The 123904-nt window shown below is 40.7% G+C and overlaps 2 protein-coding genes, 1 long non-coding RNA gene and 1 pseudogene across 8 annotated transcripts; 2 read left to right on the top strand and 2 right to left on the bottom strand.

Moving 5' to 3' along the window:
- Window positions 1-14828: 14828 nt before the first annotated feature.
- LOC124881184 lies at window positions 14829-20116 on the bottom strand (annotated as a pseudogene).
- LOC124881901 lies at window positions 19272-58459 on the top strand. 2 transcript variants are annotated; one of them, XR_007041857.1, is made up of 8 exons: window positions 19272-19335; window positions 40697-40912; window positions 43090-43228; window positions 45182-45327; window positions 45461-45598; window positions 48419-48522; window positions 58136-58248; window positions 58438-58459. It is a non-coding gene; the product is annotated as an uncharacterized LOC124881901 (long non-coding RNA). The 2 variants fall into 2 exon arrangements; XR_007041813.1 differs by lacking the exon at window positions 43090-43228.
- Window positions 30977-71651, bottom strand: LOC124879523 (cryptochrome-1-like). Of its 3 annotated transcripts, none has more exons than XM_047384503.1 (16): window positions 71405-71651; window positions 67758-67921; window positions 49946-50054; window positions 49631-49773; window positions 48415-48599; window positions 46945-47033; window positions 46382-46522; window positions 45883-46194; window positions 44456-44607; window positions 40721-40923; window positions 39719-39826; window positions 39470-39622; window positions 37528-37608; window positions 36940-37064; window positions 35058-35163; window positions 30977-34484 (listed from the first exon to the last, which is right to left on the bottom strand). In XM_047384503.1, the coding sequence occupies exons 2-16, from the start codon at window positions 67913-67915 to the stop codon at window positions 34300-34302; spliced, it is 2250 nt and encodes a 749-aa protein (XP_047240459.1). In that variant the 5' UTR covers window positions 67916-67921; window positions 71405-71651; the 3' UTR covers window positions 30977-34299. The 3 variants fall into 3 exon arrangements, with proteins under 3 accessions (XP_047240459.1, XP_047241202.1, XP_047241952.1); XM_047385246.1 differs by having other exon boundaries at window positions 71409-71651; XM_047385996.1 differs by lacking the exon at window positions 35058-35163 and having other exon boundaries at window positions 34341-34484; window positions 71405-71648.
- Window positions 71652-86298: 14647 nt separating this feature from the next.
- Window positions 86299-97022, top strand: tmem81 (transmembrane protein 81). 3 transcript variants are annotated; one of them, XM_047376864.1, is made up of 8 exons: window positions 86299-86448; window positions 88472-88707; window positions 89970-90133; window positions 90250-90365; window positions 93242-93432; window positions 93656-93819; window positions 93918-94062; window positions 96914-97022. In XM_047376864.1, the coding sequence occupies exons 2-6, from the start codon at window positions 88492-88494 to the stop codon at window positions 93668-93670; spliced, it is 702 nt and encodes a 233-aa protein (XP_047232820.1). In that variant the 5' UTR covers window positions 86299-86448; window positions 88472-88491; the 3' UTR covers window positions 93671-93819; window positions 93918-94062; window positions 96914-97022. The 3 variants fall into 3 exon arrangements, with proteins under 3 accessions (XP_047232820.1, XP_047232809.1, XP_047232814.1); XM_047376853.1 differs by lacking the exons at window positions 93656-93819; window positions 93918-94062 and having other exon boundaries at window positions 86314-86448; XM_047376858.1 differs by lacking the exons at window positions 86299-86448; window positions 93656-93819; window positions 93918-94062 and adding an exon at window positions 87731-87888.
- Window positions 97023-123904: the final 26882 nt, after the last annotated feature.

The raw sequence follows: 123904 nt of genomic DNA, 5'->3' as shown, positions 1-123904 counted from the left end.
GGAGTGTAGGCTCTCTGTGTGCTATTTATTCTGCCAGTGGTGATGTAAGAGCCTATTTGCATTCTGAGGAAACACCGGAGGCGTACAATGCGTGGGTGCCCAGGTTATTTTTGTCACAAATTGATATGTACCATTGGAAGTTTAATTTTCGGTTTTTTGCTTCATGACTCCACTAAATGTCAATTATTTAAAGTAAGAAATATCAGCAGTTAAATGTGAATTACAGTGGAATTCCTGAAGTCTGACATCACAACGAAATCACACTTTACTTATTTTTATATCAGAAAAATCCATTTTCTAGTTTGAAATATTTAGTAAAATTCTATTTTCATAAAGTTTATTTTTGAATTTTCTGTGTTCATATTGGAAGCAGAACATGGCGACAGCTTTTCCTGAAGGTGTGGCAGAGGACACCGGGATACCACCCACCACGTCACTATGAAACCTGCTGGGCTTCCTGTGAATCTGTTTGGGGAAGCCCATTCAGGCAACTAGATAGTGGAGAAAGCCTGTAGTATGGGTGCCAGTTGAGGCACACCTCCACCCACGCTGCATCATGTTTACGCAGATTATGTTCTGCTTTTGGCCCAGGGTTATTATTCTGCTTTCAAGGATCTACAAAAATATAACTCTGCCTGCTGTAAAATATATGATAAGTAGAACAGACACATTCTTCAAAGAAATAAATATTTTGAGGAAGAATTTATAAAGATATTCTCAGTCTGTTAGGAAAATGTAATTTTAGTCCTAAAATTTGAATTTTGCACCACACACGCTAACCTAAATTTTCATCAGAGATTTTCTGCTAGGTAAAATTTCTGTCATCAATCCTTTGTCTTTTTTTTAAAGGCAAACACAAATACTCATCTCAAAAAAGTAGAATATTATTAAAAAGCTATTTAATTTCAGTTATTCAGAAAAAGTAAAACTAATTTATCTATTTATTGTTATATACAGTCATGTATTACATGTTTATTCCTCAGTTTTGATGATTTTGACTTTCTCCTAATGAAAACAAAAACATTCAGTTTTAAGAAAATTACATTATGACAGCAGACTAAGAAAACGGTTTTTAAAAATAGACCTATTGGTCTACAGTATATGGAGTAAATAGATGATATGGGCTTTTTTTTGCATTCACTCATCCCTCCCGGAGATGGCCAATCATCAAATCCTTTACCATTATTGTTAAAATATATTTTAGTGATAGGAACTGCCATATGTGATGATAAAAATAAATTCTAATTGATGAGGTTTGCGCACTTCAAAAATGAATGCCTCTTTTCCATTCACTGTTCCAGCACCACATGGCTCCACTCTACCTCGTTAGGACTTTTTGTGGCACAACATCTGTTGTGTTTCAGTTGACACCTCGAAGTGTGGCTTGATGCCATACCTAGGGCAGGTACCAAGAAAGCCAGAACCGGAAAAGCCAGTAAGAGAAACAGTAGAAGAAAGGAGCTGAGCCGAGTAGAGCCCATGGAAAAAGGGCATAAGAGTATGATTGGTATTGATACTTTTGCTGTTTTTTTACAGTTGGTTCCATAAAAGCATCAACAAATATTATATTTAAAAATACGATTAAATGCAGTTATTTGTGCAGTTTAGTGGCACACTTGCATCACTTCATGTAGGTGCAGCTGCTGTACCTAGGGAACCTATTTGATGAAGGGTACATTTTATTTTTAAAGCATGCAGTTTGTATCTTTGTGGTGCTCTGACTGTCATGAAGTTGTGTGTATTTGGCCCAGGCTGGAGCACTGAATGTTCATAGAGAAATGTCATAAGCACATTTCAGTAATATATTCTGGGTTGGCTTTTCTATCTTAATAATACACCTCAGGCAGGCTGAGTCATATCATACATCCATGAATGCAAAAGCAAATCTGAACTTGCTTGATTTGGAATGCAGGCATTCACATCTATTTTAGGGAACCACCTTACAGTACCATTTTGGGAGAGTTTTGTCCTATGAAACGTTATTGCTAAACGTTGACATTTGCTTGAGCTGAGGTGAGTTTCTGTGTTGCAATGGTGTCTCATGTTTCTTACCTATTTTCTGAAGCTATTTTAGATTAAATTTATACAGCAGCAATTCACAGATCAGAGGTAAGGTAAAGTAAAAAAAAGACATAAATAAAATTATAATTTTTTTTTTTCTTTTCATAACAGCGTATGACATTGATCTGTTCTTAACAAGGTTCTAGAATAGTCAGTCAGTCATTTTCTACCGCTTTTTCCATAGTGGGTCGCGGGGGAGCTGGTGCCTATCTCCAGCAGTCTATGGGCGAGAGGCGGGGTCACCCTGGACAGGTCGCCAGTCCATCGCAGGGCAACACACAAACAACCATACACACACTCATTCATACACCTAAGGGCAATTCAGAGTGACCAATTAACCTAACAGGCATGTTTTTGGACTGTGGGAGGAAGCAGGAGTACCCGGTGAGAACCCACGCATGCACGGGTTCTTGTTTATTTTGGCACTTAAATTTAGAGGTTCTAGAATATTAACATCAAAATTTAAGTGCCAAAATAAACAAAACAAAAAAACTCCAGAGTCTGTTTTTAAAACTAACCAGTTGCTGTTCATCAAATCCATTCATTCATCTGTAGCAAGTGTGACCACCTCCATAAAGCAGGAGTCCTGGTAGTTTGCTAGTCTGGAGCATAGAGGTGGATGTGCGTACAATACCAATGTACAAAAGCATCAGCGATGACCTTAGAGAAACAACCTTTCCTGCCCATTTATCTGGGAAGGGTTTTTCTGCCAATTCCAAATCATTTGAGGTCAATCACTGATATTATTCATCATTGCAGGACATGTAGGACTGATGTCGATCTTTGTCGGAATCAGAATCAGTATCAGCTTTATTGGCCACGGTTTTTGGCAAAAACAAGGAATTTGACTGCAGTGCCAAGCACTCACAGCATACAGACCTTCAGTATAAATAAAAACAAAAACTTTAGAGGAAATAAAATAAGCAGAATAGAAAAGTATGCCTATCTATGTATATGTACAGATATTTTTTTAATATAAAGAAAAGCAAAAAAACAAAAAGGAAAGGGAGGTTGTGATAATGTAAATATGCTTATTTTGTTTCAGAGCAGAATAGCTGACTGCTCAGGCTGTAAGGTTTTCAGTAGGTTCATCAGAGAGACAGGCTGGCAGAAGAAACTGTCTCTGTGGCGGCTGGTTTTTGCATATAGCGTTCTGTAGCGCCAACCTTAAGGTAAAATTCTAAACAGTTTGAATTTCTTTTCAGGTTTCTTAGGAGTGGACATCCCAGCAAATTCACCCCAAGGTCAGAGTGTGAAAAGAGAAATGACCAAAAACTCATTAGCCCCAAATCAAACTCTGGAGGCCTCCAATAATTTGCAAAATGTTAAAATTAATGAGTGCAAAAAAAAGTTTGGCTTGTTTAGAAGGGCTACAGGAGAAAGCATAATCTCTTAAAGAGAACATAACAGCACATCTCAGTTACATCTGAATGAACACAACACTCCTGGAACACCTCTGATGAGACCACAGTGAAGATGTTTGGTCAGGTTCACATTTGGAGAAAAGAAACACAGCACATCAACACAACCACCTCCTCCCAACTGTCCAGCATTGTAGAAGAGTTGATGATGATGATGTGGGCTTGTTCTTGCAGCCAAGGGATGTGGGCATCTCTCAGTCACCGAGTTGAACATGAATTCCTACATGTAGCAGAAATATTCTAAAGTCAAACGTGAGACTCTCTGTCCAGCAGTGTAAGCTGAGACCAAACTGGACAACAACAGGACAGTGCTCCCAATCACAGCAGCAAATCTACAACAGAATCAAGGTGTTGCCCTGGCCCAGACTCCAGTACACTTTGCTCTTTGGTTTTGTTTTTGCATTACAGAATATACATATTTACAATGTACAATATACACATATATAATAAAAAGGTGCATTTGCAGCATCTGTATGCTGTTATTCTGTACTCTATTCAATGTTCAACAGAGAAACAGCCTGGGGGAAGAAACTGTCTCTGTGGCGGCTGGTTTTAGTGAACAGTGCTCTGTAGCGGCGGCCTGAAGGTAAAGCTCTGAACAGTTTATGTGCAGGGTGTGTGGGGTCTGCAGAGATTTTAGCAGCTCTTTTCTTGACCCTAGACGTGTATAAGTCCTGGATGGAGGGAAGGTCAGTCCTGATTATTCTCTCTGCATTCCTGATTATACGTTGCAGTCTGGACCTGTCCTGTTTTGTGGATGAGCCAAACCACACTGAGATGGATGAAGACAGGACAGACTGTATGATGGCAGTGGAGAAGATGACCAGCAGCTCCTGAGGAAGGTTGAACTTCTTGAGTTGCCTCAGGAAGTACAGTCTCTGCTGGGTCTTCTTTTGAACAGTGTCTATGTGTGAAGACCATCTCAGGTCCTCAGAGATGGTGGTTCCTAAGAACCTGAAGTGGTCCACGGGTGTTGTTGAGGATGGTGAGGGGGGTGGTGGTGTTCTCCGAAAGTCCACCACCATTTCCACAGTCTTGAGTGGGTTGAGTTCAAGGTAGTTCTGACCGCACCAGTGTACCAGCCGATCCACCTGCTGTCTGTATGCAGACTCATCACCGTCCTGGATCAGTCCAATGACAGTGGTGTTGTCTGCAAACTTCAGGAGTTTCACGGACGAGTCCGTTGAGGATCAGTCATTTGTGTACAGAGAGAAGAGGAGTGGAGATAGAACACACCCCTGGGGGGCACCAGTACTTATTGATCTGGATCGGGAGAAGATGCTCCCCAGTCTCACCTGCTGCTGTCGGTCTGTCAGGAAGCTGTTGATCCACTGACAGGTGGAGGCTGGGACGTTGAACTGGGCGAGCTTCTGGTGGAGGATGTCTGGTATGATGGTGTTGAAGGCCGAGCTGAAGTCTACAAACAGGATCCTTGCGTACGTCCCTGGGTGGTTGAGGTGTTGCAGGATGAAGTGTAGACCTAAGTTAACAGCATCATCTGCCGACCTGTTTGCTCGGTAAGCAAACTGCAGGGGGTCCAGCAGGGGGCCTGTGATGTCTTTCAGGTGCTTCAACACCAGCCGCTCAAAGGATTTCATGATCACAGATATCAGGGCTACAGGCCTGTAGTCATTTAATTCTAGGATGGTGGGTTTCTTGTGGACCGGGATGACGGTGGATCGTTTGAGGCAAGAGGGGGCCTCACATTTCTCCTTTCTCCAGTGGATCCAGGTGAAGAGCAGAGCGAATTGATTTGCACAGGCTTTCAGGCATGCTGGGGAGACATTATCAGGTCCTCCAGCTTTCTTTATTTTCATTCGCTGAAAGAGCCTGTTTACATCTTCCTCGGAGATCTTTAGTGCAGGCAGAGGATCTGAAGGAAGGGGGTTGGTTGTTTTACGGGTCAAATTTGTTCCTGAATGGGATGTGGAGGAGATGATTTGAAGTGTGAATGGCTTCCTGTCATGTCTGCAGTAGAAGCCATTCAGACGGTTGGCCAGGAGACGACTCTGTTCAGGATGGGTGGGGGGGCTCCTATAGGCAGTCAGGTTTCTCAGACCGGTCCATACAGCTGAAGTGTCACCAGTAGAAAGGTTGTTCTTCAGCTTCTCACTGTAGCTTCTCTTAGCTGCTTTGATCTCCTTTGTTAGTTTGTTCCTGGCCTGCCTGTACCACGCCCAATCTCCACTGCTGTGAGCTTCTTCCTTTTCTCTGCGCAGATTCCTGAGATATGGAGTGAACCATGGCTTGTTATTCCCAAAGGTGTAGAAGGTCTTGGTCTGCACACACATGTCCTCACAGAAACTGATGTATGATGTCACATCAGTCCACTGAGGAATCAGTGTGAACCTTGGGTTTGGAAGCTCTTAGTCTCTGTCTGTAGGTTGGGATGAGGTGTATTAGGTAATGATCCGAAAAACCCGTGGCAGCCCTGGTAACAGCATGATATGAGTCCTTTAATTCAATTCAGTTTTATTTATATAGCGCCAATTCACAACACATGTTGTCTCAAGGCACTTCACAAAGTCAGGTTCATACATTCCAATTAATCCTAACAACTGAACAGTGCAGTCGGAGTTAGCTTTAAAGCTGTGTAACAATGGTCCAGTGTGTTTTTGTCTCTGGTGGGACACTTAATATGCTGTCTGTATTTGGGGAGTTCATTTGAGAAGTTTGCTCTGTTAAAATCTCCCAGTATTATGATGAAAGAGTCCGTGTATTTTTTCTCCACGTCTGTAATCAGCTCAGCAAGATGTATTTCTGCGACAGAAGTGCAGCCATGCGGTGGAAAATATGAGGCAATTATTATAAACGAGGGTGAAAGTTCCAGAGCTCCGAGAAGGCTCTGACTCTTGGCCCAGACGTGGACATGTTTTAAAAGAATATTCCCCATTACCCAGACGCGTAATGGGCCAGAAGGAATTACCTCTTCCCATCCCCAGTGAGAAACGTTGGATTTTATGGTGAAAAAAATATGGACCAAAAAGCACCAAGTGCAGCAATGAATGAATAAAGGACTCATATATTTTCCTGCAGGGGGTTCATTTCTTAAAGGTTGAGGTTATTAATTTCAGTCTGTAGTCCAACTTTTCTTTACTTTCCTTTTTCATGACACTGCAAAGTCCTTTTTATTGTTTTTTGTCACCAAGTGAAGCACTTGGAATTGTCTTGTTGCTGAAATGTACCATACAATCTTGCCTTGTCTGGTGTTACCTACATTGACCATTAGGGGCTCTCTTACTAGAAGAGAGCTTCTTGCTTTTCTTGTTTGCTGGCACACCTTTTTTGGTCTTTTTTCCCTGCTTTTGTGGCTAACCAGGAAGCTTAGGCATTGTACTTTTGTTTTGTTGAATAAGAAATGTTCTTATTTTCAGTCAGAAGAGGGTCTTTTTGTTTGTTGTTTTTTCCTTGGAGACCCTAAAGTTTATTGCGTCCTCTCGGTTTGTTAAGTCTTGTGTGAAACTACGAACTTGTGAGAATAAATCCCTAGATTTAAATAAATCCCTAGATTTATTTTATAAATTCTGTCTTACACCCTGTGGCTTCTTGACCTCCATTCTAGGGGCTGTACCATCTTTAAGAACTTGCTCTCTTACAGATTTCTTCAGTTTTCTTAAATTTAGATGTTTTAAAACATCTAACAAATTTTCATATTAGACAAAGATAACCTCACTAAATTCTAAATGTATTTTTCCAATGATGACCTCATATGTTAATGTTAAAAATGTTATCCAAACAACCCTAAACCGACTTGGCTGATTGTGTCACACAGTGGAGGCGTTTCCAACATAAACTGCATGTTTCAGGTTATGCCACACAATCTTAATCAGATTTAACTCTGGACTTTGAATAGACCCCTCCAAAACTTTAAAGTTCTTTCATTTGTGCCATTCAGAGGCGGACTTGCCAGTATCATTTGGATCCTGCTCCATTACTCAAGAAGCTTGAGGTCATTTGCTGATGACCTGATATTCTTCTGGATTTTCTAGCAGAGAGCAGAATTCATGGTTCCATCCATCAAGGCAAGTTGTTCAGGTCCTGAAACAGCAGAAATGTCCCCTATCATCACACTACCACCACCGTATTTAAATGTCAGCATTAAATTCTTTTTTCTCAAATGCTGTGTTGCTGTATGGCAGACATAATGGTATAAACACCATTAAAAGCTCCAGTTTTGTCTAATCAGTCCACTGAATTCAATTCAGTTCAGTTTTATTTATATAGCGCCAATTCACAACACATTGTCTCAAGGCTCTTCACAACAGCCAGGTTCATCCGTTCCAATTAATCCTAACAGTGCAGTCGGATTCAGTTATTTATTCAAATTGGATAAAAAGTTTTTCTATCTAAGGAAACCCAGCAGATTGCATCCAGTCAGTGACTTGCAGCATTCACTCCTCCTGGATGAGCATGTAGAGACAGTGGACAGTCACTGGTGTTGACTTTGCAGCAATCCCTCATACTGAGCATGCATGTAGCGACAGTGGAGAGGAAAAACTCCCTTTTAACAGGAAGAAACCTCCAGCAGAACCAGGCTCAGTGTGAGCGGCCATCTGGCACGACCGACTGGGGGTTTGAGAGAACAGAGCAGAGACACAAAGAGAACAAAGAAGCACTGATCCAGGAGTACTTTCTATGGGAAGGAAAAGTAAATGTTAATGGATGTAGCTCCTTTAGTCGTTTCATCTAGAAAGAAAGAACAGATAAACTCTGAGCCAGTTTTCAAGGTTAGAGTCTGAAAGAGAGCACATAGAGTTAGTCACAGTAGAAGCTCAGTCAATTTCCATGTCTAGGAGAGAGAAAGGGTTAAACACTGAAAGACAGGGCCATGTGGGTCATCGGTAGAGGGTGAGCATTAAGTTGTTGCCAGCAGAAGCTCGGACGATTCCCCTCTCCAGAAAGGTGTCACAGGTAGACACAGAGCCAGGTGTAGCTTCTAGGAAGAGAAAAGAGAGAACAAAGTTAAAAGCTGAAATAACAGCAAATAATGCAAAATTGGAGAGTAGTGTGAGAATGTAGTGAAGAGGGTGAAAGTGGTCATTATGTCCTCCAGTAGCCTAAGCCTATAGCAGCATAACTACACAGATAGTTTCAGTTCAGATTATATAGTTAAACGGCGCTTATTTACAACAATGTCGTCTCAAGGAACCTCACAAAGGGTCCCACTGATGGTCATTGTTCTACTAAAAACCACAAGGACTGAATACAATCACAAATTTCTTTATGGTTCAATTTTTCAGGAAATGTGACATTGGATTTTAGGTTTATTTTGGTCAGCGATGGTTTTGGCCTTGGAACTCTTATTTTTGCTCAAGCTTTCTTTTTGTTGATTCATGAAAACTGATTTTAACTCAATCAAGTGAGGCCCGCAGAGCTTTAGATGTTCTTTGTTTTTTGTGACCTCCTGGATGAGTTGTCTATGAGCTGTTGAAGTAATTTTGGTGGGCGGATAACTCTTGGCAAGGTCTTGCATTTTTTCCATTTGTAGAAAACGGCTTTCAACGTGTTTCCTGGACTCTCAATATTTCCAATATTAAATTGACTTCTTGATTGTACAAGACTGGTGCTGACCAAGCCTAGGTGTGCCTCAGGAAATTTAACACCAGCTGTCCAAAAACTGATTGATCACAATCAAATAATAATTTAACAGTAATTTTTTCACACAGGGCCAGGTTTGTTTAGTTTTGGTAAAATGAATCATAATTTAAAACTCCTTTTAGTATTTACTCAGGTTATTTCCGTCTCATATTAAAATGTGTTTGATGATCTGAAACAGTGTGGCAAAAAAACCCAAAAGGAGGCAAATATTTCTTCAGTCCGACACATCAAACCTTACAACTAAATAGGTTTTTCATTTGATCTTTAGATCCTGGAGAGGCAGCCAGTCAAGCAGGACGGTGGTGCAAAACCTTTTATGAGACATGATTCATGAATTTCTGGGAAAGTTGCCAATTCACTTGTAATATACAAAACTGGAGCAGGCAAGGCAATATAATTAAGCCAAAACCTGACTGCAAACACCACCCACATGGTCTCCCACATTACTGTTATGTGACCTAGTACTGATTACATGTGAATGTGTAGTAGTATGTGAGCAGGTTTCCCCCACACTAAACAACGTAAATGGAAAGCAAATGGCATCAGTTTTGAATGTTTAGTCCCATAGTGAGAGAAATGTTCAGGAGTCAAAATTTACACTGAAAAATGAACTGGCATACAGTTAAAGTATTGAAATAGAAATCCACAAACCTTCCTGAAGCACGTTGCTCATGAGGAATCAAACATAATGCACCTAAATCTATAATTTAGATTATAATGTGTACAACCACATTTAAAAAGAAGTTATCACTAGCAAGTATTTGGGCTGCTAATGAAAGAGGCATTTGACATGGCTCAGGTTTTTGTTTAGCAAATATAATTAATAAGGTATTATTAAATAATTCCTTTGTCAACCAATATTGTTAGTTAATAAGTATTAGTGTATTTTCATGCAATTTATGTGGGCTGTTTTAATAGTATAATGTAAATATGCCTAATGTATATTCAGATACAAATATTTGAGTAACGTAATCCCTCATAACATAGCACATCAGAAATAGAAGTTGGGTAATGTTTTGTCATAAACCATTAATAACTGAGAAACTCCACGTATTGTCCTTTGATTGCAGAATAAGAAGAGTTATGCAACACTGCCAAAATTATGCAATGCCACCAAATCATTTTATCTTTCCTGACGTTAAGCCACCCCCTCAGGTGAGACAAAAAATGCAAACCTGTCTTGACTAGCCCTGAGAACCTACTGGTGTAATAGTTTCATGTGTTTTAGGAGAATATGGCTGGAACTTGATTAGGTCTGTGTTCACTTGTCAGTATATTCCTCAAAAAAGTGTGTTTTTGGAAAGGATAAAACACACACTAAAAGTTACATTTTGCCTCTGTCTAAAGCCTGCAGCTCCACCTGTAAAGCTGCTGTTGTGAACCCTTTATTTTTATGTGGTTTTTAGGTTTTTCCTCTGCAGAAAGGCCAACACAGCTTTGACTGGTCAGTGCAATAATAAAACATAAAACAATAAAAACTAGAAAAAAGGCTTGAACGGTAAACCTCCCTCTCGAGGCCGTAGGTGCACTTGAAGCACAGTTGAAGGGTTCAACCACACAGAACATATAGAACTGAAGCATTTAAGGCACCATTCAGAAGTTTCCATATGCACATTATAGTTATGCTTAAAATTCATTTAGGGATTTTAAGGACACATTTTCAGGGTTGAATGATTATACATAAATCAACTTTAATGATTTTTAAAACTTAGAAATGGATGCACAGGTTTGAATTTATTGTGAATTTTCTCTAATCTACTCAGTGGGAATATCAGACATGATAATTCAAATCCCCAATATTGTTGGATAAACAGTTAGCATCTTTTTATCAACAAGGTCCCGGTATAATTCTGGCAGGTTGTTTGACTGCTCTTATAAAAACTTGTAAACTTAATTTGCTTGTTAGTAAATGCCAGACACTGAGGTACCTCAGGGTTCTGTCGCTGGACCTCTCTTGTTTTCTTTGTATATTCAATTCAATAATACTTTATTAATCCCAAAGGGAAATTAAATGTTGTTATAGCTCATATTATTCAGGTTTCTTCAAAGCGCCGTTGTAGATGCTGATGGCAGGAAGGATCTCCTGTAGCGCTCCGTCTTACAGCAGATCTGAAGAAGCCTCTGACTGAAGACACTCTGTTGTTGTAGGACAGTCTCATGAAGAGGATGCTCAGAGTTCTCCATAATGTTCTTCATTTTATGAAGAATCCTTCTTTCCACAATGATCTCCAGAGGTTCCAGAGGAGTCCCCAGAACAGAGCCAGCCTTTTTTATCAGCTTGTTGAGCTTTTTTAAGTCCCTGGTTCTGATGCTGCTTCCCCAGCAGATGATGGCAGAAGAGATCAGACTCTCCACAACAGACTTATAGAAGATATGCAGCATCTTGATGCAAACACCAAAGGACCTAAGCTTCCTCAAGAAGTACAGTCTGCTCTGTCCCTTCTTATAGATGGCTTCACAGTTGCATCTCCACTCTAGTCTGTTGTCCAGGTGAACAACGAGGTATTTATACTCCTCCACCACCTCCACTTCTTCTCCCATTATAGAAATAGTTTTTGACTTATTCCTGTTTCTCTTAAAATCTACAATCATCTCCTTTGTTTTAGTCACATTCAACATGAGATGATTGTTTCCACACCATGCCACAAAGCGGTCCACCACCTTCCTGTACTCAGCTTCTTGTCCATCTCTGATCCACCCCACGATATATATATACAAGAGGGTATATGTTACCCTCTTGCATGAAAAACACTTAAACTGAGTTCTTGGATGGCACAGAAGCTTCTGAAGCTAAACATGGATAAAACCTAGACCATTTTTGTTGGATCCAGTCCTCCTGACACACTAAGAAGCAAACGCTTTACCCCCATGGTAAAGTTAGCCCATTACAGTAAAAATCTCAACATCATTTTTAAAATCTCTTCCACCTAGTAAGCACATTATTTCAGTTGTTCTAATATGTTTCATACAGCTTAGGAGACTCAACAAGGTCAGTTCCAGTTTATCAAATCAAATCTGGAGATAGTCTTTCAGACTTTAAAGATCTTTTCAAGATGATCTTAATTAAGATTAGACTAACTCATTATATATTTGCCTGTGCCGAGAATGTCCCCTACTCATCAGTCAGCTGCTCTTTCCCATCCCAAACCCGTTTTTGTGAAAGACATGCTTTCCTTCTTGGGTCTCACTGGATACAGTAGATCTTTTGTTCCAGGACACACTGATCTCACTGCTCCACTTAGGGACCTGGTCAAAGAACAGGGCATGAGAAATCTCACTGCCCCACTGGAATGGACTCGAGAAGCTGAGGAAGCTTTTATAGCTTTGAAAACCAGCCTATCCCAAGCTGCACACTCGGCACACCCCGCCGTTCTATTTAGATGTTTCTGTAACAGCACACACAGCCAATGGCGTGCTGTTTCAGAAAAAAGGGGGAATAAGAACAGTGCTAATGTACATAAGTGTTATGTTGGACAACATGGAACAAAGACATCATAAATGCACCAGACATGCAGCAGGGATGGCTAAAATAATCCAGAAAACAGCCCATGTAGTTATGGGACACTCCCTCCACATTCTCACATCACATGGAGTAGTGGCTTTTGTGAACTCAAAGACATTCACACTTTCACCACTGAGACAACAGAGACTGAGCAAGGTGCTGGGAGCTCCCAACATCACATACACACATGAAGGCATAAACATGGCAGACAGAATGACGTCAGGAGAACCACGTGTCTGTGCAGAAAAAGTGGAGTTTAATGAAAAAAATCAGACCAGATTTACAAAGCACATCCTTAACAGAGGCAAGAAACCTGTATACAGATGGTTGCTGTTTCAGACATGACACAGAAGGACTGAAAGCAGTGTATGCAGGTGTGGAGGACACAGGGACAGACTTCGTAACAATGAAAGCGGAAAGGCTAACAGACACACAATTAGCACAGAAAGCAGAAGTTTTGGCAGTGATCGTGGCCCTAGAATTAGGAGAAGGACAAAAAACAAACATTTACACAGACTCAGCATATGCCACAGGCGCAGTGCATGTTGAACTGAAGCAATGGTTGAGAACAGGGTTTAGAACAGCAGGACAGAAACCCATCAAGCATGAACAGGAAATGAGAAGGTTGGCTGAAGCATTGCTCTTACCACAGGAGGTGGCAGTTATCAAGTGTAAAGGACATGACAGCAGTGATACCAGAGTAGCACAGGGTAACCAGGCGGCAGATCAAGCAGCGAAGCAGTGTGCTGGGTATCAACAAAAAAATATATTGTTGTGTTCAGAGGTAGGGTGGACACCAGAGCCCACTCTGGAGGAAGTAGTGAAACTACAAAAGGGGGCCTCACCAAAAGAAAAGTCAATGTGGAAGGTGAGAGGAGGCAGTGAGGACCAAAATGGACTTTGGAGGAGTCCAGACGGACGTCCAATCCTGCCACCAGGGCTCACTACAGCAGCCCTGGAGGAAGCCCATGGCATGGGGCATGTAGGAACCACACAGATGCTGAAAAATCTCCAACATTGGTGGCATCCTTATTTAAAACCAATGGATTGGATAAACTCATGTGAAATTTGCAGACAGTTCAATGTCAAACCTACCTTGAAGCCAGCGCCAGGGAAATTCCCAGTGGATCCTATTGCAGGGAAAGAAATCATCATTGACTATACAGACATGACTGAGTTCAGATATCTGTTGGTATGTGTGGATGCATTCACAGGATGGCCAGAACCATGGCCTACAAAATAGGAGGACAGCAAAGCAGTGGTAAAGTATCTGATCAACCATTACATCCCCAGACACGGTTTCACAGCCAAAATCAGATCAGACAAAGGCACAAACTTTAAAAATGAAGAGCTGAAAGAAGTGGAAACGTTTTTGGGGCTCAAACATTCTTTTGGGACAGTGTACCATCCACATTCACTGGGCAAGGTGGAGAGGATGAATCAAACACTCAAAACCAAATTGGCTAAAATCTGTGCACAGACCAAAATGAATTGGGTCACAGCCTTACCATTAGCCTTAATGTCAGTAAGAAGCTCTGTAAATCAGAGGCATGGTCTGACTCCACATGAACTACAGACAAGGAGACCATTTCCAGGTCCCCAAACCAGACTACCGTTCTTAAATGAATGTGAACTGTCCATGTCTCACCGTGATTATTATAGATCTCTCCACAGTCTTGTTGCAGCATTCTCCAAACAGGTCCCATCCCAACCGTCTGGGGACCAGAACTCCACGTCAGAAGCAGAGTGGGTCCTTCTGAAGGTCATCAAACAGAAGTGGTCTGAACCAAGGTGGACCGGTCCATTCCAGGTCACTGAGAGGACTTCACACGCGGTGAGGCTCAAAGGTAAAGGAGACACCTGGTACCATTGGAGTCAGTGCACCGCAGCCGAGAATCCACAGAGGTCTCTCACGGAAGTCCAGGAAAACTTGAGAGAGAACACGACAACAGAAGAGCCACCTCCTCACCCTACAGAAGGGGCAGAATAATCCCCTAGGGGTGAGGAGAAGTCATCATACCCATAGGTTAGTCTACACCTTGGGTTCAACAATCTGCAAAAGTATTCATACCCACATAGGGGCAGAATAATCCCCTGGTATGAATCCCAGGCTCCAGGTCAGTCTACGCCTGTAAGTTGAAGACCAGGACAGCATACAGCAGAAGAGGCGGAAGTGATTGAGCTTCCCTCTCACAGGGTGGTTGTAGTTGCTCTCCCACCCAGAACAGAACTGAACTAAAAAAAAAAAAAAAAAACTTTCTATTTTTCTATTTACAGGGTTTGTTCGCTCATTGTATATTCCAGGATTTGTATTAAGTACTTTGATAAAAGTATGAGCCAAAAGGCAAAAACCCTACCCCAATATGGGTTGGATTTTGGGAGGTTCATGCATTATTTCCTTTTCTATTGTTACATTGATTTTTGGATTGTTGTGTGAACTTCCTTTCCAGACATGCTCCAGTCATCCTGAAAACAAGGTGTCGAAACGCAGCCCCTCTCCGCGTCCAGACGCGTGTCTCAAATATTATGGGGGGTTGGAATTAAACTACACATATGGGGATACCACCACGTTTCAATTTGACCTGTGCGACGTCATTAAATGCGGGGGCAACCAAATAGCCTGGAGAGGGTATGATGTTTATATATGCATGAACCAACAGGCATCGGACCAGTGCAAAATGAGTAACCCCGACGGGACGGGAACTCTATGCAGCAGTTGGAGTTATGTGGCCAGCTGGTCTGGGCCAGGGTGGAACCCCACTGAAGAATATGTCCCTTTTGACATCCAAGGAAAGGTTGGTATCCAACGAAACGCGTTAGGATACACGAAAGGAGGGAAGGGAGTAAATCCTCTCCTTCTCTCTCTAAAAAGGTATTAATCACCGATACGGGACCCCAAGCAATGACTATCTGACACTAGGGGTTTGGCAATCAGGGCCAGATGCACAAGGAATGATCAAAATCAATTGGAAAACGCAAACCATACAATCCACCCCAGGCACCTCTTCCACGCAGTCCTCTGCTGGAAGTAAACCCACTGTGGAACCTCCAACCGACCCGAGAGTAGTTAAAATAGATTATTCCACTTTAAAACCCATAGAAATCATTCAAATGGCGACAGGATATACTGAAGATAACCTCTGGCTCCAATGGATAGCTCAGACTGCCAAAGAACAAAGTAAATCAGATTGTGTGGCATGCTCGGCGGCAAGACCACATTTAACTACTGACCCTGCTCCTCTGTACCCAGAGGACAATTGGGGTTATAATTGCATGCTTAAGCTGACCACTGAGGCATCTCCAGCTAACTGCACCACCTTAGCCAGCATCTTCCCTCCTATCCCTAACAATACCAAAACAGGACCATTCTCACCCAATAAAGGTAATGGCACGTATACATGTTTTAACTTTACATCAATCTCGCCCAAAATTAATGTAGGATTGGTGTAATATTACTACACCAGGTAGTGTTATTGGTCCTTGGGCCAGATCTGGACTCTATTATTACTGTGGTGGACATAGATTACTTATCAACATACCTAAAAATACCATAGGGGTGTGTGCAATGGTGAGATTACAGGCTCCCCTTATTCTTTTGGGTAAGGACCTTAAACGTCTACCCACTAAACATGCCCAACAAACAGCTCTCACCCGCAGAAGGCGACGGCATATTATGAAACGAAGCACTGCTGGATTTGATTTAAGTCAGGGCTCCCCCACCTATATAGATGCTATAGGTGTCCCTAGGGGAGTACCAAATGAATATAAATTGGCTGACCAAATTTCTGCAGGATTTGAGAATATACCAATCATTGCTGCCCTTTTCCCTGTGACCCCTAACAAGAATGTCGACCGCATCAATTATATTCATTACAATATCCTACGCCTCGCGAACTTAACTCGAGATGCAGTTGAGGGACTCGCTGATCAAACAGGACCTACTTCCCTTATGTCAGTACAAAATAGAATGGCGCTGGATATGCTTCTAGCAGAAAAGGGGGGCGTATGTGCAATGTTTGGTGATATGTGTTGCACATTTATTCCAAACAATACAGCACCAGACGGATCGGTGTCGAAAGCCTTAGCAGGCCTCAAAACGCTATCCGCAACCATGCATGAACATTCAGGTATTGATAACCCATTTGAGGATTGGATGACTGGTATGTTTGGACATTGGTCAGGTTTAATCATGTCTTTGTTTATTTCCATTGCTGTTTTTGTTGCTATTATGGTGACGTGTGGATGTTGTTGTGTACCATGTATTAGATCTTTGATTGTGCGCTTTATTACTGCAACTATTGAAGGCAAGGCAACCACACCCCCTCATATGATGCCTTTGTTGGCTACCCCTGATGACGAGGAGGAGCCTGAAGGGGTGTTGAGAATTTGATTCAAGTCCACTGTGCTTAGGCTTCTGGTATAGACGTTTACTTTCTGTATTCTTTTAGTTAAGACTCTTACCTTCCTGCCCGATTTCACCAGCGTCCACTCGGAAGGGGGTGGAGGTGGAGCTCGTTCCACACCTTCACAACCACACGGGGCACAAATCTCGACTTGTAAGGGTGAGACACCTGGCTCTGAACCAGTGGCTTTGGTTCTGGTGTCTCCAGGAACTGATAGGCAGCAATCCACATCAGTTCCGCGAGAAGTGGCATCCCGTCTTCATCACTGAGGTGGATCTGCACACATGAGAAAAAACACAGCAAAGAATAGAGAGATTAAAAACTATTACATATAAAATTCCAAAAACTGTTACCTTATTTGCTACTTACACCATCACGGCTCCACAGATGAGGACGGGTCCGAGGGAAATAGTCGTCGATGGGGTGATAAGTCACGCCTGAAAATACAGAAGAAAATACAAATATTTCTAAATTTATATGATTATGATTTACATGAAAAACAATATAGTGCTGTTTAGAAGCTTTGATCGTTCTACCTACCCAGGCGGTTTGAACGACGATGAAATTCCTGCTGAAAGGCTCTCATCTTGTCCTCGGACTCCGTCAAACGCGGAACCATAGCGGTACAAAAATCCTAAAGAAAACACAATAAGTTATTAACAAACACTATATTTACTATATCAACCATTTAAGTCGAAGAAGCATGACAACTCACCTTAGGCCAGCGACTGAGAACAGCCAAAAGGTACCGCTCAAAAGCTTGTCCCGCCTGTTCAGGTGTTTTGCTGGCCGCAAGGTTGTTAGATGGAGCCATGACGCAAACAGCGTCAGGCTCCTGAGGAACTACAGCGTGCAGAACCTTGCGGCGCAGGTCATCTGCGCAGGCCCCTGGAGTCGACATGACCCCAAAAGCAATGTGGTTACCTGGCATTGGAACAATGCCGTCTGCGATAGACCGCAAATGGGAGGCCCCGATGAGAAGGACGAACTGTAAAACACAAATGTAAAATAAACAAACATTTAAGGAAAAAACACAAAACATTTCTACAAAGTATATTTAAAACTTTTGGAATTCCACTTACTTTCTCACCAGGATTCCCAGCAGGAATGACCAACTTGTGACGTGCAGGGTGACCTCACTCATTGGCCATTCGTTCACCTTGTCGCCCCATCCGGTACCACAACCTATGGATAAACATACAAAACCAAGTACTTAGATTTTTTTCTTATTTATTTAACATATAATATTTAAACCAGATTGGTCCACAATAACACTATATACACATAACCAATATTTTAATCACTTCATAAAACATAGTAAAACAAATACTGACGTGGAACAAAGTCGCTGGAAGGCTCTGGCATCCCGACACGCTGAGCCCGAGTTGCTTCAACCCTGCGACGAGCAGCTTCGGATCGGCGGTGGGACTTTCCTCGAGGCATCTGCAAATTAACATTAAAGGAATAAATGCTAAAGGTATTCATGATTAAAAAAATATAACTTTAGTAGAATATGTTCACATTAATTTACCAAGATGTACAGTTCATCTCAACATTGTGCATTTTTTCATAAATTACTGTACAACTAAAAACTGTTTGAAAAACATCCATTCAAACATTTATCAGCTTAAATAAAGTTGTACTAATTTATTGAAAAGCAAATGAGTCAATAACACCATAAAAACCTTTTGACTTTATATTAGGTACATGTTGCTGTTCTTATGCATATCAGTAAAGTTCCCACACTTTTATAAATAAAGTGCAAGCAAAAAAGTCACAAAGTCACCCTGTCATGGACACATTTAAAGCACATTAAGTAAATGACAATTATATTACAGTTATAAGATCTACATTGTATACCTTGACCTCAACAAGGAGGATCTCTAATGAAATGATTTTGAAAACAGTCTTAACTAAACGTTAAAAAAACAGCATATGGTTGTGCAGGTTGTATGGGGGGGTGCACATCAACAAGTATTCACACCAGGAAAATACTTTGGACCGTTTAGTTTGTTGTGTCACATTTTACTTTTTGCAAGTGAACTACTACCTGTAAAAAAAAAAAAAGCCACGTGGGTGACGATCATTGCTCCCATTGGACAGAAATGACGTGGAAAAGACAGAGCACAGACCCGGAAATGTAGGAAAACAGCTGCATGAGACGTGTTCCGTTATTACAGCTGCAATATCATCGTGAGGTTGAAGAGCAGCTCATTCAACACAGACTTTGAGACGTTCTAGTTATAAGTGTGGAACAGCGTTGGAAGAATACGTGCTGAACGCAGAAGAAGACGCTGTGCTCTGCGCGCGCACTCAAACATGGCCGGTGTTACAACAATCAGCTGACCAGGTATGATTTCAGAATAACTTACATCTTAGCTATCGGTGGATTGTTAAGTAAAAAGAGATGTACGTTTTCTGTATTTGGTTCGGATCGGAACCGGCACATATTCAGACCATAGGCGAACCACACCAGAGTCCGTTTGGAAGCGGATACCGGTCCTTCTTCGAGCTCAACAAATGCACATTTAACTACTCTCTGTTTATGAAGTTCTAGCCTCATTAATTAACTTTACTTATTACTGACAAATTTATTTTAAATGACGAACTTTCATACGCTTCAATTCGTTACGTGCAAACAACTCTGTCGTGATGTTAAGTCATGAGAACGGATCCACGTCCTACGTGACGAGTCCAAACGTCACCTTCAACAGAACCGCTCTCTGTAGTTCTACCTAACGTCTCCTACCACGAAACTAAGCTTCACAGCAAGAGCAACAAAAACTCACGGCAGCCAGCTTACCTCCTCAAACTCTGTTTAAGGCAAACGCCGTATTTAAATTGCAGATTTTACAATATAATTTCTAGATGAAACAAAGCCTAATTTTACTGATTTATAACAAATAAATGCACATGCTAGCTTCAGAGTAATATTGCTTATTCTTATGCCAAAAAAATAAGTATTGAAAATTCTTACCTCGACAAAAATCACTGAGGGTGGAGAGAAGAAACAGCAAGATTGCTCTTTCTTCTCTGAAGGGTTGAGGGAATACTTTGAGCTCACCAGAAGTTTACTCAAAGCTAGTCTGTAAAAGATTAAGGATTATCCGGCGGGCAAAACCAAATAACCACTCAGCCAACCAATAGTTTTCAAAGAAAACATCACGTGATTCCATGCAACCAATAAACTTACAGAAAATTCATTCAAATTTGAAATGGACCAATCACTTTGCTGCCAGTAAAGTCAAACTCTGTAACATCAAACTAAACAGGATACTTCACAATAAAAGTGCATTTTGACAGGAAGTTCATTAAAACTGCAAACTTCTAAACAATTTCTTTTATATGGTTTATTTATTTAAAACCAGTCATTAATACAAGTGGAAACAAAGCAAGAACAAAACATCTTTGATTTCTTTTCCATATTATATTCCCTTTTAATAAAATTGCATCAAAATTAATATATATTATAAAAAACCACAATTTATTCCGAATAATGTATTTAATGTTGCAAGGTGACCCTGCGTTCTGAGTTGATGTTGAGGATAGTTAAATGTGTGAGATCTTTATTCTATGGAAGGAATGGCAAGAAGGCTGGAGAAAAGGCAAGCACTGAGACATCAGATGCATAACAATCCTGAGGTAACTGTTTCAACAGTGTGGCTGGGGATGAAAATACAAACCCAATAGGTGACTCCCACGTAAGAGCATAGACATCATGAGAGTCAATAAAAGAATAAAAATCTTTCTCAGAGGCTTTTTAAGAAAACTCAGAAAGAACACTGGCCAGGTCAAGTTCTGAGGACTTGATTAGACTAACTAAATGTGAATTGGTCACTCTGCAGCTCCTTTTAACTCCACCTGAATGAGCTTTTTCTAGAACAGCTGCACGACAGGCCATTCAGTCACACTCCAGCAGAGATCCTCTAAGAGGAAAGTGACCCACACAAAGAAAAAAAAAAAAAACTAACACCAGGATGTGTACTGCCTGATGGAAGTAGGTGGAATCAAGCAGCAGCCTCGTCAGTGGCCTGAAGACAACGATACCAGGCTCCCGCGGTCGCTTCACAGGCCGAGTTGCGCTGAGGTGCGGCGAGGGCCTTCAACACTGCTTGCAGCTTTAATTTAACTTGTTTTTTTTCCAGGGTGGAATGATGGGTTAATGTAAAACTTCACTGATTTTTTAAAAACACAATTTGGCAAAAATTCTTCCAATCCAGTGTCTGTGACCTTCGACAGGGTCAACATTATAAGATTTGGTTTTGGCCATGGCCTTATTAAATACATAAACACACTGTATAGCAATCCCAAAGCTGACTAGTGGTCTGCTTTCACCATTTTGTAATCTCTCCACGTCAGGGATGCCCCCTCTCGCTGCTCTTATTTCATATTGTTCTTGGGGCCGTGAGCAATGGCCATAGGAGTGTTGAGCATACATTAATACTTTATCCTGATAATGTTCTTTGTCTTACTAGTGACCCCATCAATTCATTACCTTCACAAAGGAATCTCAGAGGTAATTACTCCAAACTACCTGTTAGCCAAGTTTACTGAACTAAATCTGAGGCAATGCCAATACCCAAATATTGCCATCCCCACATAATAAGACAGTATTATTTTAGATTCTAAAAGACATGATATTACTGTGTATCATGCTAAGACCAGACTTAAACGAGATAACAACGCTGATCTTCAATTCAGTCCTTCAAAACAAAAAACAGCAAATGGAGGAAGGTAAATGTGAGCTTGTGGGCTAAAGTAAATGTATTAAAATGGTCACAGCCAAACAATTTCACTACATATCCACCCATGGTATCGTAAAATATATCAGGCTATATTTACAAACCTGTGATAACCTCATCAGGAATTTTCTTTGGACAGGCAGTTAATCCCCTTCAAGATGAGTAAAATGTATGATCCCAAAGAAAAACGGGGGGTTCGGATTACCTGATGGTAGATTTTAAGGGTCCGTCATTTGAGACGGCCAATGGAGTTTGGCTTGGAATGGGTTGCCATAGAGAATACTCTAACCACACCATTTAATCATATAATTGCAATTTCCCAACATCTGAATGATAAAAAGAAGGATGTAAACCCAGTCAGTACCACTTTTGAGATCTGGGCACAGGTTCAACATGTCTCACTCTGATTTAGGCCAGAAGTACAAACAGGAAGGCAGAAGGTGTTTGTAAATGCTGGACAGATCATGGATTTCATACAGTAGGGGATCTTTAATAACATGGCATATTTACTTCGCTCACCAAGCTAGTTCAAAAGTACAACCTACAAAATAGGAGACCTTTGGAAATGGCCTCAAATTAGTAATGGTGTCGTTGACAAGTTTCAGTCAGGATGATTAGGCAGCCTGATTATGGGCGATCTGCAAAACCCTCTTAAGTACAAGGCATCTACATTTAATAAAAACTCAGTATATCCAACTAGGGACATTTGTGACAGTCTGAGGAAAATTTGGCAGGAACAACTTGAGGGTGAACCAAACAGACTTGGATAAATCTGGATTTACGAATAGCAACACTGTTTGGAAATGGAATCAATATGGGCAAATTTTTTCATCTCATGTGGGAATGCCCTCTGGTCAATCCTTTCTGGCGGAAGGTTGTAAAACACCAATGTCTCCATGCCTTATGGTGGATAAAACACAAACACCAACCTGAGGAAAAAGAACATATTCAGCTGTGATGGTTGGAGCAGCATTGGCTGCTAGGATCATACTGAGTCACTGGAGCCACTGACTGAGACAGCATCATATCAGGTTATGCAACCTGACATTTTAGGAGCCAGACTGATTTGCATTTGTGTGGTGAATAGGCAGAAACCTTTGACCTTGTAACCCAGTTAACCTAATATTCTCAGCAGTCAGCAGGGGAAATCTACTCAACACTCAAGGGTGTTGGCCAAATACCCACTGACTGCATATGCATTAAAAGAAACAACAGATAAGCAATGTTTTTTCTTTTCTTGTCTTTGTGATCCCTTTTTAATGCCACCCTCGTAAACTGCCCTTATGGCTCTAATAAAAAACCACCACTTAAGCTAGAACATAATGAGGTTTATCTGTAACGTGGAAAGACAACTGTTTTGTTTTCCAAAATTTGACTCTAGCTTTTTATTGACTGTGGTTTTAACTTTTATTAATGTGGCGAATAAAAGTCAGGAAGGTGAAGATCTCCAGGTGTTCACTGTCCAGTCCTGGGATTTTTGGACTACATGAGAATGTTTGATAAATTCCTTTAATTAGACCGGGATTTCTCTTCAAAGTTATAAATCAGTAGGATTACACAGAAAACATTTCCTACTTTATCTGATACTTCTACTCGCTCCACTCTTAACGCTAGAAATAGTGGATTTATTTAAACGGTTTCACACAAAACCTGGAAGCAGTACTAAATTTTTCCATTTTGGATGATGTGCAAAATTCAAATACATTTTTTTTGTCCTTCTTTTTTTAACTGGATAGGATAAAAAATTATGAAAGAAGAAAGCACCACCTCATAGTTCTCACATTTTAATTTTGTTTTGACATTCCTGTATAAATCGTAATCATTGGGTTCCATAGCCTTGCATTATTTTGCCTCAGAGAAAACAGCCGTAGAGTCTGGTGCTATTTTTATTCGGATCCTTACTCTGTCGCTTAATAGATCCATCTCTCTCTAATTTGCCAAATCTCTTTCTCTTTTGAATCACTCTATCACTGATGGTTTCCTGCATATTTTTCTGTTTGCTGCTGGGATGTAACTGATTTTATCAGTCAAATTTCTGCAAAGGGAATAACATTCATTTTTTTATTCCAATCGTCACAGCGGACGTTGATGCTGTATTGCCTTTTAAACCTGTAATATTTTCAAATATAGCTCACCTTACCTGGTCTTATCTTCCCATGGAATGCAGCAGACTTTGCATTTGCCGACTCAAACAAAAATCTGCTGGGGTTGAGCTACCATTACAAAGGAGGCAGTGTGCATTTTCATGTGCGAGTTTGCATAGCATTATTTACAAAAATGAAACTGTTTTGTGGACATGTGCGCATTGGGAGAAGCTTTTCACTTACACGGTTGTTGCAGGTCAGATTTGAGACGAGAACATTTGATTTAAAGTCAGTGTTACATTGCAGTAATCTGAAAGATATTCATCCTGAACAATATATATTGCTACCTTAACCGTATCAAGATTTTTAAAGCACTTTAACCAGTTCAGCCACGCTCACAGAATGCTTTTAGAAAACAATCAGGGCAAAAAGTGCTGCAAATGACACGGCTATTTTTCTGTGTTCAAACTTTTTCCTCCATGTCTCTAATAAGCCAGTTATGCTATTCTGTGTGCCTTTCTATTAATGGCATAGGATGATATGATGCCCTGTGCCTTTCTGCACATTTAACACTGTAGCAGACATTACAGTGGCTTGCTAAAGTATTCACACCCCTTGGACTTTTCCACATATTGTCACATTACAACCACAAACAAATATATTTTATTGGAATTTTATGTTAAAGACCAACACAAAGTGGTAAACAGTTGTGAAGTGGAACGAAAATTATACATGATTTCTTTTTTTTTTTTGTACAAATAAATAACTGAAAAGGACATTGTGCAAAAGTATTCCACCCCCACACCCCCTTCTCTCAATACTTTGTGGAACCACATTTTGCTGCAATTACAGCTGCAAGTCTTCAAGGGTATGTCTCTACCAGCATTCACGTCTAGTGACTGAATATTTTTGCCCATTCTTCTTTACAAAACAGCTCAAGCTCAGTCAGATTAGATGGAGAGTGTTTGTAAACAGCAGTTTTCAGATCTTGTCAGACATTCTCGATTTCATTTAGGTCTGGACTTTGACTGGTCCATTCTAACACATTAATATGTTTTGTTTTAGACCATTCCACTGTAGCCCTGGCTTTATGTTTAGGGTGGTTGTCCTGCTGGAAGGTGAACCTCCGCCCTAGTCTCAAGTCTTTTTCAGACTCCAACAGGTTTTCTTCCAAGATTGTCCTGTATTTGGCTCCATACCTCTTCCCATCAACTCTGACCACCTTCCCTGTCCCTGCTGAAGAGAAGCACCCCAGAGCATAATGCTGCCACCACCATATTTGACAGTGGGGATGGTGTGGTCAGAGTGATGTGCAGTGTTAGTTCTCTGTCACACATAGCATTTTGCATTTTGGCCAAAGTGTTAAATCATGGTCTCGTTTGACCAAAGTACCTTCTTCCACATGTTTGCTGTGTCTCCAACATGGCTTCTGGCAAACTGCAAACAGGACTTCTTATGGTTTTCTTTTAACAATGTCTTTCTTCTTGCCACTCTTCCATAAAGACCACATTTGGGTAGTGCACGACTAATAGTTGTCCTGTGGACAGATTCCTCCACCTGAGCTGTGGATCTCTGCAGTTCATCCAGAGTCACCATGGGCCTCTCGGCTGCATCTCCGATCAGTGCTCTCCTTGTTCGGCCTGTAAGTTAAGGTGGATGGCCTCGTCTTGGTAGGTTTACAGTTGTGCCAAACTCTTTATTTCCAGATGATGGATTGAACAGAGCTCCGTGAGATGTTCAAAGCTTGGGAAATCTTTTTATAGCCTAATCCTGCTTTAAACTTCTCCACAACTTTATCCCTGACCTGTCTGGTGTGTTCCTTGGACTTCATGATGCTGTTTGCTCCCCAATATTCTCTTTACCAACCTCTGAGGCCATCACAGAGCAGCTGTATTTGTACTGAGATTAGATTACATACAGGTGGACTCTATTTAGTCATTAGCAAACCTCAGGCAACTTCAGAAGGCAATTGGTTGCACTCAGAGTAAAGGGGGCCTGAATACTGTCAGGTTTAAACAACCTACAATACTTATAACAACACAAAAAGAAAAGAGAGACAAAGTATTAGTTATTTTACTCGCTGCGAGGAGAAACGGTCAAGATGTGCTCAGTTACAGATCTCGCACCGCTCTGAACAGCATCTGTCCGCACCTCTCTTTTTATTATCTTTCGGGGGTCCCTATTTACAAAGAACGTTGCTCTCTAAGGATGGGAAACAACAGCTGCATCGGAAACAGGTCATAAACAGCTTTATCCTTTAACAACACATTTCCACAATCTCTCCATCTCCAGGATTAGTTGCGCCTTTTGTTCAGTGCAATCAGCCTTCATCTTTTTCATCTCCTCAACTGGACTGCTTCCTTCTCTGCAAGCTCAGCTCCATTTATTATCTTTGCCTGCAGACAACTCATCACATTCTTTACTCACACAAACATCATGAATGATTATAAGATCAAATAGTTAACTTAAAAAATAGGAGAAACTATAAGACAAATCTTTATTCAATTATTCCAACAAATACCTTTGCCCACTGCACTTTTCAGTTTTTAATTTGTAAAACATTTTTTAAATCATGTATAATTTTCGTTCCACTTCACAATTGTATACCACTTTGTGTTAGTTTTTCACATAAAATTTCGATAAAATATATTTATGTTTGTTGTTGTAATATGACAAAATGTGGAAAAGTTCAAGGGGTATGAATACTTTTACAAGCCTCTATATATACACTGTTAGTGGAAAAATCCATCCAAACATGTTTAAAATGTCTCGTTTGACCAAAGAGGTAAGGTGTATTCGTCACTTCCTGTTCTCGCTGTTGCACTCGGTGGATTGTTTGGTGTGTGAAGCTCTCTCGTTTTATCTGATTTCTCTCTACTGTGATATCTCTTACTTGTTCTAATACATAAGCACGTTAAAACACTTACTTTCTGTTGCTACTTTTAACATTTGGGGACTTATTGTGAGTGAAGACCAGGACATCACACCAGCGCTCCACCCATTGCCAACAAAACCAGGGCTGGCCCTTTTACCCCTCTACGGAGAAATGGCACATACACTTGCTTTAACTTCCCTTCCAAAACCCCGCAGGTGAATGTTGGGGAAATTCCTCGCGATTGGTGCAACTCCACGGTGTCAGGCTCAGTGATAGGTCCTTGGGCAAGATCAGGACTTTATTATTATTGTGGAGGACACCGCCTTCTGACTAGGATCCAAAATAATACTATTGGAGTGTGTGCCTTGGTTAGGTTGCAGGCACCTCTCCTCTTGTTAGGAAAAGATCTTAAGAATCTTCCTTCAACACACGCCCAAAGCACAATCAATAGCTACAACTCTTTAGAATATTTAATCCTTAATTTTCCTCATCCAAATTGCAAAGCACTAAAACCACTTGTGTTTGTTGTTTTGTACCGTCCACCAGGCCCTTACTCTCAATTTTTAGATCAGTTTTCAGATCTTTTATCTGATTTAGTGTTAAATATAGATTAATTTATTATACTGGGGGATTTTAACATTCATGTTGACGCTGAAACTGATAGCCTAAATATGGCGTTTAATGCTATCTTAGACTCAATTGGCTTTGCTCAAAACATTAACAAACCTACCCACCTTTGTCTTCATTCTCTGGACCTTCTGCTGACATATGGCATTGAGTGTAAAGATATAACAATATTCTCTCATAACCCTGTCCTGTCTGACCATTCCTTAATAACCTTTGAGTTTAATTTAACCGAGTACTCCACACCTGAAAGAAAATTTCATTATAGTAGATCATTATCAGGCGATGCTGTAACAACCTTTAAAGAATATGTTCCACTTTTGATTTCCTCATTATCACAGAAAAACACAATGGAGGGCAATAATTCTGTTTCTGCCCCTTCACAAATTGATTCTTTTGTTCATAGTGTTTCTTCATCATTGTGTGATGCATTAGAAAATGCAGCCCCCTTGAAAAAGAAGGTAATCATTAATAGGAGGCTAGCTCCTTGGTTTAATTTAGATATGCGTACTTTAAAGCACAATGTTAGAAAATTGGAGAGAAAATGGTGCTCTACACACCTAGAGGATTCCTACTTAATCTGGAAAAATAGCCTACTGTTGTATAAAAAGACACTTCGCCAAGCTAGAACACATTATTTCTCATCATTAATAGAAGAGAACAAGAATAATCCTAGGTTTCTCTTTAGTACAGTTGATAAACTTATAGAGTCATAGCTCTGTTGAGCCATCCATTCCCTTAGCTCTTAGCAGTCATGACTTTATGGGATTCTTCTTAAATAAAATTAATTCTATTAAAAAGAAAATATTTGACATACTCCTGAAGATGATTACTTCATCCTCAGCAAGTGAGACGACATTGGAAATAACTGCAGAACCTGATTTGTGTTTGGACTGTTTTGATCCTGTGGAGCTTCCTGAGTTATCAGAAATATTAGCTTCATCTAAACCTTCAACTTATATGTTAGACCCAATCCCAACCAAATTATTTAAGGAAGTGTTCCCTCTGATTACCAGCCCCATTTTAGATATAATTAATCTATCTTTAGTAAATGGATATGTACCACAAGCTTTTAAGGTAGCTGTAATTAAACCTTTACTTAAGAAACCTTCGCTTGATCGAGATGACTTAATAAATTACAGACCTATATCCAATCTTCCATTCTTATCTAAAATTCTTGAGAAAATAGTTGCTAATCAAATGTGTGAACATTTATACAGCAATGACCTGTTTGAAGAGTTTCAGTCAGGTTTCAGAGCTCATCATAGCACTGAAACAGCTCTGCTAAAAGTCACTAATGATATTCTTATGGCCTCAGATAATGGACTTGTGTCTGTTCTGGTTCTGTTAGATCTCAGTGCTGCATTTGATACAGTTGATCATAATATTCTCTTAGAAAGGCTGGAATATGCTGTAGGGATCAGGGGAACATCGCTAGGCTGGTTTAAATCTTATCTGTCTGACAGATTCCAGTTTGTTCATGTAAATGATAAATCATCTTTAAACTCCAGGGTTAATTGTGGAGTACCACAGGGTTCAGTACTTGGGCCAATTCTCTTTACTATACATATGCTTCCAATCTTATCTTATATCTCCGGAACATTGCCAAAATTAGAAATATCCTGTCCAGGAGTGATGCTGAAAAACTAGTCCATGCATTTGTTACTTCAAGGCTGGACTATTGTAATTCTTTACTATCAGGATGTCCACAAAATGCAGTTAAAAGCCTTCAGCTGAATCAAAATGCTGCAGCAAGAGTTCTGATGAAAATTAAAAAGAGAGATCATATTTCTCCTATTTTAGCTTCCCTTCAGTGGCTTCCTGTTAAATCCAGAATAGAATTTAAAATTCTCCTCCTCACATATAAAGCCCTTAATGATCTAGCTCCATCATACATCAGAGATCTGATTGGTCCATATGTTCCTAACAGAGCACTTCGTTCTCAGACTGCAGGTTTACTGGTGGTTCCTAGAGTATCTAGAAGTAGAATGGGAGGCAGATCCTTTAGTTATCAGGCTCCTCTCCTGTGGAACAAGCTCCCAGTTTTAGTCCGTGAGGCAGACACCCTGTCTACTTTTAAGGCTAGGCTTAAAACTTTCCTTTTTGATAAAGCGGTGTCTGGGGAGAGGGACATCTGGGTGTTTCTGCTGAGTCTGCTGCCCCTGTGACCCGGTCCCGGATAAAGCGGAAGACGATGAGTACGAGTACCTACAGGGGTTGGACAATGAAACTGAAACACCTGTCATTTTTGTGTGGGAGGTTTCATGGCTAAATTGGACCAGCCTGGTAGCCAGTCTTCATTGATTGCACATTGCACCAGTTAGAGCAGAGTGTGAAGGTTCAATTAGCAGGGTAAGAGCACAGTTTTGCTCAAAATATTGAAATGCACACATTATGGGTGACATACCAGAGTTCAAAAGAGGACAAATTGTTGGTGCACGTCTTGCTGGCGCATCTGTGACCAAGACAGCAAGTCTTTGTGATGTATCAAGAGCCACGGTATCCAGGGTAATGTCAGCATACCACCAAGAAGGACGAACCACATCCAACAGGATTAACTGTGGACGCAAGAGGAAGCTGTCTGAAAGGGATGTTTGGGTGCTAACCTGGATTGAATCCAAAAAACATAAAACCACGGCTGCCCAAATCACGGCAGAATTAAATGTGCACCTCAACTCTCCTGTTTCCACCAGAACTGTCCGTCGGGAGCTCCACAGGGTCAATATACACGGCCGGGCTGCTATAGCCAAACCTTTGGTCACTCATGCCAATGCCAAACGTCATTTCAATGGTGCAAGGAGCACAAATCTTGGGCTGTGGACAATGTGAAACATGTATTGTTCTCTGATGAGTCCACCTTTACTGTTTTCCCCACATCCGGGAGAGTTACGGTGTGGAGAAGCCCCAAAGAAGCGTACCACCCAGACTGTTGCATGCCCAGAGTGAAGCATGGGGGTGGATCAGTGATGGTTTGGGCTGCCATATCATGGCATTCCCTTGGCCCAATACTTGTGCTAGATGGGCGTCACTGCCAAGGACTACTGAACCATTCTTGAGGACCATGTGCATCCAATGGTTCAAACATTGTATCCTGAAGGCGGTGCCATGTATCAGGATGACAATGCACCAATACACACAGCAAGACTGGTGAAAGATTGGTTTGATGAACATGAAAGTGAAGTTGAACATCTCCCATGGCCTGCACAGTCACCAGATCTAAATATTATTGAGCCACTTTGGGGTGTTTTGGAGGAGCGAGTCAGGAAACGTTTTCCTCCACCAGTATCATGTAGTGACCTGGTCACTATCCTGCAAGAAGAATGGCTTAAAATACCTCTGACCACTGTGGAGGACTTGTATATGTCATTCTCAAGACGAATTGATGCTGTATTTGCCGCAAAAGGAGGCCCTACACCATACTAATAAATTATTGTGGTCTAAAACCAGGTGTTTCAGTTTCATTGTCCAACCCCTGTATATTCCAACACAAAGCTGTTTGCACAGAAACCCAGAATCTTTTGTGGGACGAGTCACATTCCAGTTAGTTTTTGTCTCGCAACCTTTATCTCACAGTAAAATCAAAAGTGAGAGGTTTTAGTGTCTTGTTTTATCAGATGAGATCGCATCAATGTCAATAAAACACACAAAAAACTTGGGAGGCCAGTGTCAAGTTGTAGCAGTTTTTAATTCCCCATCATGAACTTGATCAAGCACAAGAAAAGCCTTTCACAACACAAGGAGAAACAGAGAGAGAACACAGTACTTACAAAGATGACAGATGGTGTATTTTTCAACTTCCTGTCACAGAAGGGAACAAAAAGACAATAATAAAAATAAAATAAAGGAAAAAAATAGGAGTAGAAAGTTGGTTTAACTTGTTTTTGCTATTTTAATAAAAGCTACAAAAATCTAATGTTTAAATCTTTTTGAGAACATACAGAATTATAATATAGAAACACTACATCTTTAAAACATCGCCCCACCCACCCCACACATTACCCCTGAAACTGAGGGCAGCACAACCACAGGTGAACAAATATCAAGTACTGTACAGACATGAGTCACCACGAGTCACCACGGCTCCACCGAGACCAGAACCTTCTTAGGAGAGCAGCAGCAAACTACTGTCTGCTTCTGCAGCCCAGACCTGCGAGATGTTGAAAACGTCAGACACTTCATGAACCCTTTGGCTGCAATAAAAGAAAAAACCCACTGAAGACAGTGGTTTCTATTACGGTCCCACGTTTTTTCCTTTGTAAAAAAAAAAAAAAAACAGTTCAGGCCTCAAAATGCTCTTGTCTAAACATGACAAAACATATCTTGATGCATATCATCTTTTGCATTGTGTGGGCACTGCTATCATTAAAATCATCTCGGATTCGCCTGAGTGTGTGGGTTTAAAACCTGCAGTGTTGTAGTGTGTTTTAGTGAGATAAAGTTTCTTCTGGAACATAAATTAATGACTAATGTTTGACAGCATCTCAATGGAGTCGCCATCAGACTTCATATGTTCTCTGATATTTCCAGCTTTTACTTTTCGAGCAGGATTTAGATCCTGACATTTTGGGCCCTTTTTTTTTTTGTTTTACATCAAGTTTCATAAAATTCTGGCTGATTCTGGCTTGCACAATCTGAGAAGAAGCCACGAGTGTTCATATGTGGTTTAACTTCTTGTCCAGTAGTAGAAATCCTTCACATGGGAGGGCATCCTTTGTTCTAAGGAATGTCGGTTTCTGCTTTTCTGACAGAATTAGGCTCATTTAGATGCAGTCACTTATTCTTTTGTTTTAGCTCAACTTGTTGCCTAAATCTTTTTGTACTTTTTGTTAAGCGAGTTTTTGGTTTTTATAAGAAATCTTTAAAAAAGTAACAAGTTTTGAGAAGAGACTGCAACCATCTGCCTGTCTTTTAAGTTAACTTGTACATTTCCAAGTGCAGAGTCAAGATCCTATGATGATATTTGTTTTGGTTTTGTTTTTTGACACAAATCACTCATTGAGATTTTGGAGGGAGAAACAGAAAGGTGAAAATGTTACCGACTTGAGAAAAACCAAAAGGAAAACATATTTGGTTCTGTTCAACACTAAATAAAACACTATCATAACTCAGAGGCATTTAAGTTCAATATGGAGATAGTCAGATACCCCCCCATCTGAGACAGCAAAGATTAAAGCTACTTAATATTCACAGCAGAATCTGAACACTTCAAGAAACAAGCGAGCAATGGGGGGGTAATGCTGTGAAGAATTGCTGTTAAGCCATTAGCGGGCTTCCACACCAAATACAATAACAAGAAAAAACTAAGTGGAACAATTATAGTAAAGGGTTGAACATGTTTGCACATTAAAGTTGGTTGGGTGTAAAATGAGAAGGAAACAGACTGGAATGGTGCTACACAGACTGCAGCAAATGATCCTGCATGCAGTTGTATTTATTTAGAGTCAACCCAGGGAGCTGCCGCTTCTAGTAAAAACTCTAATCTAACCCTACGATGGGCTTAAAATAGTTTCACTTTGAAAGGAAAAGTGAGAACTGCACATCCATTTTAAAACAATCTTACCCAATCAAACTGAGCAACTGTCCAAATAACAAACCCTTTTAACTTTGATCTGCAGGTTTTAAGCGTTTCTTGACTAATAAAAGCAAACAAGAGCACCAAACATTCCTTTAAAAACAGTCGCAGGTAATCTGATCCCAGTTTTATGTCTAATTTGTTGTCTGTTTGGAGTGATTTCAGATGATAGAAACATTTTATCTACATGACCGTAAGCTCACATAAATCACTGTAAATAAACAAAAAACAGCACAGATATAATGAAGGTCGACATTTAGAGGTTTGGCGTGAGAATGAAAGTTTCAGGAAACAAAACCTGATCGGATGAAAGGCTTTCAGCGACGGGTGGAGTTTTTAAACTGACTGCGGCTCTTTCACAAGAACAGGGTTTTAAAGTGCTTTGAAATAAATCCCTGTATCGACTCTAAAGAAAACAATATTTACAATAGTTATAATCTTTCTATAAATATTGGATTTGGTGTGGATGACTCACTATGATATCAGAATAAATAAAATAAAAACCAATCAAAGGAACCCCAATACATTCTTTATGGATTATCTTTAAAAAGGCAGTTTTTTACATCTTAAGCAACCTAGTTAAAAACAATTTTCAAATTAATCTGTAGTAACACACTGAAAAGAGACTCCAAGACCAAGAATGGAGGAGCTTTGTCACACACTGTGTAAATATACACATACATTTGATTCCTGATGCTTTGTGTCTTAAACCTCCGAACAAAATAAACCTTCTGTCACTAATAATCTCATACACCAAACAGGCAGCGGCAGACTTAAAAACCAAAAACTAAACTCTAAACTGGAAAATGCTTTCCCATCAGTCAAAGGGAAACTGTATTTACAGGCAAAACTAGCAACCAACAGATTGTGTTACATAAAGTCCCTGAAAGTACCTGCCTGGATGTCACTGTAAAAACACTGAATTACTTTGCTTGATTTAAGGGAGAAAAATCCTAACATACTCAGAATCCTGTACAGGTCAATGAAAACTGTCCATTTTCTGCTCTGATGCTGCATTGATCAAACAAGAAATAGAACAACTGCATTTTTTAACAGTGAAGATATATTCCTGATGGAACAGATTAAGGGGTTTAGGGGACTGATTTAACTGACGGACCCTGTAAGACGTAGCACAAAAGGTATGGAGATGTAGAACAAGGGGGTAAATAAATCCATTACTACATTTATAGCTGTAATTCAGTGTCTGTCCAGTTTTTATTGGCTGGTGGCAGCAGTTGTTTTTTTAAAAGTTTTAATTAATTAAAATCTTTTTCTTTTTTTTTCTTTTTTTATTACAAACGTTTTAACCAAGCTGTAGTATCGAGGCTTTTTGTTTCTTTGTACATCCTTCTGATGCTGTCCCCACTGCAAATTTAGTCTCTGGATTAAAAAAATCATCCCATTTTCACCTTTGTGTTTATACCTCAAGGAATTTTGGACAAAAAAAACCCCAAAAAACAGACAGAGCAGTTTTGGTGCGTTGAGTTCGACGGGAGTCGGCAGTTATGTCCACCTGGAGCTTAGGAGGCGACGCTGGGCTTTTCCTCAAACAGCTGACTAAAATGTTTTCAAGCAGCTTCATCTCCATCAGGCCTAAGAGGTCTGTAGGGAAGACCACAGAACACACATGGAAATTTTAAAAACTGCTCTGAAGTTTTTTGTGCCTACGGTGAATAAAACTACTTCTACACTACAGAACATGCTACAGAACATGCTACAGCATATGCACAAAGGGAAAAAATAATTTGGATCTCAGGTTATCTTAGGGATGACCTGAGACCCTATCATTAAACCGTTTATTTAATAAATAAAAACTAAGACACAACAACCATCTTCTGAATAGGAATTCCAGTTCAGTCTTTTTATTTGGCTTCAGTTTATTTCTTTGTAAAAATGAAAATATAAAACAGATTTTCTTTCTCCAAACATTACATATTGTACATTGTCCTGTTATGTTTTAGGGGATGCCTCAGTCGTTTCCACTGAGTAAACACAACGTTTTATCTGCGCCACGGCTTCTGCTCATTATGTGAACTATTGTTTTCCACAGTTTAGGTCGTGAATTCAAACACCTGCTTTGTATTTTTTATTGTGAGCAGTTTTATGACAGGTTGACATTTACATAGATGACTCCCCTCTGCTGTCAACAGACTGCAAATAATGGGATTTATTTACCTGGAAGTGGGAGAGGGAAGTTTGCATCATCAAAACAGTCACTATTTGTTGCGTTTGCCTCATAGAAACTCATAAGCCTTTTCCAAAGGTTATGTTTAACTGAGATCTAGAACAAGTAGATAACATTCATCATTTATTAAGTGTATTCTGATGCTTCATGTGAAACGCTAACAGATCTGAAGTGAAGATGTGTCATTCTGGGTCAATTTGTGATGAAACAGAAAACGTTTTTCTGACCTATCTTATATAAATATTCATACAAATATAAACCTTTATCAAACCATTACGTTAGGTTACAAAAAACATATTTTACTGGTTACATTACAAATTTGAAAACCATCAATGATTTTTGGGCCATTTTCTTGGCCCATTGAGAGCATTTCATCTTATAAATCCCTCAGTTAGCATCTAGACATGCTCCTACTTATTTACTGCCTTGAATTACAGGCAAAACGCAAAAGCAAAATGAGGTAAATATATATTTAAGTCCACAGTTTGTAACTGTTACAAACCAAAGCCTGACATCTTTGTGATGGGATGTAAACTTTTCAGTTGTCAGACTCGGCTACAGGGGCGGACATGACTGCACTGGCTGGGGACTCGTGTTTTATATACCCACAGGACACTAGAATGTATATTATATGTAATCTCACAACCTAAATAAAGTTGTCAAAAGGGCCGGATCTGCCTAAGCTATAAATGTAAGTGTAACTCAAATAAGGCAAAAATGCGTTGATTTTTTGGAGTCAGGAAATGTCTCCAGGCAAACAGTTTCTCTCCTAAACTTGCTGATATCTCCAGTCAGAGCAATAACCAAAAAGTTTAAAATGATGGGAACTGTGTCAAGCAAGGCTGGACGAGGACAGAGATTTATCTGTTTACCCTGTACAGTGAGCAGGATGATAACTGAGGTAGAGAACTTCAGCAAGGTTACTTTTTGGATAAATGTGTCCCCAGAAGAATTCATTTCTACCAAGGTTACCAATAACATCACTGTTGGAGCGTTATTGCAGATCCTTCCTTCTAGCAGCTTTAATACCATCACTGCTCCCAGCAAGCTCAATAAGTTGTTTACATCCCTGCTGTTTTTCCATTTCTTGGAAACAGTCTGTTGTTTTTTATGCATAAATATTCATGCATGTTTTGTCCATTTGTTAAAATCATCCTACTCATTTGCAAACTTATTTCAATTGGAACTTGCTTTTTAAAATAACTGCCTAAATTTTTTTCCCTTACTGTACAGTCTGTTATACTTATTTTGTTGTTTTTATATATTTTAACTTTGTGTGTATGTGCGTGCTTCTATTTGCCTTTTGCTGCTTGCATACATTTTCCCAGTGTGACAATTTCTATTCTATTCTATTCTCAGCTTTTAGGTTTTCGGTGATGAAAAAGAAAGTCTTATCATACAAAAAGGAGACCAGTGCCCCAACCACAAGGAAACACAAATAATAAACTACTGCTTGTTTACTTGTTAACTCACAGATTTTCTTATTTTGAGATAAGTCATGAAAAATCTTTGGAGAGATGCACAAATCAGACTTTGCTGGGCGATTCTGATTTTCATTTTCTCTTACATCAGACCTGCCAATTCAGATTGCTTTTCTCCTAAAGTGCCTTGAAGCTACATTTGTGGTGAATTGATGCTATATAAATAAACTGATCTAAACTGTAACAAAAATAGATAAGGAGCCAAAATAAACTGCAGGTTCTTTAACAGAAAGGAGAGCTTAAAGTATGGAAGAAAACAACAAAAAGTGAAATAATTCCCATTTTTATTTTCCTCATAGGGTATGTTCCTTGTACTTTTAGAGCTTAGTTTTGATTTAGTAGATGAAGAAGAAAAAGAACTGCAGATACAGAACTGCAGAAGTGTGCTGACCTCTGCACTCTGTCTCTGTATTTTGTTCATAGAGCAGGACGCCGGCTCTTCTTCCCCCGACCCTTCCCGTTCTGACTCGCGTTCTCGCTTTCCTGTGCTGCTGCCCCTGGTGTGCAGGAGGAGGCCTGAAAGTCCCGGAAGGCAAGGAGAAAAACTGTCATGGTCAGAGAGACTCCACTGGAGGCACATGAGAGGAACGACTTGAGCGCATTGGAGTAACAGGAGCTTCTCAAAGTCCATTCCTCCTGCATTGTTTAGATGTGTTCATGCGCCAAATAGTAACATAAGCCTCTCATTAAGTCATTAAATTCAATGAAGGCCTTTAATTGACCCATTTATTCAAATCTGGTGTGTTGAAACTGGGACACATTGAAAACATGCAGGACAGTCACAGGTTTAGAGCCAGGAGCTGGGAACTAGTATACCTATGTTGCCCCCTTGTGGTAAAGACATGTACTTACAACAGAGAAATAACATTTCTTCTTGTTAATGAGACGTCATTATTACAAATGTAGCATCAGTCAAAAAGAGAATCCTATTTGATCACAGCTCAGCTCTACCATGAAAAGCCATGAGCGAGGTTCTCACCTGGGTGTTGAGGCACAGCAAACTCATGATAGAGTCGGCTGCTGGTCATGTTCGGGCTGGCGTCTGGCACTGAGTCGTATCCTACAGAAGACACAGCAACAGCAAAGTTTGTGGTTTGCTAATAATCACATTCACCATCTCAGCTTCATTCATTTTGATGTGTAAATTCAGGAATAATCTGGACTATAACACAAACGCACCTTGGGTGTCAAAAGTACCCAAGGTACTTACACAAAGGTTCCACCATAAATCCTGAACAAGTCAAGAGAAAAATACACAAATATGTTGTTTGGAGGGGAAAGGTAAAATAATGTTACAAAGGTTAAATGACCTGCTGGTAGACGTCTGCATACCACAAAACCACAATACTGAATCAGCTTTTGATTTAATTTCATCCTCCACTCTTCTTTGCTGGGAGTCATCAGCCTCCTACATCTTAACTTGTAGAATATTTGTCCAATCTTGAGATCTACCAGACTGTGAAGTCGTCTCTTGTTCGTAGCCCTCTTCAGGTGGTCCAATGAGGCCATTCCTTTTTTTTTGTTTTTTATATTTGTTTTGTAGCCTTAATTATATATATATATTTTTTTAAGTAGAGCAGACAGGAAGTAGGGTGGAGAGAGATGGGGAAGACATGCGGCAAAGTCACCGAGCCAGGACTTGAACCCGGTCCAGCCACGTCGAGGACTCAGTACATGGGTAGCGTGCTCTCCTGCTGTGCCACGAACCACCTCTGAGACGATGATTTGGATGTATGCCTGGACTCACAGCAATGCAGACAAATTAAATCCCTTCTTCCTCTTCAGCTTTCAACAGGTTCTGGATCAAAACTCAATAGTTTTGGGAACGGTTCATGATTTCATCCACCTTGACTAAAAACATCCGTTCCATCTGAGGAAAAGTAACCCAAGACCATGATGCTGCCACCGCCATGCCTCACTATGGGTATCTTGTTTTTTTTGGTGATGTGCAAAACACATCTTTAAGAACTGAGGCCCTAAACTGAAAGTCTGTTTTCATGAGACCAAAAAACCATTCCTCCGTTGGGTTTTGGGAACTTTTATTCAGGCCTGGATGTTTTCTGCCAACCTTAGTCCTTCATTCGGACATATAAAGAACACAGAATGCGGTCGTTGAATGTACAACACAAACAGTTATTTAGTAGTAATTCTTGCAGCTCCTACAGTGTTGCTGTTGGGCTCTTGGCATCCTCCCTGACCCGTTTCTGCCTCATCCTTTCAGCAGCTGTGCAGAAACGTCCAGAAGAGAATTATTCAGAATCTCTACAACAGGTGTGGACTCAATACGACTAAACACTGAATCAAAGGGTGCTTCAACATAGAGCTGGGCGATAAGGACCGAAGAAATAACAATATTTTTCTGTGTCAACAATTATTACATAGAGTTTCAAATTAATCTATTGCTTTTTAAAGCCTTCTTTTTCATTACTATTTTCCGTTCTTTCATAAAATACGGAAATTGTTTGATTGCGTGACACCCCTTCAACAAAACGTTAATCTAAGGGATGTGCACACTTATGCTAACAGGTCATTGCAACCTTTCACAGACTTCCAATGAGAGACAGTTTGTTTTTCAGTTGAATTGTACAGAATATGTCGTACTAAAGATGGAAAAACTTTACAACATTTAAATGATTTATTACAAATACACATTTTAACAGGAGCGTGTAAACTTCAGACATGCACCGTAAACACTGACTTTATTCTGTCATATTATTTAATAGTTTTGTTTATAAAAGAATCACCATAAATACCACAAACCCTTTTATCTCCATCAAATAAAGCCTCAAACGGTGCGTGGTTGTTTGTTGAAACCTTCTAAGCTAACTAAGACAAAGAAGTGGCTTTGCGTTGAAAGTCAGAGACAAACAGAAGATAAAATGTAATAATTACCAGGGAACAATCATATCAAGGTGATTTACCATGCTGTTGCTGGTTCTGTGGCAGTGTGTGAAGTCGCTGTTGCTGCTTTTGTCCAACACTGCTGGGCGCCGTCTGTTCTTCGCCTTCAAAGTTAAATAAGATGCTCCCACTGCCATTCCCTGCGGCCACTGAGCTTCCTGACACTCCAGGCACTAAAAGAGAAACAGGGATTAGTGCAATGTCTTCCAGTAGATGGCAAACAATATTAAAAACTCAGCACAGGTTAGATTTTCTTCCAGTTCTCTTACAATGTGAATTATTGTTGTTGCTGGTCCCTGACTGCTGCTCTCCAGGAGAATAGGCCATCATTCCTCCATTGCCATTCCCGTTTGTGGATGGGACAGATGCCAACAGGCCTAGACCACACAAACACATTTTCTCACTCATCTCTCAGACAAGAGTTTGAATTTGCAGAAATACAATCATGGAAAGAAAGGGTTTTAGTTTCAGGGTTTTACATATCAGGACATAAAAACGATCCAGTCTTTAGCCGGTTCTGACATTATTTAAATCTAATCTCCACCGCAAAAAACAAAGATAATGGATTCACACGGTAGAAGTTGCATTTCTGAGGAATTATTGCCATCATTGAACAACTGTGGGGCTCTCAGTCAATTCAAAATGTTAATAAACCTCATACTTGATTATCTAAGAAAGTTAAATGAAGGTTTTGGCTTTCTTGGGAGAAAATTGGTGCACAATTATGGGGCAACTACATGAAAAATGACAATTTTCAATCTCACTTGTTTCTATTTTTTATATTAAAGTGAGGAGACTAGCAATTCGAAACTTACAAATAAACATTTCTGACAGTTAATGTGTCCTTTTTAACAACAGTCATAACAGCGGTTTTGACAGTTTGCTGCTTTTGGGACTACAGGTGTGTGTTAAGCAAATGCCGAGGCAGAAATATGTCAGCAAAAACTGATTATTCCCCAGCCAAAAAAAAAAAAAGACGATTCACTGGTGTAAAATTTCAGACAGTAGCCTGTTCTCCCAAGAGTAGTGTCATAACTTTGGGAATAACACAGCATGGTAGTGGAGGGCTGGTGACGTGGGCTCATTTTGGAGCTTTTTAGTTCATTGAATTGACAACAACTGCCTCCGTATACGGTGGCCGTGTGCAATTCATTGGGTGTGATACTTTTTTTTACCATGACTGTACATAAAATCCTTAAAAAGCCCCATCAGCAAATTTGACTTCTAAAACAACACATTTTCCACAGATTTTGGCTTTACTCATCCCTCACCAAGTCCTCTGTATCGGCTCAGCTGCTGGTAGATCTGCTTCATCCTTTCGATGTTGAGCCGGCTGGCCTCTGCGTGGTGCACCATGGGTTTTGGATAATGGATTCCTATGATACACTTGGCTGCCGCCTGCACAGATTCGGGGGCGTTCCAGGGGTCGTAGATGAACTTGGCGGGGAAACCTCTAAGGACAGGTAAGTATCGCCTGGAAGCACAAGAAAACATTAGATGCTCTGGCTTTTGCCAACAGGAAGTAAGAGAGTAGCAGGAGTGTGTAAGACAAGTAAATGTTAAATATTTTACTTAATATTTAATAGAGACTGTGTTTTAATCTTATTTTTGTAGCCTTAAAAATGTATGAATACATTACTGGAAAGAAAAAAAACATTTATGTTTTAATTTTGCAGCCCATCATTGCATTCTAATTAATAATAGCAGGCTGGACATCATGCTTACAGGTTCTATGGAAAATAGCAGCTACAAAATGAAAGGTACAACCACAACACTGCACAGTATGGCTACGGTACAAGAGAGTTCGAACAGAAAACCAATTTCTGAAACTCATGAATGAACATTTCTGGCACTGCAGTGAGATACGATGACAGTGCTCTGTGAGAACTAAAGCTTCAAACGTGATGGAAAACGAGGGGCTGTGGTCCTCAACATATTTACTGTAAGTTATTGTGACAACAGCCACAACACTGACAAAAAGTTTAATCCACCAAGAGATAAAACCAGAAATCGACTTCTCACAGTACCGTTTGACTGAGCTGCCTGGTGTTGCTCAGTGTGACAAAGAGAAGCCACCTACCTACTGGACTTGGTCCAACCTTACCTATTCCCAGGAGGGGAGACTGACAGGACAGAAGGAGAGGGGGCGAGTGGAACTGTGGGAAGCAGCACAGTGCAGAGAGGGGTGGGGGCTGGTGTGGTCCGGCCCAGTGGGCCGACACGCACGCACATGACGGACGACGCTCCGCTTGCTACGGAGATCGCACCATCACTCGAGAGAGAGAGAGAGACCACTGCCGATTGAGTAGAAGATGCTAGGAGACGTCTACTATAACACGCGGTTAGAAAGCAGAGAGCATTGACCCCACCCACCCGCAGGCCTCCCCCCACCCTGACCAGAGCAGGTGTATGTTGGAAAAATTCTGCCATCAAAAAAATAATAATAGAAAAAACCTTTTCTTCCATGTCTCGTCTGCCCAGTTGGAAAATCCAATTTTCTTGTAACAAACTCCCTGGTATTGAGCTTCCTCACGACCTGCTCTTTGGTAAACTATTGACTGAGGTCATCAGTGGCTAGGAATGAGAAAGGGATGCATTACTATGTTTAAATATTTGTGAGAAATATTGTTTTTAAAAAAATCTACAAGCATGTGTCCTAAAGTTCTGCCTGTCATAAGAGAATAATGCTTCTGGCTTCTTGTCGATGACAGAAGTTTCCCATTATACCTCACAGCTCCAGGCCCCCGCCCTCCCTCCCTCCAACCTTCATTTCCTCTCCCCCCTGATCAGACAGTGGTGGACTGAGAAAAGAGTTCATGCTCCCGATCCCCCAGACTGTGGTGGTTAACTTTTAAGAGGTCAGCAGGCCCAAAGCCCCCCTGCTGACTGTCCCCTCCACACAGCCACAGCGCCACACCCTGGGCCGGCCCACTAGGGAGCCCCCTCATTTCAACAAAAGGCCAGGAAGATCCGCAACCTGCCAGTAGCGAGTGGTCCTGGAGCGGAACAGCGGGTGGTGTTGTGGGAGGATCCTGCACTCAGACTACACACTTTGGTTTATTTAAGAAATGCGACTCCAAAAGGCAGCACACTGTGATACAAGATTTAATAATCCTAGTTTTAACTGAACTACAGTTTTTACCAATAATCAGTCCAAGTGTTTGATGAGGTTACATATTATAATCACAAGTATTATAAGAAGGCCGGTAGAGCTGCGTGTCATCTGCATAACAGAAACTGAATATTGCTCCCTATAAATGGAAACAGAGGAATTATAAAAAGAAGTGACCCAGGCACTAATCATATTTTAAAAACATATTTCAAAGCATTTTAATAAATCTTTATATTGTTTTTTTATATAATAATCATCATAACCATGGCTTCATTGTAAATTGGGTACAAAAGAAGCAATAATCATTAATAACTATAATAATAATCTTATTATATATGTATCACTTTTTTAACAGATGTATTTTTGTATTAATTATTTTAGCAGTTTGTTTTAATTGAAATATTATGAGATCCTTCCATCACTTTTACTTGTTTCAACACACAGCTTAATGGTTTTCCAACAGTTAAATGACCTCATTCATGTCATATGAAGCATTCGTCTTTTTACTCTCTGTTTTTCAACATAAAGCCAGCCGCTGCTCCAGGTCCACCTGAACCGACAAGGCTGCATTCACATAAGCAGAGCACCACTGAACATTTCACAAAGGCTGGATGAGGGGCTTTGCCCAGCGCCTGGACAAAGGACCGGCTCGCGTGGCACCGCGCAGGTAACTAGTACCAGCGTCCCCCGTGCAACACTGCGATGGCAGAGCTACAGCTGGTCCAACGCCTCTCCTCACTACCCTCTGGGAAATGCTTCATAGAGCTCTACCTAACAAATGCAGACAATGCGTTTGCATTTCCCTACCAAGCAGTCAGAGTCCCTTTAGACGAAATGATACGCTACCGAGTCCCAAACCTGCCCAGAGGGTGCTGCTGGGGCGTGAGCAAGTCTCGTCCCTCAGGGTTGCACAGATAAAATAAATGCAAACGGCCACCGATTTCTGAGCTGAATCTCCAACTTCTATCCAAGGCGGTCTGGAACCAGAGGGCCCAGACTGCACCTGGGTGGAAGGAGGGTGGCTGGAAAACGGCCAATCACCTTAAAAGCAATCAGCTACAATCTACACAGGGGAGAGGGACAGCTGAACTTTTCCCCCAATCCCCCCAATAAAAAACAGATGAGCACAAACACAAACACAGAGCTACATCCAGAAAAAGAGAGGAAATGATCTATGTCTCGGCAGTGCGAGTCATCTGCCAGAAACAGGTATAAACCTACAGATGTATGTGTGTACACAATCACCAACATTCACAAACAATTTAAATGATAATGTGAGAACTTAGGTTGTTAGAAAAAACATGCCTGACAGCTCAAAGACTAAATGCTGAAGTTGGAACAGATGAAAAGATGGAATGATGGCAAAACAAGAAAATAGTATGATGTTTAAGGATTCTTATTCTATCTCATCACTTACCCAGAGATCTGGAGGCCCCACATTTATCCCCCCATCTCTCTCTCTGTCTCTGCCTTTGATTGGTCAGAAAACCCTTAGGTGCTGTGGGAGCTTTATGTGCATGTATGAGTGGTGTTTTGCACCTGTGAATAGTTGCCTGAACTGAGCCTCATTTTAAATAAAAAGTTAACCAACAACTGCAATAAGGTTGGAAAGCTTCCCAAACACTGGTAACATTTGACATTAGCTGGTTGACAAATGAATCTATTTACGCATACAAAATATTCGTCCTGCTTTCTGCACTCGCTCTACATAAGGCCATGGTAGCTGAGCTAGTTCCTGAGGCTAGAGGAACATGTTTAAGGTCTTGCTGCTTTCAATTGCTTTGCAACATCTAGTTCAGGGAGTGAGAGAGAGGAATGGAGGGAAGAAGGGCAGCATCCATGTAGCTGGATTCAGTTGTTGGCACCAATGGGCGATGACAGGAAAGGTACCCACCTGATGAAGTCCCCGTTGGGGTCGGTGCGCCGGCCGAAGCCCACGGGGCAGTAGCAGTGGAAAAACTGCTGAAAGAATGAACTACAGGACAACCACATCCAACTGCCCGCGTTCACACTCCAGTCTGCATCTAGAAGCAGCTCCTCGAACACCTAAAACAGCAACAGATTGGGATCTTAAAGTAGATGCAGAGGTTCCAGCAGCCAGATGATGCTTTTATCATTTTAAGGCTCCTAAAGTCTTTTTTCCTTTCTGGTCAAAGTATGGTACATTTTGAATTTTACCGGCTGATGCAGTTTTTAGATTTATTTTGATGCTTGAAAACTAAATGTAACAAACCCTGGCAATATGGGAAGGGCCAGGAAAGACTGTTGTTTTAGATGAAAATGAAGGGTTTACATAACTAATCCCACTGTTGCTTCGAAGATTTACAGCATATGTCATTTATTCCTTAACAAAACAAATCTAGCCCAAGATACTCTATTTTCTCTACAAGTTATATTCAGAAGATCAACTTAGAGAACTGACTGGAAAAAGGTCTGATTTTTAGTTTCTGACCAGCCAAGATTGGTTAAGCTTAAAGCTGTTCATTTCCAGTCTCCAGGAGGTTAATCGGTAAATCTCTAGAAATTTGGTTGATTTCAGCCACTGGCTGACTGAGCAGTGCACCACACCACAACACAACGACACACTGAAACTTTCTCCAACTATGTTTTATCTGACTAGTGTCTGCTCAACAAATGACTCCTGACGTTTTCCAAGCTTTCTCAAGGCCCTTATCTGCTGGAATAGTTTCTTGTTGCTAAGACCTTTAACTGGGACCCGTACATCATTCAAGCATAAAAGCTGAACCTGGATGAATCGGTATCTGTGTACGAATCACTGCAAAGCTACTATTTTAAGTCTGTTGAAAGAGAGTTCTTCTACAGACACAAATACAATTCCTTTATTATATATTTGTTTCAGTGCTAGTGGCCTTTATTTTTCATTTTTTTCTGAGAGTAGGCAGAGAGAAAACTGCACGGAGAGAGGAGGAAGACATTCGGCAAACGTCACCGAGGCTCGAACCCCGGACAGCGAGGACTAAGGCCTCTGTACATGGGTCGCACGCTCTATCGCTGCACCACGAGCCGCACCCCACAAGTATAATTACTTTTCTCATGCAGGCATATATATATATTTTTTTTAATAAGGAAAGTTTAAACTCTGAGGTACAGTTACTTTAAAAGCACAAGAATAATTCAAAATAAGTAAAAAGTCGAGTAATATGACTAAAAGAAATGTATAAATGTTTCCACTACCCCCACCAGAAAATTTCAAAAGCTGCACGAACAATTCCTGAGGACCAATTTCAAAATAACAAAGTCTGGCTTCTTAACAGTAACATTCTTTGGGTACTGAGTGTAAAATGTGTCCTGCAGCATCACCTTCATCCCTTCCTCCCAGCTGATCCACAGGTCCCCTCTGGTGAGGAAGCAGGCTACGGCGTGCCTAGCGAGATGATGGATCCAGCCCTCCTGTCTCAGCTGAGTCATGATGGCGTCTATCCAGGGGAAGCCAGTCTTGGCCTCGGCCCATTTGGCGAGGGCCTCGGGGTTCTTGTCCCACGGGATGCGGACGCAGATGGGGTTTCCTTCCATCTCGTCGAAGCGTGGGTTGTTGGTTGCTGCTGTGTAGAAGAACTCACGCCACAGTAACTGGCCATACAGGGAGAGTGGAGGGGAGCTGTTCTTTTTTACCTGCGAGGTAATTAAACACAGAAATGAAGAAATGGTAAAGATCTTAATTGAGATCTTTAGCTAAGTTTCTATTTTGCTGGATCTTATGCATTTTAACAGTGCTTTTTGCCATGGTTAGATCCTGTCAACTTTTACAAATTTGGCCAAATCAGTTGTTACTGATCAACTTGTAGATTTGGGTGCCAACCTTTCGGTAGAGGTCAGTGAGTTTGAAGTAGAAGAGGCGGCAGGAGAGGCAACCGAAGCGCAGGTAGGGGCTGAGGCCTGTCGGGCTGGCCAGCAGGGAGTTGGCATTCATCCGGGGACGCTCAAAGTTGGCCACCCATGCCTGAAGAGAGACAGCAGGAGAGGAGAGAGACATGATGGCAAGGAGCCATGGAGGAAGAGAGGGAAAGAGATGAAGATGCGGTCAGACATGTTGGTAAAACTAAATCTCTTAAAAGATTGTTTGAAGTTGAAGAATATTGGTTGATTAAATTTACCAAAACCTCCTAATGTCAGAGCAGATAAAAGTAGCTGTGACAGTTATGCAGAATATGTTTTATTGTTATGTCTACAAGTCAGAAACAATAGAAATGATTTAGAACCAATTTAAATATTTAATATAAAGTGGATCTCACATTACTTTTTTAAAATCTCAAGTAAATAAATAAAGGATAAAAAAAATCATAATGTAGACCGACTGCTGTTCTGTCAACAGTCTTTTTGTCAATTGGTTCTGCAACCCTAACAAGAGGGTGTAATACTGACTTTTCTCTCTAGATGGCGCTCTATCCTAGTCAGAGCTTCAGTTTCTCCTCCAGGCCACACGGCTGAAGGGAGGCCCTCTGTGTCGAAACCTGAAAAATATTTAAACCAGAGTCTTCTTCACCTTGTTAAGAACATCCAGCATTCGTATGCTGGAGAAGCTACCAGCCCGTCACTCAGGACAGCATTCAATAAAGTTAATTCATATCTTCTTTACTACATTCAATCAGCAGGCATTCCTAACTGCAGTCATTGTCAAACAAACAAGTTTAGTTAAAAAAGGTTTCATTTTAAATTTCAACATTGGAGTTTGCTTGGCATTTAAACTGGACCCAGATACAGAACCGCACAACTGGTTTTCCACCCTGATCGGAGGGGGGCTGGAGACCGTATGACAGAATGAAACTGATCCTTTTTGGGTTTTTGAAAAATCTGGAAATCCTTCATCTGCAACTTCACCTGTAAAGCCAAAATGATGAATGAATTAGACAAAACCCTAAAAGTGTTTGGAGAATCACAGACAAAGGAAGTCCTCTCTGCGGCATGTTTTAAACCATGTGGGCGTGGCAACCCGGGACACACCATCATATTCCCAATGGGAATGTTCAACTAGAGTCATCTGAAGAACAGTCAGAGTTTCCAACTACATTCTGCCTTGATTCACACAATGACATTTGCACAATGTTTCTGAGCAGCAGATGCCAATTTTTTCCAACTGTAGGACGATCCAAAAGGTGAAAGAAGCAAAATAAGGTGCAGCTGCAACCAGCAGATGGTGGCAGCATTGCCAGCATCCAGGCACATTGACAGATCTTGGCACTCTGAACGGAAAACACAAAGTCTGGTCTAAGTCGGGATAAGAAGGTTAAAGTGGCCTATGGTTAATTTAGGAGATAAATAACAGCTTGTGTAGGACAAACCTGTACAGAGGTGAAACCTGACCTGTTTAGAAAGAGAAAGAGTTAGGTTCAGCAGGTCTAAACTGCAGATGGCCGCAGGGCATCTAAATTCATGAATGGAACAACAGTCTTTCAATGGAAACCAGACATCTGGATGGGGCCTCTTAATAGCTGAACCTGAATAATCCAATAAGAAAGACTTGGAGAAGGAAAAGGTTTAAATAAAGAAACTGCTGACAGATTAAAGGAGGTTAATGCAAAAAGATCATTCATCAAGGAAGCAATTTTGTTGTTATTGCTCCCAATTGTTCTTTTTAAATGCTCAGTGCATAAGAAAATAAAGTAAAAACAACACTAGAAAATCTGCTGCAGACCGAAGCTGCAGCTTTGTTATAAACACACATTAAACCTTCTGGTTTTACTGAGTTAACCACTTGCAAACTAGCTAAATAAATCAAATCTAGGCCAATCATCAGCTGCACAGATGTTTCAGGATTGGATCAATGTTGAGACTTTCCTGTTATTTCTCTGAACATCTTCAGAGTAGCATGACGTTGTCAGTTTGTTTCCTCACCCAGCTCCTCGAGGGACGGGACGCCGTACTTCTCCCCATGGTCCTCAGAGATGGGGGTGATGCAGCCGCCCATCAGCATGTCTGACAGCGTCTCAACGGGCATCTCAGGTGGGTCCAGGCGACTTATCAAGGTCTGGAATCGCTTGTAGGTCAGAGGAGGCTGTCCACCATTCAGCTCGATGATCCTTTAGAGGTACAGTTAATAATAAAAAAACAAGGAAATGTCTCAATGTTTCAGAAGAAAGAAGTTGATCTGACCAGATTATCTACAGAAAAAAATTATTTATAAAAAGTAGTGATGGGAAAAAAAGAGGACACCCCCTTAAATATTCAGTGCCTCCCAACTTATTTGATTTCATTGAACTTAAAACAAAAACCCTATTATTTAATAAACTAAAGAGATACAAAAATGTGTTTCTAGATGAGGAACGTTTGTCCCACTCCTCCTGCTGTGAGATGTTTGAGGAGTTTCTTGCATGTTTAGCCTGTTTCAAGTCACCCTGTCACATCTCCTAGGATTAAGATCTGAGCTTTGACTAGGCCCAGACTTTCCATTTCCTAATTCCCAGCCAGTCCTTGATGGATTTACAGGAGGGTGTTTTGGATCATTGTCCTGTTGCAAGGTCCAGTTCTGCTTCAGCTTAAGTTTTTTTAGAGATGGTCTCACATTTAACTCAAGCATAGATGGTAGGATTCATGGTGGATTCTATGATGGTGAGCTGGCCAGGTCCTGCTGCAGCAAAGCAACCCCAAAAGATGTTTAGGGTTTTTAAGACCTCTTTTAGTATCTTGCGGTGTGCTTTCAGGTTAAACTTGCTTGAACAGGTAGACCTCAGCATGTTGGCAGTTATTTGGAATGTTTTCCACTTTTTCTCCACACTACTTTCCATATAGTGGAATGGCTGATTTCAAATTGTTTTGAGACCTCTTTAGATCCCTAACCAGACTCATAAGCTGCGATAATCTTCTTTCTAAAGGCCTCAGACAGCTCCTTAGATCTCACCATGGTCTCACTTCAACAACCAAGAGCTACAAGCTAAATGTCTTAGGCGCATCACCTGATGTGAAATGCCTGTGTAACTTTAGCTATTATAAAAGTGAAAAGATGGGCTGTTCTAATTCACTCACCAGAGATTCAATTTTTAATTACATTTAACATTACATTAACATTTTATTGTTTATTTATATTATATATATTATCCTTTAGATGTCTTACTTGTCCAGGTCGTAGAGTGTGTGGGATATCTTGACAATGACCTCCACCCCTGCCTCCATTGCCAGCTTCTTGATGGCGGCGTCTCGCTCCTTCCCAAACGGTTCAGAGTCATACTCAAAGGTCAGTCGCGAGACCTTCCACTCCTGAGAGGCAGAGATCAGAAGTTCCATTTTTTTTCATTTATAAATTTGTTCAGAAAATTGTTTCGATGCGCTCTGGGAACGTGCACATTAATTGAAACAACACCACAACACATTTAAAAGCGCCACTGTGTTGGAGTTCGTGTAGAAGTGCTGTTTGCATCACTGTACTGACCTTAAAGAGGCGTGGGAACACATTTGCTGGTTGGCCCCTGATGACAAAAAGGCGAGAGTTGAGCTTTCGAAGACTTGCATCCAGGTCCTCCAAACATTGGAGCAGAAACCTGAAAATGGAACATTGAAAATAGACTCATTAATAAATAAAATAATTAAACTCATTAATAACAGGAAGTGTGATCCAAACTTATGAAATAAAGATTTTCATTCATGACTTTTCTTATTCAGAATCAGAATCAGCTTTATTGCCAAGTTCGTACATACAAACAAGGAATTTGCCTCCGGTACACTTTGCTCTTTTGTTCTGTTTTTGCATTACAGAATATACATATTTACAATTTACAATATACACATATATAATAAAAATGTGTTACTTTATTAAAAAAAGGCTCCCTCTTTATTCATTTTTTGCAGTATTGGTATTTTTCCCCTCTTTGGACACATTTTATATTGCAAACCTTACGTACTTTAAAGCACAATGTTAGAAAATTGGAGAGAAAATGGTGCTCTACACACCTAGAAGATTCCTACTTAATCTGGAAAAATAGCCTACTGTTGTATAAAAAGACACTTCACCAAGCCAGAACAGCTTATTTCTCATCATTAATAGAAGAGAATAAGAATAATCCTAGGTTTCTCTTTAGTACAGTTGCTAAACTTACACAGAGTCATAGCTCTGTTGAACCATCCATTCCCTTAGCTCTCAGTAGTCATGACTTTATGGGATTCTTCTTAAATAAAATTTATTCTATTAAAAAGAAAATCTTTGACATACTCCTGAAGATGATTACTTCATCCTCAGCAAGTGAAACAACATTGGAAATAACTGCAGAACCTGATCTGTGTTTGGACTGTTTTGATCCTGTGGAGCTTCCTGAGTTATCAGAAATATTAGCTTCATCTAAACCTTCAACTTGTATGTTAGACCCAATCCCAACCAAATTATTTAAGGAAGTGTTCCCTCTGATTACCAGCCCCATTTTAGATCTGATTCATTTATCTTTAGTAAATGGATCAGAACCACGGGCTTTTAAGGTAGCTGTAATTAAACCTTTACTTAAGAAACCTTCGCTTGATCGAGATGACTTAATAAATTACAGACCTATATCCAATCTTCCATTCTTATCTAAAATTCTTGAGAAAATAGTTGCTAATCAAATGTGTGAACATTTATACAGCAATGACCTGTTGGAAGAGTTTCAGTCAGGTTTCAGAGCTCATCATAGCACTGAAACAGCTCTGCTGAAAGTCACTAATGATATTCTTATGGCTTCAGATAATGGACTTGTGTCTGTTCTGGTTCTGTTAGATCTCAGTGCTGCATTTGATACAGTTGATCATAATATTCTCTTAGAAAGGCTGGAATATGCTGTAGGGATCAGGGGAACATCGCTAGGCTGGTTTAAATCTTATCTGTCTGACAGATTCCAGTTTGTTCATGTAAATGATAAATCATCTTTAAACTCCAGGGTTATTGTGGAGTACCACAGGGTTCAGTACTTGGGCCAATTCTCTTTACTAAATATATGCTTCCAATCTTATCTTATATCTCCGGAACGTTGCCAAAATTAGAAATATTCTATCCTGGAGTGACGCTGAAAAACTAGTCCATGCATTTGTTACTTCAAGGCTGGACTATTGTAATTCTTTACTATCAGGATGTCCACAAAATGCAGTTAAAAGCCTTCAGCTGATTCAAAATGCTGCAGCAAGAGTTCTGATGAAAATTAAAAAGAGAGATCATATTTCTCCTATTTTAGCTTCCCTTCACTGGCTCCCTGTTAAATCCAGAATAGAATTAAAAATTCTCCTCCTCACATATAAAGCCCTTAATGATCTAGCTCCATCATACATCAGAGATCTGATTGTTCCATATGTTCCTAACAGAGCACTTCGTTCTCAGACTGCAGGTTTACTGGTGGTTCCTAGAGTATCTAGAAGTAGAATGGGAGGCAGATCCTTTAGTTATCAGGCTCCTCTCCTTTGGAACAAGCTCCCAGTTTTGGTCCGTAAGGCAGACACCCTGTCTACTTTTAAGGCTAGGCTTAAAACTTTCCTTTTTGATACAGCTAATAGTTAGAGTGGCTTAGGTTATCCTGAGCTTTCTTCCTTATTTTTTACCTCCGCCTTCCTCCCTCTCTATTGGATATTGGATGGAGTAAGGGAGTGTCAGGTTTAGCCTAAACTGGCTCAGTAATGGTTGAGGTGCAAACACACCCTCCATTTCTGCTACCTGTATGACCCCTTCTCTTTTCCAATGGTTATGGTCAATCTGACAGAGAGAGGTATCCAAATCCTTTTTAGTATAACAATGGCCATCAGTGGGCTCTAGATGGACAAACTTTATCAGTTTATTATTTTACTTAGTGCCCCTACACGTGGCCCGCTCTGGGGTGGCTGGGCTCTGGCACTCGGTGGTTTGGTCTGGCCACCCCGGTGGCCCCGCACCGTTCCGGACCCTTTGTGGGGTGCCTTGAAACGACATTGTTGTAAATAAGCGCTATATAAATAAATAAACAAACTGAAATTGAAACCATCTGTGTACTGCTATAGGCTTAGGCTGCTGGAGGACATAATGACCACTTTCACCCTCTTCACTACATTCTCACACTACTCTCCAATTCTGCATTATTAGGCCCGAGCAGGAAAACTGCAAGGGCCTATTGTAATCGCTCAAATTCTTATTCTTTTTTCCGGGCACTTTTGGCGGGGCAATATGGGGACTTTGCCATGCCCCAAAACTCACCAAATTTTACCCAAAATTGTCCCCCGTGTGACATTTTCGTTCTTTAATGTTGTTGTCAGTGGGCGTGGCCAAACCACTTAGCCACGCCCCCAAACGTGAGATAGGCCGAACTGTAAGGCGTAGAGATGTGAAATTTGGCACAATGCTAGAGCACCTCAAAACAAGAAAAAAAGTCTCTTGGGGGTATGCCCTAAAATGCACAGAAAGTCGGCCATTTTGGGTCAAAGGCCGATTTTTGCCCGTTTTTCACTTTTACTCACCTCGAACTTTAACGAACTCCTCCTAGGGATTTTGAGCTATCGGGTTCATATTTGGTCTACATGCAGTTAAGGGATGGGGGATTAAAAGTTATCAAAATCGTGAGTTTTTGGCCATGTTTAGGGGGCATGGCCGGGGCACGAACTTGGCGTTCGCACCGAAAGTGAAAAATTGCAATAACTTTCCCAAAAAAATTCCAAATCACACCAAAGTTGGCAGCAAGGAGGACCTTCGGGTTCTCGACGATCCTATGGGGTCATATGCTGACATCATCAAAGCCACGCCCCCTCAAAACAGGAAGTCACTTTTTTCACTTGGAAAGTTGCCTCTCTGACCCTCTTGACCCAATCAACTTGAAAGTGTGTCAGAAGACAGATAACTAGTGGGTCTAACTTCGTTTGAGGCACAGTGTCTTTTCATAAAAGGGCGTGGCCGTGGCGGCGCCGCGAATTCAGACGTCACGCCATGGCCATACGTTTGCCTCTAATTTCCACATAGATCATCTGATCTGCATCACATTCAATGTGATTGATCCTTGTCCAGTCCCCCACAAAGATCTGATGACATATTCGGTGGGCGTGGCCTAATTCGTCCACAGCGCCCCCTAGAATATTTTAAAAAATCAGCCCCAAGCCATGCTTTGACCGAGGATTGTGAAATTCGGTACACATATGTCACTTCTTAGGACCTACAAAAAAGTCTCTTGGAGCACTGGTCCAAACCCCACAGGAAGTCGGCCATTTTGGATTGAAGTTGCCATTTTGACCCTGTTTTGGTCGTTTCTAACCCGCATATCTGAGCGAACTCCTCCTACAGCTTTTGACTTAGAGACTTGAAAATCACTCAGTTTACTCTTAAGGGATTGGGGATCAAAAGTTATCAAAAGCTTTTTGATACATGAAAGCGTGTGGGCGTGGCCACGCCTCAAAATATGACTTCTTGCCATAAAACACTACATTCATATAGCTCCTACAAGGAAAGTCACAGACAAATGAAACCTTCTGGGATTGATCGGCCTCTAGGCCTCAACATATTCACTTGTCAGATGCTGACATCATCGAAGCCCCGCCCCTTGACAACAGAAAGTGTCCCGTTTTCCTTTACAGAATCAGTGTTTGATGTTCTTCACCTAATCAATGTGAAACTGTCCCAAGTAACAGATAACATGATGGTCTTAGACAGTCGCCAGTACTTACTGCTTTAGCTGGAGAGTGTGGCTATGATGGCGTGCCGTATTCTGATGTCACGCCACGGCCATACGTTTGCCTCTAAATTACACATGCATGGTCCGATTCACTCCAAACTGAATATTATTGATCTTTGTCAGCCCCCAAACAGCTCTATTGGATTACATTTAAATTTGGATCAATAGCGTCCCCTAGGACACTTCAAGGGCTATTTCTCCCTCATACATCATCGGATCCACTTGAAATGTAGTATACATGATCACGAGTTAATGATGGACATTTTGACACAGTCAATTGATGATGTCGTTTTAGCCCCACCCACAAACAAACAAGTGAGTGCAGCTTCCATCTGGAAGGTCAGATTTACTCGAAAATTTGAATGCTTTTTGCCAGACCGAAACTCTGCATGACCGAAGATAATATGACATGTTGCTCAAAGTGCCACCTACTGGCAACGTGTTGAAGTGACGCGGTGTCATCGTATGTGGCGTGTAGGAGGCGATGCCGGGCTCCTGCGGTCGCTCAATAGCCCGAGTTGCGCTGAGGGGTGCGAGGGCCTTCAAAGCTGCTTGCAGGTTTCTAGCTTGCTGTTATTTCTGTTTTTAACTTTATGTTCTCTCTCTTTTCTCTTCCTAGAAGCTACACCTGGCCTGGCTCTGTGTCTACCTGTGACACCTTTCTGGAGAGGGGCATCGTCCAAGCTTCTGCTGGCAACAACTTAATGCTCACCCTCTACCGATGACCCACATGGCCCTGTCTTTTAGTGTTTAACCCTTTCTCTCTCCTAGACATGGCGATTGACTGAGCTTTTACTGTGACTAACTCTATGTGCTCTCTTTCAGACTCTAACCTTGAAAACTGGCTCAGAGTTTATCTGTTCTTTCTTTCTAGATGAAACAACTAAAGGAGCTACATCCATTAACATTTACTTTTCCTTCCCATAGAAAGTACTCCTGGATCAGTGCTTCTTTGTTCTCTTTATGTCTTTGCTCTGTTCTCTCAAACCCCCCGTCGGTCGTGGCAGATGGCCGCTCACACTGAGCCTGGTTCTGGTTCTGCTGGAGGTTTCTTCCTGTTAAAAGGGAGATTTTCCTCTCCACTGTCGCTACATGCATGCTCAGTATGATGGATTGCTGCAAAGTCAACGCCAGTGACTGTCCACTGTCTCTACATGCTCATCCAGGAGGAGGGAATGCTGCAAGTCTCTGACTGGATGCAATCTGCTGGGTTTCCTTAGACAGAAAAACGTTTTATCCAATTTGAATAAATAACTGAATCTGACTGCACTGTTCAATGGTTATGATTAATTGGAAAGTATGAACCTGACTGTCGTGAAGTGTCTTGAGACGACATGTGTTGTGAATTGGTGCTATATAAATAAACTGAATTGAATTTTAAGTAACCAGGTATCTGATAAAAAAAGTTTGTCCAAATTAGTCTGCAATGAGATGTTGGATTTGTTTCCGAGTGATACTACAAGTGTTTATGGGACCTCCAAGAAGCCCTCTAGGTTTTGCTCTTGGATTCCAATTTATTTTTGTCTGATTGACGGTTTGGAAGAAGTTCTGCCTCCTATGTCCTCCAATGTTTGTGATGTTCAAATTAATTGCATTACCAGTGACCTTTGGTTGAGAGCAGCTGCTATACATAAGCTGTCGTGCATTTAAATGGCACTTACCAGCCACAGCAAACAAACCGTTTGTGGTGCTAGTATTAGGGCCAGGGCACTGATGAATGTCGCCCGAATGCAACAGAGAAAGTATGATAAGGTGTTCACGTCGCTGGCATTTTGTTATTGTCATTGTTTGATTTTGAGTATTGAGTATTTGATTTTGAGTATTGTGCCAGAAATACAGGTACCTTATTTCCATATCTAAAATATTTGCCAACTTTGGAGCCATCATGCTTAATATTACAATTTGCAGAATAAGTCCATGTGTTTAAATCAGTTTTCTTAAATCTACTGTGATAAAAAACATGACCAATTTAAAAAAGGTTGTAACATAAAACCATATAATATAAAAATACTAAGAAAGCCTGCTGCTATCTTCTTGTATCATGTGTAAAAATGTAGTTGCTGAGAAATACTTTGTGTTATTTTGATCCTCCTGCCATATACATAGGCTGAAGATGATCCACACAGGCCAACAAATCAGATGTTAAGGTTTGTAGGTAGGCTGCAGCTTCAAACCTAGGCTCGGTGGTGGATAACTACCACTGAAACCTAGGCCCGGTGGTGGATAACTACCACTGAAACCTTGGCCCGGTGGTGGATAACTACCACTGAAACCTAGGCCCGGTGGTGGATAACTACCACTGAAACCTAGGCCCGGTGGTGGATAACTACCACTGAAACCTAGGCCCGGTGGTGGATAACTACCACTGAAACCTAGGCCCGGTGGTGAATAACTACCACTGAAACCTAGGCCCGGTGGTGAATAACTACCACTGAAACCTAGGCCCGGTGGTGAATAACTACCACTGAAACCTAGGCCCGGTGGTGAATAACTACCACTGAAACCTAGGCCCGGTGGTGAATAAATACCACTGAAACCTAGGCCCGGTGGTGGATAACTAGCACTGAAACCTAGGTCCGGTGGTGAATAACTACCACTGAAACCTAGGCCCGGTGGTGGATAACTACCACTGAAACCTAGGCCCGGTGGTGGATAACTACCACTGAAACCTAGGCCCGGTGGTTGATAACTACCACTGAAACCTAGGCCCGGTGGTGAATAACTACCACTGAAACCTAGGCCCGGTGGTGGATAACTACCACTGAAACCTAGGCCCGGTGGTGAATAACTACCACTGAAACCTAGGCCCGGTGGTGGATAACTACCACTGAAACCTAGGCCCGGTGGTGAATAACTACCACTGAAACCTAGGCCCGGTGGTTCATAACTACCACTGAAACCTAGGCCCGGTGGTGGATAACTAGCACTGAAACCTAGGTCCAGTGGTGAATAACTACCACTGAAACCTAGGCCCGGTGGTGGATAACTACCACTGAAACCTAGGCCCGGTGGTGGATAACTACCACTGAAACCTAGGCCCCAGGCCCGGTGGTGGACGGCTGTAGCAGGACGGCTATAGAGCCTGTTCCACCCACCAGTGAAAGGGTTTCTCTTGATGCTTAAGTATTGCTTTTCGCAGCACTGAGAGGCATCAGTGAATACCAGGAACTCTTTGGATCAGGAGCCAGAAACGGGATTTTCACTCTAAAATAAATCTGCACACACATCCGGAGGAGACACACTGCAGTTTGTGCTAAGGATCCTGGTGTGTCCATTAACATATATTTATGATATGAGGTTAAACGTTTTAGCATCAGCAGTCTAGATGCACCTGCAGTCCTGATCATGCAGAGTTATATACAGAGCAGACAGCCAGGTAGCTTCATGGTGGTCAGCTAACTTCTGTTCCCTCCTGTCTAACTCCTGGCCTAATCACTGAACCTGAGCAGGCGCTGCTCACAGCTAAAGCGCCATTTGTTCCCAATCCTCACACAGACAGACAGAGCTGGGAGACAAAGTAGTGCACACAATAAGGTACGTGCCAGCCTGCTCATGGGCAAGATGCAGGGAGCGATCAGACCGACTGCAAAGACCATTTAGGGGAACAGTTCAAACATTGTTCACAGCATTCAAAAACGGTGTTTCAAGTTAAGAAAGAATCTACCCTAATAAAACCAACATTGCACATTTGTCAACAAGAGTTAAATTCCTTGATCTGAGAACCAAAGTGAAATTTAAAACCCAAAAACAGATTGAAAACATTTTAAATTAAATTGGAACCAAGCAACATAACTCAGATTTTAGAAATCTCAGTTCAAGATCAGTAAAAGTTAAAAAGGGGAGTATAACAATTAATATCAGTAAGACATACAGTATTTTAAATAATAATGGGGTCATAGTCAACATCTCATGCTAGAGTTTAAGGCCAGAGTGTAAAACTGTGTTTTATAAACAGTGATGTGCCTGCTTTGTGATATCAGAAACAAAGACGGTCGATCCTGAGAGAGAGGAGGAACATATGGGTTGTGAGGGAGAGAGTAAGGAGCAGAAAGAAGGACAACCAGTGGATCATCCATCATGTACACACCATCAGGTTTGTCATGTTAAACACATGTGTGACTGCCGTTTGACTACAATTCATACCCTGTACAGTGCATGTGAAGCATGCTGACTATTTACCACAATTTGATAAATTATAATGAATAAATAGATCAAATAAGAAGTGAATGAATTAATTAACGTTCTCAGTTACACCCTCATGTTTTCATTCATCTCTTTTCAGACATCAGCAGGTGCAAGGATGATCCACCAGTGCAACCTAATTTGAGGACATTTTCAACCACATTAATGGGGGACAGGAGCAATTTATGTTGTTGGTACTACTTGTGTTTTTAATTTTTGTGTATGACTTGCTCGGTCTGCAAAACAGTCCAATTAGTGGCCAGTAGACTGGTCACCATTTTGTTCTAAAGGTTCCATACAAACTTCACCAGGTTCTGATCAACTCCATGCCTGGGGAAATATGAATCTGTCAGAGGTTTTCCTCTAGTAAATAATAATTCTTAACTGTTAAATGCAATCCAGATAGTTTTGAAATAAACTTTTACCCGTCCACAGACTGTTGTGCTGACATTAATCTGTAATTTGTGTGATTTATTGATAAAAAACATATAAACATGGTGTAGTGTGTCATGTGTGCTTGTTCAATTGAGGTTGTGTTTACATCATTGCATAACATCACGACAACCAGATGTACAAAACCTTAGGAGAGGGAGTGTACTTACTTTTCACTAGGAGGTGTGGCATAGTTTTCAGTTGAAATACCTAATAAGTCTGATCTCATTCTACATTAGTGGCAATAAAAAAAGTGTCTCAAAATATCGTAGGCGGTATGCTTTTATCTGTATGTGTGAGTGGGGGTGCACGTATGAATGCACGAGGACACATCTGTGTCTACATCTGCACCTGGTAGATCAGCATTTCTACATAGGCATGAGCTCATTTTGAATACATGTTTCTATACATACACATCACAAACAGGGTGTTCACGGGTTAATGTAGACATTCAGGAGCATCTAAGCTTCCCTTTTTAAAAGGTCTTTCTGCATTTTCAGAGTGTGAGTATGTGTGTGTGTGCAGTTTTCTTCCAACCTGTCTTACAGCAGTCCTTATATAACAGCTCTGCCCTACATCTGTATGAGCGGACACACAGCTTTGGCACTATAACACAATCTATAACACAATCCCTTGGCCTAGTAACCTCATTCCTGGTTGTGCATGCATACACACACACACACACACACACACACACACACACAAACACCCTGAGAAGGGCACAGTCAGATTTTAATCATCTCTAAAGCGCGCCGTCTTTCTAAACGAGCCAACTAAAACAAGAAAAAAAAAACTGCGTAGGTGACTGAAAAGCAGAAAACCTCTTAACCCCAAAGGTTTTGTGAAGTTTAAGCTCAAAATAACATGTGCAAATCTAACTGAATTTTTCTGAGAACTGACATGCTCTATCAAATGGGAGTGATAATTCTGGCTGGATGACTAAAACCTGGGTGCATTACGACAAAAATGTATTTTTTGGAAGCTCTGCTGGTTGTGTGTGTAGAAACCGTGTGATGAACAGCTGAGGCCGATGTTTATGTTTAACTAATGGAACATGCAGTAAAGAAAGTAGAAGAAAACAAAAGTTAAATTCTGCCCCCAGTACTGGGGGTTGGGCTTAAGAGAATTAGATCATTTGACTGACTACAGGAAGCCGTAATACATTTTACTAAGTCTTTCAAGACATCATTTGTTATAATTTCCTGACATGTGATTAAAATTAAGAGCATGTTTATTACCCCAAAAAGCAATTTATTTAGCAGAAGTTGAATAAAGTTTAGTAGTTCCAAAGGTAAGGGTCAAGACTCCACTGTGGGTCGGGAAAAGCCCAGCTGTGGGCCCAGTTTCAAAATAAATGAGAAATGATTAAAACAACTTTGTAACAAAGAAACCATAAGGTAACAGACACCATAAATTTTAGAGATTAGATTTAGATTTTTGTAACTTTCTGTGAAAAATACTGAAGAATTTGGCTTTTAGTGTAAATTTAGGACAGGCGTGCTTACTTATTGTTTTCACCTCACTTGGAGTTAAGAGTTGATTTGGAAAGCTACAATCTCATTTATAAAATGTGATTGAAAATGTGGGAAGATAACACCATATCAACATATCCATGGATATAAAAAAATAGCAGCTGGATCATGAAATACCCTCGGCACAATAAACACAAAAGTTTTAGCGCATCTTCCAAACAATCAGGTGCTGCACACCTTTATAACATCAAACCTGCTAAAGCAGAAAGGCTGGAGCGCACTGCTCAGTTTTCTGCTTTATTGTGCAAACTTTATGAACACTAACATTTCAACACCATCTGTGTCTTCATCAAAATCACAAGTGAACCTCTATGAAGTTTGCACAGTACAGTTGAAAACTGATCAGTGAGCTCCAGCCTTTTCTACCCTTGATTCAACACCAAGGGTCTGATCTTCAAAGATCCCAAATAGCGGGTGCTAATTTGCGTGTACTATAAAAAAATTGCACGTGGGCGTGTTGCGCGCAATTCTCAAAGATTGCACGTGCAATGGATAACAGGTGCAATACAGGTGCAGACCGCCCTATTTAAATGAGGAAATAGCATGTGCTACTGGCTGGAACAAGAGGAGAAGCAAACAGATCTTCTGCTGTGTTGCTAGAAATATGCAGGGATTGTTACGCTGCATCATTATAAATGATCCGGTGGCTGATTTTTACCCTTCTGTCCCATTCGGCCCTTGCTTTTCTGGACTGTCACAGTTAGTTGACTTTTATTGTGCTACTCACAGCAGGTTTGTCACCTGCCCTGATGAGATTATTTCTCTTATCTTGTTTAATGTAACTCGCAACAAATTGGTCAATCAATATTAACAATATAAAACACAAATATGTCTGTTAATTAATTTGTCTCCCTTGATCTTTTAATTATTTTCGGAGAATCACGGGGTTCTGAGAGTATATGTTTAAAGAGTTCGGAGTTTATCATAAACACCCACAAAATTTAAGCCTGAACGTAATATTAGCAACATAAAAATAGATTGTTGTAGGAGTTGGCAATCTGTAGGTTCTGGCCAAAGTGACAGCAGACATTTTTGCATCAGAGTTAGAACCTCCATCTTAAACGTACTAAATCCACACACAAAACAAAGAGTTTCAGGCATTAAAAATCACATTGCGGGTGGTAAGGCATGACATTTGCATATCCTCCTCCCATGAATTTGAACGTTTTGGTCATCATCCTATGTTTTGCATATTCATAAAAGGCAGACACGCTATAAGGTTTGTCCCCACAGTTCCGCTGATTTTGCACACGCAATCCAATTACCACCAGAATCAAAGAGCTGATACTGTGGTCAGAATAAAAAATTGTGATTTTAACCAACTTTAGTGGACAAACAGCATCATTCCTGTCTGGAAACGGGTTCTTTTCCACCTGTTTGTCATTCATTATTCCTGTCTGGTGTGACAGAAGTAGGATGTGTGTTTGCCTTGGTGGCTGGCTAAGGAAACATCTTGGTGGTGACTTCTCTTTCTGTCTGTAAACTCCATGTATGTTCCTCTTCAGGGCCACAGATCAATAGAGATCTCAGAGGTTTGCCATTAATGTATTTTCTTTCTCACCTTGGGCCTGGTCCTTGTAGACTGCAGTCCAGTTCCAGATTTATGTGAGCGAGGCAGACGTCTATCTGACGCAATTTATCCTCAGATATGTCAATTCTGAGGGGGTCACATCCAATGGTAAAATAACAGCCTATCAGGCCAATCGCAGAGGTATGTCTTCACCAATAACAAGAGATTAGCAGTGCTGATGCTTCCTGATGTTTGCTTGAGTTTTTTCAACATATCACTGATTAAAGTGAAGTTTTTCTCCTGCTGTTTTTTACAGTCACCCGATTTCTTAATCCTCAGATCAAAAAATTGTATAAGGGTATTGCTCAGGGCCCCACAATGGCAGGCTGTGGGATTCAAACCAGGGTAAAAATGCCTTGCTCTCTAACCATTAGGCCACCACTCCCCCATAGTTACTGTCTTTCTCATTTGTTTCTGAATTTCGTTTGATCTCTGCATGATTTCTAGCGTTTGAGGATCTTTTGGTCTACTTCACTTTGTCAGGCAGGTCCTATTTAAGTCATTTCTTGATTGAGAACAATTGTGGCAGTAATCAGGCCTGGGTGTGTCTAGAGAAAGTGAACTCAGGTGTGATTAAGTTATGTTTTAACAGGGGGGCAATCACTTTTTCACACAGGGACATGTAGGTGTTTCTCTTCTAATAATGAAAACCTCCATTTAAAAACTGCATTTTGCGTTTATTTATGTTGTCTTTGACTAACATTAAAATTTGTTTAATGATCTGAAACACTTAAGTGTGACAAACATGCAAAAAAAAATAAGAATGGTAGGGAAGCTATCTGATGGGAAGTATACTGTGCTGTATGACCTAAATCCAGATTCAAGAAGATACTTCTTCAACGTCAGGGACAGCAGGTACCATGCTCAGTGGGATAGAAACTAGGATCTTGTACATTTCTGCTGATAATAAATGGCGACATGTTTTGTTTTATGCTAATGGTTGTTGTAAGACGTTCGCTGAGCCGTATGTTTCTTTTATCTTTGCTTCTACCTCAGGCAGCCTCCAGCATCGTGTATCTGTTGGGTAACAGGCCACACAGGAAATCCTTACCACAAGTAGGTCAGCATCTCATAACTGCTTCATGCACTGACACAGTGACCTAAACTGCCTTCTACAATGCACCTACATTCTTCCTTTTATTGGAAAAACAACAACTTATTTACACTTCAGTCATGCTGTCTGTAGAATAGTCCTTACCTTAGAATGACAGATATCACTAGAGAGAAAACTCAGTAAAACTTCCATCTGTCCATCACAGCTCTGCAAATTGGTCTCCTCTTACTATTACAAGTTGCTTTTTCAGAATAATGTAAGCTGATAAGCTTTTGAGTAGGGAAAGCATTAGATCCTTGAACCGCCACCTTAACGTGGTGGAGGGGTTTGAGAGCTCAAATGATCCTAGAGGCTATGTTGTCTGGGGATTAAATGCCCCTGGTAGGGTCTTCCATGGCAGACAGGCTCTAGGTGACGGGTCAGACAAAAAGCGGTTCAAGAATCCTTCATGAGGACTAATATATCGAGGCACGTGACGTCACCCGGTACGGCCTGGCGACAGGCCTGGGGTCGGGACTTGCCGGAGAGCGCCTGGTGCCTGGGTTGCTCCTCACGGGACCCGGCCGGGCCAAGCCTGAACGAGAGACGCGAGGCCATCCCCCAGTGGGCCCACCACCTGCAGGGGGAACCGTGAGGGACCGGTGCAAAGAGGATTGGGTGGCGGACGAAGGTGGAGACCTCAGTGGCCCGATCCCCGGATGCCTCCTTGAGAGCGGTTGGACTCTCTTTTACTCTGGAGTGGCCCATGGGGAGAGGCAGCGGGCTGGTGTGGGTTTGCTTGTTGCCCTCCAGCTCAGCCGTTTCGTGTTGGGGTTTACCCCAGTGGATGAGAGGGTCGCATCCCTGCGCCTTCGGGTTGGGGATAGGTCTCTGACTGTCGTTTCAGCCTACGGGCCGAGCAGTAGTGCGGAGTACCCGGCCTTCTTGGTGTCCCTGTCGGGGGTGCTGGATAGTGCCCCTCCTAGGGACTCCATTATTCTGCTGGAGGACTTCAACGTCCACGTGGGGAACGACAGTGACACCTGGAGAGGCGTGATCGGGATGAATGGCCTCCCCGATCTGAATCCAAGCGGTGTTTTGTTATTGGACTTCTGTGCTAGTCACGGACTGCCCATAATGAACACCATGTTTAAACATAAGGGTGTCCATCAGTGCACTTGGCACCAGGACACCCTAGGCAGGAGGTCGATGATCGACTTTGTTGTCGTATCATCAGACCTTCGGCCGCATGTTTTGGACACTCGGGTGAAGAGAGGGGCTGAGCTGTCCACTGATCACCACCTGGTGGTGAGTTGGATCTACTGGAGGAGGAGAAAGCCGGACCCTGCGACCCGGTCCCGGATAAGCGGAAGATGACGAGTACGAGCAATAGATAAACATGTTTAAACAAGGGGAAAATATTTGTTACATATGCATCTAAGAGAGCTCTAATTTCAGCACATAGATATCAAAGAAGGGTGACATTTAAAAATCCGGTTTCATTTCAAACAAACTGGTTGAACTACTCCTAAACTGACTAAGTAAAAACCTTAACCTAAAGCCATGGGCATGCAAACAGACATAAAGGGCATTTAAGCCACTGTTAAAGTAAAATCACCAGTGATAATTGGATGATGGCCTGCCACTCACAGGCTGGCAGGTGTCTGGACCGCTGTGCAGGTTTAAGAGCGTGTACTTACTTTTAAAGCTGCTTTGCGAGTTTGAAAACACATGTCATAAGGATTTGCTCTCTGATGCTTTTATTGCAAAATAAAAAAATAAGGCATTATAAGAGGATAAACTGTTGAAAAACCTTTGCGTCTTTATGAGGTTCTCGTTTAGGTTTCCACTGCTGATATTTTGGGAGAGATTGGAAAATTGTGAAACGTTTGGGAAACAGCTTGGAACAATTTGGGATGTTCACACTATGAAACATGGACGTTATGATGTAACTGTGGCCTTGTAGTTGGATCAGGTAAAACATTTTAAGTTCCTGCTCCTTGTCCCACAGTCATCCAGCTAGATATCGGAGTTTCTGAGAAGAAACTCAGAAGCAGGGGTGTCCAAAATGTGGCCTAGATCACAATTTAAAAATGGCCATGAGCCCAGGCGGTTGATGCTTTTTAAAAGAAACTGGGTGAAATGTTCACTAAGGCCAAACATTTAAAGATACGGACTAATTAAAATGAAAAATCACAAACTATTCATCTCTTACTAACCACATTCTCATCCATCTATAACGCTTGGCTAAATAAAGCCCGTATTATGGAGGGTATGGGGAGTGGTGGCCTAGTGGTTAGAACAGGAAGTTTTGCGTTCTGGAGGGGACACAAGGGGCCAGGTTCCAATCCCACAGATTGCCACTCTGGGTCCCTGAGCAAAACCCTTAGCCCCAGAATGCTCCCCGGGCGCCGCACAATGGCAGCCCACTGCTCCCTATAAGGGATGGGTTAAATGCAGAGGACACATTTTGTTGTGATGTACATGTGCAATGACCAATAAAGATAATTATTATTATTATTATGTTCCGTTACTGAGAATACACACAAAAAAACTATAGAAGAAGAAAAAAAATTACCCATTCTGTTTAAACAGGGCTAACATGCAATGACATCTTTGTTTCTTTTGTTATATTTATTTGTTTTATTGACCAGGTAAAAGCAAACAATTTGACACAAAATGTGTTTTTGCATTATTAATGAATAAAAATATGTACCTTTTGTGGACCGCGACAATTTACAATTTGACAGTTTTGGCTCCCATGGCAAAAATGTTTGGACACCTCAGTCCCACAGGAACCGTTGACATCACTTTAGCACTTTTAGAACTCCTAATCAGCTGGATAGGTCTGGGCCATAGCCTTCATCATTGATTGCTGCTGTAATGAGCTAAAAATAGACGTGTAGAGGGGAAAAACGGGCCGTTGACCTCTGAATGTTGAAGTGAGATTCTCCCCGGCAGACTCCACACACAAGTGAACAATAATTTCCCTCAGCTTGGTTCAAATAAGAAAAAAAACACCAATTCACACAACTGAACATCTACATGACCAACATGCAGGTTTCCCATCAACCCTGAGCCATTTTCAGGACAGGTAAACTGGTTCTGCTTGGTCAGACATTGAGCCCTGTGTCTACCTGTAGACTGACCTCCACAGAGGGGATTATGTGAAAGCAGATTTAAACTAAAGGGCACCTTGTGGCCATGAAACCACTGAGCAGGCTCCTCCAGCTCACAACTGGGAACCTTGACTCTTAATTTTAGTTAGTTTTTTCTATAAATTTACAAACACTACAAACATGTTTAGCTTCTCTGTGGTGCTTTAAAAAAAAGTCCATAACCAAAGCAATAAAATGCAAAAAAAAAAAAAATATTAATTTCAATAATTTAAGCAAAAGCAGACTTATGTTTGGTGTGTTACAGATTTTCCTGAAAATCCATTTCAGTTCTCTGCAAACAGTCAAATGAAGCTTGAAAAGCAGAGAAATGCTGGCATCATGCTGCACGGTGAAGAACTGCAGCTCTGTGGAGGAATTTCCACCGGTTTATGATTCCCAGCGGAAATCAGCTCCAGGATTTACAGTCCTCACTTTTACACCCAATCCGGGCACATATCATGTCAAAGTTCCGGCTAGGAGAAATAAAAATGCAACAGCAGACTCCATGTGAAGGGACAGACCAGTGCTAAAGGCTTTCTTTGTTCTTTAAGCATATTTTCCTCTCAGATGCAAATTAAAATTGACAGATTTATCAACCAAGTGTGAAAATGCACCGAAACTCAAGGAATAAGCAGTATGATGAAAAAGACTGGCTCTAATTCAAATCAGCAGGTTATAAAATAAATTTTTACCACATTCATAAAACCTTTTTTTTTCCAGTCTGTAAACACCTAAACAAACAGAATGCCCTTTAATACACTTTGTTTTGAGTTTGGTAAAAAAAAGGATAAAAAGGTTAGGGACAATGGTCTGATGGTTAAATTGGAATAATCCAACAATCCCTGCATTTCCTTTTGGGAAGGGTTGGATTAAAACATTTTACACAAGTGAGTCTGTGTGTGTTTTTTGGGAAAGAAGATCAGAATCTGCCGACATTAGAATCAGGAGGTCAGACCTCAAAGACGACCAGAGATCAAGTCTGTGAAATATAAAATAAAATAAACAATCTCCAAACAACCAACGTAAAATTTTACATTTTCACAAATACTGCAGAGAAATATAATTTGTTGCAATTTATGATTTTGAAAAAGTCATGTATAAAATCGGATTTTTGCACCAACAAGGAGATTCCAAAGATCCTTTAGATCCCGGAGAAAATGTCAGCTGAGGGATGGTCTGTGCTGGGTTTTCTGACCTTCATTCTTAAAAAACTCTAATATTGTTGCTTCTAATTTTTCTAATTGCCTGATGTTTGTTGTTAACTTGCTAAGAAATGGACTCAATCAAGCAAATGTTCAGAGAAAAACTTGATCTGTTGCTGAAGATCACTTCAAATCATTATAAGAGTCTGGTAGCTTGGAAGCTAAATATGAAGAAATTCTAGTTTTGACATTTTATATAGTCTGATAATACTAAATTTCAATCCCCATTCCATATAATTCCCACATTTTTCCAACAGAAAATGTTCATAATATAACCAATTAATGGTTATTAGCACTTCTTGTTGTAATTAAGAGCGTTTTTTTAAGCAATAAACATTTTAAACGCACATATAAATGGTATTTTTCTTCTAAAAATGAGCAACGCATGTTCAGCTTTCCTTCCAGTAACTGAGCGAATTCTTTGGAGGCAAACATGTTTGTACACTGTGATCAAACATTGATTATCAAACAAATTTAACTGCAATCATCTTACCTCCACCTGTTGACCCCGACATTAGAGGAGCCTGCAAACCATGGGTCCAGGAAGTAAACACAGCGCACAGTGCCAGCCCCCCGGAACGCCTCCTGTAGTGCTGGATTGTCATGGAGACGCAGTCCCTTACGGAACCAGTGGATGGAGTTTGAGGCCATTTTATTCTGGAGAGGAGCAATAAAAACAAGAACATCTAGTGAGAAGATCGAACATCCAGGATAAGAGCTAAATACTTTCGGGATTAACAATCCTGCTTTAAACTGAGCTTTTAACCAGAAGCCCCACTGATCGCAGATAGAAGTACAGACATGGGAAAATTTCTGAGGGTTCAGAACTGCATGTAACTGTTGCAAAACTGTCAAGTATCTGTGTCCATAACTGAGAACGCCATAAAGACAAAAGCTGGATTGCAGTAAAACCGAGACAAACAGATAACCCTACACTGAGACATTATTTTATCATTAGGCTTCAAAAAAATCCACCAGGCAGTTAACAGATGACACTAAGGAACGTACAAATAGTGATCCACACCGTTGACAAGGAGCATATGAACTCAATTTAATTTAGGTTACCCCCCAAAAAAAGACATTCATCCCTCACTGCATTACATTAAAACTGCCTCACATGCAGGAAACGGCTGCAAGAAACTTTGCAGCAGGAAGAACCGTTTTCTGGATCATAAAAGTACTTCAAGGTGAGAGCTATAGTTACAGGGAAGAAGGCTTTAGGATGCCTAAGTGTCCAGCAGGAGCCAAGATCATCTTGCCCTGAGGAAAGTGCTACAGTATGAAAGATGTTGCCACCAGTGCAGAGCTTGCACAACATTGCCAAAAGGGTTAACAGCGCATCTGAATGCACAGTTGGGTGAAAATGTTAGGAGAAAAAAGGGCAGCAAAGTCACCACTGTCCCAGAAAACATTGAGGACAGACTGAAGCTCTGCAGGAACCACAAGGATGGACTGGTTCAAAGCTCTTTCTCTGATGAATTCTCCTTCTGACTGTTTGGGACATCTGGGAAATTATTTGTCCAGAGAAGAAAAGATGCAAGCTTAAGTTACTAAAATAAGAACTTTAACTTTGGCTGCAGATCCAAAATATTCTTCTGAAAGTTGCTATTTCAAGCCTTTCTGTTGGAGGACGATGCCAACCTTAGGAAAGCCATATGCTCCATTAAGGATAGCTGGCCTTCACACAACATCATAAAATCAATCACTCCCATCTTTTTGAAATCACCTCTGCAGAAAAACCTGTCTATCAAGCACACAGTCAGAACTCAAGCTGTTATTTTTCCCATCTGAAAAGAGTTCAGAGCCCATTGACAGCATGAGACTCCAGCCTGGAACTGAACAGCTGAAGATGGAGGAACAAGGCAAGCTGCCACTTGGCTCGCCTGCAGGTTCTTACACTGGCCCGGTTTCTGAATGGAAGCGTCAGGAACTTATAGGCCAGCAAGCTCCTGTCTAAATCTCATTGGCAAGTAGAATACCTTGGTGAGGAGAAATATGTAGAGTTGTCTTTTTGCACTTTGTTCCTACCTGCAGCAGCCAAAATTAACTGACAGCATTTCACTTCATTTATGGATATTTTAAATAAAAACAAAACTACCATCTTGTTTCCTGGTCTGTCACTGAAAAATCACTTATTCATCAAGTATGAACAACCTGCTGTGTCCTGAAAAAGCTCCTGCCTTACTACAGCCTACTTTAGTTCACCAGGTTTCATGATAGTGTTGTCGAGGTGTCCTCCCCACAGGATGTTTCTACGTCTGCTGCTAAAAACTGAACAGGTGGATCAGGATTACTCATGAAGGTCTAAAAATATCTACAACTGTAAGCATGAAAAAACCTGCAGGCATTCACATTACATGACGTCGGCCCTAATAAACCTGGGTGCTTTACTCTTCATTTATTACTCATATACACACAAACACAACTCGTTCATGCATGTTAGAGTTCATAGTCATTCACGATGCAAAAAACCCTCACGTGTGGATAGACCAGTGATACAATCCTGTGTCACCACAGGGAAACATGGAAATTGACTGCCTAATTCTGTTCTGTGCACACAACCAGGCGCTGACAGCAGGTGGCCAGATTGTAGAGGAACCCTAATGGCATTGATTGAATCGGCCATTAAATTAATTCAGTTTATTCATACAGCACCAGTGGACACAATAGTAACCACAAGGCACTTTACAAGTGAACACAGGTAAGAATTGGATACAAAATAAATGAAATTCACTTGATTTCAATAAATTTTAATATAACATAATCAGATTCACATCCAAATTTAATTTATCAGTCCAACTTATTCTAATACAGTTCAATCTAATGGGATCAGAATCCAGTTCAAATCATCATACAGATTCCATCCAATTCAGTCTAATAGAGTCAGATTTCATTCATTGCTTTTTAGGATTCATTCCTTTAAATAATTAAAATTCAAACTCTAATTCAATTTATCACTCCAAAAACTCATCCAATCAAAATCAATGTTGGACACAATTCAATTTAATACAACCAGATCACCTCCAATTACAGTTTATAAATCCGATTTAATCCAACAAGATTAGTTTAATCCGTTTGATTTAAATCCAGTTTATCAATCCTAATTAATCCAAATCAACCTATTCATTTTACTATCATTTTACATATAAATACATCCAATTCCTTCCAATGTAATGCAATTAGATTCAGATTCAAATCCAATTAAATGTAAATTCTTCAGGCTCAATCCATTTTACTCCAACACAGTTCAGTGCAATCCAGATTTAAATCGAACTTAATCAGATTAATTCTGTTACAGTTTAGAATAAAAAAGACCACTTTATTTATGGAGGACTTTAAAAACAGCAAATAAGAAAAGACACAAGCAAAACGAACAACAAAAGATTGACTGATGAGGACTTGCAATTAATAGATGAAAAAGATTGTTTTAATCTAAATCATTTCAAAAAGAAACACTTCTAGTTTATACATAAAGGACTTATTTTAAACCAATTGACTTTTTATTGTTTTTGACATTTCGGGTGAAAGCAGGAAGCCAATGAGAAGGTGAGGATAGGCTGACGAGTTATTCATTTTGGAAATGTTCTCACTTCATTATCTATTTCAATATTTATCATTAGTATTAAGTATAATACGCCAATAGATATTTAGAGATTATTTTACAAGTTTTACTAATATTAAAAAGTATTGCATAAAACACTAAAATACATCCTCTTAGAATTGTTTGGTAATTACAAATAATTGAAATGGGTTATTATAATAATAAAACATAATAAAAGTAAAAGAAACTGCATCTTGTATATAAGAACAGGCGCTTTCTTCCTAAAGTATCAGGTCAGCGACTCCGAATGGAAATTAGGTCACATCGGCTGTTCTGAAAGGGGCCTGAAATCCTGTAGTACACCTCATATAAACTCGAAAATTATTATATCTAAAAAATTTCACATAATGTTGGACTCAAAAACTTTGAAGACAGATACAAATTTAAGAAGGAGGAAGTTTACTTGTCTGCTAGGAAACTGCATTTATGTGAACCGAAACGGGGTCACCGGTAGGGAGTTTATGTAACCTACGCGGCGCTGTTTCCAACATTACAGCTGCTTCTAGCTTAAACCACAACACACAACGAGTAAAACCTACCTGCCTTGGGCTGGATCCCCGGGGGTGATGTTTATGTCAAGCCCAGAGAAGAACGCATTTCTTCTCTCCTCTCTGGGTTCGGGTTAGCGCTGCGTACCGGGTTCGTGCCGGCGGCCGCTGCCTGACAATCCCTCTGTGAACGTCCTGTGCCCCACTGCCGTACCGTGTTTCGTAACAGTTAAAGCAACTGCGCATGTTCAGCTCGGGTTTATACTAGAGGGTGACACGGGAGTGGATTTTCTCTCCTGTCTCATCCCGCTCCCACAGAAAAATGTCTTGTCTCATCCCAATCCCAGGCCAGCATAACGAAAAAAATCCTGTCCCGTCCCACTCCTCGTAAATTGACTCCCATTTTTGTTTTCTTCATTTAGTCTTTCGGCAATTTCTCCAAAGGACCAGTTAGGTCCCTGTTTTTAACTGTAGTAAAGGCCAGTTAAAGTAAAAAGAATAATAATGAAGAAATAATAAAATATTAAACAAGGAAACAGACCATGCCTATCTTAGCTGAATAAACAGAATGTACCTAGTTGTATTTTACTTATTTATTAAGTGATTGTTTCCTTTGAACAATGACATCACTTTTATGTTTCAAGTTGCTGAAACGAAAGAAAAATGCACCTAGTAAGAGAACTGTACTTGTTGAATAAAAGGACAAAAAGGCATTACCTTCACAATTTAGAAACTGTACCTCAATGGTTCACAGCCCTGGTCCTCAGGGACCCCTTCTCTGCAAGTTTTAGATGTTTGTCTGATCCAGAACACCTGATTCAAATTCTGACATGACCTCCTATACAGGCATCAAGAATGGAGGGTCAAACTGGACAAACTTAATACAATAAAATCATCATTAAATAAATAAATGTTGTGAATGTCCCATAAGTGAAGTAAATGTAACATGAAATAAATTTAACATTAAATGTGCCATTAAATTAAAGGTACCATTTATTTATTTAATACATCATTAGAAACAATAAATGTACCATTATATCATGAAATGGACTATAATGCAATTAAATGTGCCACTGAATAATTAAGTATAATTTTAAAGACGACATGACGTAATTAGTGGTACACTTAATATTTAATGATGTATTAAATAAATTGTACATTTAATGGTACATTCAATTTTTTTCTATTTAACAACATATTTATTTAATATCTTCACCTGGAAGATTGTTTTCTCTTTTGTGTTCCCACGCAATAGTTTTTGTGTTATTTCGCAATACTTTGTGGGATAGTTTCCAAACCAGATAACTGCAAATATGAAACAAACACTACACCCGTTTTGAGATTTATTGAGTTTTATTTTGAAATCAGCCTTAAATAAAATTATCTTCAATCAGATTAAAAGACAGTTTTTATCCACAAGCTGTCAAACAAACTACTGAACAATAATACTGCATGAAACCACATCTGTGACACTTTATTTCCTTATTACTGCTGCATGATGTGTACTTTTTTTTTGTACACCATTAGTGTTTTTGTTTTTATCATGATTTGAACGGTTCTTCTTATCCTAAGCATTTTATCGCATTGTTTACTGCGTGTTAACCTGCATATGACAAATAAACCATATTGATGACATATCAGTGTTTGTTTTATGAGCAGTTTATCATCTGTGCTGTTGCTCCAAAATGCCAAACGTAAAAGTATTGCGTGGAGACGCAAAAGTAATAAATTTCCCCATGTCCCCTCACGGGCTTCCGTACCTTACCTCTTAAATCTTTAGAGCACATGCAGCAGTTTTGTTGGTCAGATGAGACTTGACACATGATGGTACTTTTGGTTTGATGAATGAAGAGAAGCAGGGTTGATTTAATCCAGAATCTGTTTTACAAGTGTCTCTTAATCACTGGTGAACTTGATTACATCTAAACACGTTTTACAAGCAGCAGACTGCGTGTTAAAACCGCTACATTCAACTCTCCTGAAGTTCGGTAATATTTGCGACCTTCCTGTCAGCTCTATGAGTTTAATAGATAAGTCTTTACTTCTGACTTTACGTTACAAATCCAATTTTACCACGTCCAGTTCTCCACCTGCGTTTGCTCCCTCCATCCTGAACGCAGGTGGAAAACATCAAGCAGAAGCACTGTTGGCTTGTGGGTCGTGTAGTTCGTTTGACTCACATTATAGTATATGCTTCTTGGAGAAAAAAAACTACACAATGGCGGCGTCGATCCAAGTTTTTTTTTCTTAAAGTTTATAACAAAGTCTCAGTTTTACATTTCCAAGGACAATTGATCCTAGTTTATTTTCCCTCCTATTGGTTAGCTCCCGCTCCCGTTCATTTTTTTATCCTGTACCGTCCCAATCACGGGATCTTTACGGATGCTGTCTCCCGTCCCGTGACCCGTGGGACTCCCGAAAAAATGTCAGCCTCTAGTTTATACCAGCCTTGTGTTGCATTCATGGTCCGTGAGTTTTAAAGAAATTTGAGTCATTTTACAGAACATGTCCACCCAACAAACCAGCTTGTAGATCATGATTTGTCAAATCTAAAGACAACTACACAACTGAATATCAACTCTGTGCGCTCATTTATTTTTTAAATTTGAAGCAGTTTAGAAAAACATCCCATGAGCTCTTTCGTCGGTTAACGCAGTTAAATTCAGAGTAAATGTGAATAAATAATTGTATGAATGCTGATCTAATAAAATCACTTTTGCTTGTCCATTTCACCGATTGGCTGTGTTCCTCGAACATTTATGTCTGTGACTCCGTTAAAATACCTATTAATTCTCATTGTTTATGAATGCAACACGAGCCCATTCAAACGTGAAATGAGACGTGTTTCCGAGAGGGACACCCACATTGGTCAATATGTTATCACGTGTGTCATGCCGGTCACGTTTAAGAAGCATGGAAATGCGGAAGTTCTCTCGCACTGTAGTTGCAACTAGCTGACTCGGTTAGTTCGTGACCATTGTGGCCAAATCAATTTATTACAGGTGGATATTCATGTAAATGATGCTTTAATGTAATATAATATCAGCTTACATTGAAATAAAACCAAGTTGAATTTTGTTTCTTTGAATATTGCAGATTAAGGTTAAAAGTGATTAATATCACATATTCTATTGAACATGTTTAAGTCTTAAATCCAGTTTATTCAAAAATAAATATCATCATAGGGATTCTAATTTAATTACTGAATGTATTTTATAAGGTCTCCGGGGACGTGGTAGCCAAAGGTTTTAGAACTTCTTTTTTAAACTTTATTAAAATTGTGAAAAACCTACACACACAAGGAACTGACTCAAAAATGCAGCACAAGGAAATTACATTTTTACATCAAATTTTTATATACAGTTCCTGATATCTGTTGCATCAATTAAAGACTTAAATAGTAAAATAAGGCGTTTTACACATTTATGTGCTTAACTTTAATTTGGAGCAAAACGTTTTTAGTGCATAAGTGTACATAATTACAGTGCATGCTGATCAGAAATTGAAATATTCACATGTTGGAGATTCTGTGACAAAATCTGTTGTGGTATATTCTTTTTGTGTTGCTGAGAAACAAACTTTGTATATGGGTGCAAAAACTAAAAACATAATAATAATAATAACATGGATGATAACTTATACATTTAATTACAATAATAATAATGTAGTTATGCACAAATACAAAAGGGCAACTGGTCTAAATAACCAAAATTAGGCGTACAATAAAAAGGTGGTGGAAATGTAATGATAAAACTTCGAAATTACCACTATTAATAATGTTAATAATAATAGTTATAGTAGTAGTATTATTAAATGGGTTCTGTGAGAGTAAAACTGTGGAGGTGCTGGCTGAAGCTGGTAAGAGAGTGTCATTCTAACAGTGAAATGGGCTGGAAGGCCACTCAGAGAGGAAGGAGCCATGTTGGGAGTTATGATTATTGATTGATTAATCTTGATCAATAATTATAATTAAAATCATAATTTGACAAAATCAATTTCTTAACCAAAATCCTCACTTATGAATCGAGACCAGAGATGTTTCTGGTGTTGTAATTGTGGCTCAATGCCTTTGACAATTACAACCGTTAAATACTCCGTAATAATTAATAACTATTACCAGAGATGTCACTGATTAATCGACCGTTTCTGCCGAAACGTGTGGAACTTTAACCTTATCTTGACTGACGAATCACTTTCGCACCAAATAAACACAGAACGCCTTCTGTTATCATCTATGTGAATATTTATTAAATCACCTACTCAACATGCAAAGTTCTACATAAAAGGGGTAAATTATCTAACTAAGCAAAATAAAGCAAAACAGCAGTGTGGGATCAACCAGGAGTTATGACAAAAATGATAATATGACAAAGGGGTGTGGGGGTGAGTGGAGGGTGGGGCGCAGCTCCAACTGTAACTCAGTTATATTCATTCATAAAACCTCCCCCAACTCCTGAGCAGACAAAGAGTTATATGCTAGCAAGCAGTGAGGTTGAAGACAAAGAAAATGGGGAGTTTCACCATGAGGTTATTTTAGCAGTCCAGTCTCACAGCGCACCTGCGTTGGCTCTCAGGTGGTAAAATACCCCACAAAACACGCACAGAGCTGGGAGCGCAGCTGCTTCCAGACATCAACACAGCACATCAAAGTTTCAATAACAAGGTTACATGAACATATCATTCAGAACACATTAGATTCTAACTAGCGAATCTCATCGCACTAAGACCTCCCAGGCTTTCTAAGAAAGAAATAAAATAAAGGATGGGTATTACTTGTCGGCTTTCTTCTGAGCGCGGTCGAGCGAGGAAGGGAAAAAGGGGGGTGAAGCGTTGTTGCACGTCCGCAGTTAAACTCCAAGAAAGCGGTCAGTCTTCGTCCTTTGGCCTCCTTGGCGAAAAACGTGATCTGACCATCAAAGTCGACTTAGGATGAAACACGGTGGCGGTTCGTTTCCTCGAACTCCGTGTTTTCAGTTACGTGTTAAACTCACGTCTTCGATCGGCAAAGCGAAATGTCTGGCCTTCTTAGTCCAGAAACCTCAGTTATGAATTGTTCGTTGGCCAACGAGAGAGAATAAATGAAATCCACTCGGGACTCTTCTTCAGGTGATGCTTCAGATGTTGGTGATCAGGTCACGATCTCCAGCTGAAGGCGGGGTTTTCAAAATGGAGGCCCTGTTATATAGCGTCTTGTGACGTCAGACTTGGGATGCCTCGTAATATCAGTCGTAGTGTTCGACGGGATATGCCGGAGCGGACTGTCCTGGATACAAAATGGCCGATGCCGTTGGAAAGGCATAGTGACGTCCTGCACCGTGCAAGTAGTCCAATATTCAGCAAACAAGTGGTCCAACAGCCACTACTCCAAAAGAAACATTGAAAGACAGATTGAAGTCTGGAATTGCACACAGGAGCCGAGACTAATGCAACCAAAGTCAACGTATTTGACAATACTGACCTTTGTTGCATTTGGAGAAAAAAGAGGGAAGCCTGCTCATCTAAGAACACCATTGTAACTGCAAAGTACAGGGTGGGCAGCATCAAATGAAGCTTGAATAATTTGTTTTCTGATACCAAAAAGTGAGAACTGCAGCCTGCCCTGGCTCTAGACGTTTCTGAGTGTATTCACATCAGTTTAAAGATGTTTATTGACAGTGATATATCTGAAGAGTGGAAATATAAATGCCTTATCATTAGTAGCTAAAGCTAAGATATATTTGGGATTTGCTGCTTATAGATTGATTATTATTAGGAGTTTTTAGTTATGCTTTTGAGAGTTAGAAAAATCCTTAAACAGTAGTTTCTAATGTGGTCACACAATGAGTGTTTATTATTCAAGGTTAAAACTTGCAGGTGCTTTCTGTCTGTATCGTGAGAAGCCGGCAGTGTATTAGGGAGGCATGGTAACTCCTCTCCCTGAAGATTCCTGAAGACGTGTGGGAAACAATTCTTTAATTAAATGATGAAATGTATCTCTGTTTCTTTGATACTGTTGCTGGGGAGACATCCACAGACAGAATGATTGTGTATGTGTGCTGCATAGCAGCGTGGGGTATAAAATGTAATGTGGCGCAGCCCCAGTGAGACAACACACAGACGTTTCCAGGTACCAGTGTAAGTGTGTGTCTCCCTCTCTGAATTCAGATTGGTTTTAATAAACTTGTGGAAACGTACAACTGATCTCTGACTGAGGATTGTCCTTTGGGGTGTCAAATAAAAAGAATCGATGAGAGGTGAGGAGTAATTCCTACCTTGACAGAAGCCAGCATCTTGCTTTGTTTTGCTATCAATGGTTTCTTCAACCACATGCCATCTTTTCCTGTTTTTTTTTTCCTAGTCAAAGCTCCATTATACATGTCATCTGCACATAATGAATGGAATAAGACCCAAAATTGTCTGACCACTCAGAAAATATTAATAAATAAATATTAAATAAAATAAAATGTCAGATGAGATGCGTTATATATCAAGGTGTACAATTTTCAGATGTTCTGTATTCTGTGGCTGTTTGCGGTAAGAGTCTAATAAGGCTATTTTAACTGTAGCCAACATATAGACAACATAACTTAACATGGACATAGTGTATTTCTGTCTAATGGACCTGATCCAGTTCTTTTTGCTCTGTGTTTCTACATTCTGTCTGCCGCCCTGTTTCTCGCTTTCCGTGTCCATCAGTCTGCAGCTGGTCTGGGATCGGGCTGTTGAGGAGCATTAACACAAACAGTCATTGCTTACGGCACTGCCACCAGATACTGTGTCATCTAACGTGTTCATTCCTGTCAAGATGCGTAAATATTATTAAATTATGATGCAGAAATTCACTTAGACCTCCATCATAATATCACAAGAAGATAGATTAATAAACTACAATGAGTACCACAGAAGAATAAAATACAAAAAAGAAAGAAAATTGCAAAGGTTTGTTTGTAAAAAACTATTCTAACTGATGGAGATATTAACTTTATTTCCCCCTTTATTTTCGAGCATCTCCAGATAACTCCCATCCTTTTTAATCAAAAACAATGTCAAACATATATCTGTGTATATTGCCTCACATAAACTATGATGCAGTTGCCTGTTTTGTTGTGTTTCTCTTGGTGGGTCATTGGTTATAGACACAGAAAACCCTCCCACTGTGCGTGACTCTGAAGGTGCTGCTGCTGTGCTGACGTCTTGTCTCAAGGCCATGTGGAGTATTGATGTCAGTGCTGTGGGTCAACAAATTCTTTTGCAGGAATATCCGCATATGCAGATGCATGCTGTGGCATCATAAGTCATGAGTAAGTCTGCCTAATAACTCATGATCTGCATTTTGTTTTAATGTAGATGTGTTCCCTCATGTCTGCCTTTCTCCCAGGCATCATGCTCTTCCTCAACACTTCATCACTACTGTTTTCTTGCACCATAAGATTAAACTAGTTCTCTTGTATTTTACTTTTCAAATCAATTCGAAATCTGTTAAAATACTCGTACTCGTACTCGTCGTCTTCCGCTTTATCCGGGACCGGGTCGCGGGGGCAGCAGACTCAACAGAGACGCCCAGACGTCCCTCTCTCCAGACACCTCCTCCAGTTCCTCCAGGGGGAGCCCAAGGCGTTCCCAGGCCAGCCGAGAGACATAGTCCCTCCAGCGTGTCCTGGGCCTCCTCCCGGTGGGACGTGCCTGGAACACCTCCCAAGGAAGGCGTCCAGGAGGCATCCGGTATAGATGCCTGAGCCACCTCAACTGGCTCCTCTCGATGTGGAGGATCTGTTAAAATATAGCGACAAAATTTTTTTACTATGAAATCCGTGGATTCAGGTACTTTGCATTGATAGGTGTAAATTATAAAGATAAAAAGACTCCATGGCACTTTCTTCTTAAAACAATTAAAAGGCATTTACTGTAATTTAATTTTATGGTCATTTTGACCGATACAAAACAACATCCTTCAGTAAGCAAAACTTCCTCAGGAAGTAAAATTTATTAGAAATGAAACACAGATGCTTTTTTGAGATTAGAAAAGTAAAGAATAGTTAAACATTCAAACTTTTATTGTTTAAGGAGTTTATGTGATAGACCAAAAGGTAGCACATTCTGAAATAAAAAAGAACAAATATATGGTTCTCACATTTTTTTTTTTACAATTCTCAAAAGTGTGATCTATATACACTATATTGCCAGAAGTACTTGTCTGTCTACTTTTACATGTACATGAACTTTAATGACACCTTTTTCTCACTCTATGAAGTCCAGTTTGTTGCTGGACCCACCGTTGACAGCAATAGCAACTTTAACTATTCTGTAAACATCTTCCTCAAGGTTTAGGAGTGTTGTCCAGCAGGACAATGACCCTGAAGAGACAGCCAGAGGTACAATGGAATGCTTCAAATAAAAGCATAATCATGTGTTAGACTGGCTCAGTCAAAGTCCATGTTTCATTGTCCTTCCACTTCACAATAATGCACCTCTTTGTGCTGGTCTGTTGCATACAATATAATTACGGTTGTAACAAGACAGAATGTGAAAAGGTTTAAGGGACATTACTGCAGACAATAAATGAAGAATCAAAGTCTATAAGGTGAATGAAGCCATTCAGATCCCGATTTTGTTGTCGGACATCAAGAAGTTCGAAAACAGATTGTGGCTAGTTGGCCTAAATTTACGTATTATCACCGATATTATCACCTATTTATTAAAACACATATTTTTTATTTTATCTGTTGCTTCTTAAAATGCCCACATTCTGTTGGGGTCTACTGGATCTAGAAAATATGTCAAAAATAAAACAAATGGACCAATCTTAAATGCGCTTGATTATTGTAAAGTATGTCAGAACCAAATCCATCACAGTCAGGCTGCATGGTGGCTCAGTTAGTAGCACTGAGGCCTTTCAGCAAGAAGGTCCTGGGTTCAACTCCTGGTCTTTCTGCAGGGAGTTTGCATGTTCTCCCTGTACATGTGTGGGTTCTCTCCAGATACTCCGGCTTCCTCCCACAGTTCAAAAACATGACAGATAGGTTAACTGGTCTCTTTAAATTGCCTTTGGGTGTGCATGGTTGTGTGTCTCTGTGTTGCCCAGCAATGGACTGGTGAGCTGTCCAGGGTGTCCCCTGTCTCTTGCACCTGGAAATAGGCACCAGCTATAGAAAATGGATGGATGTAGTAGAGTGATACACAATCAACATTAGATACAGCTCCTGAGTCTGTGTAATTTAAATAATTAATTTAGAGAGGCATGTTCAAAATAACAGCAGTGTGGAGTTCAATTACTGAGGTCAGTCATTCTGTGAAGAATCAGATGGTAATCAGGGGGCATGCATTTAAGGATGACACAACACATTCCAGGCATTGTTCAGAAGAACAGCATACTTTGATTAAGATGTTGACTGTAGAGAGGAAAATGTATAAAGAAGTGCAGAAAATGATAGGCTGCTCGGTTAAAATCATCTTCACTGCTTTAAAATAGAAAGCAAAACCAGAGAGACCGTGAAGAAAACAAAAGACTACTGTTCAAATACATCAAAAAATAGCCAGATCAGCTTCAAGGTGAACAAAGAAGGTCTGAAGTTAACGGTGAGAACTGTGGCAAATAGAAGACGCCTGTGTGAAGCTGATCTAGCTGCAAGAAGCCTCCCACTGTTAAAGAAAGACGTGTTGAAGAGGATAGAATTTGCCAAAGAACACATCAACTGACCTAAAGAGAAATGGAGAATTTTATGGGGGGATTTTGACCACTAATTTAAACCGCTAATTTTGAAAATTGGTGGTTTGAATAAAAATATTGGATTAAAATAGAAATTCAACCTGAAAAGAGTCACAAAATGGAGAAAAACACATAGATGGCAATTAGAGAACTTTATTAGCTGGTGTTTGTTTTCTTTTGGCACTCAGACCCCGGTGGAAGACATGGATGCTGATTAGGGCATGAGCTTGAATGAAAATCTTAGGGTTAGAATTAGAGAAGGCTTCCCTCCGGGATCCTGATACTGGTGGTAGAGTGGAGGCCTGAGGAGATAAGGGAGTTGGAAGGAGCTTAAAGCTTGATGGTGGAGATGGGTTGGAAGAGGGTCGAAGCTCAGCTGAAGAGCAGGAGATTCTGTATGAAGGTCTTTTAAAGTGAAGCCTTAAGGGATGATTGGCTGAAGAAGAATGCAGACCAGAAGCTGATTGGTTGGAGCAGAGAATGTAGTGGAGTAGTTACAGGGGTTGGACAATGAAACTGAAACACCTGTCATTTTAGTGTGGGAGGTTTCATGGCTAAATTGGACCAGCCTGGTAGCCAGTCTTCATTGATTGCACATTGCACCAGTAAGAGCAGAGTGTGAAGGTTCAATTAGCAGGGTAAGAGCACAGTTTTGTTCAAAATATTGAAATGCACACAACATTATGGGTGACATACCAGAGTTCAAAAGAGGACAAATTGTTGGTGCACGTCTTGCTGGGGTGCTAACCTGGATTGTATCCAAAAAACATAAAACCAAGGCTGCCCAAATCACGGCAGAATTAAATGTGCACCTCAACTCTCCTGTTTCCACCAGAACTGTCCGTCGGAAGCTCCACAGGGTCAATATACACGGCTGGGCTGCTTTAGCCAAACCTGTGGTCACTCATGTCAATGCCAAATGTCATTTCAATGGTGCAGGGAGCGCAAATCTTGGGATGTGGACAATGTGAAACATGTATTGTTCTCTGATGAGTCCACCTTTACTGTTTTCCCCACATCCGGAAGAGTTACGGTGTGGAGAAGCCCCAAAGAAGCGTACCACCCAGACTGTGGTGATGGTTTGGGCTGCCATATCATGGCATTCCCTTGGCCCAATACTAGTGCTAGATGGACGCGTCACTGCCAAGGACTACCAAACTATTCTTGAGGACCATGTGCATCCAATGGTTCAAACATTGTATCCTGACAATGCACCAATACACACAGCAAGACTGGTGAAAGATTGGTTTGATGAACATGAAAGTGAAGTTGAACATCTCCCATGGCCTGCACAGTCACCAGATCTAAATATTATTGAGCCACTTTGGGGTGTTTTGGAGGAGCGAGTCAGGAAACGTTTTCCTCCACCAGTATCACGTAGTGACCTGGCCACTATCCTGCAAGAAGAATGCCTTAAAATCCCTCTGACCACTGTGCAGGACTTGTATATGTCATTCCCAAGACGAATTGACGCTGTATTGGCCGCAAAAGGAGGCCCTACACCATACTAATAAATTATTGTGGTCTAAAACCAGGTGTTTCAGTTTCATTGTCCAAACCCTGTAGATGGAGCTGGAAGTGCAGGTGAGTCTTCCAAGTAGAATTTTCATCTGAACTCCATTATATATATTTATATCTGATATATTTATCAATTATTGAATAAATCTCTTCTTTTTATTATTTTGTGCATTTAATGGCGCACTAATTCATATTTCTAGTTACATTTTGGCCCATTAATTATTTTATTTAAGTAATTTATTTATTTCTGTCTTTATTTTTAATTATAGCAAGATCGGTCCTCCATACATGAGGTTACATTTAATCAAAAATAATTGAAGAGGTCCTGTTGCATTATGCTGAAGAGGAAAAGCCCTTAAAATCAGTGTTCCAAAAAAACAATGACCCCAAACAGACCTGTAAGCAAGCAGCATCTTATCTCCAGACCAACAAGATCAAAGTTCTGGAGTAGCGAGGACAATCCTACTTGTGGGGTGACATCAAAAATGCTGTTTCTAATGGAAAACCAAGAAATGCAGAATTGTGGAATGTTGTCAAATCATCCTGGGCTGGAATACCTGTTCATAGGTCCAAGAACCGGGCCGACTCCATGCAACACAGATGTGAAGCAGTTCTCAGTGGTTATACAACTAAATATTAATTTGGTGATTCACAGGAATGATTAATCCTAATACAGTAAATATTTTAGTTTGCAAAGAAAAATGTAGACACTGCTATTTTATTGAAATGTTCATTTGTCTTTATTTTCTGTAATGTGATAGATTTCTTTTCCTCATGTTTTGAATATAATGTACAGTGTTCCTAATGCATGGACGTAAAAACCATCCTTAGGATTTTGAGCTTTACTCATGATTTTAAGCACTGCTATAATGTTGTACACAGCTGCATGTTAACACACATGGTTCTGTCTGCCAAATAAGACCTAAATCAGTTTAATATGGTTTCACAAATATCCACTTGGTGCTGGAAGCAAGATAATAAAATATTGTCATCCACTGTTTCAAAGGCAGCGATTAGGTCAAACAGAACAACAACGTCATGTTTAATAGAATCATTTTAAACTTTAAATAAAGGCAGATTCTGTGCTGTGCTGAGATTTTAAAGACAGATTAAAAAACGTCCAAAATATTTTTGTGATTTAAAAAGAGCTTAACCTGGTAATGGACAACTTTTTTAAAAGGCAACTTTGAGAAAGATTTGGTAGATTCCAGGTTTCTTAAGTAGAGGTTGCATCACAGCATGCTTAAAACGTACAGGAACAATACCTGACAACTAGCTGCTTTTTTCAGTTGAGAGGATCAACTGTCCAAAACTGGGGAAAGCCAACCTTAAAAAGGTGTGGGATATTGCCTTCAGTTTTATTTAATTGCATTGCACTAAAGTGCAAATGTTTTTACCTAAACACACCATAGATATCTCAGTTTCCATTGCAGTCTTCTCACACTATAAGCAGCATTGCCTAGTATATAAACACACTCACTGAGGCCTTTGGTGTTCACCACATTATGAGTTTTATCTGCCAAATAGGCCGCCGTTCTTGGCTTCTAAGGAGGTTTCAGCCCTCCACCTCTGCTGAATCATCCTTCTGACTCACTTTGTGAGAGGCTTTCCTGTTTGTGCGCATTGTCGTGTCTTGGTCCTCTTTCCAACAGCAGATGGAGTACTCTTCAGAGTTAATAAATAACTGTTTTAGGGCAGAGCCAGATTCAAATAGTCTCCTAATTTGTGATCCTGCTTGAAGAATGACAGCTATGTTCATTGTCTTTTCATTGATGTCAATAAGCATTTATAGAGTTGACCATAACTGATTTTATACTGACTGATTTCATTTTTTGTTCTGACATGATCAAGAAGTGTTTCAAGACTCAGTACCTTTCACAGAAATGTAGAAAATGTAAATGAGTGTATCCTGGGTTGTGCATGCATGGCTGATTATCAGGTGTGAGTCTGTGTTGCACTGAGATGAACTGGCAACCAGCCTGTGATCTACAATGTAAATCCAAAATACTAATAAACCTCAGACCTAAATGTTTTAGAAAGTAAGGGGGGGCATTCTTAGGAGAACATTAATGTGTGCAAAATATTGGGCAACTATATGAAAATTTATATCTTTCCTTCTCACTTGTTTCTTTTTATATGTTAAAGTGCCAATAACAAAATTTACAAATACATTTCTGACATTAAAAACAAATCTTTGATTAATAACGTCCACCTTTTCAGTAACAGCCACACTCCTTCATTCATGCCGTCTGTCAGTTTCCTGATATGTTGAAGATCAACTTTTTTTAACCACAGCCTGCCAGGCACTGTTCAGAGAAGTATCTGCCTAAACTCAAGCCGGTTCCACAGGTTCTCAACAGGGTTTAGGTCATTACTCTTTCACCTTAGAGGCCTTTACTGGCGAGCCACACAGGGGAGTACTTGGATGCATGTTATGGAGCTTTGTCCTGCATAAAAATCATAGTTGTTTTGAAGATGCACACTTCTCCTTGCTTGAGAAAAGTGTCTTCTGAAAACTAGCAGTCGGTTTGGGATTTCAAGTCAATCATCAGCCTGAAAAGGTCAAACTAACTAATAATGGTACACAACCTTCACCTGAGTCAAACTCTGTGCCCATTACTGATCCACAGCCACAGGTCACAGGCCCATCCCTCTGGCCTGTCAATAGTCATTCTCACCTTATCGGTCCACAAAAACCTCTAAAATAAAAACAAATTTGCCTTAAAGTATTTCTTGGACAGGTCTTGATGTTTCATCTTATGTGTCATTGGGTTTCAGCCCTCCTGAGACCTGAGAACCTCATACCTCTAAGCATTGAAAGCGTTGTAGTTCTGGGACCTTCAGGTCTGTTGCAGTTCTGGAATATGTCAGGACTGAGGGAGAATGGGTTCCTGGTAGCTATATGTTTTAATATTTATATGCATCTGTTTTTTTTCTCAACATGTTTCTTGCTACCCTGTTGACTATTTGCAACAAAACATTTGATTTTTCTGCGATCATGCCCCAATATGTTGGTAATTTCACATCACCTTATATGTTTATATACAAAACAGTATTCACAGTGCTTGGAGTCTGAAATTGGTTTATTCAAAATTTCATTGACTAATAACTATGCACAAGATGTAAATTAGGAAGAAAATCCAGTTTCTGTTGTTCAGAGGATTTCAATTAATTACATGTAAGGAGGAATAATAAAAAAAACTATCTAACCAGCCGAATCAGAGTTCTCAATTCAAATCCATCAATCAAGAGGAAGTAAAACCTGCATGAAATGGCTGAGGATTTATAAAAGTTAATCTATTTATTCTGGTAAATCCTTTTAATTTATTTTTAAAGACGTATAACACACTAAAATTAATGTTATTTTCAACAAACCTTACAATAAGATTATGCTTCACATTTTAATTTAGTATCAAGATGATCATTATTATTTCTTTGCTGTTTTTGCTTCTTTTGTGTCGTCATTCCTACTGTTTGTATGACAGAATTTTGTAAAATAATATTTGGTTTCTGTATGTCATTGCTTATTATTATACCTCTAAGCATTTATTGTCAGTACTGCAGTTCCTTTGTGGTTTGTCTTTGTGTGCTTGTGTGACATCTGGTGGCCAAACGGCAACATCACCCACTTACGGAAGGATTACTGTATTTTATGTGATGTGAACATCTATGGCAAGGCAAAGGCTGCATTTCCTCCTAATTTACCAAGCTGGGAGAGGTTCGGGCAGGTTTTGGAACACATATTTAATCCTATTTTTCAAACACAGAAACAATGCAAGGGCAGCATGTCCACATTCTGGAATTGCAGTTGCCACAGCAAAACATGAAGTTAAAAAATGCTGCTTGAATTCATGATCACAGTTCGGTCATTATTTCTTTTTGGCTTTCCAAGGTAAGTGGCAGCTTCAGTTAAACTTTGAAATAGGAAGTCAAGTGAACTTTTCCTCACAATTCTATTTTCAGTTAGTCTACAGATGAAACTTGATATTTATATACTCTTTGTTCCTTAACTGAAATTATATCAGACTAAACCTTTCCTATTTTAAGACAGGTAAAATTATCAAAATCATTTCTATTTGATAAATGCCAGAATAAGGATAGAGATTTTTCTAGAGATTTTGTATTATTTTCCTAAAATTCAGACGTTTACATACAACAAGATTATTATTATGCTTTTAAACAATTTGTGCTAGCCCAGATAATGATGTCATGATTTTGTGATTGGCTACCATATCCAACGTTTCAGTTGGAGGAAAAAGGGGGACAGTTGTAAGACTGAGAACACCATCCCTATTGTGAAGCACGTGGTGGGCAGCATCATGTTGTGGGAGTGTTTTGCTGCACTGCTGTGTCTCATTAGTCCAGTATAGAAACACAATTCAGCAGTGATTTGGAGTCTTTGGGTCACATACATGTTTTAAATGACTGGAGTTTGTTGATTGTCCCTAAGAGAACTGATGCATTTATGAGCAATTAGACGGAGTTGAGCTAACTGTCGTCTCTCTGATGAAAAGCCATTGCCGCCTTTAGTGAATCACGGCGTGAATGTCTGTCAAAAACCCACTGGGGTAATAAAACCAGACATTTAGAAGGAAGTAGAAAGGAAATCCAATCGATACAGTTTAAGGGTGTATTCAGACATCCAACTCCATCTGCTATCTGACCCAGCCCCCTTCCGTGATCTGCAGCCCGGGTTATTGGAAGATTTTCCCAAAAGTCTTGCGATCATAAAGATGATTTTTTGGGAAATGTGACACAGGCCTTTGTTTGTATTTGTTTTGGTGAGCAGTGGTTCTGGACTCTGAACTCTCGCATGGAGACCATTTTGCATTTTCTTATCGTTGAATCATGAACTCTGATCTTACCTTAACTGCAGAGCTTTAGATATTGTTCTGGGTTTTTTGTGACTGCTTGGATGAGTTGTTAGTTAAGGAGGACCAATCCTGCCAAATGATTACAATTAAACATTCAATGGAATTTATTTTCATTTATTTTATTTCTACATGTTTGAGAATTCTCTGACTTATTCTGTTCCTTGTATTGGCTTTTTTTTTTACACACGTCTCAGATCATTTTTCCATCCTCCCTCTTCAGACAGAAGAACCCCTGCTCCCACTGAACTCTGTACTTTTGCCTAACCTCTTTACTACTGCTTGTTTGCTCCATAGATGTAGAGGGCTGATTACTTTTTTGTTCTTCATCTTCCTCTGCATCACTTCCTCTTTTTTCACCTCTTATCAACACCATCGTTGTTATGGGATTTTTGAAGAAACTTTGGATACTCAGCTGCCGTGACCTTTGTCTAAATGAAGCCAACGAGGTCATGCACCAAGTGAGAAAACAGCTAATTAATATGCTAACAAGTGCACCGGGTATGACTTTCAATGTGTAAATGACTTCAGATTTCTCCGTCACCGTTTAAAAAAACACTCAAAAATTAAATATTTGGTTAACGTGACGCCTGCTGAGGGAATACTTCAGTTTGCTGAAGTACTGAGAGGCATTCACATTTACGGACCCACTTTCAAAATAAAAGCACGCTTCAGTGATGAACTGTATTCCCAATCTTACCAGGAGAAACCTATTTCAAGAGCTTCAATGTTACATTTGCATCTTTAAACATTTCGAATGATATTTCTTGAAAATATTCAGCTGTACATAAAGCCTGGTAAATATGGCTAATATTAATTACCATATTAATAAACTGTCATACAAAGATGATTTGGTCCTCCATAAAATAATAAGTTCAACTCTGGTCTCACTGTTTATCTTTTCAAAAGAGGGTGCATCCGATTTTTATGCAGGTTTGAATTGAATTTTTTGATGTAAAGCCGTTTGAAAATCAATCAAAAGAGAAAAAATTAATTGTCATGTTGTTGCATTATTTAAGATTCTCTTCCTTTGCTTTTTGACAGATAAACCACCACGCATCAGAATGCATATTTTTATCATGATTCTTCACTTCTTGCTTCTCTTGCATCTTCTCATCCCTGCTGACATGGAGGAGGAAGATAAAGTGGCCCTTGAGGTCATCACTGATAGCTCCTCCTGCAGCACAACCTGTGGACTGGGGGTCAAAACACAAACTCTGTGTTTGTTAAAGGACAGTGAGAAAGCGATAGAAGTGAATATAAATAAAGATGGAAGAAAGGTACCAATGAAAGAAATTATAACTTTCCTTTCTGCTTAGGAATAAAACATTTATAAGGTAAAAAGTGTTGGAACTGATTAATATTGAGTGAGAATGCATATATAACATCATAATATGCTTTGATTAGCAGCAGATACACTCAGATCAATAGCTATAATTGTCAACAAAACTGCCAAGGAAATTCTTTATTAAAAAAGAGACCTGCTACAGAAGAAATGTGTATGTCTGCAATGATTAACTTTGTTGGTTTTCACGTGTTAATGGAATTATTCAATCTGTCTCATAGCCCTCTTCAGTTTTTTTTAAATCTTCTGGTTCCCTCTAACCTGGAAGTCCTACGCTTACATCCTCCCACCTTACTATTATTAAGCATATATTCCCATGGCCTTTCTCATCTATGAATAAGCTATATCTGCACATACGCTGAGCACGTGGCAGCAGACCCGGCTGGGGACGTGGGTTTGCTGATTCCTGGCCTAAAGAACAAGAAATGTAATTCTAACGTTGTGAAAGGAAACAGAGTTAGAGTTTGTGGATTAAAGATGCTAAGTGGAGATATCTGGTGCTCACTTCCACTTTTGCTCAGCAACCAAGAGATCCTCAGAGGGGCTAAAGTCTTTCATGAGTGATAGTGACCCAAAAGGAAATGCATTAGGTTGGTGTGTGGAAGTTCTTGCAAACACCCTGGATTATTTTAGACATCTATCATTTTCCATGAAATCCCAGATGGATTTTTTCTCAGTCAGTGGATGCTTATTCTTAAGATTTCTTCTCGTGATTACAGAAAACTGTTGCTGTTTTTGGGTAGCATTCATTCACTCATTCATTCTCAGGGGCTTTCACATCAGAGCTTTTTGGTCCACTTTAAACAGAACAAATAGTCTCTGATAGTCTGCTTCATTTGGGCAGGAGTGGGAGCTCGACTTGGTGCTGACCTAGCAAGCAAACTCTGTTTGAATCCTGGTGGAGCACGTCATTCGTTTCATTTATCCAGAGCAACATAATGGATAGCTTCCTGCCTCGCCTGATGCTCATACTGGACCCCTTCCCATGGTTGCGTTCCACATGAACAACTGTAGTAAATGTGTGACAATGTCCAAGCATTTAATCCACCTTCAGGGGTGCAGTGCAGGGGTGAACCAGACCAAATGAAAGTGTGAAAGTTTTTGCTCAATGGTACCGAGTACAGGCATAAAAACTATTAAGAGACGTAAAAGATGAAATAAAGCTTAATATAACAGAATAATTATTACTCCTATCAGGACATCAGCCAGTCAGATGTGTCAAAGAAGTGCAGGGTCCAAAAAGTAAAGTGTTTGGACTCGTGGCAGTGTGGACTGAGGACAATCACTGTGACCTCCGGACAGAGAGTGGAGATTGACTGTTTGGGAGAGGTCATGGAGACAATGGGAAAGTTCTCCTGGAGGTTAGTCCAGTATTTAGTGTTTTCTTATGTCTGTTATTTTGGAAATGTTCTAAACAACAAAGAGAAGGAGTTACGAGTGCTGATCTGAGAATGATCATTTTGTTCTCATCCCTTAGGGTTTCATGGCGCGTTGCTCGAGGAATAATTAGCTCAGATGATTCTCTGTTTACTCGTTGGGAGGCCCCTCATTTGGATCGAGTGGTTCTGGACCCTGTCAGAGAGGAGGATGCAGGTGAATACACAGATGTTCTCACAATCTTAAAGGTATTCTTAAAGTTCTTAACTGTTCCCTTGAGATGCTGCTGCTACAAACATTTTTCAGGTCTGGAGGTTTTAGAAATGACAAGAAAAAAACTAAATCTACATGATTATTATTATTTAATTAGTTTGAACCTTTTTTGAAATACATGAAAGCATAAAGTATGTTGCTGCACTGTTCATCATGATGTTAGCTTTTATAGTAGTTGGTTTCCACTGAAGGTGTCAGGGTTTTAAACATATCCTCTTTTCCTTGGATGTGGTAACTTCACCCTAATGGCATTTTACAAAACCGCTCCAGTTATTATTCACTTACTGTCATACCTGCTTGTGTTTTTGTAATATTACCTGCCCTGGTCCTTTGTTTTCTGTCTCCCTGCACCCCAAGTCCACACCTGTTCTGTGTTTTCCCCTGATTGTCTTGTCACGTTTGTCATTGGTTCCCCCTGCTGCTCAGCTTTGTATTTATGCCCGTTTGTTTCTCTTGTTCCCGCTGGTTCCTTATGTTATGTGTATGTGTGATCTCGTGTATTTGCACCCTTCAAACAGTGTGTTAAAATGCAAGGCTGTCCAATCAAATTCAATTCAAGTACAGTGAGACAAACGTCTCATTTGTTCTTTACAAAACAAATTCAATTGATCCAATTCAATCTTTATCAGTCATAATGACAGGTTTAAAGTCAGTTACATATTCCAATTAAATCCTTGTTCTACAACACTGCTGTCAAGTTGGGTTTATCATGTAAGTAGGGAAAAGATTTTTCTGTTTTTGAGTCACTGGCTTTGCAGCAATCTCTTCTTTTGAATGAGCATGTAGCAACAGTAGAAAGGAGAAGTCCCTTTAAACAGGAAGACAACTCGAGCAGAATCTGTCACAGTGTGAGCGGCCATCTGTGGCAACCATTTGAAGCAGTCCATGCTGTTCCAAAGCATCCTGGTTAGCTGGGAACAGTTAATTTATTCAACTCAACAGGAGAAAATCATCTGCTCTCCACAGTTGGTTTGTGACAAGTTATGGCTAAAGCAAGAGCTCAGCATGCGGCTGAGCATTGTAACTGCTGACAACCCTGCAAAGGGCTACAAGGCCATATCTAAATGTCTTTTAGTTCCAGTGGCCACAAAATACAAGATGTTCCACTCTATGAAATATCTCAGAGGGCATCATTGAGAGTCAAAAGTGAAACCTGGCAAGGCTGATGGTACGAGGGTGGTGAAAACGAATCCAAGGATCACCTCCAAGGCCATCCTGAAGAATATGGGCCATGTTGGTGGCAACATTTTAAGGCAGACAGTCCAATGGACACTGCATTCTGCTGGATACCAAGGAGGAACCTCCATACTCCACTGCTGTAGACCAAGAAGGCCTTTGCAAAATCTCCCTTGGGCAAAGAAAAATACTTTTAGTTTTCTGTTTCATAGTCGGATAATTGTTTGGGCCTAATGATGTGGCCTTTATTGGGCTTAAAAAAAGAAAAGTAAACCGCAAACAGCAGCAGGCTGTTTACTAATAAACTTGCATTTGGGCAACTTTGGCTTTGGACGTTTCAGAAAGACAGTGACCCAAAACAAACAAGTAAAGTGGTAAAATATTAATGATTCGAGCGGCCCACCCAGAGTCCTATGTCATGATTCGGTTTAGTGATGGACTCTATTGCAGAGATAGACTGAAGTAAAGCTGGGTCCTTTAATAATAAAACAAGATAAGTGGAACTTATTTTACATATTGGACTTGCCTACGGAGAACAAAACATGGAGCATGAGCAGGCAGTGAAAACGAGCGTTGAAACGGACAGTCAAACAGAAAAATCCAGCAGAGAACAAAGACAACCAGTGAGCTAATATATTGACATATATTGAATATATTGACAGCGGTGGAAGATGACCTATGAACTGGAAGAGCTAATCAGAGGAAATTATAAGCAGCTGAGCCAGAGTAAAGGCAGAGCAGCTGCCTTTATTCTGCATCAGCTGCTTATCAAGGCTGGAGACTAACAAACCAGAACAGATCTCAACAAAAACACCAGAAAGCCCAGGGACGAATCTAACAGAAATCTAACAAGAAATAACTGTAGATGTATAAAGAATGCCACAATAAATAATAAATAAAGAAAACACCTAACAATAATGAGCACAGAGAATTAAAATGAAGAAGGCAAGACCTTAAAAACATAGTAAAGAGCAAGGAAACGGTCAAAATACACACAAAAAGACTCCAAACACCTCAAGATCATGACAAGCTAAAGATTAGGGTGATGGCAAAGATGCTTTCCAACCTCAAAGACTTACCACAAAAAATTAACAGTCAAAGGTACAAGTGGAGACATGCAAGAAAGGTTGTCAGCAATTATGAGAAGTGTTTGGTTTCTGTGATAGCCAAAAAAAGGCTTTTACATTGATCATTTAGAAGGGTATGAGTAATTTTGAACTTCTTTTTCATCCAAATCTTAATAAAAACAGATAAATGATTTTTTCCACAATGATATTCATTGCACATTGTTTTATGTTTTGGGAGATGTACTGTATGTCTCATTTCCGGTTAGATTTCAACTTCTTGGTTGAATAAAGACAATGTTAGATCTAAATCTGTTAAGGGTATGAATAATTATGGCCTAACTGAATGGTAACCCCATAAAAAAGATCACAGCAACACATTTACCATGTAAAGACCAGTGCTGGAGTCCACTGTTAGATGCATGTAACCTTCACACCTTGTAGGAGCACTGCTAAAGCTCAAGTAACAACGGTAGCACTGTGATTGGTGGGTCCAGTTTTGCTGATCCACCAATTGGTCTTCATGATATTAAGAATAATAAAGTGTATTAATGGCCTAATTATCCAAATCGTTTTCAGGTACATATCGTTGTAACGTGCAGGACACCAGCTATCGGAGATTGAAGAGGGCTTATTGGGGCATCCGAGTTTTACCCTCTGAGGTTGTCAATCTGGACTACCAAAGCTCTCTAACCCAGTGGGAAATGCCTGAAAGCCAGCAAAACCTGGGTGTGCTACACCTGACCACTGGGCGAGTTCTTCTTCATGCAGTACGGTTTGGTTTTCTTTTGTATTTAACTTGCCAAAAGGTAATGTAATACATCATGTCCCCAAGCTGACTCTTACCATAACCTTTGTTATAGAAGAATAGACCAAGGCATGACCACATTTTGACATTTTCAAGAATATAATTCACCATCGTTTTCCTAAAATCATATGTTAGCAATTCAGATGACTGGGCTTCCATAAAATCATGCCTCTTTCTGTTGTCAGGAACAGCAGTTCTGAGTGACAGGAGATAGTGATTATATCTGTCTGTCTCATAGTCCAGTGATAGTAGTATGAATTACAGACCATCAGCGTGGATATGACTTCAGCAATGGATTTCATAGCATCATTGTCCCATCATGTGGCTGAGAGTACAGCCAAACCCAGAGGTACTGAGCTTGTATACCGGACCTAGTAAATAACAAGAATACAGAAATGGAAGACTGTATGGTGGGATCCGTGTCTCTGAGATCCCCGTTCCCTTCAGGGTAGTCAAGGAAAAAGCTGTCAGCAGGGACAGAAGGCAGGATGGCAGATATGATAGATGGTGTCAACCAACCAGAGCAACAGCCTACATTTGGACACACTAGATGCTCTTTTGCTAGCAGCATTACAAACAGCATTGTGCAAAGGTATTTCAGGGTTCAGTGAGTTCTCTAAAGACAAACACTCCAAACACTTTTAGGACAAATGGTGTTGTGAAAGCACAAAATGGCAACTGAATAAATTACAAAATAACCAGAGGAAGTGTAACACAAAAGCCACAAGTTGTTCCGCTGGCTTTCTACCGTTTTACTTTCCCACTGGGATGACTCCCAAAATGTTAGCTAGCTGAAATGGCCTCAGAGAATCGCTGCCACTCCCACTGAAATTAGACCAAAACAGAGACCTTTCCAGTCATTCTCCACGATGAAATGAAGCATTAAGGTCAGCAGCTTGACAACCCTCTGCAGTGTACGAGAGGTGTGATTTTCTTTGTTCACTTCAAACCCTAGACTGTGCATGATCAATGACCCATCATGTGTCCTACATGGCTATGGGGCAGATCAGCAATTCATCTAAATAGGCAGAATTTTTAGGCAGATCTTGCAAGGGGATTACAGCTCCTGCCAGGAGACTTTTTAGTGATGACCATCTTGCTGAATTAAACTGAGATGTAGTAAATAAGAAACATTTTTACCATATATTAAGGCTTTTTGCACATTTTTACCATGGTTGCCGATAAGTGTGACGGAAGACTCCTATTGTTGGACTTTTCTACTGGTAAAAGGGTGTTAACAATGGGGTCCAATGGATGGCACTATTAATCTTAATTTTTTTTTCAATAGATTTCCTGACTGAATATATATCCCTGCATTTTTCTGTTGCAGATTATGCAACCGCCATAAAATCTGAAATTATGTGATGTGTTTCTTTGTTTCAAGATCTTTGACATGGGCAATTCTGGAGGACGCTGTATCTATGTTCTTCTCAGCTGCAAACAGCTGCACTGAAGACCATTAAGACTAAATTTTGACAGGATCTGGCTCAAATTACCACTCGGAGGAAGACATGCAGCTTTGAAGGAACTAAGGCAGATGGGATGAAGTGATGGACTGACTACTATAGAGTCCAAACGATACCTACAGTGCCTTGCGAAAGTATTTGGCCTCCTTGAACTTTTCAACCTTTTGCCACATTTCAGGCTTCAAACATAAATATATAAAATTCAAATTTTTTTGTGAAGAATCAACAACAAGTGGGACACAATCGTAAAGTGGAATGAAATTTATTGGATGTGTCAAACTTTAATAAATAAAAACTGAAAAGTGGGGCGTGCAATATTATTCGGCCCCTTTACTTTCAGTGCAGCAAACTCACTCCAGAGGTTCAGTGAGGATCTCTGAATGATCCAATGTTGTCCCAAATGACTGATGATGATAAATAGAATCCACCTGTGTGTAATCAAGTCTCCGTATAAATGCACCTGCTCTGTGATAGTCTCAGGGTTCTGTTCAAAGCGCAGAGAGCATCATGAAGACCAAGGAACACACCAGGCAGGTCCAAGATACTGTTGTGGAGAAGTTTAAAGCCGGATTTGGATACAAAAAGATTTCCCAAGCTTTACACATCCCAAGGAGCACTGTGCAAGCAATCATATTGAAATGGTAGGAGCATCAGACCACTGCAAATCTACCAAGACCCGGCCGTCAACTTTCATCTCGAACAAGGAGAAGACTGATCAGAGATGCAGCCAAGAGGCCCATGATCACTCTGGATGAACTGCAGAGATCTACAGCTGAGGTGGGAGAGTCTGTCTATAGGACAACAATCAGTCGTACACGGCACAAATCTGGCCTTTATGGAAGAGTGGCAAGAAGAAAACCATTTCTCAAAGATATCCATAAAAAGTCTCGTTTAAAGTTTGCCACAAGCCACCTGGGAGACACACCAAACATGTGGAAGAAGGTGCTCTGGTCAGATGAAACCAAAATCGAACTGTTTGGCCACAATGCAAAACAATATGTTTGGCGTAAAAGCAACACAGCTCATCACCCTGAACACACCATCCCCACTGTCAAACATGGTGCTGGGAGCATCATGGTTTGGGCCTGCTTTTCATCAGCAGGGACAGAGAAGATGGTCAAAATTGATGGGAAGATGGATGGGGCCAAATACAGGACCATTCTGGAAGAAAACCTGTTGGAGTCTGCAAGAGACCTGAGATTGGGGCGGAGATTTATCTTCCAACAAGACAATGATCCAAAACATAAAGCCAAATCTACAATGGAATGGTTCACACATAAATGTTGTATCCAGGTGTTGGAATGGCCTAGTCAAAGTCCAGACCTGAATCCAATCGAGAATCTGTGGAAAGAGCTGAAGACTGATGTTCACTAACGTTCTCCATCCAACCTCACTGAGCTCAAGCTGTTTTGCAAGGAAGAATGGGCAAGAATTTCAGTCTCTCGATGTGAAAACTGATAGAAACAAACCCCAAGAGACTTGCAGCTGTAATTGCAGCAAAGGGTGGCGCTACAAAGTATTAACGCAAGGGGGCTGAATAATATTGTACGCTCCACTTTTCAGTTTTTATTTGTTAAAAAAGTTTGACACATCCAATAAATTTCATTACACTTCACTATTGTGTCCCACTTGTTGTTGATTCTACACAAAAAATTAGAATTTTATATCTTTATGTTTGAAGCCTGAAATGTGGCAAGAGGTTGAAAAGTTCAAGGGGGCCGAGTACTTTCGCAAGGCACTGTACATTCAGGTTTGGAGGGAGTGAGAAAAAGAGAAAGATGGATTTAGAGATGGAGAGCTTAGGCTCTTAAGGTAACTCACATGAGGTTATCATCTCAAGAACAGGAAGACAATTTACACCCTTTAAGGGAATCTACTGTGGTTTAGGCAGGATGAAAATAGGTATTGATTGTTGTAACACAGTGAAATAATGGTTGAACTCAACAGTGGTGTCATTTTTTGTGTTTAAAAACACAGGTAGTAAGTGCTTTCATCCTGGCAAGCCTCTGGATTGGACTGGTGTGCCTCTACAGGAGATTATGCTGGGGAGGGAGAGACAAATAAAATAAAAGACACATAAAAACAAGTCTGAAGTAATCTCTAAAGAAGGTTATAAGACAATTAAACAAATCATCTTGAACAATAAAATGATTTTTGTTAAAGTCGCTCAATTCTATGTATTGCTAAACAGCATAATTGTGATATATTCGGTAAAATACTAGAGGTTCCTGGTGTACAAGTGTTGCCATATTCTGGTCCACTAGATGGCAGTGTTGGCTAATGGGAAAGTATGACCTGGGTCGAGTGTGACCACATTGACCAATTATCACCTCCCACTTCATGGGCATACTGCACAACGTGACCCAGCTGCCACACAGGAATCAAGTTCTTACAGAGTAGAATACAGAAGTGGGTCTTCTCCAGTCCAGCACAAGGCAATGTGATGAAGTTATATAACCCTGCAGAAAAACCAGGAAATGGATATTCCACATGTTAGATTTGTTTAAAAAAATTAAATTTAAAAGAAATGTCTGTTGTTCTACGACTCCCAAAGAAGCAAAAACAATAGAAATGTATCCTGACTTCATACTTAGAATACTACATAGGTGTAAAATGTGTGTATAAATCCTAGAACAGAAGCACAATGACTTGTGAAGATGCTGGCTGGAGTGTTATCCTCTTTTAAACTGGTACTGTTCTGATGTGGGTCCTGACATTGGCTGAAAGATCACTAAGCGAGGAAGAAGGCATTAGTTCAAATGCGAAGTAAAACCTTCAGGGAGAAAGATCTTAATTTTTATCTCTAAATCTACAAACTAATATTTATTCCCATTGTTCTTTGCAAAATGGCTCCCGCTCAGTCAGATTGGATAAAGAGCATCTGTGAACATGTATTGTCAATAGATTCTCGCTTGGAAATACACTGCCTGGCCAAAACAAAATCACCAGCAAAAAAATAAAGTTCACACACTCTAATATTTCATTGGACCACCCTTAGCTTTGATTACACATTTGCTGTGGCAGTTTCGATAAGCTTCTGCAATGTCACAAGATTTATTTCCACCCAGTGTTGCATTCATTTTTCACCAAGATCTTGCATTGATGATGGTAGAGTCTGACCGCTGTGCAAAGCCTTCTCCAGCACATCCCAAATATTCTCAATGGGGTTAAGGTCTGGACTCTGTGGTGGCCAATCCATGCGTGAGAATGATGTCTCATGCTCCCTGAACCACTCTTTCACAATTGTAACCCAATGAATCCTGGCATTGTCATCTTGGAATATGCCCGTGTCATCAGGGAAGAAAAACTCCATTGATGGAATAACCTGGTCATTCAGTATATTCAGGTAGTCAGCTGACCTCATTCTTTGAACACATACTGTTGCTGAACCCTGACCTGACCACCTGCAGCAACCCCAGATCATAGCACTGCCCCCACAGGCTGGTACAGTAGGCACTAGGCATGATGGGTGCATCACTTCACCTGCCTCTCTTCTCACCCTGATGTGCCCATCACTCTGGATCAGGGTCAATCTGGACTCATCAGACCATACGACCTTCTTTCATTGCTCCAGAGTACAATCTTTATGCTCCCTAGCAAACTGAAGCCTTTTTTCCGGTTAGTCTCACTGATTAGTGTTTTCTTAAGGCTACACAGCTGTTCAGTCCCAATCCCTTGAGTTCCCTTTGCATTGTGCGTATGGAAATGCTCTTAATTTCACTATTAAACAAAGCCCAGAGTTCTACTGTTGTTTTTCTATGATTTGATTTCACCAAACGTTTAAGTGATCGGTGATCACGATCATTCAGGATGTTTTTCCAGCCACATTTCTTCCTTCGAAGACGATGGGTCCCCGCTATCCTTCCAGTTTTTAATAATACGTTGGACACTTCTTAACCCAATTTTGGTAGTTTCTGCAATCTCCTTAGATGTTTTCTGTGCTTGATGCATGTCAATGATTTGACTTCTGAAACAGACTGACCTCTTTTCCACGACCTCAGGATGTGTCTTTCAACATGGTTGTTTAAGAAATGAGAAGCAACTCGTTGGTCCTGTTGGGGTTAAATAACTCGTTGCCAGCTGAAACATTATTGCCCATGCAGTAATTATCCAATGAGAGGCTCGTACCTATTTGCTTAGTTAAATCCAGGTGGCGACTTTTTTTTTGGCCAGGCAGTATAGTTCTGGACTTTGACTGGATCATTCTAACGCACGAAAGTAGCTGTATGTTTATAGTCAATGTCTTGCTGGAAGGTGATCCTCCATCTTTTGCAGCTTCTAACAGGTTTTCATTCTCCATCCGTCCTCCCTTCCAGTTCAACAAGCCTCTCTGTCCTCGATGAGGAAAAACATCCCCATAGCATGATGCTGCTGCCACCATATTTCTTCTTCCATAACAGCAATAGAAGCCCCACAAATGGAGGAATAGTTTTACGGACAGTTACCAAATAGTTTGTCCACATAGTATGTGAAGGTCACAAGATGTAGAGGAGATCTGTTAGACAGACCTTAGTTTGACAGTCATTGGGTTTCGGGTTTTCATGATGCAGTACAACAGAGACATAGCTATAATTCTGTGTAAAATCATTAGATAACATCTTGTTTGTTTTAAAACCCCCACCTCAAATAGTGTCAGAAGTATACTTATCAGCCAATCAACGCACTGAAATGACAAAGCAACATCTACCATATCTAAACAAGGTGTGTAGTTTATCAGATTTGCTATGTCAATGTCATCCAAGTGGTTCCAGACCCAAACAGCGAGAGAGATTAAGAGGTGATTATGGCTACATGATCAACATGTTTGAGTGATTTTGGGTGGTGCTCCAGTAAATGAAGGACTCTGGGGAAATAACTGCAATGTAATTATGATGATATGCTCATATTAATCCATTCATTTCCTTGTGGTCATTGCCATGCTCAGCTCTGCAGAACGCCGTTTCCTGTGTGTGCTTAGTTAAGCCATCACTTTATCAGATATAATCGCTTTCGAGAGCACTTCATTCACTGTTCCACTGCAGCATTAAAGCACACATACTTACGCTTGGCAATGTTGCTTACAATCAATATGGTTCAGGCTGATGAAGCCACATGAGCCCCTCAAAAACCATTTTGGATAATAATGAGGAACTCATAAGTTAGATATTTAGTAAGCCCATGATAAGCTCTTAGGAAATCAGAATCAGAATCAGAATCAGAATCAGAAAAGCTTTATTGCCAAGTACGTTTTTGGACATACAAGGAATTTGTTTTGGCGTAGTCGGTGCAATACAATACAAATTAAACAGTATAAACATATCTACAATATAATATAAATATAAGTGCACAGTTTTAAGTGAGTGAGAGTAAATATAGAGCAGTATAAGATGCAAGAGCAATACAACAGTGCAGGTGATCATTGTGCAAGTAAAGCAGGAGTCCAAGCTGAGTGTTAATGTAACACATAGAGTTACAGGTTACAGGTGTCCTGTCAGCAAAAAAAGGGGGGGTGTGGGGGAAAGGGAGAGTGTCAGGGTGGTTTCCGGGCTTTGTTAACCAGGCTGGTGGCAGATGGGAAAAAACTGTTCTTGTGGCGTGAGGTTTTGGTCCGGATGGACCGCAGCCTCCTGCCAGAGGGGAGAGTCTCAAAGAGTCTGTGACCGGGGTGGGAGGGATCAGCCAGAATCTTCCCTGCCCGCTTCAGGGTCCTGGAGGTGTACAGTTCCTGGAGCGACAGTAGACTGCAGCCAATCACCTTCTCAGCAGACCGAATGACACGCTGCAGCCTGCCCTTATCCTTGGCTGTAGCAGCGGCGTACCAGATGGTGATGGAGGAGGTGAGGATGGACTCAATGATGGCTGTGTAGAAGTGCACCATCATAGTCTTTGGCAGGTTGAATTTCTTCAGCTGCCGCAGGAAGAACATCCTCTGCTGGGCTTTCTTGATGAGGGAGCTGATGTTTGGCTCCCACTTGAGATCCTGGGAGATGATGGTTCCCAGGAAGCGGAAAGATTCCACAGTGTCAATTGTGGAGTCACAGAGGGTGATGGGGGCAGGTGGGGCTGGGTTCTGCCTGAAGTTCACAACCATCTCTACTGTCTTTAGAGCGTTGAGCTCAAGGTTGTTCTGGCTGCACCAGTCCAACAGATGGTCCACCTCCCATCTGTACGCGGACTCGTCACCATCAGAGATGAGTCCGATCAGGGTGGTGTCGTCCGCAAACTTCAGAAGCTTGACAGACTGGTGACTGGAGGTGCAGCTGTTGGTGTACAGGGAGAAGAGCAGAGGAGAGAGAACACAGCCTTGGGGGGAACCGGTGCTGATGGTCAGGGAGTCAGAGACGTGCTTCCCCAGCCTCACGCGCTGCTTCCTGTCAGACAGGAAGTCAGTGATCCACCTGCAGGTGGAGTCGGGCACACTCAGCTGGGAGAGCTTCTCCTGTAGCAGAACTGGGACGATGGTGTTGAAGGCAGAGCTGAAATCCACAAACAGGATCCTGGCGTAGGTTCCTGTGGAGTCCAGGTGCCGGAGGATGAAGTGAAGGGCTAGGTTGACTGCATCATCTACAGACCTGTTGGCTGTGTAGGCAAACTGCAGGGGGTCCAGGAGGGGGTCGGTGATGTCTTTTAGGTGTGAGAGCACAAGGCGCTCAAAGGACTTCATCACCACAGAGGTCAGGGCGACGGGTCTGAAGTCATTAAGCCCTGTGGTCCTTGGCTTCTTGGGAACAGGGACGATGGTGGAGGACTTGAAGCAGGCTGGCACATGACATGTCTCCAGTGAGGTGTTAAAAATGTCTGTGAAGACTGGAGACAGCTGATCAGCGCAGTGCTTCAGGCTGGCTGGTGAGACAGAATCCGGACCAGCAGCTTTCCGGGGGTTCTGTCTCCTGAAGAGTTTGTTGACGTCCCTCTCCTGGATGGAAAGAGCCGTCCTCGGCGTGGGTAGGGGGCTGGTGGGGGGGAACTTCAGGGTGGGGGTTGGAGGTGCCAAGGCCCCTCTTGAGGTTGGAGAGATGGGGGTGGTGGATTGTGGCTGCAGCTGTTGGGGGGCGTCGTGGGGGATGGTTGCAGGACTGTCCCTTTGTCTTTCAAAGCGGCAGTAGAACTCGTTCAGGTCGTTGGCGAGGCGTTGATGGAGTGGGGGGCTTTCGGCTTGTAGTTGGTGATTTGCTTGAGCCCTTTCCAGACAGACGCAGAGTCGTTGGCTGAGAACTGGTTTTGGAGCTTCTCAGAGTACAGTCGTTTGGCCTCTTTCACTGCCTTGCCAAACTTGTACTTTGCCTCTCTGTATATGTCTTTGTCCCCACTCCTGAAATGAGAGCATCGGTTATTATTACTGTTAATGTGAAAATGAAAATTAACTTAAGACCAGGCTGAGAGGTTATAGTGTTCAGAGGCAGCTATCTACATATTAAACTTAACATTTATACATGTATGTGATGGTTAATTCAATTAATGTTTAGCCTGATGTAATGTCCTTCGGGAACAAAATCTTGTTTTCAAAATGTGTCTTTTTATTGAGTATATGTAAACATATGGTTTCATCTATATTTACTGCTATTTCTATTAATCAGACTTAAAATAGCCTCCTAAGTCATTACTTGGTTTTGTGTTGAGCAGTCACCATGAGGTTTCACAAACTTCTTGTTGAGTGTGTTTAGCATAAGATGGTACTCTTTGCTCTTTGGATGCTGAGCTTTCTATGTGACTAACTTATTAGTCACTGCAAAGACATTTACAATTCTGACATCACTGACTAAAGCATCCAGATCCAAGGCAAATGGTTTAAAAACCATTTTTAAAGGCCAAGATGACCAGTTGGCAGAAAATCGTTAACTCTTTGAGATCACATATTATAAACCTTGGAGTCTTCCACTCCTTGATGTATGAAGAGCCACCAGGGTGATGCAAGTTATGTTGTGAATGTGTAACACTCCACCTGTGACTAATTCTGTTGACCTGGTTTCCTCACTGCTCTGACACATCCCACAGCAAACACCACCTCACTCATCTCAAAAAGGAACTTAAATATTTCAAGACAGTTGTGGGAATACATTGTGAGAGCCAAAACAAAATGCTTATATCTGGGAAAAAGATTAATGGGAAAATATTCCTTGGACTGACAAGAGAAGCTGGAACTTTTCAGAAGGTGTACATCCTGTTATATCTGAAGTAAAACTGAAAACAGCAATTCCAAATAAAAGAACATAAAATAACTACTGCCACTCAAAGAAGACATTATGATTTCTTGCTGTTTCAGGACCTGGTCAACGTTTTTGTAACTGATGAAAACCGTAAATTCTGCTGTCTAGCAAAGACAAGTAGGTTAAAATTCCTCCACAGCAATGTGTTGGTGGGGACAGCCCTAAATTGATTACAAGTTTCAAGTTAATAAAATGGACAACACACTGTTATACATTATGTTGAAAAATGTAAGCCTATCTCTACCAGAATGATAAAATGGGTAAATCAAGAGACGGTTCAGTGCAATTCACAAAGAAAATATAAGACAGGACGATAGACCAAAGTGTGTTGTAAGATTGTCTGTGTTGTCGGCCATTGTAGCAGCAGTCAGGAGTAGTCTGAAAATGCCTTTTTTTGTGAAATTTATGACCATATATCTCAACAGCTGTTCATTTCAGTGGCATTCATTTACTTTTAAAATATTTTCTCAGTGTCTCTTTTCCATAAGTGTAATTGGATTTATCACGAAAATTCAATGACACAGCCACTTTAAAAGAGGCCAACCAGTGTGCTTAATGATGCTTCATCTAGCATTTCCTTTGCAGGCAGAATTTTAATCATGCCGTGGATTTAGTGTTTGTCAACTGCTCAAGTATCCTCTTGTAGTATAATGGGAATGGTATACATACATACTTCTCATGGTACCCTGATTGATATTCATCCCAGCAGCTTCCTTAGAACATCTTCTATAGGGGTACAATCCTACAGAGACATTGCATTGGTGGAGTACTTTAACACCACTTGTATTGTGGAATCATCTTTAATTACAGTCTCCCTTCATTGTGATTCATTCATCACAAAGGTGCATTTCATATCTTATCTTGTGCAGGCTATAAACCTGAAATACTTAGCGTTGTTCAAAAACTGGATATTTACGTACATGACATAAAAAGACACAAACCTTTTCTTACTGTCAGACATAAAACTAGACAAAACTAGACAAGGCATGCCTACATGGCTCCAGTGAGCCACGTGGGGATGTCTTCATGCCTTTTTCATGCATATTATTTTGTCGATTTAATGAATCAGGTTTTTATCTAGCAATCTAACAATTTTTCACCCTTCACAATGAGGTTTAAAATGAAAGAGAGACTGCAATGGCTGTTGCACCTAATTGGTGTTGGGGAGAAACTCCTGATTGGGACATCTGTAGCGGCTGGGTTATAGACTCCAGTCCTCCTTGTAATCTTGAACAGAATTAAAGTTGTAAAATGAATGGAAAATCCAAACTTCCAACTATAAATGGAACCACCATAAACCATATGAATGAAGCTAAGAACAAATATTTTCAAACGATGTCCTGAAGCAATTGTCTCTAACATTGATACTTAGAAACAACTGTCCTGCAGGTTTAGGATGCTGCTCCAACTCACCTTATTTAAAGGTGTGAAGCAACCTACCTAAAAGGCAGTAGCCTGTTAATCATGCATTCATTGAAAGCCAATGTTTTGCAACATAAAAATATCTAAATCATACAGGGCAGTGAGGGAGGGCTCTGTGCCTTACGAAGAAAGATAAAAACAATTGGAGGTATAACTCCAGTGAACCATGTATACTTGTAGGCTAGATATTGATAAATTAGATGTGACTGAGCGTTAAAGTGGTAGAGCACTCCTGAGAGCCAAGTAACTATCTTTGGCATTAGCTTGACTTTGAGGTAGATTAAAGAAAACCCTGAAGATTGATGCAGAAATTGAGGGCAGATTAGGAACCTACAAAACATACACACACACACACACACACACACACACACACACACACACACACACACACACACACACACACACACACACACACACACACACACGTCAGATGGTGGTTGACCTTTTAATAAAGACCTGTTCAGGTGCACCTGCTCAGTAATTGGAGACAGGCACAGAGGGGGGTCTCCTTGCACACATTTGTGTGTGTCTCATAGTCATGGCTGAACACTCTAAATTAATTTCACTTGAGCTCTGACATTTATATATTGCAGCTACTGCTGAGAGATGACAGTTTCAATCAGTCTGTGCATGCACACTAAAACAATTACATGAAGATGCAGGTAAATATCTCCACTAACCTTTAGGGTAACACATGCACATTTTTTCTTCTCTGAAAACAAATTTATTTTCAACTGTGTTATTTGTTTTGTCTTTAAATTAAACCCCAAACCTCTGTCATCTATGCATGCAGAGCATTAGACAAATATATTTTCATTATATAGTTTGTTTATTGCCTCTTTCTACTGGCTCAGCATGTTTATTTTTATCACGCAGAGTCAAGAAAAAGTGTTGGCTCCTTACAGATTTCTCCTGTTTTTGCTTTCTTTGTTCCACCTACATATTACAGATCAAACAAATATTCAGTTAAACATTCAGAGTAAATCCAAAAATACGTTTTCCAAACCTACCTGGTCCTGTGTAAAAATATAATTGGCCCGTTGAATTTAATATTTCCTGATGGTTAAGTTTTCTATCTTCATATATTTACACTGTTTTAGTCAGGAAACTGGTCAACTTCGTGCATCTGGCTCAAACAGATGTGTTTACTGCAACAAATACATAACTCGCTAAAGCTTTTTTTAATTGATGTTTCGCAAAAGTTGTTAATCACCTTGAGAAAGCTGTGCATTTTGGAACAGCAGCACATATACAAACTGCTCACAAAACAAACAGTACTGATATGGCTTTGGTATGGTTTACTTGTCATATGCAAGTTAACACGCAGTCAATAATGCGATTAAATGCAAGAAGAACTGTTCAAATCACTAAAAAAACAAAAGCACTAATGGCGTGCAAATAAAAGTTCACATCATGCAGCAGCAATAAGCAAATAAAGAGTCACAGATGTGGTTTCGTGCAGTATTATTGTCCAGAGTTCAGTAGTTTGACAGCTTGTGGATAATAACTGTCTTGAAGTCTGATTGAAGATCCTTATATTTAAGGCGGATTTCAAAATAAAACTCTTAAAAACGGGTGCAGTGTTTGTTCCATTTTTGCAGTTATATGGCTTGGAAACTAACCCACAAAGTATTGCACCACAACGCAAAGACTACTGCGTGCGAACGCAAAAATATTGCGTGGGGACGCAAAAGAAAAAAATTCCCCCATGTCCCCTCGCGGGCTCCGGATGATTATAACCTGACCTACAGATGTAGTAAATAATTTAAATAAGATCTCCTAAGCAACACAAAATCTAAAAAAAATCAAAAACAGTATAAAATCAAAATGAATGACATCTACCAGTCTGGAAATGGTTGAATGCCATTTCACTTACTTTGGTTAATCAGCAAGCCAAAGTGAGAGCCATAATTCACAACTAAGGAAAACATGAAGCAGTGGTGAACCTTCCCAGGAGAGGCTGATGAATCAAAATCCCTCCAAGAGCACAACGATGACTGAACCATGACAGAACATCTAAAGCTCTGCAGGCCTCCCTGCCTTGGTTAGGGTCAGAGTTCATGATTCAACAATGAGAAAGAGAGACTGGACAAAAATGGCCTCCATGGTAGAGTTCCATGGCCAGAACCACTGCTGACCCAACAGAACACAAAGGTCTCATATTTATCAGTCAGTAAAGGTCCAGTCATCAGTATAGGGCATTAAGCCCTATCAGAATTTGGTCTGAGGCAGCACAATCCAAAGCAAAGAAGCAAGGGCAGCTCTAAATGACAAAAAAAATAAAAAGTTTGGGAGTGACCTAATGAAAGTCTGGATTTAAATCCAATTCAGTAGTATCACCTTAAACTAGCGTTTCATACTCGAAAACCCCACCAATGTCTCTGAATTAAAACTTTGCTGCAAAGGAGAAGAAGCCATAACTCATCAGTGGTGATGTTGAAAACTCACTGCCAGTTATGACTAACTCTTGATGTCAGCTGTTGCTGCGGAGGGTCACACAACCCCTTATTAAGGTTAGAAAAGCTGTTAATTTTAACCAGAGGACCAGTTTGGAAAGTTTTGAATGCTTTTTGTATTTATGCTGGTTATCTTTATCCATTTTAAAAATGTGTTTGATGATCTGAAACCTTTAACTGCTACAACAAATTAAAAGCAGAAGAAAATCTGTAAGAGAACAAATACTATTTTGACTTTCACCCTGACTGAATGATTGGACTGAATTGATTACAGGTCCTTCTCAAAATATTAGCATATTGTGATAAAGTTCATTATTTTCCATAATGTAATGATGAAAATTTAACATTCATATATTTTAGATTCATTGCACACTAACTGAAATATTTCAGGTCTTTTATTGTCTTAATACGGATGATTTTGGCATACAGCTCATGAAAACCCAAAATTCCTATCTCACAAAATTAGCATATTTCATCCGACCAAAAAAAGAAACGTGTTTTTAATACAAAAAACGTCAACCTTCAAATAATCATGTACAGTTATGCACTCAATACTTGGTTGGGAATCCTTTGGCAGAAATGACTGCTTCAATGCGGCGTGGCATGGAGGCAATCAGCCTGTGGCACGGCTGAGGTCTTATGGAGGCCCAGGATGCTTCGATAGCGGCCTTTAGCTCATCCAGAGTGTTGGGTCTTGAGTCTCTCAACGTTCTCTTCACAATATCCCACAGATTCTCTATGGGGTTCAGGTCAGGAGAGTTGGCAGGCCAATTGAGCACAGTGATACCATGGTCAGTAAACCATTTACCAGTGATTTTGGCACTGTGAGCAGGTGCCAGGTCGTGCTGAAAAATGAAATCTTCATCTCCATAAAGCTTTTCAGCAGATGGAAGCATGAAGTGCTCCAAAATCTCCTGATAGCTAGCTGCATTGACCCTGCCCTTAATAAAACACAGTGGACCAACACCAGCAGCTGACACGGCACCCCAGACCATCACTGACTGTGGGTACTTGACACCGGACTTCTGGCATTTTGGCATTTCCTTCTCCCCAGTCTTCCTCCAGACTCTGGCACCTTGATTTCCGAATGACATGCAGAATTTGCTTTCATCCGAAAAAAGTACTTTGGACCACTGAGCAACAGTCCAGTGCTGCTTCTCTGTAGCCCAGGTCAGGCACTTCTGCCGCTGTTTCTGCTTCAAAAGTGGCTTGACCCGGGGAATGCGGCACCTGTAGCCCATTTCCTGCACACGCCTGTGCACGGTGGCTCTGGATGTTTCTACTTCAGACTCAGTCCACTGCTTCCGCAGGTCCCCCAAGCTCTGGAATCGGCCCTTCTCCACAATCTTCCTCAGGGTCCGGTCACCTCTTCTCGTTGTGTAGCGTTTTCTGCCACACTTTTTCCTTCCCACAGACTTCCCACTGAGGTGCCTTGATACAGCACTCTGGGAACAGCCTATTCGTTCAGAAATGTCTTTCTGTGTCTTACCCTCTTGCTTGAGGGTGTCAATAGTGGCCTTCTGGACAGCAGTCAGGTCGGCAGTCTTACCCATGATTGGGGCTTTGAGTAATGAACCAGGCTGGGAGTTTTAAAGGCCTCAGGAATCTTTTGCAGGTGTTTAGAGTTAACTTGTTGATTCAGATGATTAGGTTCATAGCTCGTTTAGAGACCCTTTTAATGATATGCTAATTTTGTGAGATAGGAATTTTGAGTTTTCATGAGCTGTATGCCAAAATCATCTGTATTAAGACAATAAAAGACCTGAAATATTTCAGTTAGTGTGCAATGAATCTAAAATATATGAATGTTAAATTTTCATCATGACATTATGGAAAATAATGAACTTTATCACAATATGCTAATATTTTGAGAAGGACCTGTATATATTTCTGCATATAAATTTGACATTACTTTCTTTGTAAAGTTCCTTGAGATTACATTTGCTTTAAATTGGCAAAATTTAAATAAATTGGACTGAAGTTTTATTGGCATTTGTTCCTAATTTCTTTTCTCTACACTCAAGGTGCTCTTCTAACCATAACTTCTTACCGCAATGTACCTGTTCCAGTACAGCAGTCAGTCATTGTGTATTTATTCATCCCATGTAGAGCTCTTCTCCACTTGCTGCCAAACAGTCTGTGTTTAGGACAGGTCCAAGAAATAAAGCTGACACAGATGTTCCTTAAAATCAAGTTCTGATTGCTGCAGTGCTTCTAAAAAAATGTGGCATGCCAAGCACCTGTGTCTTCACTGATATATACTGACTGACAAGCAGATGGTGCCAGATTTTTGAAAGCCATCGTGTGAGTAGATATCCACCATTCCTTCCTATCTGATCATTGTTTTTGACCTTGCCTTGTTTATTGGATTTATGCCTCTGCCTGCTCCCTGTCGGACTATTTGGATTTTGGTTGTTGACCTTGTTTCCTGCATCTGGTTTATGCCTCTGCCTGCCCCTTGCCTGACGCCTCTTGTCCCGATCGTTGACCCTGTTTCTGTCCTTGGATTATTGACCCAGCCTAGCCCTCGGATTATTCAGCCTGGAGTCACTTCTTACTTGTGCTGTGGAGATCACCCCCTGCCGCCCACTGAGGTTTCCCCTCTGGGTTTCAAGTTCCACTCAAGACAAAAGCAGGTTAGTGGCTTTTCTGATCCCTGCAAAATCTGGAGAGACTACAATCCCTCTTTCTGCCTCAGTGATTCCTGGAAGCTGTGAGGAGTGTTACCTGTGTGACGTTTTCCTGTGGCTGAATAAACCTTTTAAACGTTCAGTACTGTGTCTGGCTGAATCTTAGGTCTGCCTTTTTCTGATTCATAGCAGAAAAATCTGGCCAAAAATGGACCCATCGCCAGCACAGCAGAGGTGCACCCATATTGATGAGACCCTTTTCCGGTTGAGATCCAGCTTGGAGGAAATATTTTCCACATTACGTTCTGGCAATCTTGTCTCCTAGCCGCCACCGTCACAAAGAAACCATGCCCAAGTAACACGGACAACAGCAGAGGTAAGGGAGCCACGCCTCTCTCCGCCTGAGATGTTCAGGGGAGACTCAGACCAGTGTCGAGCTTTTCTAACTCGGTGTGAAATTCATTTTGAGCTTCAGCCGTCATCCTTTCCCACTGAACGTTCCAAGGTGGCGTTTGTTATATCTCTGCTGGCAGGAAAGGCAAAACAGTGGGGAACTGCTGAATGGCATAACAGGTCTGTATCTTGTGATCTTTATGAAACTTTTTCCAAGGAACTCATTCGAGTTTTTGACCCGATTATTGTCCCTCAAACAGGGTGATCAGCCTGTCTCGACCTATATAATTGACTTTCATTTGTTGGCTGCAGAGAGCCGTTGGAATGAGGCAGCACAAATGGATGCATTCATGAAAGGATTAAACGAAGACATCAAGGATGAGCTAGCGACCCGTGACTATCCTTCTTCCCTGAAACAACTCGAGGATTTGGCTGCTCGCATTGATATTCGGCTGGCAGAGAGAAGGAAGGAGAAGCGCCATGAGAAGGGTCGCTCAGCAGAGGAAGGGAGGTCTCTACTGAGCCGAAGTCAACCATCTGCCTCCTCCTTCTTGTTTCCTGCCCATTTTCAAACCTCTTCTTTGTCTCTCCAGGTGGCCGTGTTTATTGATTCAGGAGCAGATACTGAATTCATGGACGAAACATTTGCAAATAAGAACGGCATAAAACTTATTCCATCAGCTGACACAAGAAACGTGCTAGCTTTGGATGGTCACAGCATGAACAATTCACATCTCAGGACGGAGGAGATTACCTTAACAGTTGGAGGTAATCATCAAGAAAAAGTAACTTTCATGATCATTAATTCACCTGAACTTCCTGTAGTCCTAGGGGCCTCCTGGTTGCAGAAACACAACCCTCACATCAACTGGAAGAAAAAAGAAGTTCTGGGTTGGTCTGAGTCATGTTCTGCTGACTGTCTTTTGTCTGCTGCTACGGAGGTCAGTGTGGAGAATGAGGTTGAGGATACCTATCTGGATTTATCCAAGGTACTGCAAGAATACCATGATTTAAAGGAGGTTTTTAATAAAATCAAGGCCACAGCTCTGCCACCCCATAGACCTTATGATTGTGCTATTGATTTGCTTCCTGGCACATCACCCCCTAAAGGCAGAACCTATTCATTGTCTGGTCCAGAGCACAGGGCCATGAAGAGTTATGTTGATGATGCATTAAAGGCAGGGCACATTCAACCCTCTTCCTCTCCTGCAGGTGCTGGTTTCTTTTTTGTTGGGAAGAAGGATGGTTCATTGAGACCATGCATTGATTATAGAGGCCTTAATGAGATAACAGTTAAAAACAGATATCCCTTACCACTCATGAACACAGCTTTTGATCAGATCCAGGGAGCCAAGATATTTTCTAAGCTAGATCTAAGGAATGCATGTCATCTGGTCCGAATCAGAGAAGGAGATGAGTGGAAAACGGCTTTCAACACGCCTACGGGCCATTTGGACTTACTAATACTCCTGCAGTTTTTCAGTCATTGGTCAATGACGTTCTATGAGACATGGTGGGTCAATTCGTATTTGTTTATCTTGATGACATACTGATTTATTCTCAAGATCTGGAAACCCACAGAAAACAGGTCAGAGCTGTTCTCCTGCGTCTTCTCCAAAACCAGTTGTTTGTCAAGGCAGATAAATGTGAGTTCCACTTAACTACCACTTCCTTTTTGGGCTTCATTATCACCCCAGATCAAGTGCTTGTCGACCCCGGATTCAAGAGCCTGAAGAATCTCAGTCTGCGGGTGAAGAGGAGTTTATCCTTCCTGAAACTGTCAGGTTGTCTGTGTCCCGAGTGGAAGTGGAAAGGGAGGTCCAGGAAGCCATTAGAGATCTGTCTATCCCACCATCATGTCCACCTGACCGCTGTTTTGTCCCTGAACGCCTTGTGCCTAAGGTATTGGAGTTTTGTCATTGCTCTCGTTTAGTTTGTCATCCAGGAATCAGCAGAACCATTCAGACAGTTCGAACTCAGTTTTGGTGGCCATCGCTGGTCAAGAATGTCAAAGACTTTGTTGCTGAATGCACTCAATGTTGTCGAGCCAAACCTTCTCGTCGCCCCCCTGCGGGGTTGTTGCACCCTTTGCCAATTCCCCCTCGCCCATGGTCACATATTGCAATGGATTTTGTGACAGGTCTACTGGTTTTTAATGGTCACTCTGTACTACTAACCGTAATTGACAGATTTTCAAAAATGGTTCATCTGGTGCCGTTGGAGAAGCTTCCATCTGCTAAGGAGATGGGTGAGATATTGACCCGAGAGGTTTTCAGGCTCCATGGAATTCCAAATGACATTGTTTCCGATAGAGGACCCCAATTTGTGTCACGTTTCTGGAAGGAGTTTTGTTCGTTGTTGGGAATTTCTGTTAGTCTTTCCTCAGGGTTTCATCCTCAGTCTGATGGCCAAACCGAGAGAGCCAACCAAGAAGCTGAAACCAAACTTCGTATATTATGTGAGTCTGACCCGACCAAGTGGTCACAAAATTTGCCCTGGGTTGAATACGCCATGAACTCTATGCAATCAAGTGCCACTGGTTTGTCCCCTTTTCATGTTGTGTTTGGTTTCCAGCCACCCATGTTTTCAGTTCAGGAGAGAGAAGCTAATGTTCCGTCCGCCCAAGCGGCTGCCCTAAGGTGCCAAAGAATATTGAGAAAGGCCAGGAGGTCGATGATCAGAATGTCACTGGTTCAGTCAAGAACGGCCAACCGGAGACGGATCCCTGTGTGACGTTTTCCTGTGGCTGAATAAACCTTTTAAACTTTCAGTACTGTGTCTGGCTGAATCTTGGGTCCACCTTTTTCTGATTCATAGCAGATAATTCTGAGGAGAGATCTCAAACTCTTGCAAACATGTGATTAAATGCTGCCACACTTTTATTTTTCCATGTTGGCATGTCTAAAAAGGCATTTTGCACAAGTCTATACATGAAGAACTGAAGCACAATTTGTTGACTTTATTTTTTAAACATTAAGTCTGCCTACAAGTTCAACGTGTTACCTATGATGTGCGTCTGTTTTGTATGGAGTAGACTGGCATACAGTGAGTAAGATATGCAGCCTGCTATCAGGAAAGGATAAGGGCTGATGACACATTAATGGTTTAATATTTTCCATACTTAACAATCCTCTTACCATCTGGGATTAAACTGTTTATGCAGTCTGTGAGTGCCATCAAGTAGTCAAATATTTATTGAAAGATTCAGGAAATGAGACAGATCACCACATCAGCAGTCAGGTCGGCAGTCTTACCCATGATTGGGGTTTTGAGTGATGAACCAGGCTGGGAGTTTTAAAGGCCTCAGGAATCTTTTGCAGGTGTTTAGAGTTAACTCGTTGATTCAGATGATTAGGTTCATAGCTCATTTAGAGACCCTTTTAATGATATGCTAATTTTGTGAGATAGGAATTTTGGGTTTTCATGAGCTGTATGCCAAAATCATCCGTATTAAGACAATAAAAGACCTGAAATATTTCAGTTACTGTGCAATGAATCTAAAATATATGAATGTTAAATTTTCATCATGACATTATGGAAAATAATGAACTTTATCACAATATGCTAATATTTTCAGAAGGACCTGTACTGCTGTGGGTGCTTCTGGATGCTGGACTGGTCTTTGTATAGTTGATCGTAAGACGTTTCTCTTCCAATGTTTCCGTTGCTGAATCATGGTGAATTCTCAAGTCTTCAGGTCACCGGGTGCAGCAGTTAATATGGCGTTGATTCTGCAGATATGGCCAAACCACAGCAACCTGTGATTTTTGACTTGCTCTTTGATGCCTGGTTGCTCCTACAATTGATCTTAAATGGTATTGGTAAACATTTGATTACTCGGACTGATCTGGTCCAGATCTCAGAGGTGTAGAGAAAGACAGACAATATCAAATTGTGGAAGAAGCACATCTTGTTCTTTGGGGAGATTTTGGGTTCTTCTAGATCCATAATCAGAGGACATGAACACTAAACATCTCCATATTTTATAGTGGCATGGAGAGAAAACTGTTGTATGAACTTTTGTTAAGTCTGCATTGAATTGAGACCTTTAGGCTGGCCTGAGCACACAATGTATTATAAGATATCTGTACTGTCTAGAATGGAAAGGGTACTGGTGGGGATTTAGATTCTACATCATCACATGGAAAAGTAGGCCACCAACTGGCTTGGGTCACCCTTTCAATTTCTTTTGCTTGAAAACATTAGACATAGAAAATAGGACAGAAATATTCTGTATTGTCTCATAGTAGGAAAATTCAAGTTTAATGACAAAACTGAGCAGGAAAGAGGAGACCACATCATCTTGGCAAACAACAGTCTTTGAATTTCTTCAAAGGGTTCAGTTTTTTTAGAGCCAGGTTAAACCACAGGATATTATAATTGTATGGGATTATGATTATTGATTAAAAATATTTATCAAAAATTGTAATTAAAAATAAAAATTCAGAAAAAATAAATCCTAACCAAACATAATTTCTTACAAATAAAGATCAGAGTTACACTCTGGTGGTGTGATTATTGGGCGTATAGCTGATAATAATTACAATTAGTTCATTCTCCTTAATAATTGATAATTATCAACCAAAACCACGGCAAATGTCACAGTGTTATCAACCATTTCACCAAATGGTGGAACGCTAACCTTATCTTGACTCTTATACAAAATAAACACAAACGCTGTCTCATTATCTTTGTGAAAATTTATTAAACCAATAGTTTCCTCTCATAACCAAACTATTCTGGTCCAACAATGTTCAAGTATGCACTATTCTGGGATACATTAATAATCAAAAATAAGGATATGTGCTGAGGATAGATTGAGATCAAACCAGGAGTTTATGGACAAATGAGAATAACACAACAATTTGGACTAACTTGGAAAGTGGAACAGAGCCATTATATGGTGAAGCCTTTCTCCATGGGTGCGTCTCGACAGCAACTATCATCCGGTACAATGGTAGGGCCTCACCCCAGACGCAGAGGAGTCGGCCCCTTAACCACTAACAGCATATGGCCCCAAATCTCAAACAAAGGGTCATAAAATTCTGAGGCGGGAGATCGGTGGAAAAACCCCCAAGAGTAATAAAATGATGAAACAATGAGATGGCCCGGCCACAAGGCCCAGACCGCAATCTGCAGAACACACTCAAAAAACTTGTTGAGGGCAGCCGTGCTTTGCAGTTCAAAAGAATTCAGACAGCAAATCAAAACAGTCGAGCATAAATCATCCATTGGAGGTTGGATGAATTCAATTCAAATTCAATTCAAAAATACTTTATTAATCCCAAAGGGAAATTAAATGTTGTTGTAGCTCATATTATTCAGGTTTCTTCAAAGAGACGTTGTAGATGCTGATGGCTGTGGGCAGGAAGGATATCCTGTAGCGCTCCGTCTTACAGCAGATCTGAAGAAGCCTCTGACTGAAGACACTCTGTTGTTGTAGGACAGTCTGATGAAGAGGATGCTCAGGGTTCTCCATAATGTTCTTCATTTTATGAAGAATCCGTCTTTCCACAATGATCTCCAGAGGTTCCAGAGGAGTCTCCAGAACAGAGCCAGCCTTTTTTATCAGCTTGTTGAGCTTTTTTAAGTCCCTGGTTCTGATGCTGCTTCCCCAGCAGATGATGGCAGAAGAGATCACACTCTCCACAACAGACTTATAGAAGATATGCAGCATCTTGATGCAAACATCAAAGGACCTAAGCTTCCTCAAGAAGTACAGTCTGCTCATTCCCTTGTCTTGTAGACGGCTTCACAGATGCATCTCCACTCTAGTCTGCTGTCCAGGTGACCACCGAGGTATTTATACTCCTCCACCACCTCCACTTCTTCTCCCATGATAGAAATAGTTTTTGACTTATTCCTGTTTCTCTTAAAATCTACAATCATCTCTTTTGTTTTAGACACGTTCAAAATGAGATGATTGTTTCCACACCATGCCACAAAGCGGTCCACCACCTTCCTGTACTCAGCTTCTTGTCCATCTCTGATCCGCCCCACGACTGCAGAATCATCCGAGTATTTCTGCAGATGACAGGAGTCTGTCTTGTACTGGAAGTCTGAGGTGTACAGAGTGGAAAGGAATGGTGAGAGTACAGTCCCCTGTGGTGCTCCTGTGCTGCTGACTACCTGGTTAGACTCACAACACTTCAGTCTCACAAACTGTGGTCTGTTTGTCAGGTAGTCTTTGATCCAGGAGATTGTTGAGGCCTCCACCTGAGTCTTCTGGAGTTTCTGACAAAGCAAATCAGGTTGGATTGTGTTAAATGCACTGGAGAAATCAAAGAACATGATCCTCACAGTGTTGCTGGCTTTGTCCAGATGACAGTGGGTTTGTTGAAGCAGGTGTATGATGGCATCTTCAACTCCAACTCCACAGCGATAAGCAAACTGAAGGGGGTCCTGATGGTTTACTGTTTGCTTACTCAGGTGGGCCAACAGGAGTCTCTCTAGGACCTTCGTGAGATGTCAGGGCAACAGGTCTACAGGTCCTTCTCAAAATATTAGCATATTGTGATAAAGTTCATTATTTTCCATAATGTAATGATGAAAATTCAACATTCATATATTTTAGATTCATTGCACACTAGCTGAAATATTTCAGGTCTTTTATTGTCTCAATAAGGATGATTTTGGCATACAGCTCATGAAAACCCAAAATTCCTATCTCACAAAATTAGCATATCATTAAAAGGGTCTCTAAACGAGCTATGAACCTAATCATCTGAATCAACGAGTTAACTCTAAACACCTGCAAAAGATTCCCGAGGCCTTTAAAACTCCCAGCCTGGTTCATCACTCAAAACCCCAATCATGGGTAAGACTGCCGACCTGACTGCTGTCCAGAAGGCCACTATTGACACCCTCAAGCAAGAGGGTAAGACACAGAAAGACATTTCTGAACGAATAGGCTGTTCCCAGAGTGCTGTATCAAGGCACCTCAGTGGGAAGTCTGTGGGAAGGAAAAAGTGTGGCAGAAAACGCTGCACAACGAGAAGAGGTGACCGGACCCTGAGGAAGATTGTGGAGAAGGGCCGATTCCAGACCTTGGGGGACCTGCCGAAGTAGTGGACTGAGTCTGGAGTAGAAACATACAGAGCCACCGTGCACAGGCGTGTGCAGGAAATGGGCTACAGGTGCCGCATTCCCCAGGTCAAGCCACTTTTGAACCAGAAACAGCGGCAGAAGCGCCTGACCTGGGCTACAGAGAAGCAGCACTAGACTGTTGCTCAGTGGTCCAAAGTACTTTTTTCGGATGAAAGCAAATTCTGCATGTCATTCGGAAATCAAGGTGCCAGAGTCTGGAGGAAGACTGGGGAGAAGGAAATGCCAAAATGCCAGAAGTCCAGTGTCAAGTACCCACAGTCAGTGATGGTCTGGGGTGCTGTGTCAGCTGCTGGTGTTGGTCCACTGTGTTTTATCAAGGGCAGGGTCAATGCAGCTAGCTATCAGGAGATTTTGGAGCACTTCATGCTTCCATCTGCTGAAAAGCTTTATGGAGATGAAGATTTCATTTTTCAGCACAACCTGGCACCTGCTCACAGTGCCAAAACCACTGGTAAATGGTTTACTGACCATGGTATCACTGTGCTCAATTGGCCTGCCAACTCTCCTGACCTGAACCCCATAGAGAATCTGTGGGATATTGTGAAGAGAACATTGAGAGACTCAAGACCCAACACTCTGGATGAGCTAAAGGCCGCTATCGAAGCATCCTGGGCCTCCATAAGACCTCAGCAGTGCCACAGGCTGATTGCCTCCATGCCACGCCGCATTGAAGCAGTCATTTCTGCAAAAGGATTCCCGACCAAGTATTGAGTGCATAACTGTACATGATTATTTGAAGGTTGACGTTTTTTGTATTAAAAACACTTTTCTTTTTTTGGTCGGATGAAATATGCTAATTTTGTGAGATAGGAATTTTGGGTTTTCATGAGCTGTATGCCAAAATCATCCGTATTAAGACAATAAAAGACCTGAAATATTTCAGTTAGTGTGCAATGAATCTAAAATATATGAATGTTAAATTTTCATCATGACATTATGGAAAATAATGAAATTTATCACAGTATGCTAATATTTTGAGAAGGACTTGTATAGTCATTGAGGACTGATGGGTGAGTTTTCTTTGGTACCGGAACAAGACAGGATGTCTTCCACAACACCGGAACCTTCTTCTGGGCCAGGCTAAGATTGAAGAGGTGCTGCAGAATCCCACAGAGCTGCTCTGCACAGGCCTTCAGGACTCTAGGGCTGACATGATCTGGACCTGCAGCCTTATTCCTATTCAGTCTCTCCAGTTGTCTCTTCACCTGACTTCTATGAGACACACAGGTGGAAGGGGAAGCAAAGGAAGCATCAGCATCTTCTGATATGGTTGAAGGCAAACATGTAGAAGCAGAAGGGTCTAGGGCTGAGGTGGAAGATAAAAAACGTGAGGTGTTACTGAACAGCTGTGGGTCCTGTGGGTCAAAGGAAGATGGAATGTCTGTTTGGCTGTGAACAGGAGAGGAGGATGCGAAGCTTGTTTCTGAATTGAACCTATTGAAGAATGTGTTCAGTTCATTGGCTCTGTCCAAACTTTCATTGGTCTGATCATCCTTCTGCTTGAAGCCCGTGATCTTCTTCATCCCTGTCCACACATCTCTGATATTGTTTTGCTGGAGCTTGCTCTGTAGCTTCTTCTTGTACACCTCCTTGCTGTCTCTTATCTTGACTTTAAGTTGCTTCTGTATAATCCTCAATAATTATCTGTCTCCCTCTATGAAGGCTCTTTTTTTCTTGTGAAGCAGGTCCTTCGGGTCACTGGTGATCCAAGGTTTGTTATTGGGGAAGCATCTCACGGTTCTAGTGGGGATGATGTTATCCACACAGAAGTTTATATAGTCGGTTACACACTCAGTCATGGCATTAATGTCCTCTCCATGTGGCTGGCACAGTGCGTCCCAGTCTGTAGCCTCAAAGCAACCTTGCAGAGCTTCTTCAGCTTCCTGTGACCATTTTCTCACAGTCCTCTTTATTACAGGTTGTCTCTGAACAAGGGGCTTATATTTTGAGCAGAGAAAAACAAGATTGTGATCTGATGTGCCTAGAGGATGTCTTGCTGTAGAGATGTATTAGTCCTTGACATTTGCATAAAACAAATCCAACGTTTTGTTTTCTCTGGTAGAGCAGCTGACAAACTGTTGAAACGTTGGAAGTGTAGCAGAGAGTGAACTTGACCAGTATTGGACTTAATAAAATACATTTTCTTTCAGTATGGTACAAGTTCTTTGCAAGCAAGCAAGCTGAGTCAGTACAACTAAATGTGTAAGACTTTACTCAGGGATCAACTTGTATGATAATATCTGAGTTTGTTTGATATAAAGTCATAGAAAACTACTCAAAAAAGCTGCCTCCATCCGTTATTCGACTCCTTTAGGTCCCGCTGTCTATATCCACCCATTAATGTCTCTTTGCAGCACATCCATTAGGAACTTCTCCCAATGCTTCTGACAACTCTTTCTTTTTTTTAAATAAATTTGAAACAGTGCTGCTTTCACAGCTTGCCAGACTGCATCCTGTTTTGTTTTTAAAGATAGAGAAGAAAGAACAAGAAAGCATCTAAAATGTCATTTACTCTTAGTGTTTTACCATCATTGTTTTAAATAGGTGCAGGTTTGGGTTTCAGCCAGTCACGTTACTGTCGGTTCTTGTTTACTTCCATGGGTGCCAACCTTTACAGAAAGAGGTTGACGGATGGCAGCATGTGGGAGAATGCAGAGCTAAACTATCAATCCAAATAAGTGACAAATATTAAGGCAAAATAAAAACAACTTCAGCTCATCATCTGAACAATATCATAGCTGACTCTTAAAATTTTTTATTTTTGCAGTTTCTTTGCTTACAGCTTCTTTTCAATCTACTTAGCATTTATGGCTTATTTATGCATGATGACTGCACAGGGTCTGACTTTCATCATAAACAGAAGATAACATTAATAAAACATTACATCAGTTTTGCCTCAGTAGCAGCATGCAGTGTTGACCGCTTGCTTTTTTGTTTGTTAACACAACCTTTAATCAGTGATATTATTCACTGCTTTTTTTGGATGCCACGTTGCATATTCATTAAATATTACAGTTTGTTTGTAATTGCTCAATCTCGCACCAAGATTTTAAGTGAGCCATTAATGGGTGCAAAACAACAGAAGACATAACTGAAACTTGTTTGTTGTAATTTTGGAAGTAAATTAGTTTTATAGGACTTAATGTACTAAGAAAACGTTCATGTTTGTGTCTATTAGATGCATTAGCAAAATTTCCAAACCAACACTTAAGGAACAAATGAAATGATTGATTTTCTAAATTTAAAATAAACATTGACAGTTTATTTAGCCGCTTCACTGTATGACATTCCTACCAACCTGTGTTTGTGCCTGGCTCCAAGTCCAAGGTTTGTGCTTTGACGGACTGTTTCAGGGACCTCTTGATCTTTATGAATTGGTTTTTATATGCAGATATAACTAAAGCGACCTTGCATGCTCTATGCTTAAATATCAAAGTTTTCACCTAATAAAATAAAAAACATTTGAAAATGATCACAAATGTATTTATATGCCTGGAAACATTGGTATATGTGGGGCTTGATTTGTTGTTGGCCCTGATTTTTCCAGACATTGAAATCTTAGTGGTAAAAAATGGTTTTAAATAATCACTTCATGTTGGAACAAGCAACAAGCTACTATGTCAAGATTTGCACAAACTGACAGGCCAATACAACATGTCACTAATTAGTCTGGTTTTTAATTCTGTTTGTCGAAGTTTTGTCAGTCAGTTTGATCCAATATTTATTGTCCTTCTGAATATGATCTTGCTCAAATCAAATTAAAGTTTTTCCTGCAGGATCTGACTGAAACACTGACAGAAATGTATTTTAAGAGTCAGTTTTCAGTGTCATAAATTCTGCAAGCATTCAGAAAAGATATAACTGTATGACACCAGATCATAAGCTTCAGAGACAATAAAGTCTTTATGTTTATTAACATTTATTTGAGTGCCTGTTTTGTTCTTGTTCTACAGAGTGGTGCATCCATACTGTTCCTCAGTTCAATCTCCTGCACACAATAGAAATATTTTACAATATCAGCCACTTCTGCAATCTGTTGGTGGAACGTGGCATGCAGGGGCATGCTATTTGAGGACTGGCGGGGCATACATGTAGATGTTATGAACTATGTTTTTCCTATCCAGGATGCTCTTCGGATCCTACTTTTAATTTAATAGTGCATTTAATAGGACAGACTCAAATCCAAATGCATTTTTAGGTTCACTGGTCCATTCTCCTACCTACCTCAGTATTTACAGGTCCTTCTCAAAATATTAGCATATTGTGATAAAGTTCATTATTTTCCATAATGTCATGATGAAAATTTAACATTCATATATTTTAGATTCATTGCACACTAACTGAAATATTTCAGGTCTTTTATTGTCTTAATACAGATGATTTTGGCATACAGCTCATGAAAACCCAAAATTCCTATCTCACAAAATTAGCATATCATTAAAAGGGTCTCTAAACGAGCTATGAACCTAATCATCTGAATCAACGAGTTAACTCTAAACACCTGCAAAAAATTCCTGAGGCCTTTAAAACTCCCAGCCTGGTGCATCACTCAAAACCCCAATCATGGGTAAGACTGCCGACCTGACTGCTGTCCAGAAGGCCACTATTGACACCCTCAAGCAAGAGGGTAAGACACAGAAAGAAATTTCTGAACGAATAGGCTGTTCCCAGAGTGCTGTATCAAGGCACCTCAGTGGGAAGTCTGTGGGAAGGAAAAAGTGTGGCAGAAAACGCTGCACAACGAGAAGAGGTGACCGGACCCTGAGGAAGATTGTGGAGAAGGGCCGATTCCAGACCTTGGGGGACCTGCGGAAGCAGTGGACTGAGTCTGGAGTAGAAACATCCAGAGCCACCGTGCACAGGCGTGTGCAGGAAATGGGCTACAGGTGCCGCATTCCCCAGACCTGGGCTACAGAGAAGCAGCACTGGACTGTTGCTCAGTGGTCCAAAGTACTTTTTTCGGATGAAAGCAAATTCTGCATGTCATTCGGAAATCAAGGTGCCAGAGTCTGGAGGAAGACTGGAGAGAAGGAAATGCCAAAATGCCAGAAGTCCAGTGTCAAGAACCCACAGTCAGTGATGGTCTGGGGTGCCGTGTCAGCTGCTGGTGTTGGTCCACTGTGTTTTATCAAGGGCAGGGTCAATGCAGCTAGCTATCAGGAGATTTTGGAGCACTTCATGCTTCCATCTGCTGAAAAGCTTTATGGAGATGAAGATTTCATTTTTCAGCACGACCTGGCACCTGCTCACAGTGCCAAAACCACTGGTAAATGGTTTACTGACCATGGTATCACTGTGCTCAATTGGCCTGCCAACTCTCCTGACCTGAACCCCATAGAGAATCTGTGGGATATTGTGAAGAGAACGTTGAGAGACTCAAGACCCAACACTCTGGATGAGCTAAAGGCCGCTATCGAAGCATCCTGGGCCTCCATAAGACCTCAGCAGTGCTACAGGCTGATTGCCTCCATGCCACGCCGCATTGAAGCAGTCATTTCTGCAAAAGGATTCCCGACCAAGTATTGAGTGCATAACTGTACATGATTATTTGAAGGTTGACGTTTTTTGTATTAAAAACACTTTTCTTTTATTGGTCGGATGAAATATGCTAATTTTGTGAGATAGGAATTTTGGGTTTTCATGAGCTGTATGCCAAAATCATCCGTATTAAGACAATAAAAGACCTGAAATATTTCAGTTAGTGTGCAATGAATCTAAAATATATGAATGTTAAATTTTCATCATTACATTATGGAAAATAATGAACTTTATCACAGTATACTAATATTTTGAGAAGGACCTGTATACTCTCAGATTGTCATTGTTCTCCACCATTTCCTCTTGAAGACTAGCCTGTAAAGCTTCCCTGCCTATGTTTCATGTCCTGCCCTTTTTGTAAGTCTCTTATTTATTATTATTTAATAAAACCACTCTTTTACTCACCTTATGGCTCTCTTGCTCTGCACCTTGGTCCAACCCAAAGCCAGCATAATATGACAATAACATTCATTTTAGTATTCAGCAACAGGATGTTTCTCAAAGTTGGCATCATCAAGTTGGTTTATTCTTGGTCTGAAAATATGTTCACTTGTTCTAGGAAGCCTCTCCATGGGAACAATTATATCATATGAACAAGCTGGTGAGTTTGGGCAGTAGGATGTGCTCAGTAAAGCCACCTGGCTGCAGCCAAGAAATGATCTACCTCAGTTTTTTCTCTGCTTCTGTGGGTTTGGGATAAATCTGTTTTCTTTGTATCACTATGGGGTGAAAGGTGGTTGAGCTTCTTGTGTCAAATCTATCAGAGTTTACAGCTTGAAACACATGTTTCAGCACTTGTTTGTGTTGCTTGTGTAACATATGTATATGTATCTGAAATATTATTTATATGAGTTAATTAATAATGAAGCTAAATCAGAAGATTCTCGGTTTGGCTACTGGAGGGAAGTGGTACCTTGTAAACACACACTGACAACAATATAGTGATTTGTATTTAGCAAATATTTACAAAATATATACAGTCAAGCACTTGAAAATTTAACTTCATGCATCCCCGCAAATCTTTTTTTTTCTTGTTTAGGCAAAAAGTTCAGTTCAACACCCAGAGGGGAGAAAAAAAAAAAAATATTGGCAGGATCCAGTTAAGTCCAGAGTGAAAATGAATATGTTGTTGCCGACTGCACTGGAAGGAGTGGTGGGGATTTAACAGATCTCCTGGTTCAATCTAGGGTTAGCTCACCATCAGTCTGGTCAGTTCAGCAACAGACAGGAATCAGG

The sequence above is a fragment of the Girardinichthys multiradiatus genome, chromosome 1, assembly GCF_021462225.1.
Source record: "Girardinichthys multiradiatus isolate DD_20200921_A chromosome 1, DD_fGirMul_XY1, whole genome shotgun sequence".
Classification (NCBI taxonomy): Eukaryota; Metazoa; Chordata; class Actinopteri; order Cyprinodontiformes; family Goodeidae; genus Girardinichthys; species Girardinichthys multiradiatus.
The sequence above is the reverse complement of the archived record's forward strand: the minus strand, read 5'-3'. Positions and strand labels throughout refer to the sequence as shown.

What these genes read in the sequence shown, in the direction of transcription:
- tmem81 (XM_047376853.1), top strand. Translation starts at nt 88,492, where the DNA reads ATGCATATTTTTATCATGATTCTTCACTTCTTGCTTCTCTTGCATCTT. An exon ending in TGTCAGAGAGGAGGATGCAG is followed by an intron (nt 90,366 to 93,241) that starts GTGAATACACAG and finishes AATCGTTTTCAG; the next exon opens with GTACATATCGTTGTAACGTG. An exon ending in GGCGAGTTCTTCTTCATGCA is followed by an intron (nt 93,433 to 96,913) that starts GTACGGTTTGGT and finishes TTAAAAACACAG; the next exon opens with GTAGTAAGTGCTTTCATCCT.
- LOC124879523 (XM_047384503.1), bottom strand. Translation starts at nt 67,915, where the DNA reads ATGGCCTCAAACTCCATCCACTGGTTCCGTAAGGGACTGCGTCTCCAT. An exon ending in AGCGCCATCTAGAGAGAAAA is followed by an intron (nt 46,523 to 46,944) that starts GTCAGTATTACA and finishes GTCTCTCTTCAG; the next exon opens with GCATGGGTGGCCAACTTTGA. An exon ending in ACAGAACCAGCAACAGCATG is followed by an intron (nt 37,609 to 39,469) that starts GTAAATCACCTT and finishes TGTCTTCTGTAG; the next exon opens with GATACGACTCAGTGCCAGAC.